Source organism: Lupinus angustifolius, chromosome LG03 (assembly GCF_001865875.1).
Source record: "Lupinus angustifolius cultivar Tanjil chromosome LG03, LupAngTanjil_v1.0, whole genome shotgun sequence".
Taxonomy (NCBI): Eukaryota; Viridiplantae; Streptophyta; class Magnoliopsida; order Fabales; family Fabaceae; genus Lupinus; species Lupinus angustifolius.
The window spans coordinates 23,208,226-23,314,504 of NC_032011.1; the positions used below are offsets into that span (position 1 = coordinate 23,208,226).

The 106,279-nt window shown below is 33.4% G+C and overlaps 12 protein-coding genes, 1 long non-coding RNA gene and 1 pseudogene across 20 annotated transcripts; 8 read left to right on the top strand and 6 right to left on the bottom strand.

The window, feature by feature from the left end:
• LOC109343748 lies at positions 20,196–23,229 on the top strand. The gene is made up of 4 exons (XM_019582205.1): positions 20,196–20,538; positions 20,660–20,797; positions 21,396–21,839; positions 22,112–23,229. Exons 1-4 carry the CDS (start codon positions 20,239–20,241, stop codon positions 23,015–23,017), a joined length of 1,788 nt encoding a protein of 595 aa, XP_019437750.1. The 5' UTR covers positions 20,196–20,238; the 3' UTR covers positions 23,018–23,229.
• Positions 28,482–31,175, bottom strand: LOC109343749 (putative clathrin assembly protein At2g25430). The gene has a single exon (XM_019582206.1). It carries the CDS (start codon positions 30,829–30,831, stop codon positions 28,876–28,878), a length of 1,956 nt encoding a protein of 651 aa, XP_019437751.1. The 5' UTR covers positions 30,832–31,175; the 3' UTR covers positions 28,482–28,875.
• On the top strand, positions 34,178–37,497 carry LOC109343751 (annotated as a pseudogene).
• Positions 43,338–47,173, top strand: LOC109343752 (adenine phosphoribosyltransferase 5-like). 3 transcript variants are annotated; one of them, XM_019582208.1, is made up of 8 exons: positions 43,338–43,630; positions 43,833–43,943; positions 44,402–44,494; positions 45,549–45,698; positions 45,833–45,891; positions 46,362–46,434; positions 46,850–46,881; positions 46,965–47,112. In XM_019582208.1, exons 1-6 carry the CDS (start codon positions 43,540–43,542, stop codon positions 46,431–46,433), a joined length of 576 nt encoding a protein of 191 aa, XP_019437753.1. In that variant the 5' UTR covers positions 43,338–43,539; the 3' UTR covers position 46,434; positions 46,850–46,881; positions 46,965–47,112. The 3 variants fall into 3 exon arrangements, 2 of the variants coding, with proteins under 2 accessions (XP_019437753.1, XP_019437752.1); XR_002107251.1 differs by adding an exon at positions 46,706–46,760 and having other exon boundaries at positions 43,339–43,630; positions 46,850–47,112; XM_019582207.1 differs by having other exon boundaries at positions 43,339–43,630; positions 46,850–47,173.
• LOC109343753 lies at positions 47,691–54,238 on the bottom strand. Its single transcript, XM_019582210.1, has 10 exons — positions 53,757–54,238; positions 53,486–53,596; positions 52,089–52,187; positions 51,839–51,925; positions 50,695–50,803; positions 49,768–50,567; positions 49,387–49,551; positions 49,056–49,295; positions 48,332–48,550; positions 47,691–48,180 (listed from the first exon to the last, which is right to left on the bottom strand). The coding sequence occupies exons 1-10, from the start codon at positions 53,844–53,846 to the stop codon at positions 47,977–47,979; spliced, it is 2,124 nt and encodes a 707-aa protein (XP_019437755.1). The 5' UTR covers positions 53,847–54,238; the 3' UTR covers positions 47,691–47,976.
• Positions 58,322–66,410, top strand: LOC109343754. Its single transcript, XM_019582211.1, has 10 exons — positions 58,322–59,872; positions 60,291–60,761; positions 60,872–61,173; positions 61,831–62,553; positions 62,631–62,909; positions 63,093–63,254; positions 63,353–64,291; positions 64,384–64,599; positions 64,736–64,996; positions 65,845–66,410. Exons 1-10 carry the CDS (start codon positions 58,483–58,485, stop codon positions 66,187–66,189), a joined length of 5,088 nt encoding a protein of 1,695 aa, XP_019437756.1. The 5' UTR covers positions 58,322–58,482; the 3' UTR covers positions 66,190–66,410.
• On the top strand, positions 69,584–74,863 carry LOC109343755 (thiamine-repressible mitochondrial transport protein THI74-like). The gene is made up of 8 exons (XM_019582212.1): positions 69,584–69,806; positions 70,368–70,763; positions 71,346–71,560; positions 72,755–72,825; positions 72,909–73,010; positions 73,446–73,563; positions 73,646–73,781; positions 74,455–74,863. Exons 1-8 carry the CDS (start codon positions 69,726–69,728, stop codon positions 74,515–74,517), a joined length of 1,182 nt encoding a protein of 393 aa, XP_019437757.1. The 5' UTR covers positions 69,584–69,725; the 3' UTR covers positions 74,518–74,863.
• LOC109343756 lies at positions 72,905–73,439 on the bottom strand. Its single transcript, XR_002107252.1, has 2 exons — positions 73,118–73,439; positions 72,905–73,057 (listed from the first exon to the last, which is right to left on the bottom strand). It is a non-coding gene; the product is annotated as an uncharacterized LOC109343756 (long non-coding RNA).
• On the top strand, positions 75,733–78,923 carry LOC109343757 (ER membrane protein complex subunit 7 homolog). 2 transcript variants are annotated; one of them, XM_019582213.1, is made up of 7 exons: positions 75,733–75,891; positions 75,986–76,029; positions 77,052–77,163; positions 77,343–77,406; positions 77,508–77,624; positions 77,738–77,846; positions 78,489–78,923. In XM_019582213.1, the coding sequence occupies exons 1-7, from the start codon at positions 75,803–75,805 to the stop codon at positions 78,581–78,583; spliced, it is 630 nt and encodes a 209-aa protein (XP_019437758.1). In that variant the 5' UTR covers positions 75,733–75,802; the 3' UTR covers positions 78,584–78,923. The 2 variants fall into 2 exon arrangements, with proteins under 2 accessions (XP_019437758.1, XP_019437759.1); XM_019582214.1 differs by having other exon boundaries at positions 75,734–75,891; positions 77,055–77,163.
• On the top strand, positions 79,732–84,007 carry LOC109343758 (cysteine--tRNA ligase, chloroplastic/mitochondrial). 2 transcript variants are annotated; one of them, XM_019582215.1, is made up of 9 exons: positions 79,732–80,162; positions 80,287–80,350; positions 81,175–81,336; positions 81,544–81,714; positions 81,822–82,103; positions 82,261–82,386; positions 82,534–82,737; positions 83,397–83,498; positions 83,626–84,007. In XM_019582215.1, the coding sequence occupies exons 1-9, from the start codon at positions 79,792–79,794 to the stop codon at positions 83,860–83,862; spliced, it is 1,719 nt and encodes a 572-aa protein (XP_019437760.1). In that variant the 5' UTR covers positions 79,732–79,791; the 3' UTR covers positions 83,863–84,007. The 2 variants fall into 2 exon arrangements, with proteins under 2 accessions (XP_019437760.1, XP_019437761.1); XM_019582216.1 differs by having other exon boundaries at positions 80,052–80,162; positions 80,283–80,350.
• Positions 85,938–87,457, top strand: LOC109342620 (topless-related protein 1-like). The gene is made up of 5 exons (XM_019580562.1): positions 85,938–85,963; positions 86,351–86,456; positions 86,579–86,758; positions 86,871–86,984; positions 87,100–87,457. Exons 2-5 carry the CDS (start codon positions 86,374–86,376, stop codon positions 87,326–87,328), a joined length of 606 nt encoding a protein of 201 aa, XP_019436107.1. The 5' UTR covers positions 85,938–85,963; positions 86,351–86,373; the 3' UTR covers positions 87,329–87,457.
• On the bottom strand, positions 90,612–93,759 carry LOC109343760 (protein MEMO1). Of its 3 annotated transcripts, none has more exons than XM_019582218.1 (9): positions 93,741–93,759; positions 93,616–93,701; positions 93,403–93,487; positions 93,238–93,306; positions 92,468–92,580; positions 92,040–92,151; positions 91,823–91,966; positions 91,308–91,482; positions 90,612–90,968 (listed from the first exon to the last, which is right to left on the bottom strand). In XM_019582218.1, exons 2-9 carry the CDS (start codon positions 93,665–93,667, stop codon positions 90,831–90,833), a joined length of 888 nt encoding a protein of 295 aa, XP_019437763.1. In that variant the 5' UTR covers positions 93,668–93,701; positions 93,741–93,759; the 3' UTR covers positions 90,612–90,830. The 3 variants fall into 3 exon arrangements, 2 of the variants coding, with proteins under 2 accessions (XP_019437763.1, XP_019437762.1); XR_002107253.1 differs by having other exon boundaries at positions 90,626–90,706; positions 90,738–90,968; positions 93,616–93,748; XM_019582217.1 differs by having other exon boundaries at positions 93,616–93,748.
• Positions 97,568–98,547, bottom strand: LOC109343761. Its single transcript, XM_019582219.1, has 2 exons — positions 98,502–98,547; positions 97,568–98,470 (listed from the first exon to the last, which is right to left on the bottom strand). Exon 2 carries the CDS (start codon positions 98,460–98,462, stop codon positions 97,833–97,835), a length of 630 nt encoding a protein of 209 aa, XP_019437764.1. The 5' UTR covers positions 98,463–98,470; positions 98,502–98,547; the 3' UTR covers positions 97,568–97,832.
• LOC109343762 lies at positions 99,843–103,837 on the bottom strand. 2 transcript variants are annotated; one of them, XM_019582221.1, is made up of 9 exons: positions 103,573–103,837; positions 103,289–103,500; positions 102,250–102,431; positions 101,884–102,168; positions 101,736–101,794; positions 101,610–101,646; positions 101,411–101,482; positions 100,714–101,038; positions 99,843–100,405 (listed from the first exon to the last, which is right to left on the bottom strand). In XM_019582221.1, exons 1-9 carry the CDS (start codon positions 103,694–103,696, stop codon positions 99,983–99,985), a joined length of 1,719 nt encoding a protein of 572 aa, XP_019437766.1. In that variant the 5' UTR covers positions 103,697–103,837; the 3' UTR covers positions 99,843–99,982. The 2 variants fall into 2 exon arrangements, with proteins under 2 accessions (XP_019437766.1, XP_019437767.1); XM_019582222.1 differs by having other exon boundaries at positions 103,289–103,502; positions 103,599–103,836.

Consider the following 106,279-nt stretch of genomic DNA (forward strand, 5'->3'; position numbering starts at 1 on the left):
TTGCCATGAAAGTCGTGCATGTGGTCCACGACTTACACTAACCTGACACATGGCAGGGAAGTCGTGGATGGGGTCCACGACTTTCCAGGGAAATCGTGGATGGGGTCCACGACTTTGCCAAAGTCGTGGATGGTGTCCACGAGATCCACTAAATTCTACCCCAATCCCGTAAATAATTCAAAACCTACCCCAAAGCTGGGATAGTGTAGTCAAACTACACTATCCCAGTAATTTTTCCGATACAAAAATATACTAAAAAGTAAGAAATTAATCATACTCGTACACACAGTTGACATTTTTTTTAAACTGCAATCAAATTATTTTCTATCTACAAAGTTGAAGTAAGAGTAATTCTCCATCTAATAATAAGACAAACTATTTTATTTTAGATTAACTCAGTTTATTTTTAATAATTATACATATATCTTTATAATTTTAGTTATGATATTTTATTTTTCAAAACATGTCTAAATAATTAATTATATATTTTAATAGTTTCATCTATTAATCTATATTTATTTAAACTCTATATTTAATATCATCAAGCATGAACAGTTTTTATTATACTATTAAATCAAAATTTTCGAATTTGAATTTATTATGATAATATAAAAAGGACTATTGCATGATGTTCTTAGCTGGTGTGGCTGAGATACACCATTTCCCCATAAACAAAGAGTTTGTTGATTCTAAGGAAATTTTTGCTTCCTCATATTAGTCATATTCTTTTCTTTATCAACAATAATATTCATTAATAATAAAAAATAATAAAATCAGGAAAACAAGTGATACTTCTATCTATAAATTGGTTAGACATTATACTTAAGATGACAACCAGAAGAGTTTGACAGTCATTCCACAAAAGAGAATTTGAAGCTAAAGAAACATGCATTAAGAATGTTCCATGAAAACATCAAAATTAAATTCATTACCTTATCAATATAGACCACAGTATTTTCAATCAATATTTTACTCATAGTGATAAACAATATGTTGATTTAAAAGAAAAGATATATACTAAATACATAAAAACAGCATACATATGCACATGATGTGTATTAGACTATTAGTATTAGTTTCTCAAATTGAAACTAATGAAGCACATAAAATTTGATTTGAACTTCAAATTTTGTATTCTAGTCATGGATTTGCGTTGTCATTAGTAAGATATATCATTTTGCATTCATGGTTTGTTGTGTCTTACCCCAACAACATACCTCTGCCTGCTCCGATGGATAGACGTGCAAGGATATCATGGAAGACGTGTTTTGATAGATAGATGACAATGAGATTATAGTCAGTGGATATATACTTGTGGGACAGTAAGTGGAAATTTAATCCAGGTTGGGTCAGATAAGGTTTATTCCTTATCCGACCTTAAATGTTAATCGAGTTATTTTTTGAATATTAATCTTGTTAGATGCTTCTCATTACTATGCCTTAAAAGAATTTTATGACAATTTTATGGCTCTCTTTAAGGGCATTTTATGTCACTTTTATGGCTTTGTTTCCAAGCATCCAATGCTTGGAATCCAAGATACCAAGACTTTGCTTGCCTATAAAAGGACACATATAGAGAGCTTCAAAATCATCTTCACAACACACAACATCTCTTTCATTTACACATATATTGTGAGTGCATTCTTGGTGAGAATTCTTGTTCCATTTGAGAGAGTATTTGTGAGAAAAAATATTGTCATTTGTCCTCATCATTATAAGAGGATTTCTTGTACTCTTCTTTTTTACATAGTGGAATTTTGCTCTTGATCGCCCATGGTTTTTTTCCTCTCACACTGAGGGGTTTTTCCACGTTAAATCTTGTGTGTTATTTTCTTTATCCTTTACTTGCTTCTCTTTTGTTCTCAATTGATTCAATCCTGTGCTTCCGCATTGTGCTCTAACCTTAACAAGTGGAATCAGAGCTCTTACTAAATTGAGAATTTCAAAATGTCTGCAAAATTTGACATTAAGAAGTTTGATGGCAAAATTAGCTTTTCTATTTAGCGAGTCCAAATGAGGGCCGTTCTTATCCAGAGCGGATTAAAGAAAGCTTTAGATGGGAAGTCAAAGAAACCAGTTTCCATGACCGATGATCAATGGGACGAGTTGGATGAAAAGGCGCTTTCAACAATTCAACTTTGTTTGTCGAAGGAGGTTCTTCGTGAGGTTGCCAATGAAGAAACCGCTGCGGCTTTGTGGCTGAAGTTAGAAACTTTATACATGACCAAGAGCCTCGCAAACAAGCTTCGTCTCAAAGAACGGTTATACACCATTCGTATGGTTGAAGGTACTCCTATTCAAACTCATCTTGATGAGTTTAATTCTATTATTATGGATATGCAAAATATTGATATTAATATTGAAGATGAAGACAAAGCTGTTTTGTTGGTTGTCTCTTTACCTTCTACCTATAAGCACTTCAAAGAAATCATGTTGTATGGAAATAATGATACCTTATCCTTTGAAGATGTTAAATCTAATTTATTGTCCAAAGAAAAATTTGATCTTGAAGTTAATTCTGTGGACAAGGGTGAGGGCTTAAGTGTTCGAGGTAGAACTCAAGAAAAAGGGAGTACCAATTATAAAAAGTTCAGATCCAAATCCAGAGGTCGCAAATCCAACAAAACTTGTCGCTATTGCAAGAAACCGGGGCATGACATTCCTGATTGTTTTATCTTAAAGAAAAAACAAGAAAAACAAGATAAGGGAAAATTTCAACAATCCTCTGAAGCTGCTAATATTGAAGCCAATTCTGACGGTGATATTCTTTTATCTGTTGTCTCTTATAATAATAGGAGTAAAACAGAATGGATTCTTGATTCTGGATGTACTTTTCATATGTGTCCTTATAAGGACTTATTCACCACTTTTGAACATGTTGACAGTGGTGTTGTTTTGATGGGCAATGATACCCAATGCAAAGTTGCAGGAATAGGTACTATTCAGATCAAGGCTCATGACGGTGTTGTCAGAACCTTGGCTAATGTCCGCTATATTCCAGATTTGAAGCGGAACTTAATTTCTCTTGGCACCCTAGAGTCTCTCGGGTGTAGGTATTCAGCTGAAGGTGGAGTTCTAAAGGTATTGAAAGGTGCTATGGTATTATTGAAAGCTAACCGGATTGGTAGTTTATATGTCTTGCAAGGTTCTGTTGTGACAGGTTCAACAGCTGTATCTTCTTCAATGCATGATAATGACATTACCAAATTATGGCACATGCGCCTGGGCCATATGAGTGAAAAAGGTATGCACCTTCTAAGCAAACAAGGTCATCTTGGTAAACATGGCATTGGTAAATTGGATTTTTGTAAACATTGTGTTTTTGGGAAACAGAAAAAGGTTAGTTTCTCCACTGCAACTCACCGTACCAAAGGTATTCTTGATTATATTCATTCTGACCTTTGGGGGCCTTCTAAATTTCCTTCTCATGGAGGATGTCGCTATATGATGACCATCATTGATGATTTTTCTCGCAAAGTTTGGGTTTATTTTCTGCAGCATAAAAATGAGACTTTCTCCACTTTCAAGAAGTGGAAAACTCTTGTTGAAACCCAGACAGGGAAGAAAGTGAAGAAGCTTAGAACAGACAATGGATTAGAGTTCTGCAATGGTGATTTTAATGAGTTCTGCACAAAAAATGGTATTGCTAGACACAAAACTATTCCAAGAAATCCTCAACAAAATGGTGTTGCAGAACGGATGAACAGGACTCTACTTGAGAGAGTTCGTTGTATGCTCTCAAATGCTGGGTTATGGCATCGGCGTGAATTTTGGGCTGAAGCAGCATCTACTGCTTGTTACCTGGTTAATCGTTCTCCACATTCAGCACTTGATTTCAAAATCCCAGAAGAAATTTGGTCAGGTAATCCTGTTGATTATTCTAACTTAAGAATCTTTGGATGTCCTGCTTATGCACATGTTAATGATGGTAAATTAGCTCCAAGAGCTGTTGAGTGCATATTTCTTGGTTATGCATCTGAGTCTAAAGGATATCGCTTATGGTATTCTGATGCAAAGTCACGGAAATTAATTCTTAGCAGAGATGTGACTTTTAATGAGGATGCATTTTTATCTTCTGGAAAACAATCTATTGTGTCTTCTTCTACTAGTACAGGTAATCTACAGGGTACTAGCGAGAAGGTGGAGTTGATAGTGAAACCTACAGTTCCTAATGTTGATGTTCCATCTTCCTCTACAAATCAATCTAGCATTGATGATCATTATGTTGATTGTGATGACAGTACAACTTCTCCTATTCATCAGCAAGAAGATGATTATTGTATTGCTCGAGACAGAACCAGAAGACTAATTAAAAGGCCAGCTAGATACACTGATGGTGATAATTTAATTGCTTATGCATTGTCAGTTGCACAAGAGGTAAATGATGATGTTGAACCTGCCAGCTATACAGAAGCTGTTTCTTGTGTTGATTCGTCACAGTGGCTAGTGGCTATGAATGAAGAGATTGAAAGTCTTCATAAGAATGGTACTTGGGCTTTGACAGAGCTTCCCGAAGGCAAACGACCATTACGATGTAAATGGATCTATAAGAAGAAAGACGGTATTCCCGGGGTTGAAGATCCAAGATGCAAAGCACGACTAGTTGTTAAAGGTTTTAATCAAAAGGAAGGTATTGACTTTAATGAGATATTCTCACCTGTTGTTCGTCATACTTCTATACGTGTTTTGCTTGCTTTTGTTGCTTTATTTGATTTGGAGTTGGAGCAACTTGATGTAAAGACAGCTTTTCTACATGGAGAGCTGGAAGAAGAAATTTACATGGAACAACCTGAAGGATTTATTGTTCCTGATAAGGAGCATCTTGTCTGTCGATTGAAGAAATCATTATATGGCCTTAAGCAAGCTCCCAGACAATGGTACATGAGGTTTGATTCTTTTATGATTGGGCAAGGTTATTGCAGGAGTCAATTTGATGACTGTATTTATTTCCAGAAATTTCCAAATGAATCATTCATATACTTGTTACTGTATGTTGATGATATGCTAATTGCTTCACGTGACAAGTCTTTGATCCGGAAATTGAAAATTCAACTCAATAATGAGTTTGAGATGAAAGAATTAGGTGCAGCCAAGAAAATTCTTGGTATGGAGATTCACAGGGATCGTCAAGCTGGTAAATTGTTTTTATCCCAAGAGAAATATATTGAAAGAGTGCTTGAAAGGTTTAATATGAATAATTGTAAACCTGTTTCTACTCCACTTGCTGCACATTTCAAGTTATCTTTAGATCTTTGCCCACATACAGAGGAAGAGATGGAGCGTATGTCACATATTCCTTATGCTAGTGCAGTTGGTAGTCTTATGTATGCTATGGTGTGCACTAGACCTGATTTAGCATATGCTGTTAGCATGGTAAGTCGATATATGCATAATCCTGGAAAGGATCATTGGAGTGCTGTAAAATGGATTTTTCGGTATCTAAAAGGTACTTCTGGTATTGGCTTGGTATTTGACAGAAACAAGGCTACAACTGATGACGTTGTAGGTTATGTTGATTCGGATTATGGTGGTGATATTGACAGAAGGAGGTCTCTTTCTGGTTACATCTTTACTCTCTGTAATAGTGCTATTAGCTGGAAAGCTACTCTTCAGTCCATTGCTGCATTGTCTACGACTGAAGCAGAATATATTTCAGCAACGGAGGGTGTGAAGGAGGCTATTTGGCTCCGAGGTTTGGTAAATGAACTTGGTCTAATACAGGGTGTTCTTACAGTGTTTTGTGATAGTCAAAGTGCTATTCATTTGACCAGGAATAATCGTTATCATGACAAGACCAAACACATTGATATAAAACGTCACTTTATCCGAGATATTGTTGCTATTGGTGAAATTATGGTGGAAAAGATTCACACATCAGAGAATCCAGCAGATATACTTACCAAGCCACTTCCGAATACCAAGTTCCAACTTTGCTTGGACTTGGTTGGTCTCTACAGCACTTGAGTGCCCTTCGGGGCATTATTTGGCGATGAGCAACTTATCAAATTCGAGCCAAGGTGGAGATTGTTAGATGCCTCTCATTACTATGCCTTAAAAGAATTTTATGACAATTTTATGGCTCTCTTTAAGGGCATTTTATGTCACTTTTATGGCTTTGTTTCCAAGCATCCTATTGTTAGATGTCTCTCATTTCTATGCCTTAAAAGAATTTTATGACTATTTTATGGCTCTCTCTAAAGACATTTTGTGTCACTTTTATGGCTTTGTTTCCAAGCATCCAATGCTTCATATCCAAGATACCAAGACTTTGCTTGCCTATAAAAGGACACATATAGAGAGCTTCAAAATCATCTTCACAACACACAACATCTCTTTCATTTACACATATATTGTGAGTGCATTCTTGGTGAGAATTCTTGTTCCATTTGAGAGAGTATTTGTGAGAAAAATATTGTCATTTGTCCTCATCATTATAAGAGGATTTCTTGTACTCTTCTTTTTTACATAGTGGAATTTTGCTCTTGATCGCCCGTGGTTTTTTTCCTCTCACACTGAGGGGTTTTTCCACGTTAAATCTTGTGTGTTATTTTCTTTATCCTTTACTTGCTTCTCTTTTGTTCTCAATTGATTCAATCATGTGCTTCCGCATTGTGCTCTAACCTTAACAAATCTGACCTTGGATCTGAAAGTTAACATGTTATCAAATATTGTTCAGACTAGCTTTTGAAATGGAACTTAACCTTATACTGATTAAATATAATGCATGTCTCTTTTAGATGAAATTTTTTCAATATTACTTATTATTAACATGGACATGTAATTTGACATATGAAATCATATATTTTGTTAATCATTTACATATATACGTGTATATCATAATTAGATAATCAATATATTTTGCAGGAGTGAACATGACCTGACCATACCCTCATCCGGTACGGCTCGATTATGTTATGATCCAAATATGATCGGGTCTCATCGGGTCTAGGGCTGATTCGGGTTCAAAAATTAGACCTGATCAATATTTAGGATCGGGTAGGGATCAAACATGATTCGACCCATGATGACTCACTCATCATATTTGTATATGTCTCTATTCAAATATATACAAAGTAATAACATCTTTTTGGTCACAAATATTATTGATTCTCTAAAAAAAATTATCATATATACATGATTAAAAATATATATACATATATCATTTTATATATCAAATTACATATTCATAATAATAAATAATATTGAGAAGACTTTATCTAAAATGAATATGTATGATATTTAGTCGGTCGGGTTTAAAGGCTGGTCTAGTCGATATTCAGGGATCGGGTTATCTTCGGGTCTAGGGCCGGATCTAGATTCAAAAAATGATTCAGTCAATATTTAGCATCGGTTAAGGACAAGCCTTAACGTGTCTCAACTCGGCTTATGCTCACCCCTAATATTTTTAGTCAAATAGATTTCATTATCATGTAGACAATTAAATATGTTCATACAAACATGAAGAATAAGTAACTATAAGATGATGTTGTGTTAGGTTATACTTATCTCTTACCCGATCTTAAATATTGATCATTTCTAATTTTTTGAACCTGAATCTGACCATAGACACAATGAAACTCAACTATATTCAAGTCTAATCATGATAAAACTAAATTAGATGAGCGGGTAGCGTCGTGTCTTGCTCACCTGACGTATGATGATGTATATTTAGACATGACATGCTTTTATAATATTATGTATGTATGTGAATGATGATGAACGTACATGCTATATGCATGTGATAATCTATGTTGTTAAAGAATTTATTAATCAAAGGAAATGTGAATTACCACCTATAACATAAATTATGGGTGAACTACACTCATTACTGAAAAATATAATTAGATATTTTAGTTTATTTTTAAAGGTAAAAATATCATATTATTATAAATTAAATGGATAAAAATATTTTTTATATATTTCTACTAAGTATACCCTTACTCCACATTTTTGCTTGTTAGTAACTCGTGTAAGATGTTTATTTCAATAAAATCTTTGCTTTGTTTTAGGATAGATTTAGAGCGTTTCATTTGAGAATATTATACCATTTTAATATGAGTGGGAATTTTGGACAGTGAGTTTTCTCAAACAACATGATACCATTATATGCATTCCTATATTAGATTTGGGCTTACATTAATAATAATTAAATAAAAATAAAAATAATAAAAATATAATTAACATAATATTTTTTATTAGGATGAGATTGCATATAAAACAAAATCTCCATAATAGACATATCTTTACTTAACTAAGCTATTATTACTCCTCTCCGTTAATGGAGACACATGTTATATTTTGTAGTGTATTTTTAAGGTTAAAATTGTAAATTCAATAAAAATTAAAAGTCATTCATGTTATTGTTCTTTAGTTTTTTAGTGCATCTTCTCACAACTTGTCTCCCCAGTAATAATAGAAATGAGTATAACTCATTATATATGAGGTGGTAGCGGTTTGATGCATACTTTAACTGTTCTATTGTCATCTGGAACCAACAAATTAGTGATTCTTTCGATCACAAACCTTAATAACATCATTGTACCCCAAAAAATAACCTTAATAACATCAAAAGTTTTCACATCTCAATACATATCTTCGTACAACTAACCATACAAAGTGCAAAAAGAGTATTTATAGATAGTTGCAATTAAATCAATGCTATTATCATAGTTAACACTTGACAGGTATATATATTGGTACTTGGATTTGGGTGACCTTTGCTTGGATCTGCCGCTACTCTCTCTCTCTCTCCCCTGCAAAATTCAATATATATATGGGGAATGCTGGAAATGAATCCGCACACCATCAAAAGCTACTATTTCATGAATAATTGTGTCTTTGTTGTTTTCTTGTGATTAAAAAAAATACTATTTTTATAGTTTTGATACTATGGTGTTGACAAAAAGCTGCAGAAAATGCTAGACAGAATCCGAGCGCATAGGCATTTAGTTTTTTGGTAGATAAAAAAAATACTTCAAAAAATATATGATGAACTAAAACTCCTCATATAAATTCTTTACTATCTATTCGTTCATATGCTCTCTTTTTTTTGTAGGGAAGGGGAAAAACCGGGTGTTTTGGAACTGTTTGGGTGAGTTGCTAACAGAAAAATATGGCTGATGTCGGTTGTTGTTGTAAGTCCGGCGGGGGAGTTACCTGAAAAAGCTCTCTGACACTTAAGTTGGTGTGGATTTAGAGAGAGATAGAGAGGAAAAATATAAGTAGAGAGAGGAATGGTTAGTAGTTAAATATTAAAGATAAAATACTTCCTTATTTATAGGAGCAATGCGGTTGACGTGTAGGTTGTCTATTGATCAAATTAGATGGTCGATGGCGGCGCACGAGTGCTCCACATGCTAGATCCAACGAGACACTGATTTGGGCTTTGAAGTCAAGCCCGTAGGCCCACTCTCATGTTGGGGTAGCCTGGGGAGACCGAGTTGCTATACAACGCCTTACTCTTATCGGACTGGGTAGTCCGACATGGAGATAGTGATCACGGAAGACCTCATTTTCCTACCCCTAACTTACCTTCAATCTCGGAGGATCAGAAAGTTCTTCTGAGTCATCTTGTCTTCAAGGAGGAGGTAACCTTTGCTCTCAACTCTATGAATTCCTTCGAAGCCCCCGACTCGGATGGTTTCCATGTCATGTTCTTTAAACATTATTGGAGTTTGGTGGGTGATGACGTCTAGAAGTTCATTAAGAAGGCCTTTGAGCTAGGTTATTTTGACTCATTAGTGGATGAAACCTTAATTTGCCTCATTCCTAAGGTGGATCATTCAAACACGTTCAAAGACTTCCGTCCGATTAGCTTATGCAATGTCCTCTAAAAGCTTATCACAAAGGTCATTGTTAACAGGTTACGCCCAATTCTGAATACAATCATTGGCCCGCTTCAAAGCAGTTTTCTTCCTTGCAGGGGTACAACATAAAATGCTATCATTCTTGAGAAAGTTCTTCATTACATGAAAAATTCGAAATCAAAAAAATGTAGTATTGCTTTCAAAGTTGACCTGGAAAAGGCGCACGACAACGTTGACTGACAATTTCTGGAATCTTGTCTCCATGAATTTGGGTTTTCGCCTGCCACTATCAATCTAATCATGTTCTACATATCCTCCTCTTCTCTGTCTATTCTTTGGAACGGTAATAAGCTGCCTCAGTTTAAGGCTAAAAGAGGACTCAAGCAAGGAGATACACTCTCCTCTTATCTGTTCGTTCTATGCATGAAGAAACTCTCTCAAGCAATTATTTCTGAGGTCCACCTGAATCGTTGGTCTCCAGTTAAAGTCTCTCACTCGGGACCTAATATTTCTCACCTCCTTTTTGCGAATGACGTACTTCTTTTCTGTAAGGCGAATTGCTCTCAAATTCGGAATATCATGAACCTATTTCAGAACTTTTCTCAAGCCTCAGGTCTCAGTGTGAATACTCCTAAGTCTCGTGCCATCTGCTCTGAGGGGGTCCCGAATACTAAGTGGAATACTTTAAAGGCTATAACTTCTATCAGGTTTACAACTGACAGAGGTAAGTATCTCGGGTTTCCCATGTTTCAAAGGAGACCTTGTAAGGAAGATTTCAACTTTGTAATCGAGAAAATGCAAACCATGCTTGCTTCCTGGAAACTTCATCTTCTTAACAAGCCTGGTCGGGTCACTCTTGCCAAATCAGTGCTCTCATCCATTCCAACCTACTATATGTAAATTTTGTGGTTCCCTCAATCTATCTGCTCCAAGATTGACTCATGTATTCAGGATTTCATATGGGGCTCTAGAGGTGGGAGGGGCATGCATTTGGTGGGCTGGAACAAAATTTCAAAAAGAAAGGTAAATGGGGGCCTAAACATCCGGGTCGCGAATCTCTGCAATATTTCTCTCTTAGGGAAACTATTTTGGAGTCTTATTCATCATCAAGACAAGCTATGGGTTCGTCTCCTTTCTAATAAATATAACGGCTTCAATAATATTATCATGGACAAATTCAGATATGGTTCCCACTCTTGGAATGTTATCCAAAAAGCTGGGGTTATCCTTAGTGACGGCTATCAGCTAATGGTTGGGGGTGGTAACCTATCCTTCTGGTTTGACCCCTGGATGGATTTGGGTCCCCTCGATGCGTTGGTAGATATTGTGAGCATACATGATAGGGACCTTCTGGTTAAGGGTGTCTTGGTTAACAACTCTTGGAATCTTGATTTGGCAATAACAGAAATCCCTCATGCTATCAAATCAATTATCATTCAGTGGAAGCTCCACCTCCATCTGAATGGCCATGATCATCTTGTTTGGAGCAATAACCTGAATGGGGAATATACTACTAAGGATGGGTACAATTGGTTGAGTAGAGAACAAAATCTTGCGGGAGATCAAGGTGAGTGGATATGGATTTGGAAGCTTAAAACCCCAGAAAACATCAATTTTTTTCCTTTGGCAAATCTGCCATGAGGCCATAGCAACGAGCATGCTCAGATCTTCCCATGGTATCAATGTCTCTCCGATTTGTCAGAGATGTCTTTCGATGGATGAATCTATTCTCCATTGCCTTTGTGACTGCCCATAGTCCATTCATATGTGGAAGAATATGAGGTTCAATTATAATGCGTTTTTCTCGATTCTTAACCCAAGGGATTGGGTTACGCAATATGGCAAAGACATAAACTATGCTTTCATGACGACTTTGTGGTGGGCGTGGCGCAATCAAAATTTCTTCTGCTTGAGCAATGAGAAAAAAAAGCTTTGGTTCCTCAATAACTCCATTGATCGGAGCATATCAGACATGAAGACTGCTTTCCCCAGCCAGGAAAACATTGACTCAACTCAGCGTTGGGTCTCCTAGATTCGTCCTCGCAATGACTATATCGCACTCAATGTGGATGGGAGTTCACTGGGGAATTCGGGGTTGGCTGGTTTTGGTGGTCTCCTTCGCAACACTAATGGTGGATGGATTAAAGATTTTATGGGATCAATTGGTACATCAAATAACCTTCATGCATAAATCATGGCTCTATGGCATGGTCTTCGTTTGTCTTGGGACCTTGGATATAGAGAAGTGGTTTGCTACAGTGATTCTCTCGACGACATCTCTTTGATTAAAAATCGCCTTCCCCTTCACCACCACTACGCACCTCTGGTGTTAGGTATTCGTGACTTAATGAACAAGGAGTGGCAAGTATCGCTTCATCATATTTTGAGAGAAGCAAACTCTTGTGCTGACTATCTAGCCAAGTGTGGAGCTGATTCAGACCTTGATTTTACTGTTGTTCATAATTGTCCTTCTGCACTCAGATACATGTTGTATGCTGATGGTGTAGAAACTCTCTTTAGCAGGCCTTAGTTTTGTCTTTATTTCCCTATTTTACTAAAAAAATGAGTTACTTAAGATCATAATGAATGAACTCATTAATCTAATATTTTAAGTTTTTAGGTTTATATGTATTGTCCAATTAAAACTCCTCATATAAATTCTTTACTATCTATTCGTTCATATGCTCTCTTTTTTTTGTAGGGAAGGGGAAAAACCGGGTGTTTTGGAACTGTTTGGGTGAGTTGCTAACAGAAAAATATGGCTGATGTCGGTTGTTGTTGTAAGTCCGGCGGGGGAGTTACCTGAAAAAGCTCTCTGACACTTAAGTTGGTGTGGATTTAGAGAGAGATAGAGAGGAAAAATATAAGTAGAGAGAGGAATGGTTAGTAGTTAAATATTAAAGATAAAATACTTCCTTATTTATAGGAGCAATGCGGTTGACGTGTAGGTTGTCTATTGATCAAATTAGATGGTCGATGGCGGCGCACGAGTGCTCCACATGCTAGATCCAACGAGACACTGATTTGGGCTTTGAAGTCAAGCCCGTAGGCCCACTCTCATGTTGGGGTAGCCTGGGGAGACCGAGTTGCTATACAACGCCTTACTCTTATCGGACTGGGTAGTCCGACATGGAGATAGTGATCACGGAAGACCTCATTTTCCTACCCCTAACTTACCTTCAATCTCGGAGGATCAGAAAGTTCTTCTGAGTCATCTTGTCTTCAAGGAGGAGGTAACCTTTGCTCTCAACTCTATGAATTCCTTCGAAGCCCCCGACTCGGATGGTTTCCATGTCATGTTCTTTAAACATTATTGGAGTTTGGTGGGTGATGACGTCTAGAAGTTCATTAAGAAGGCCTTTGAGCTAGGTTATTTTGACTCATTAGTGGATGAAACCTTAATTTGCCTCATTCCTAAGGTGGATCATTCAAACACGTTCAAAGACTTCCGTCCGATTAGCTTATGCAATGTCCTCTAAAAGCTTATCACAAAGGTCATTGTTAACAGGTTACGCCCAATTCTGAATACAATCATTGGCCCGCTTCAAAGCAGTTTTCTTCCTTGCAGGGGTACAACATAAAATGCTATCATTCTTGAGAAAGTTCTTCATTACATGAAAAATTCGAAATCAAAAAAATGTAGTATTGCTTTCAAAGTTGACCTGGAAAAGGCGCACGACAACGTTGACTGACAATTTCTGGAATCTTGTCTCCATGAATTTGGGTTTTCGCCTGCCACTATCAATCTAATCATGTTCTACATATCCTCCTCTTCTCTGTCTATTCTTTGGAACGGTAATAAGCTGCCTCAGTTTAAGGCTAAAAGAGGACTCAAGCAAGGAGATACACTCTCCTCTTATCTGTTCGTTCTATGCATGAAGAAACTCTCTCAAGCAATTATTTCTGAGGTCCACCTGAATCGTTGGTCTCCAGTTAAAGTCTCTCACTCGGGACCTAATATTTCTCACCTCCTTTTTGCGAATGACGTACTTCTTTTCTGTAAGGCGAATTGCTCTCAAATTCGGAATATCATGAACCTATTTCAGAACTTTTCTCAAGCCTCAGGTCTCAGTGTGAATACTCCTAAGTCTCGTGCCATCTGCTCTGAGGGGGTCCCGAATACTAAGTGGAATACTTTAAAGGCTATAACTTCTATCAGGTTTACAACTGACAGAGGTAAGTATCTCGGGTTTCCCATGTTTCAAAGGAGACCTTGTAAGGAAGATTTCAACTTTGTAATCGAGAAAATGCAAACCATGCTTGCTTCCTGGAAACTTCATCTTCTTAACAAGCCTGGTCGGGTCACTCTTGCCAAATCAGTGCTCTCATCCATTCCAACCTACTATATGTAAATTTTGTGGTTCCCTCAATCTATCTGCTCCAAGATTGACTCATGTATTCAGGATTTCATATGGGGCTCTAGAGGTGGGAGGGGCATGCATTTGGTGGGCTGGAACAAAATTTCAAAAAGAAAGGTAAATGGGGGCCTAAACATCCGGGTCGCGAATCTCTGCAATATTTCTCTCTTAGGGAAACTATTTTGGAGTCTTATTCATCATCAAGACAAGCTATGGGTTCGTCTCCTTTCTAATAAATATAACGGCTTCAATAATATTATCATGGACAAATTCAGATATGGTTCCCACTCTTGGAATGTTATCCAAAAAGCTGGGGTTATCCTTAGTGACGGCTATCAGCTAATGGTTGGGGGTGGTAACCTATCCTTCTGGTTTGACCCCTGGATGGATTTGGGTCCCCTCGATGCGTTGGTAGATATTGTGAGCATACATGATAGGGACCTTCTGGTTAAGGGTGTCTTGGTTAACAACTCTTGGAATCTTGATTTGGCAATAACAGAAATCCCTCATGCTATCAAATCAATTATCATTCAGTGGAAGCTCCACCTCCATCTGAATGGCCATGATCATCTTGTTTGGAGCAATAACCTGAATGGGGAATATACTACTAAGGATGGGTACAATTGGTTGAGTAGAGAACAAAATCTTGCGGGAGATCAAGGTGAGTGGATATGGATTTGGAAGCTTAAAACCCCAGAAAACATCAATTTTTTTCCTTTGGCAAATCTGCCATGAGGCCATAGCAACGAGCATGCTCAGATCTTCCCATGGTATCAATGTCTCTCCGATTTGTCAGAGATGTCTTTCGATGGATGAATCTATTCTCCATTGCCTTTGTGACTGCCCATAGTCCATTCATATGTGGAAGAATATGAGGTTCAATTATAATGCGTTTTTCTCGATTCTTAACCCAAGGGATTGGGTTACGCAATATGGCAAAGACATAAACTATGCTTTCATGACGACTTTGTGGTGGGCGTGGCGCAATCAAAATTTCTTCTGCTTGAGCAATGAGAAAAAAAAGCTTTGGTTCCTCAATAACTCCATTGATCGGAGCATATCAGACATGAAGACTGCTTTCCCCAGCCAGGAAAACATTGACTCAACTCAGCGTTGGGTCTCCTAGATTCGTCCTCGCAATGACTATATCGCACTCAATGTGGATGGGAGTTCACTGGGGAATTCGGGGTTGGCTGGTTTTGGTGGTCTCCTTCGCAACACTAATGGTGGATGGATTAAAGATTTTATGGGATCAATTGGTACATCAAATAACCTTCATGCATAAATCATGGCTCTATGGCATGGTCTTCGTTTGTCTTGGGACCTTGGATATAGAGAAGTGGTTTGCTACAGTGATTCTCTCGACGACATCTCTTTGATTAAAAATCGCCTTCCCCTTCACCACCACTACGCACCTCTGGTGTTAGGTATTCGTGACTTAATGAACAAGGAGTGGCAAGTATCGCTTCATCATATTTTGAGAGAAGCAAACTCTTGTGCTGACTATCTAGCCAAGTGTGGAGCTGATTCAGACCTTGATTTTACTGTTGTTCATAATTGTCCTTCTGCACTCAGATACATGTTGTATGCTGATGGTGTAGAAACTCTCTTTAGCAGGCCTTAGTTTTGTCTTTATTTCCCTATTTTACTAAAAAAATGAGTTACTTAAGATCATAATGAATGAACTCATTAATCTAATATTTTAAGTTTTTAGGTTTATATGTATTGTCCAATTCACTTATTATTATTATTATTATTATTATTATTATTATTATTATTATTATTATTATTATTATTATTATTATTATTATTATTATTATTATTATTATTATTATTATTATTATTATTATTATTATTATTATTATTATTATTATTATTATTATTATTATTATTATTATTATTATTATTATTATTATTATTATTATTATTATTATTATTATATTTTCACCCATTAGTTAAAAGTCTCCAATAATAACAGTACACTTATAATATGACCACCTCATTTGCAGTTAAATCAACCTTAACTAAATAGAGCTGGTTTCAATTAACAGTGCTTTTATTAGAAAAAATATAATTAAATAAATCTCTGTTGTTTGGTTCGCATTTAGTGTTCTAGAGTCATGATTACATCCGGCTGGAGTCAATAACACAAAACTAATCAAATGAAATTTGTTTGGGCGTAATATCTATTTATCAGCAGTGGAAAAATTAATATACAGTCACTGTAGTATGAACTTTTTATTTAAATTATTTTTTAGAGTTAATAATAATTGAAAATGAATATCAGATAATGCAGTGATGATGTAAACTCTTGCACTATCGGTATGAACTTCTTTTTCTCAATTTGTTTTTTTATCTTAGAAACAATCAAGATTCCAGAGGGGTGAGTATAAAACTCCAATATTGATGTATAATTAACTAAGTTTATATTGCATATCAAAAGTCATGCCTTAGAAAACGAATGCTTTCAATAACAATTAAAATTGGCTAAATGAAGCACTTTTAGGTTATCTCACAATAGTTATTTTAGGGTGTCTGAATTAATAGAATATAGAACAAGTTGTGCTAGTTAGGTGTTGAAAAATATAGATGGTTGGATTTTTCTTATTAGTGCTTTATAGTATTTCAACTTTAAAGCATTTGGAGTGTTTTAAAAGTCATTAACATCCTTTTCACTTTTAATAATGTGTTGGGTTTGGTAACTTTGCCAGCTTCTGTAATGAGGTATAACAAAGATAGTCTTTCATCCACACGCATCAGATTAAAAAAATGTGGTGCCAAAATTGGTTCACCATTGTATGCCACAAACATTGAGCACTTGAGCATAATAACTTATGAGTCTAATATTTATGTATATTGTCAATATAAAGATTTATACATAGTCAATATATTATTTATCATTTGTTTGTATTGTTTTTTAAAGAGTCAATAATAAAATATAAATAATATGCAGATAATACAATAATAATATATAAAACTCATAAATTGTTACTATATTTTTTCCCCCTCATATATTACTCTCTTCCTATCAAAATAATACAAAAGTGTGATATAAGCTCTTGGGGTATGCCAAAATTCCAACTCAGGCCCGTTCTAAATTAAGCACAAAATTAAACCGGGATGGTTTAACATATTAATACCTGCACCTAGGTACCACTCGTAGCATTTTTAATGTTTATTGGACCATTTTCTTAAATGAAATATTATATCAATAATGTATTAGTCTAGTAGTGTAAAATCATGTGTTAGATTTTATAGGATAACCAAAAGTCTAAGGGTTCGATTCTCATGAACAACACTTGTTGGGAGGAGTAACTACAAACCTCAAATAAAATTAGTTTCTTACTTAAAAAAAAGTAGGGATATAAAACCACTAAAATATCAATTTAACCCTTAATTTTAGCATGAAGTTGCAGAAATATCAAGTTGGTTTTGGACTTTGTACACTGACAATCAATTTGATCCCATTGGGATTGTGTAAAATCAGAAGCTATAAAGTCAGAAACTTTATGTCACTTTAATGTTTTTACAATGTTAATGTCAAATATCATTACAATGCTAATGTCAATATCAAGAACAAACAATGTTTTTATCTAATAATGGAAGATATTGTTAAATCCTCATGATAACTAAAAAATATAAGGTTCCATTGTTATTATTGTTACTTGTTGGGAGAAATAGACTCTAAAAAATATTAGATTCTTATTCATAAAGAATGAGAAGATATCAATGATAATACCAACGACATAAAATGTCAATATCAAGTAGCAAAGGGTTCAACTCATTATCAAAAGGTAGTTGTAGGTATAGTGTTATAGTCCAACAATTATTGCACCATATTAGGTCACAACCCAAACTAAGCCCAAAGAAAAGAAGTTGTGGTGAGCCTCACGAAAAAGACCAAAAGAGAGAAAATGTTAACACACCATATAACAACCAATGATTTAATATGTATACGCGGATAGTGTAAGTGTTTTATACGCTATCAACAATTATATCATTTATATATTAACTATTATTAACTTTTAAATAAAAATATTACAAATCAATTATAATAAAATACTGATAGTGTAAAAAAATTGACATTATTAATGCATACATTTTAAAATCAATAATCAAAGGTAAGACATGGACTAATTTTTAAATAAAAAAATCATATTCCATTTCATTCACTTTCCTGATTTTAGTCTAATCTTAGTCACTTTCATAATTTTAACTAAAATAGAATAAAAAACAATCTTCCTAAAATTCTGTAGCTAGATTAAAAAGGAAAGGAAAAATAATGTAGGTTAAAATACATATTTTGATTATCTTTCTACTTTTGGTTTCAATTATGAACCCTTATAAAAAATATGTGAAAATTTAATTGTATTTCTGTCGATTTTATTGTTTTGTTGTAATCGTGATGGATTTTCAGAAGAATATATTAAATTATTATTATAAATCTCTTTTTAGTTGCCAAAATATTAGTTCTTTATTAATTTTATAATATTATAATGATGAGGTGATAAAAATGGAGAAACGAGGAATGTGAAAGAAAAGGCGAAATAGAATAATTGATAAAAATATTCAATTTTATACATAAAACCTAGTTTTCAATGAGTACAAAGAAATGTGAATTGAATTTGGTACATTCCAAATTTCCAATAAAAATCAAATGTTATTATAATAGAAGTGTAGAATTAAAAAATATTCATTAAAAAATAAATGGCTATATTGTCATTTTTAGAGGAAATAGTTTATGTAGTGATGCATCATCTAATATTCATATATTGTTAACTCATAATTAAAATAATATATATGAATGGTAAGGAATGTATTGACCATAATAAAAAAATCACCTTAACAATAAATAAATATTAACTTTCTTTATCATAAAAATGTCAATTAAAACCCAAAAATAAATTTATTAGTTTAGTATAATATGTGAAATACACGATTTTGGAAATTCGTTTGCTCTAGTATAGGTTAGGGTTGAGAGTAAACAAAATTAATTTGACAATTGGTTAAAATTGGACTTAATATTTAACTAAATAAATTTGATTCATCAAATAAATGAGCTAAATTTTAACTAAAAAATACATTGTTCGAGCCAAATTTATGTCAAGTATAATGATATTAGACTCAACTTAAAACTCAATTCGATTCAATTATTAACTAGTTGAGCTTAACTAAATTGAGTCTATCATTTTTACCCTTACTTTAAGAATAAGATTTGAATTCCATTAATAAGTGATTGTGTTATTGTGAAAGAAAATTTATATCATTTAAATCATTGGCCAAGACCAAATTATGAGTCTTAGGTGATTGCATATCAATTTTGGAGTTGGTTTTTTAGAGAGCACCAAATAAGAAGAGAAAGATTTCATATTGACTCATTCTCTTTTAAAAACCAACTACAAATATATACTTAAAAGTTGAAATGGTGAAATTAGATGTATTCTCATTGAATAACATTATTGATGAACATAATTGTATTTAATTTAATATATGTATGAATAATATAAAAGTTTTTTTACATCGATAATCCATCATCCATCATCCAATTCATTGTTAACTTAATCAACTCCTAAATAGAATACTATAAAAGAGCAATAAATAATATATTTTGTGTATTAAAAAAAACATAAATGTTAAACTTAATTTTATCAACAAAATAATATAAGTAAGCGCGTATCCTTTGTTCTCCGATCTTCACCTCTTTTTTTAATTTATTTTTTATCTTTAAAATATAATATAATAAAATACTATATTATATTAATATTAATTTAATCTAATAAATAAAAAGTGTGATATCTATACACTTTTAATATACAAATTTATATACAACTATTATATCATTTATCATTCAATGATTAATTTTTTAACAATAATAATAATTAAACATAATAATAAATAACACCCATAACAATATATAAAACTGATTATTCATCATTACATTCATTTTTTCTATCCTAAATAAAACATAAATACAATGATATCTGTAATCAAATAAAAAATTCATTAGAACGTTTCTACAATTTGTTTTCTTCTTCTTCCTCTGATCAAACAACAACAACAACGAACAGTTAAAGATGAAGTGTGCACCAAGGTTGTCGAATCAGACAAACAAAAAACACACAGTTAAGTTCAGCGAATTGAAGCTTGAACTAGAACTCTGTGAAACCAACGTGGTTTCAGAAAACAACATAGTAGCTATTAAGATTACAAGAGTGGCTAGAAAAAAAGTGAAAAAACCATGCATTCAAACCACTTCTACTCGTAGGTTCCATAATACAAAACCACCCTCTTTTTTATGGAACACTAATGATCTCTGTGGTTTCAATTTCCTAGTCAAAGATGGTTCTTTTGACGTGGGATTTCATGTATTATATGTAAGAAGTTCTTAACTTTTATTCTTCTACTCCATAACTTTATGTTATAATGTTATGATTTTATCTTATGTTAATTTGGTGCATAAAATATATATAAAGTTGGTGTCAAAATGAAATGCAGGGAGAGGGTGATAAAATGGTGGTGGTCGGAGAAGTTTCGGTGAGGTTGGACACGGCGGAGATGAATTCTCACAACCTTGAAAGAAGGGTTCCAATTGAATTGAAGGTCAATGGATTATTCATCAAAGCTACACTTATGGTATGCTACAACTTTTCTATTTCCTTTTCTTATTTTTTTATCGATTATAATACTATTAGAATATGGTACTATAATTACTATTATATATTTTAATAATTTTTTATTGCTCGAGTCTGATTCATCAACCATTGATGCTTAGCTTCCATAATATCTCTGCCAATTCATTTTCCAAAAAACAATATTTGGCTGTGATTATAGAAAAAAAAAACATGTCTTTTCTTTGTGCCTTTTTTGTTCATTAAAAAAATGAAAAATCATTTTTTGCTGGGTAAATTATATATTTTCCTTGTAATGAAGATGCTTGTCTCAAAAGCAAGGTACAAAATATTAGGAAAATAAAGCTTCTTATGGAGAGTCAAATTGTTCAGTAAAAGTGTTGAATTGGTAGTAAGGAGAAACATTGTTTCGTTATCTTTTCCAATTTTTTAATTTAAAAATAAGAAAAAAATCTGGGCTGACACATATTAGAATATTGGCTCAGAATCAAAAAGAAAAATATCATATCATTATATTTAAATGATACGATTTTTTATTTTTTATGTTGTTTTTGTTCTGGGTGTACTTTTCTTTCACGAATTAACAAATACTTTTTGAACAGGTCTCTTTGAGGTTATTGAAAGTGGGAAATTCTCATGATAATACACAAGGACCCTTTGAAAACTTGGTCGTGTCAGAGAAGAAGAAACGTGGAATTGTAGGGAAAGTGAATTGTTTCACAAAGTTGACTAAGAAAAATAATGAAAAGTTTGATGAAGCTGAACAACCGAGTCCTTATGGCTCAGATGACTCGTGTAATGGTTCCACTACATGCAGTGGAAGTAGCAGTTGTAGCAGTAGGAATAGGATTATTCAACACAGAGAAGGGTCAAGGCTTAAATATGGATCTGAAAAGTTAACCAGTTTGGTTCAGATAAAGACCAGTTTGGACACAGTGCTGAGGAATTGGTTAGAGTTGTCATGGAATAGAAGGTTCATGAAGTGGTGCATCAAAACAACAACAACTAAACAAGAAATTTTAACCACCAATTCTGGTCCTTTAAAGGTGTGTTGTGTAGCATCATCTTATTTCCCTCACCAAACTATCACAATCTTCTCCTAGGATTTAGTTTGAATTTACATTCAATTATGTTTTAGTTGTAAGGTTACTTGCCTATGCCTTGTGACATTATGGTTGAGTTTAAATTCCGGAAATAATCTCTCTGCCTATAAAGATAATGTTGTGTATATCTACTCTCCCAAAACCTCATAACCGTCCTGATGGAATTGGCTTATTGCAATGACTAACTAACAAAATGACTTGTTACTTTTTTGCAGAAATCAAATGAAGTTTCACCAGAATTTCAAGACAATAATGAAGGTCCAAGTAGTTGGGAAAACAAGGAATTTTTAAGCAGAGATGGGGAAGCAAAGGTTAAAATGAATGTGTTTTTTGCTTCCTTTGACCAAAGGAGTGAACAAGCCTCAGGTGAGAGTGCATGCACAGTATTAGTTGCACTCATAGCAGACTGGCTCAATTCAAGCATGGATATGCCAACAAGAGCTGAGTTTGACAATCTCATTACAGAAGGTTCCTCTGAATGGAGAAGACTATGCAAAAATGATTACTACTTAAATCTCTTTCCGGATAAACATTTTGATCTCGAGACAATCATAGAAGCCAATCTGAGACCTCTAACTGTTATTCCTCAAAAATCATATACAGGGTTTTTCTCTCCCGAGAAGTTCGAATGCTTGAAAGGAGCTATGTCGTTCGACGAGATTTGGGATGAGATAAACAGCAACGAGGATACTTACAATTCAGAGCCGAGAATTTACATAGTAAGTTGGAATGATCATTTCTTTGTTCTAAAGGTAGAAGCAGATGCTTACTATATCATTGACTCTTTGGGTGAGAGACTTGTTGAAGGGTGCAAACAAGCATTCATATTGAAGTTCGATGATTCGAGTGTTATGTATGGGAAAGTAGAGAAAAAGAAGGCTTTTGAGATACTTTGCAGTGGGAAAGAGTGTTGTAAAGAGTTCATTAAACGCTTTCTTGCTGCTATACCACTTGGGCAACTAGAGAAAGAGGAGAACAAAGGGAATGCTTCAAATCTTTATCTTCACCGGCAACTGCAGATTGATTTCCATTATAGCTCTTCAGTTTCATCGTCGTCGTCCTCTTCACCTTCTTCTTTGTCATCTCTCTTGTCAAGTGAAGCTTCTGAAGAGGCCAAATAATGTAATTAACATTATTTGTTTGACAGTGTTAGGACTTGAGAGACATTCACCTCTGCATAGTAAATGTTTGAACTTCGATGATCCTAGACCTTTTTGCCGAAGGCTGGTCTACCTTAAACCTTGGTGTGTCAAAATGTCTCATGTGCATACTAGGTAGACATCATGGACCATAGGAAAATTGATGAACAAAAAAATAGTTGCTGGATTTTCTTCATCTGCTTTTTTTCCTTTAATAAGAAGGTTCAAGAGTGTATGTGCAATTCCAAAATTAGAACATAACATTACATTAAACAAGGTTTTTCTTAGTAGTTAGTACAAAGGTTAAACAATAACTTAATATGTACTTAATCTCATACAATTTAGTTGACACAACCAGTGTGAAAATAATGTTTTCTAGTGGTTGGCCCTGAACAATTGCTAGCTGTTAAACTTAGAAAAGGTATATTAAGAAATTCCGATAGTGGCTTCTCTGCTTCTTGGTGGCATAAACTGTATCGTAGAAAACCATGTGATTTTACTGGAATTGAACATTAGTAACATTATATAAGCATTACTAATTCATAGGATAACCACCTCTTCCATTTTGATCATTATAGAGAGATCACATATATTAAGTTGAGTGTATTTGAATCAAAATGGAAAGGAAGTATTAGTATAGAATAGATCCACTTGTATAGGCAGAATAATTAATAAATTTTTTAACATCAACTCTTTGTCGATGATGAGAATTTATGATAGAGTATCATGATGTTGTTTAATTCATATAACATGTCGGGCCTAGTAGGATAAAATGTTAGAAGTTTAAGATGATAAACTTCAAATATACTATACTACTAAGTGATTATTTAATCATTCAACATTGATGTCATGCCATCAATTAATATATTTTATGTTATAGTCTGAGGGGTTTAATTTGAAGTCACGAGTTTGAACTAACTTGCTTCTCACTTCAGTCTCTTGGACTTGACCATTTTCAAACCTAGGTGGTGCTATAGGGAAGGGTCCTAACCTCAATGATAGATCATATTTGTTAGTGCATGGCTTATGCTGGGACTTGTAACATTGAATATGGTTCTGATAGTACAAGGGATAAAGTGAAACGTGTGATGGGTGTTCATGCTGTTCCGAGCACTGTTTTTTACTAGTTGAAGGAACATTGTTAAACATGCAGTGCAATTTGGTATATAGCATGCACCATATTAACAAACACTTGTGTCTTCATTTTTTACCATCCTCCATCTCAACCTCAAAATGTCTCTCTTAACCACCATTGTAAAGAATCATAAGGAGAGGAATATCTCCACCAGTCCCTTCGCCGTAGAAGCTGCTGGCTGTCATTGAGATGTGCTTTTGGCTGCAAATAATCCATTCAACCATGGTGAAGGCCCATTAAGTCTATTTCCATTTGCTTATTTTTTAACTACTAATAAATATTTTCATCAATTCTAGATATCGTATTAATTTATTTCACGTATTTATTTAATTAAGAGTCACACTTTATTAATAAAGATCCAGAAAGTAAAATCATTTTTTGGACTCAATAGCGAAGTTATAACTCATATTCTATTTTTCTCCTCACTTCGAGCTGAGATTTGGTTGCGATCACTTATACTGTTTTTGCTATCTATCAAAGTGAGAAGATGGTAAGTAGTTAATGTTGACTCTTCATCTATTAAGTATACTTCAATTAAACTCAAGCACATTCCTAAGCTTTCTTTTAAATAACAATAATTAAGTTCTAATTATTTACTAGCGATGTTACAACTCGTATTGCATCTTTTTCCTCGCTTCGAGCCAAGAACTGGTCGCGACCACTTGTACTGTTTCTACTATCTATCGAAGTGGAAAGAGGGTAAACAATCAATGTTGACTCTTCATCGATTAATCCTACTTTGATTAAATTCAAACAATTTCTAATTTTAAATTAAACCAAGTTACCAATTTTTAAAACTAGTGCATCTAGGGATACGTAGGAGCGGGATAAACTCTTGTCAAACACAAAAATGAAAAATAAATATTTCGTTTAAGCAATTTAATTTAAATAAATCAAAGGTATTTAGTTCATGCAATTTGTTAGGGTACTGTTTAGTTGCGGGCGGATGAAGTGTTAATACCTATGAAGCACGGATACTGATACGTGTGTCAGGTACGATACGCATCCGCTACGTCGATACGCATTTTTTCCAAAATACAAGATACGATACGTTCAGTGATACGCGTATAAAATAATAAAAACACATAAAATATGATAAAATTATAAGTGTAAATCAAAATATCCAAAGTAAAAAATATAATAGAAATTTAAAACCATGCCCTCCATAACAAATCTATCTTATCCTATTTTAATGAAAACAAATCTATCCTAAAATCATTGCCCTCTATAACAAATATTTTATTAGAAACAAATATATTTTATTCTGTTTTATTGGAAACCAATCTATCTTATCTTGTTTTATTAGAAACGAATTTATATATCCTATATTTTACTTAAAACGAATCCATATATCCTATATTTTATTGAAAACGAATCGGATACGTATCTTAATATTTATTTATTTTATTTTATTTTTTTAATTTTTGGATACTCTATGAATACGTATCCTTCGCGAATCTGAGCATATCCGTGTCGGATACGTGTCGGACACCGACACATGAAGGTGTTTGACGAATCCGTGCTTCATAGGTTAATATCTTCATCGATCCGTAATCGACTCCCGAACTCAAATTATGATATAACGACTATTTTATCCTATTTTAGGCTTAAATTGGGTTTTCTATGTTTTAACCACGAAAATTGTGGTGGCGACTCCTAAAGAGGTCGCGTAGCCGAAAATCAGGGCGCGACAGTAGGTACCCGCGAGACGGGTATTACAAAATTTGCTCCCGCCTATAAACTATTTTTGAGGGTACTCATTATAGGTATTTTCTCAAATACTCACAGGTCAAGTTTTTTTGTCATCCCTATTTCTGACTAATGAAATAAAAGTTTCTATTATCTATCATAAATGTAAAGACACGAAGTCTTAAAGCCCACTTGACCTCATTTTCACTTTCACTTTCACTTTCACTTTCACTTTATCCAAACCTGGGTGCATCCACAAAGTATATAGACGTGTATTTTCAAATAGTGTAATTGTTATCTTTCAATACTTATAAAGGATGTAACATTTTTTGGGTAGTGAAAATATCTTCGCCTTTTTAGAGATTTTTTACGTTATATATTATGTGTTAATTCTTATTTTCTAGTGATATTATTTCAACCCTCAATATGTCCATGAACCAAGCATGGACCCAACCCTCAAAATTATGTGTGTAAACTAAAGTCCATGAAAATGACAAATGTTCGACTCTGTCACTCAACTTAAGTAAATTGACGTGGACTATATAATAAAAGTGAACTCAAAACAAACATTGGTCCCATTAGTATTTATAGGACTTATCTTTCTAATTTTAGAAATGATCTTTACTCTTCTGATAATAGAAAGACCGTGAGATACTCTCAATTATTGAAAAATCTAGTATTCAACCACATCATAATATCAAAAAAATTAATGATCTAGATTCTTTTTATCATTTTTTATTTAAATAAACTAAAAATTTATAAATTTTTCTCTCTCACATTTCACTACTAAAGAAAATCTCATTTTGGTGAGACCAAAAGTAAATTAGGATTATAAGATTTTAATTGACAAAAAATTATATATATATATATATATAATATTTATAAAATAATTAAAATTTATTATAAAATAAAAATTAAATTAAAAAATAAATTTATGAACTTTTTGTATCTATTGTGATTATTTTTTAAAAGTACGGATAAAACAATTATTTTTATCATTGGACACATGTCTCATTTTATATTTATCTATCCCCAAAGAGATAACCATTTGTTTGTTGGGTCTTTGACCTCTCATCCATATTTTTTCCATCTGTCTTCTCTCACAAAGCATTATTATTTTTAAGAACTTATTTAATGATGATGTGAATTGTCTAAGGAATAAGGTTTATTCTGTGTTGTGGTAGTCATTTTACATTTTACATTCTACATTCTACATTTACCCGAAATAGTATTAGTAGCTACTACTGTGAGAGTGAATATAAGTGATTTGGAGTTGCAGTTGACCTTTCAATATTTATCAGTAATCAGTTTGGTAAGAATATAAATTTAAGGTCCAACTAGTTTTGAAAACTGAACTTGTTTTGTTTTGTAATTTCCCACCTGTCACACACCTACTACAACCACTATTTGTTGCTATTCACAGCTGGAGAAAGGTCGGTGTCATGTGAGTGGAAACACAAAAGGAAATATCCTCCACCCCAACAATCAAAAGGAATCACATGCAGGATCTGAACCATAATTATTAATCATTTACAATTCATATATTTTAATTACTTATTTAAAATATTATAAAATAGTGGCTTTATGTTAGTAATTAGGATTTTAAAATAGTGGCTTTATGTTAGTAATCAGTTTGTCATATCATATTTATTAAATCTAAAAAGTTCTAATTCCATATTGTATATTTATTTTCTTTGGATAACTAGTATATTTTTGGATCACTCAAACAAATCCATTAGTTGTTTACTAGAACTTGGTAGCTTTCAGTAGTTTTCCTAAACCTTCAATTCTACACTACTTGTTAGACTGTGTACATTATATCTCAATTTAAAGATCAGTATGTGACACATTCACGCCCAACTTCATATAATGCTAACATGTTGACTCCAACAGAACTCCCCTGCCTTAGGTGAACTTGTTGCATTGTTGGTCACCCAATTATTGTGTAATACCAAACACTCAAGTTTAATATTAATTCATTGCCACTATGGATAAGGAGAGTACATACCCCTTCTTAAAAAATAAAACTTTTATTTACATATAAGTACACGGCTATATATATAAAACAATAAATGGCACGCATACCACACGAGTTTCAACAAAAACTTCATAACAAACTGTGTATGAGTTTTATATATTGTCATTGCATTATTTATCATTCATATTTTATCATCATTGACTATTCAACAACAAAAATAATACAAATGAATTATATATGATGTATTGGCTCCTATTACAATCAAACTATATACTATACAAGGAAAACAAATATTACCTAGAGACTACAATCACAGATGGGTTAGTGTTACCTATATGCTACCTCTCCTCTCGCGCTTTTGACAATTTGCAAATAAAAGATCCAAAATTTGGTGAAATAATATTTTCTGAATTCACTTAGAATGGGTGAAGATGGGAACTGAAGAGTATATCACAACCATATATGTTAATGCCGAATGGACCCAAATCAATAACTTGAATGCCACGGCAGATGTTACTTGACATCTAATAAAGGAACTTAGGAAAAAAATAATGAACTAGTTAAATTAACAAAGGTAATAAGAAAACATAAAAATGACCAAATCGATTTCTTACAAGTCAAACTCAACATGGGACTAACATATCTATAACTCCAATCCATGATGAAGATGAAACGCTTCCTGATTAATATGGTAATGACACATAATCAATCAAGATCCTTAGCAGCACGATTTAATAAAAAATTACATTAGTTAAGCGTTTGTTTTTTATGGGAGCAAGAATCACTTAAAGTGCAAAAATCAAGAAGAAAATGCTAGAATTACAAGACATAGAGACATTATAATTGAGTCACACACCCTCCTCTCACCATAAAAAACCCAACAAGAAATTGGTCTCTTCAACTCAGTCAGTCTCCTCAGCATCCCCATTGTACTAACGTGCATATCTCAATAATACTATTTTGTCATTTAAAACAAAAGGAATACTATGTCATAGTAAACAAAAAAATAAAATAAACAAAAGTAAGTTATAGTGAATATCAATATGGAGAATGGTAATACCCGGTGGGATTGACCGGGGGCATTCCATAAGGCATCACCGGTATGGGACCTCCGACATAGTATCCAGGGCCACCGAGTTTGGCCAAGCTAGCTTGTCCTTGCATGCCATCCCTTGCATAATGCTGCCACAGCTGCTGCTCCTGCACGAGCAATTGCTGCTTCTTTTCCATATCAGACATTTGCACGTACGAGGGTGGTGGAATGCTCAATGATGCTGCAAATGGATCCTGATTAACTGCCTTCACGGACCCATCTGGGGCCGGGAGCGCTAAAACAGGGGTGGTGGTCTTTCCGGGTCCTGGTAATGCAACACTGCTTGCACTCCCTCCACTAAGTTGGGCAGTGCTCACATGCTGCCTCACAATTCCTTGATCATACATTCCAGTCAACAATAAGGGATCAAACCCGCCGCCCAGTGTTGCCTTCTGCTTTGATAAATTGCTAGCAGTCTCTACCAATGCCAATTCCCAATCAGCCTTCCCAGGTTCTGCGGCCGGCGTTTGCCAAGCCGAAGTCACTTCCGGCTGTCCATTTGATGAGAAGGCCTCCCATGATCCATTTCCATTATTAGCTGCACCACCAGCAAAAAGTGCCAAAGCAAATTTATTGCCCTGATCATCTGCAGTATCTGCATCATCTCGCAGATTGACCAAGTCCTCTGTAAATTGTGGCTTGGGCTCTGGCTCTGGCTTGGGCGGAGAGGGTGGGGTGTAATTCTCGGGTGGAGGCAGTGCCTTGATTTCATTCATATCTGGTACGGGCTCCTCCTCTTCTTTTACCACCGGTGGAGCTTCCAGCTTTTTCCTCTCTGGACTTTTTGGCTTCTTGGCTCTATCTTTCACAAACTCCTCTAGTGTCTCCAGCAACTTACTAGTAATCCTCTGAACTTCTGGATACTCAGAAGACCTTGCCACACCCATTTCCTTACACCAATTGAAGAACGCAACAAGCTCATCGATCTGCTTTGCCGAACTGGCATAAGCATCGAAGGCCTTAACACAGTCCGTGTACTCCATATCAAAGAATTTGTCGAGCAACACAGCAAGAGCCTCACATATATCACCATATAACTGAAAGCTCTCCTTCACAACAGGATACAGAGCAATCAAAATCATCCTGCTATTCTTCGCCAACCCAGTAGGCCTACAAGCCAAGAACCGATCCAAAAGCCTCTGCAAATGACCCATCTTCCCGAAAATCCTCTCCGGTTTCATATCCCTCAAAGGAGTTACACTCACAATCCTCTTATCTTCCTTTCCAACATTCTCACTCGTATCACCAAACGACCTCGTTCTCCTCATCCCATTCCCATACCCACCACCACTTTCTTCTCTGAATTCACCTCCATACTCATACTCAATCGCCCTCGGCGGTGGAGATCTAAAATTGTCTCTCCCCACAAACCTATCAGCAGCAGCAGAATCAGAACCAGAACCAGAACCACCACCAACACTGCCACCTTTCCTATCAAACAACATCAACTCAAGTCGTTGATCCAAATACATAGCATAAGTTCTAACAAAAGCAGAATGATCCCACGAACTCGAATGAGCCTCATCTCTAAAATCAGACATATTAAGCAGCCTTGTTCCTCTTCTAGTAGCATACAAAATCTCCTCCTGAAACAGAACGGGTCCTTCATTCATCAACCTATGAACAAGCATGAGAGCCTTCAAAGCCACAATCCAATCGCGCGTCTTCGCCAAACGCTTCGACACCGCCGAAACGCACGCGTGGACGTAGCCACGAGAGTAAGACATCAGATTCAATATCTCGCGCACGTACTTCTCACTCGCCGGGTCATCGTCGTGACTAGTCGCCTTCACCACCGCAACCTCCAACTCCGGCGCCAAATTACTCGCCACCTTCGCAATTCCGATACTCGTTTGGTCCTTCACCGCCCCAATCGCCTTCCGAATCGTACTCGGAGCCATTCTCAACAACTGAAGCTGAAGCTGAAGCTGAAGCTGAAGCTGATTCGGTGAATGAAACTTCTAAAAGTAGAAAACAGTTAGGGTTAGGGTTATAGTTAACAGAACTTTCTAAAAATAGAAAACTGAATCACCGAAGCTTAGTTCTATTCCTAGATCTGCGTTCGGACCCGATTAGTTAGTTATGGTTCAAGATTCAATGGTGAATGAATGAGGAAAGAGATAAAGGTTCAAATGAATGATGAAAAAGCGTGAACTTTGTGATTTGTAGCAAATGGTGATGAATATGAGAGAGAATATAGAGATAGCTATAACTGTGTCTGAACTATGAAGAATGGAAGAGGGTGGGGATTGTATGTATTTGGGTGTATTTTGTTACCGTGCGATGCGTACGGTATACGGTGATGTGGACGTTTTATCTCTGGTGAAAGTGATTTGTTTTCTGATTGTTAGTTAGGATGTTGACACGTGGAAAGAGGTTGTGTGGTGATTTTAAATTCGAAAAAGTGGGAGATTTAATATCATGTAATTTTTACTTTTCCCTCCTTATTTATTCTATTTTTGTACTCATTATTGGCGCTTTTTTACAAAAGAAAAAGTTGTCCTCCCACTTCTATTTTTTTACATAACAAATAGTTGTCCTACCATTTCTATTTTCTAGTTTTTATATAGCTTTCAATTATGTTCACTTATAATATGATTCACATGTTAACTATATTTTAATGTAAGAATATATAATATTAATAAAAGAATAAATAGTATAAATATCATACTTTTGACTAAGCAAATAACTTATCTCCTGCTATAAAGATATACATTATTTTGTTGAATTATAATCTTTTATTTGAAAATGTTATTTTATATTTTATAATTGTATGTGTTATGCATATAATATACCGGGTGGAAGAAATATCAATTTAATTCAATTGCTCAATCATATTTATAAATTTACTTAAATATAAATAGTAAACAAATATAAATAATAATTTCAAAAAACAATATTATGATTATCACATGAATTATAGTAGGTTATCATAAATATAATTTGTCTAATTTGATTAGATTTTATTAAATGTTTGTCATTTTTCTTATGCCACAACTAGAGTATATCTAATCCAAACATTTTATTTCTTTGTATTCTTATTTATTCTTTTACATTTCTTATATAGCAAATATACAATGTGTACGTGTTTTATTTACTTTACTTGATACAAATTATTATTTATTGGATTTTGTTCAAAAATATTATGCATAATGTCAGTAAGAAATATAACGGATTTTATCATATCAAATCGATTTCGTGATAGGTCAAAGAAACGAACTAGATAAAACTAGTTAGATTGGATCGATTCAGATTTCATAAGAGTTTCACATAAAAATTGACAGCAGAATTGCGCAAAAGATGGACTAGGAAGACAATAGTGAGGGTTTTACTTAGAAGGGAGGGGTGAGGGGAGGAGCATAGTTAATGGTGCCGTTACATATATTGTCTCATACTTAATGTTACTCTATGTGATATGATTTATAATTGGTTGAAAAAATATATTTAAGTTAAAATTTAATTTTTAAGTGGTTTTCTGACCAATCACGAGAGCATAACACACGGAGTGTCACTAAATGTGAGACAATAAATATTCAGAGCACTAAGGTCTTAACTTTTCTTCAGGAGTAGTAGATATAGATTAAAGAAAAAATAGATACATGGTTCAGGTACTATTAAATTTCAAATTTTAAAATTAAGACATGAACCATGCTTAATTGGATTAAGAAAAATCCAATCCAACGTGTTAAACCAATCAAATCCTTCACATGTGGTTCACTTTGGTTTAAAATACTAATGATTAGACTTTTGAGTTCATGACTTATTTTAATGTGAAGATTTCATTGATAATCTATATGTATAAGTGTTTTATAAAGCCTTGAAGTAGTATGTTATGACTTTGCCTTTATAACTAGGGACGATAAAAATACACAATCCATGAATATTCGTCAAAATATTTACAATAAAAACTTATAAGTATAAACAAGTATCATGATACATGTACATGCATATTTATAAATTTTATTTATCATGACCAGAAAGCTATGTTACGGAATATGACATTAAACTTGTGAGGGCTCTACTTAAATCACAACTGCAAAAATATCAATCAATAACATTAGTCGTGTACTTAGGAAAAGGTTTTTAAAATGATATAATTATTTAGATAATTAGTGAGTGAAATTCAATCTATATAAAACCAAACGTAGATATAATTGCTTTACTTTAAAAAATATTTATATAAACCTCTAATGTCACTATATTTGTAGCACTCATATCATCCTATATTTATTATTTTTGTCACCTTTTTAAAGGTTGTTTTCATCACATTCTATCAACACATTTTTTAATTTTATGATATGAAAAATGTAACATGTTTATGTCTCTATCATATATTACCATACCACACCAATAACTCTCTCTCAAAAGATTTAATATATACAAACGGATAATATAAGGACTTTTTTCTTGTTTTATTTTTCATATTTCAACTATGTTTGATTCTTCATCAAACAAGGGGGAATAATGTGTAAATTTACATGCTTTTTGAATTTTCGTTTCTAAATTCTCAGCAGATGAAAAATTTGCATATTATGTTGGACTGATAGTGTATGAATAAAGGAGTGAGTGAGCCATTTTGTTTCCATTTTTTATGTTAAAAGTTGCATGCCCTGTTCCTCTTATGTTACTAGATTCCCTCAAGATTGTGTCTTTGAGACTCATAAAATGGAAATGATTGAAATTAATTTCTGATGGCTTGTTTTAGTAGTCTTTAGTCAATTTTATTTATCTTTTACCATTTAGTTGTGATGATGAAAACACTAGCATTTGTGATGACCCTTTATCTTTGCCTTTTATATTAATTCATTGATGTGTTCAGCTTGATAAGGAGTGGATTGTATATTGAACAAATGAATGATACTGATCTTTATATTTCAGCATCAAACATTGTTAAACGGGAGAAAGTGCTATTTCTCTTTTTATACTTTTTCAATTTTTAACTTTTTCAAGTGTTAAGTAAAACTTTACCAACCGGATGTTGGTTCAAGTGATACATGTTTGATTCCCCTTAAACAAAGTCTCGGGTTCGAGTCTTGTGGATGGAAAAAATAACCGCTGGAGAGTTAGCCTCATATACATGTGAATGTTTCTGGCTCGGACAGGATTAACTCCAGTGCGAGGATACCTGTGAGAAACAAAAAAAAAAGTGTCAAGTAAAACTTTGAATAAACTTTGCAAATGATACTTATCGGTTGTCATAAAAGGGTGGCTAGTGCACGAGGCTCTCATTTAGGGGTAAGAGGAGGATAGATGTATCAATATCCTCTACCTTTAGACTGAGGTTAACAAAGCCCTATTTGTGTTGGGATTTGTGCAGATTGATGAATTATTTCATGAACATCATAAGTTCATATTGAGTAATGGCTAAGCAAGTCATTGCTACTCCACCGGCTCCTTTTGATTATGTGCTCTTGGATGGTGATGCTGAACACCCTATAACTGTCAGAGCCTCATCTAGCAATGTGGAACCATGGATTGAACCAGAAATGTCAAAACTCAGACACAGAATTTGTCGGGGGCCTTTAGGTGATGTTTGGTTAGCAACTCATCATCAATCAACAGAAGATTATGGTGAGTATCATGAAGTTGCTGCCAAGATGTTACCTCCTCTTAGAGAGGATCATATGAAGACTGTATTGGAGAAATTTCATGAACTATATTTTCAGTTGCAAGGGGTGGCTATGGCGTGTTGTCTACATGGATTTTCAATTATGAATGGAAGGGTTAAATTTGGACTGTGCATTTTGTTCGCTATGTGGGAGATCTTTATCTTCCAATATGTAAGACTTTGGTAAGTACCTAATATATTTGTTCATGCTGACAGATATGCATTATTATGAGTTTGTACGAAGGTTCAATTGGTGACAAGATGGCAAGACTAAGAGACGAGAGGATTTCACTGCCTGATGTTTTTAGAAACATGTTTTTCATGTTTCTAGTGAATGTGTTTATGTAACTTGTCAATACTAAAGGATATGTTTACTGGCTGCCGGTATGGCATAAATCTGGCTCAAGGTATTCAGGAACTTCACTCAAAAGGGGTCCTAATTCTCAATCTCAAACCATTTAATGTGCTTCTCACTGATAATGATCAAACAATATTGGGAGATTTTGGTATTCCTAATATTTTGCTAGGTTCCTCATTCCTAAGCTCAGACATGCCTAACAGTCTCGGGACTCCGAATTACATGGCTCCAGAACAATAGCAAGCAGAAATTAGAGGCTCTATTTCCTTAGAAACAGATTCATGGGGATTCGGGTGCACCATTTTGGAAATGTTGTCTGGTATTCAACCTTGGTATGGGCATCCTGTTGATGAAATATACCAATTTGTTGTCGAAAAGCATGAAAAACCTCGGATTTGAAGTAGTCTTCCTTCTTCAATTGAGAATATCCTCAGTGGATGTTGAGCATGATTTAAGAAACCGTCCTTTAATGATAGATATTCTTACCATCTTGAAGGGTTTGTAAGTTTTAAATATTTCTCTACAATGTTTCTATAATTAGGTTGCCTTTTTTGTAGCTTCACAAAGTTGTAACTCTGTTGGTTTTCGTTTACTTTTACATTCATTTTGAGTGACTAATGTTTGAGAATTAGCACGAAAGTCTATTTTACAACACTGATGAAGTAACTACTCTTTTCCGGAATTTTTTTTAATGATCTTTTGTAACTATTCAAGTTATATGAATTATTTTACCCATATGAAGATGGAAATTGCTCCCGAAGCACTAGATATGATTGCAGAGGTCCTAGAGCATAATTTTACTAGTTAGAATGGGAGACACATAGTGTATGGCATATGCCAGTAAATGGTTATTTGAGACATGGAGGTATTGTGGTTGTTTTACAACATTTTCCTTGCTTAAGAAGAGACAGTTTATGTATATTGTAATAACCCCTTTTACATTCATATTTTGGAATTATGATTATATTTCTTGATTTTTTAGTGTCTCGCATCTTGTATTGTCTGAATAAACATAGTATTATAGATCAGTCAGTTAGAAATGCACATGGCTGCAAAACATGGGGATATATTCGGTTGAGTTGAAAATGCACTAAGACAAAGCATTTGCATGTGATTTTGTCACTTGGACTATAATTAGCTTCCTTATTGGTTGTAGATAGCTTGTATCTTATGAAGGCTTCATTATGAACTCTTAAAATTTAATATGGTTAGCATATTAGTTGTGAATTAGTGAAACTGAGCAAGTGTTCTACACTTGTGCTTCCAATAATCTTGGATATATTTTTGCACCAGCAAGTATTAAGACCACAATGTAAGAGAAAGGCATGGACTTGTTTTTAACTAAACATGGTTATCTTTTCAGTTTTAATTTCTATAAACTCATGAAGAAATGAAAGGTCTACTGTTCAAAATGACTCAATTTTTAATTGTTATGCCTACGTTGCAGCTCACTGAATGCACTAGGCAATGATGGAGAATGGAGCTATCTTGGAACTAATACAGTTACTGTAAAATCCAGTAGCACTGGCTATACAGAGTGGTTCCTCTCAAAGAATTATCTTAAGGTGCTGACATGGTTCGGTCTAGAAAGCCTTCCAATTCATGCAGACCTCAAAACATGGATGTCCTAGAAGGAATCAAGGAAATTATGTTGGTTTAGATCGTAATGCAGATAATGGTTCCATTTTAGTGAGGGACCATGGTGTCCATGGCCCTATAAGGGTTCATGCATCAACTCTTGACCGTGTCACCAATGGATTGGAAGCTGGTGATTGGGTGCACGTGAAGGAGGAAGATCGGAATCACTCACCAGTCAGTATTCTTCATTCTGTCAATCGTGACGGAAGAGTGACTGTTGGATTTATTGGGCTGCAAACTTTTTGGAAAGGAAATTCTTCAGAACTTGAAATGGCCGAATCTTACTGTGTTGGCCTGTTTGTTAGGCGGAAAGCCAATGTTTTGAGTCCTCAATTTGAATGGCCTCGTAAAAGAGGAGGGACCTGGGGTATTGATAAGATTTCATGGATCTTATTACCAGTTACCAAATGGGTGTCTAATTGTCAACATTCCAGGGTTGTTGATTTTCGGGGACGAGCCAAACATGTTCTTGGCTGATCCGTCCGAGGCTGATGCAGTTAATTTTAGTTCTTGTCCAAAGATGATAGGGAAGTATCAACATGTAGAGGATCATCATTGGACAGTTAGACTTGTTCTTATTGCATCTGGCTTTCTTACAGTGGTGAAATTTAGGATGCTAATTGGAAAGAAAATGGAGAGGAAAGTAAATCCTATTGCATTTGACAATGAAAGTAAATATTCAGATTACCAAGAAGGTTGGAAATCCTACATGGACTTCTTCAGTAGCTAACATCCTTTTCAGAGAAGGTATTAAGTTACCCACTGGCCTCTAATTTTATTCTTTCATGTTTAGCTTCTCCAAGTGTGGGATGCACTCTAGATGATAAAGTGCAGAACTATAACAATTGATTCAAAAAACAATGGTTGAGATTTGAAAAGCTCCATAATTTGTTATTCATATGCACATATTATAATGTAAATAGTTGATTTTCCAATTAATGGTTTGGTGTACCTTTAGCCACCAAGCAATTTTGATGAGTCAAATCTCTGAGTATGCTACTTGGATAACTCATGGTTTATCATTCTGGTCTAGTGCTGGAATGCACCAAATTTCTGCCATACTGCAGTTTGAAATAACATCACTTAGACAATTTGTAATTCATACAACAATGCCAACAGGTAAGCTTGTTTTTTTCACTGCAATGGGTAAGGTAGTTTGCTTTCATGCAATAAATAGTAAGGTCGTTAAGTCCTGAATGTCATGCCTTCAAATCCTGAGAATAGTCTTTTTGTTTGTAAAGGTAAAACTGTATATATCTATATTTATAAATCCATTAGATGAGAGCCTCATGTACACCATCAAATTTAACCCACTGGCTAGTTTTCTCAACCATGAATATCAAATACTAGTGGAGATTAGGTGATTTGCAGTTGTTGTGCAGCCAAATTGGGCTTTGGATTTTTCTGCATTTTTTACTAGAAAATGTGGTGGCGACTCTAAGAGGTCGTGCAGCGAAAAAATCGGGGTGCTAAACAGTCATTTCCTCCATCAATAACGTAGTGTATATTTTTCAAGACAACAAAAAAACTACCGGTTTTTGTAAATAAAAAACCTAGGCTTATGTAGGCTTACCTTTGCTTTCACATTCCCATTAAAGAGAAAAGAATGTATGTACAAAATATATATATCGATTATGTATGAGTTTTATATACTGTCACTACAATATTTATTATTGATATTTAATTATCATTGACTTTTCAGAAAAAAGTAATAATCCAAATGAATAGTAGATTATGTAGTGTCTATATACAAATATTTAAGTTGACAATATATAAATCTTATACTCTAATTTTAAACGTATATATACAATGCAATTTAAATGTTTTTGGCTAACACCTTAGTTTGTACTTGCAGGACCATACTATACTAATTATGTGCTGATTGTTTAGATAACTATAAGGTGATTCCTTCCTTGTGTGGCTTAACTCTCTTGTTTATGAATTACTCATTACTTATGAACTAATCCTTTTCTAGGTTTGTGATTACCTTCTTAATAAATGTTACTCTCAAGAATTGAACACTCGATCTTGGGATCCACTAAAGCCTTACACCATAAGAACAACGCATTGATTTGTCCATCCAAAAGATTTTTTACTATTTCTAAGAAAAAATGGCTTGATTGTAGGAGAAAAAGTTGACACTAAATAATGGAAAGATAGGGATAACATACAGCTAGCATGACATGTTTAATATTGTTTCATTGATTGGAATCCACAATCATGGCAATGAGAGCTTAACACAGAGTCAAGAGTGATGATTAAGTACAGTACTCCTTAAGATAAACAATAGAGGACATGAATGTGACTATGTGACATATAATATGTTTACTCAAAACCTAACTTATTATCATCTGTTTATATTTCTTCATTTTTGTCTGCAAAACACTCAATCTTTACTAACCTTTAAAATATATTATCATTTCGGAAGATATATAAAACATGATAAAATTCCTCCATTTTTTATCAAGAAAACACTTCATCTTTTCTAACCAATAAAAAATGTCATCATTTTAGAAGATATATAAAACACGATAAAAATGACGACTTAGTACATGAGATTGTGAAGTAACCAGGTACGTGAAAAGTAGATTAATTAAGGATAGAAGATATCATAAGAATACATAATAATAATTAAGTAATGAACATAATCTCATGCGCTCTTCCCTAATGAACACATTTCATAAACAACTAGTTACTATTATATTCATACAGAAGAAGACAAAGTAGTCCTCCCAAATCTTAAATTAGAGCTATGGCAGAAAAAGGAATCCAACGTGAGATTTTCAGATTGTATATTTTTCTGAAAAACTAGTGCTAGTTGTGTATACTTACACTAGCTACTTCCACACTAATACAAGATATACTAATATGTATTAAATTTGACACCACATTCCACAATGCTTTGTTATAAATGGTATTAGGAAAATTCTTGTTGGTGCCATTTTGTTCATCCGAATAAGTAGTGAGAAAATTTATAACCAGTCACGTGAATTTGGTTTGACTCCACTAAGATGTGTTTGGAGCTAAATAGCATTACTGATAATGTTATACAACAACAAAGTCTATATCTCATTAGACGAGGTCGGTTCATAAAATTATACAAAAACACTTGCTCTCGTATATATGGCTTATGGAGCTTAAAATAGGGTATCAACCAAAGTAACGAACTTAAACCATGTACAATCCAAGAAAGCAAATCAGACATTTCTGGAATTATAAATAACTAAGATAAAGGGTATGTTTACAAATTGTTGTTAGAGGAAAATAATATATTTGTGAGTAAACTCATAAATATATTTTATAGTTCCCAATTCATTTTCTTTCCTCTATTAAATTTTAATATCAACTCACAAACAGATCCAATAAATATTTGGTCCAATAGACTTAGAAAACTAGATAGAACAAGGTTTTTACTAGTTAGGAAAAAATCTTTCCTTCTCACAACCACCTAAATAATATGGCAATCTATTCTTAATATACAAATGTTGAAGTTGGATATCTCCATTTAGATCATTGTCTATACTTTTATATTTTTAAAACCCACATGCGAGGACTAAAGTTGTAAAAGGGGAGAAGACAAATAGAAATGATTAAGGTAGAGTGTATAAACAAATGAAGAAATCTTCATATCATCATAGGATCTGTTATGGTGTTAAGGTAATGATGGATAATTGTCATTAAACAAAAGAAAAGCACCTAGGTAGTATCTGTCATGTTATGATTAGCCAAAAAGTGTAAAATTAAAAGATTTAGTAGGGATTAAGTATAAAAGGATATCATCTATTTATATTAAAGTCGTGTTATTTGAGAGGAGAATGTTTTTTCTTTTAGTTTTAAGGATATTCTCAATATAACTAAGAGAATACACAAATGTCAATATATATAATTTTTTCTTTATTATTTAGTAGTACTCTAGGAGTCAAATTCTTTCTATTAAGGGTAGAAAAGGTGATGATAGCCTCATAGTACAAGGTCCACACCTACACATAAAATATAGGAATTAATAAGCAAAATGATGCACTTGCAATAGATGGGGTCCTCAACCCTAAGAAGATCCAAAACTATCACAAATTGATCACAACCATGGTCCCTTAATAGTATATATAATACATAACACGTGTAGTGATATGATTGTAGAATTATAACTAGTTACCAATGCTATTCAAACAGCTAATGGAATAGAAGATTAATAGTGATGGAATGGAAGGTCCCTTTAAGGCACAGTTGTTTTTCTGACTGGACTAGCTGATATGTCACTATCTAAAATCTTGGTTATATGAATTCTGCTGATATGCCACTAAATATTCCAACTTTGGATTATTTAAATGGACAAGATATATGCACTCTATCTCTTCTATCCAACCCTTGGAATTACCTATAAGTCATAAAGTCTTATTTAGGTAAGAGAAAAAGATATATGGATGAGTACATATTTATTCTAATTTGTTATTTACTCTTTAAAAAAATAATTTAAATGGTTGGTGAATGATATAATATTTCTATATAAATTTTTATAATAATAGTGCATAAATATTAAATATCAGCTCCACAATTAGCAAAAATATATGGGTGTTGAAAAGAACCTAATTTGATTAAAATTGTTAAGGAAAATGTTACTAAGAGATGTATTTTTTCGTACTATCAAAGATATCATCCAGGCTTTTTGATAATTAACTAATGAATTTTGGTGTTTATGGTTGCCTCTCCCAACAAGTGTCGCTTACAAGAATCGAATAATCGACATTTTGATCATCCTAGGATCTAACAGCGCCTTAAATCACTAAACCAACATCTTGTTGGTTTCTAAGAGATATATCTGAACATAAGTGAAATGTGGTAGATAATATAATAAAGCAATAGTGAAAAATAATAAACATAAATATAAAAGAAAAAATATAAGAGTATCATTACTCAAATGATTAAGTTGAATTCCAAACGTACAAATATAATTTGAAGAGACTATAATAATTAAGGTTAATTTTTAAATCAAATTGTTAATGAGAATAACATCCCAATGAATATTTAAATTATTCATGAGATAATGATATAACCATAGGCGATATAATTCCAAAAATACTCTATTAATAAAAACTTGCCTACTAAATAAGATATTATATATTTGTGATGTTAAGATTTTGTACCAAATCCAATTAATTATAAAAGGAATAAGAGAACATATTTGATTGAATTGATGATTACTAGGAAGATAATAAAAGAGATGACATAGGTTTACTTCCCAATAAAATAAAATGCTGAGAATTAGGAATTGAGCTGAAGTGAAGTGACATTATATAGATTGTGAATGAAATAGACGTAGATACTAACTTACAATATAACAAAACAATAGAAGAATATTTCAAGAAAGGAATGATTGTCACGGATATTAATGACTACAACTAAGAATAAAACAACATCAACGTTTAATTGTTTTACAAAAACTATGTGCTACATCCATTCAAAGAATTAAGGATAGTATCTTTGAATTATTTTAATCTAAACTAAAATAACATGATTATAATATTTATATATCTTGCTCCTATACATATTTGATGAGTGGAGATCCACTTACTCTAACTCTAAGACACTCTATCATAATCATCAATTCTATGGAGTTCTAATGATTTATACATACTCACAAACCAGGATTAGGAGTGAAGTAAGTGGACTTTCCTCTAAATATTTATATACAATCAGCTATATTAATAGTCAATAATAATTAAATATTTTCTAAAATAACGTTAAGTAATCTTATATCATTTTACGAATCTTCTTACCTATAAAAAGTAAAATATATTACTTCAAAATTAATTATTAATAAAATAAAATATTAATTTATAACTTATATTATTTTTTTATAAGTATAGATTTTCAGAAAAAAAATAGTAGTAGAATATATCATTTTCAGTTGAAATCGGGAATAAGCATAGGATGAATAAGGTGAAGGCGTTGGAATAAGAGAAAGGATATTGTGATCTGGGAGATGTGATAGATGGTCTAAATGTATTTAATGATCATGTTATCATGTTTTTTTTTGTAGTACACTCGCGTGCGCGTGAACAGTGTATCCTTTCGCTTACGTCTCAATGGGACCCTTCTCTTACACCAAATCCAATAAAAGACTGCACCACCTTCTCTTTCTGCGCGTCCAATGCAACTCCCTATCACTACAATATTATTATGTCATACCAAACTTCCACATATCATTTTTTTCATTATTAGAAAACAACACAGAGAAACTTTAGGAGTTAATAAATAGTATATTATTCATTAGTCATGTATATTTAACCATTGAGTATGATATACTTATTGGTTAAGAATAAGAATTTATAGAGTAATTTTTTATATACTAACTATATATGAATTCTATACAATAAACATTACTATTTCATTATTCTTTCATATACTTATATATAATATACAGTGTATATAAATTTTGATAGAGCATCTAATTTGGGATATGAATAATTCATTGTTTACATCTTTTCTTTTGCAAATATGTTTAAGCTTTCTTACACAGGAGCTCATTGGATAAAAACAAAAAAGTGAGCGCGTGATATAGGAAGAAGGCAAAACGCGTGGTGGTAGTGAGTAACAATTACAGTGTAATGAGAGCTGAAAGAACTGAACATAGATCACCTCTTATCTTCTTCAGGTATTCCAATTTCATATCTTAAATCAATCACATTTTATCAAATAATATAAAAAATCTTATTTTTTCAAATTTTATTTGATCGGCACAGAATAGGAATGAGACAATATTAGAAACAGACGATAACTCGGAGAAGTATCCATAGTTCCAAAGTTAAATAAAACCACTTGCTCACCTCTTTCCCCACAGAAAAAAGAGTAAAACAGATACACACTGTTAACAATTTCAGAAGGAGAAACACACACTCAAAAAGACCATAAAGGAACCCTTTTACTGATATTACTGAACAATACACAAAACACAGAGAGAAAGGTTATAAGCAAAGCCAGTAACAGAATCAGAAGAAACAAAAGAAAATGTTTGCTGCAGAAAATGGCCTCAAAGGAGACCCAAGACTTGAAGCAATTTCTCAAGCAATAAGAGTTGTTCCTCACTTCCCCAAACAAGGTTTTATTTTTATAATAATCTTTCTTTCTCAGTCCCTTCTGCATTTTCATTTTTTTATTTATGTTTGTGATTCCGTTTTTCGTTTGGGACTTTTATCAAACACATGCGGATCTCAAATACAATGGTATTATTTATTTGTTTATTTAGAAGGGGTGTGTTTCGCTGTTTTGTCTTATTGAATTAAATTAATGGGAAAATGCAGGAATAATGTTTCAAGACATAACGACATTGTTGTTGGATCATAAGGCGTTCAAACACACGGTCGACATATTTGTCGATCGTTACAGAGACATGAACATTTCCGTTGTTGCAGGTACTTCTCTTTCTTCTCTTTGTTCCTGCTACTTCAAAAAAAATATTACCCACATTTTATTATGTGATTTTTGGGTCCATTTTAGATTTTCTAACTTTTCAAGTACCAAATTCATAAAAACAACAATTTGTGAGAGAGAAAAAATGAATCTTTACTATAAAAAAAAAACATTTTTCGTATTTTTTTCTTTGGGATTTTTTTAAAAAGGATTTTTCCTTTTTATTGCCGTTTAGAAAAGCTAGTTTACTTCTATATTTATTGTCATGGCGAGTTAGCAACACTTTTTGTTTTTTGTCTTTGTCATTGTTTTTTTTTGGGGGTACCATTTGGGTTAAGCTATTGAAAATTATTTTGTTGGTGTTTGATTATAATTTTGATTGTTGAAATGGTGATATAATAAAGAATGGTGTTTGAAACTGTTTCTATCTCGTGTAATTTGATTACATTACTGTGTGTAGGAATTGAAGCAAGGGGTTTCATGTTTGGTCCTTCAATTGCATTGGGCATTGGTGCAAAGTTTGTTCCTTTACGCAAACCTCACAAGCTACCAGGTAAGGGTGTGTCATGTTAAATTTTAGTTCAGAAACTGCTTCTGAAAATAATCTGTTTTCAGTTTTAGTTGAAAATGCAAGTACCAAACAATGGCCAAAACAACAGAAACTGAAGATCCCCTTTTTGAGGAATGTGATGGTCCTTTCTGAGTGGAAAGAACTTGTACTAGTTGGGTTTTCGTTACTTAATGTTCAATAGTTTCAAAGTGCTATATATGCATTCAATGTAGGGTGTTTAAAATTTTTAGAAGTGCTATTTAAATAATGAATTGTCATTTTCAAAGAAAATAGATGTATGTGGTGGTATTGTTGCTTAGCTTGTGTTTTTATTGATCTTTCTGATCTGGACTGAGCAACCTTATCAACCTATATATCTACCATTTGATGGCCATGCACCAAGATTTTCAAATTAAGTCATGGCTGCATTCGATTTGTGAGACAACAACAACCAACCTTAATCCCACTAGGTGGGTTGGCTACATCGGTCGAACAACGCTTAATTCAACTTGTGAGAACTGGGGTAAAGAAGGGCAAAAGCTTATTTCTATTCTATGTGTAGTAATCAATATTACGTAGATCACACTTTCTGTTCCTTACTCGTGCTTTTTATTTTTAATTTAACTTAATACAAACCGATTTTGGGCAAGTTTTATGCTTCATAGCAGGGATTTTATGATGACTTTTACTTGAAGAAGTGCGAATAAAAACTGAAATAATATATTTTCAGATTACTTCCACAAACTAAATATCAGTCTCAAAGACGCCTGAAAATGTTTACCGAAACAAGCACCTACAAATAACGGATCCAACTTGTTTTCAAAATCCTTTCCCCCCTCAAATGCTGCTGGTCTACTTGTATATGCATATTGAATCATGCCTTAATTTTCTCTGGCTGTTATTTGGAATAAAGTCCTAATTCAATTTCAAATATATATTTTTAGTTCAGGAACATTTTTCAGCCTTTTGAGTTATTTTTATCTATTAAAAGTACTAATCCGAATTCTAAATTAAGCCTCATGTTTTATGCTTAAACTTTGACATGTTTCATATATAGGTGAAGTAATTTCAGAAAAGTATGTTCTAGAATATGGAACTGATTGTTTGGAGCTTCACGTTGGCGCTGTCCAGCCCGGTGAACGGGTCATAGTTATTGATGATTTGATAGCTACAGGTGGAACTCTGAAAGCAGCTATCAGTCTTCTAGGTGATTTGCTTGCTTCTTTCTCAGTGTTTAATTGTTTAAGTCTGTTTTTTCTCCTGCTACTTTAATTAACTTGTAATTGTTCAATGTATGTGGTGCCAAGAAAGCTACATGATTCTTTTCGATTTATTTTGTAGAACGTGTTGAAGCTGAAGTAGTGGAATGTGCTTGTGTGATCGGTGTACCTGATGTTAAGGTAATGACAGAACTTGAGCTGTTGCCAGTTATCAGAAATTTCTATCTGTTATTAGTAATAAATTAAAATTTATGTGCTGTTTTGCACTTTGATAGTTCATTGAACTTCAAATTTATTTTGCACTTGTTTAGTTTCTTGTGATTTTAGTTAAATGGCACCAATTCTGTTAACTCATCTCTCTAATGAATAGATTTATGATCTTGATTCTTGAGTGGCCAAGTTATATCCATGCAAACAAAATATTTCTTAGCTCTAGATAATCCTAAAACAATAAGAAATGACTTGTCTGTCAAGACTCCGTGGACTTAACTGTAATCAGCTCAATGTATTTGATGTTGCTGAATTTGTGATTTACCTGTTGTAATTTCTAGACGATCACTATAAACAATATTCTGCAATAACTATTTTTTATATGTCATTTTCTTGAGATCATAGGAATGAAATGTGAATTATTTTGCTTTCTCTTTCAGGGACAGTGCAGGCTTATTGGAAAGCCACTTTATGTCCTTGTGGAGCCCCGGGAAGTAGATGAATGTTTTTAAGGTATGCCACTATTTTTCAAGCAATGGTTACATACTTGCATATATAATGACCTTTCACAGTAACTTCACTCATTTGGCTCCATGGTCTCATAATGTCAACATATTCCAAACATCTTAAGCTTTTTTAAATGGTGGTTGAGTCCTACTGACACCTTTTGTCAAAGGTTAAAACTGGCTCAACAGTTAGCTAGTGCTCCTAAGTTACTTTTCCGAAACAAGACACATCCCTAGGCTTCCCTTGGTTGATTGTGTCATTTTATTTGTAACTGTAGGAGGGACCAATATGGTTTCAGCAACATGGAAAAACATATGAAAATCTACCCTTTTGTGGCATTTCTTGTATTATTATCATTATTAAACTTATACTAGTTTGCCTTGTACTAATCAAGCATGTAAATGTAAACATTGTCATGCAGATTATGATGCTAATTCTTCAGCTGATATGCAACAGGACATAAATCACATAATGTCTGATCAATGGGACATAATGTGATGCTTAAGTTTTCAGCTGATTAAGTTGTGCCATTGCAGAAGATCATCATGTAAAATGTCCCCTTTCACATTTTTTGGGTCCATCCTCCCCCTCATATCCTTATCTTATTGTACTTGTACAAGAACAGGCATTATTGAATGGATGGGTTTTTCTGACAATTAAAAATGTCAATTTATGGCCTCATTATTCTTCTTCCAGTTTTATGTCAAAGATCCAAAGATTTGAAATAAAAGGGGAGATTCACTTACAAGTATAGCTACATAATTTCAATCCACTTTTATAATTGTGTGCAATAAGAAGAAATTCAATAGATTTTGCAATACTATAGGTCATAGATATCAAGATAGACATTCATGTGTATCAATAATTTCAGTAAAAAAATTCCCAACAAAGACCTTAGTGGAATAAACTGTTGCTCTAACTGAATTTTAAATAATCCTACTGAGGTTACCTTAATCACCTTCCTGAACCTGAAATTATCCGAGTAAATACTATAGATAGATATAATAATAGTCATTAATGTTTGCATTAAACTGTTAATCAAATGATTATTTGTACCTCAAGGTGAAATTATTGAAGAATTAGTATGCACAAAGAAACTTCAATGAAATTTGCACCAAAGAAATATCAAACTTCATATATTATTCTAAGATCAACGCCCAAGAATTCAGAGCTCACAATAGCAAACATGGATGGGCCATATATCCGTGTAGAAGACTAAGTCAAGATCCTCTCATCCAAAAACAGAGGAAAAAGAAAAGAGCAAGAACAAAAATTATTTTACCTTTGATGAGTTTCAGGTTTTCATTATTTTACGTATAAATTTACAAAAAATGAGTTGCAAGGAGGCTCATATATTTGGAAATACACTATGGCAACTACTGCATTCAGGATACCATGAACACACCAGTATAAAATTAACTCACCTACTAGGCACATCAAATTATCATCCACCAGGATGAGAAAACAGTGAGATCTTGTTCAAACATGGAAGAATAATATTTATATTGCCACTTCAATATATTTCTAAACACTTGTTACAGTTTCCATTCAAGGAGGATCATCACTTGCTGTCATGTAAGTTTTTAGAGCATGTCGGGTAACATGGTTCGTCTGTTTTCTCAATCTAACATTGTCGATGAACAGATCTGCTATGATCTTTGTCAAATCATCATCACAGATTCCACCGCATTTTATGTCATCCGTTTTATCTACATTGGAAGCAGCACTTCCATAGTCCTGTAAGTTTTCTACCTAATCAAAATGAAGTAAAAGTTATGTCATTATGGTGGATTTGCAGCATAGAAGAGATCATGTCTAAACATATTGCATTGAATAAATAGTTTCAGGTTAATTTTTTAACTGGTAAAAGCATAGAGAGTCACAGGAAAGATATAACTTGTACCTCTTCCAGTAAAATGTCAATTTGGTCATCAGATAGTGCTAATTGATTAAAAGTATCAGTTAATGATGATGAATTCAAGATCTTCCTATCTTCATCTTCAATAGAAAGATTGACATTGCACTCTTGGAGCTGGTTGAAAAGAAGCCTGCATTTCGGCACCAAATTTCTCCAAGCAGTTTCTGCCTGCACCCTCTTTTCCCTTTCATGTTGAAGAAGTTTCTAAATACACGAGAGAAACACAACCACATATCAAACGAGCTGAATATTATGGTAGGTGGGGAATATTTGCTGCCGAAATGCAGCAAATGTGGTAGTACTTAGTAGAGACTAAAAAAAATCAAACTTTATGAGGACTTGCAACAAAGGAGATTTAACACTGGGGGCCAAAGTCACTAATTCCCATTTTGCATGGATGCAAAACCATATTTCTAAGAACCAAAATCAAAATTATCCTGCTCAATAGGTACTAAAAAACACACTTACGCCTAGAATGAAATATCATAGAGATTTGACAAAGTTTTGCGTTGACTGCCTAAAACAACTTTCACCTTTTAGTCTGACTTGTGATTGGTTATGTATACACATAAGCAAGTTTTTAAGCCTAGAATGAAAACACAACTAGATTGATAAACCACATTTTTTGGAAAAAGGAATTGACAAAAATATGAATTGTCAAGAAGGAAGACGATCCTGCAAATATGATATGTGCAGGCTGACAACCTACCTCTCTCTCACAAATCTCCTTCACCGACTCACTAAGCTCCTTCTTTAACTCTTTTTGTGTATTACGGAGAGATTTGACCTCTTTAACCAGAACTTTAATGTCTGCTTTGGACTTTGCTTCTAGCTCTCCATAATGTTTTGACAAAACTTCCAGTTGCTCTTTATTTGCATTTAAATTATGCAACACATCTTTTGGCTGAACCAATGACTCCGTTATGGAATTCTGACTTGAGATTCCACCCTGATATAACATCATGAGCCGTTCTTAAAATCAATAGGCCCTACAAACAGAAATGATTAATATATGTAAAGCAAATGCAAAAATGACATACCATTTCGGACTTTAGTTTCATCTCCATTTCCAGTGACTTCCGTCGAAGTTCTTCCATATCCCACTGCATTTGGGTAAACCTTTCCCTCTCAATCAGAATAGCTTGCTGCAAATTCTCTTTACTTTTCTGTTTGTTAGCTTCAAGTTCTACTTCCAAATCCTTGACCTGAACAGATCCAATCAATGGTAGCCATATAATTAATTAGGATCTACAAAATCTAAGGTTGTAAAGGAATCGAGAAACCATAAAGAATCCATCAATTTCCACATATTGTACATATATTATATTCAATTCAAGTAGGTTCAAATCATTTTCAGGTACAGATGAACCAAAATAAAGTAATTTACAAGGAACATCATGTCAACCTGTCAAGTTATATACCTTTGTTGCAAGAAAATCCTTTGCAGCTATTTCTTGATTTAATCTAACTATAAGGTCCTCCATATCAGTTTTTGAAGTGACTAGCCTTCGCTGCATAGTTAAAAGAATCCTGTTCAATTTATTGCGTTGATCTAGTGGAAGGACTACTTGAGCATCACCGGTAAACTGCAACTCTGCGTGGTTCATAATATATGTTGCTCTTGGAACCAAAGCACCTCCAGGAGAGCCACCACCAGATGAATTCGGAACCCAAGAATTAGACATGTCACTACCACGTATCGAGCTTCCTTCACTTCCAAAACTCTCATTTGAAAGAATGTGCGCAAGATCAATAGCCTTAGCATGCTCAAGCTCAGAGAAAAGCTCCAAGGAATTATCAGCTAAAAGTGACGCATTATAAGAATTACCATTACTTTTTCCCTTCTCTGTAACATAGTTGTCACGTCTAGCATTTACTTTATGCCTAGGAAGGCCTTCCAATTGGTCTAGAATTGTCTGACTCATAAACAAACCCTCATCGATGTTTGATATGCCATATTTCACAAGCTTTTCCATTGGATTTGTCATATCTTCATCTAATGTTAGATCATCTGTGCCAACTTCAGAATTGTCATCCCGTCCAATCGTTGGAGTTCCTAGTTCAGATGGCTCATATGCAGTATCACTACCATAATCTGAGGCAACAGATGAACTGCCAGCAACTAATGATAAGCTCGAATGTTGAGGTGACTGCACTGAATAAGCTCTGTTACTGGAATCAGGATCTGACTCTGAATTCTGATGGGTTGCATCTTGAAATGCTGAGAAGTGATTCAATGAGGTACAAAATGTTCAAATTTGGTAAAGTTAACAGCGAATTAGCATAAACAGACAAAACTGACATGTATGGGGTATACTGAATGGAAGATGCTGAAGAGAATCACATACAAGATCTAGCAGCAGCTTCAAGTCCAAGAAATGATGCCACAGCAGCACATCTTGATATATCAATATCAGACAACAATTTTGTCATCCACTCCTCTAAAGAGCACCTTCGCTGTAGCAAACATAAATGTCTTAAAATCTATGTCTACCTTGTTAACTCTTATATTCACAAATGCCCAGAAGTGTACATGTGGCTCAGCTAATTGTAATAAGAAACCTTAAGTCAAGGTGCCTCCAGTTGTCTATTTAGGGATGTTCTTAAAAATATAATCAATCTTGTTTAAGATTCAATAAGTCAATCTTAAGTATTAAGGTTAAGAAATCCATTACATGATTATTTAAAGAAAATTATTACCGAGTAAATTATAATATCCATACGACTATACCTCCATAAATAAGGAGAACCCGAGGGTAGTTTTTTATCCATGTTCTTATACCCAGTAAAGTCCATACCATAAGTGCCATTATAAAATTTGAATATTTTTTAAATAACATATAAAGTATAAGGATGTACGGATAAAAATAAACACTGCAAAAGTTCTTTATTTTATTCAGTAATTATTAAAATTGAAATTCATATTGAGAAGCTATTCAAGTAATAGTCATACAAAAAAAATGTCAGTTGTTGCGATGTTGAAGAAAAGAGGACTGATTAAGAAGTTAGAGAGGGGATGCAATGAATAGATGTGGTGAAAAAATAAACAAGTCTAGGGTGAACTATCCAGTACATAAATCCAGAAGCACAAGAAGAGATACTCTTCTGCTTATTAATTATTATGTATGTTTTACCAAAAAAATGTATGCTTTGCTCTTTTTGGTAATTACATTAATTCAGCCCATTTGGACAAGACAATGAAGATATAAAGAAATTCTGTCCAGTAAGGGTGTTGTCAAAACAAATCTAAAAGTAGCATATGAGGCTTAGAAATAGACTGTGTAGTTGTGATTTAGAGTAACCAAACTGTCCACATCTTATCTAAATTTCTACATGCTAGTACTCTTCAGTTGCTATGCATCGATGCCATGTATGTTCTTTTAAAACTAGTTATTAAATTGACTAAAATCAGGAAATTCAAGCAAGAAGTCATGTGCAGATCCACAATGGCAAAAACACATTAGGTATGTAATAAGTTAAGGAATTTCCAACCTCTTCCAACAAAGTTCGGCTTTTCAGTCGCATGAGTCCCTTGGGTGGTGCCGGAGGGATATTTTTCCTGGAAAACTCCTTTTTAAGCTACAAAGAGTCTAAAGTTAGTGTAACCCAAACAAGCACAGGCATAGGTGCAAAAACTTTAACTACTTATCTGTCTATCTATCATACACACACATACAGACACACATATAGGTCAGGCAGCAAATGAAAAGAAAATAAGATGAAGTTGAAAAAGTAAACTTACATCAGTGAATAACTTAATAAAATCATTGAACCTTCTTAGTACACCATGCAGCGTTGTGACCCCTTCTGGCGACTGTATACCAACTTGAACCCTGTAGAACTGTCCCTTAATAATGTTAAAAACTAACACTCACAATGATGCTACTACTCCATGAAGTACTCTAATGAACAGATTAAGGAAAACATGTAAATAATTATTGCCTAAGATACCACAGATTAACTTTTTCTTTAGGACAAAATTTGTTTCTTTACAACCATGTCATTTGAATTTAAATATTTGGATCCACTTTAGTATTTCTCATAATTAGTTCAAGCCATATCAGGCATTGACAATATAGCACAAGATCCCATTGATTTTGACACACATTAATGAGCCTTAAACAAATGTAAGGTTGTTTGCCTTGTGATCTCAAGATCATGGGTTCAAATCCTGGAAACAACATATATACTTTAGAGGCTAAGGTTGCGTACATCTGCCATCTCCATACCCCACTAAATGAGAGTTTCATGCACTGAACTGCCCTTTTATTAAATACTGTCGGATATACAGAAGTTAACAAAGGGAAACAGCCACTAAGAAGCAGGTTGAATGGTGGTAGAGTATTAAGGGTTACAAAGAAACAAGAAATAAAACACATGACGGTACAGCAAAAATGATCCCAACAAGATGGGAAGTTAAGTAAAACTGCTCTCTTTTATAGCAAACACAAAAGCCTCACATCAAACTTCATGACGAAGAAGGCAAATAACGGATACAGAATTTAACAATAACACCAGTCAAGAAATGCTGCAGAGTAAGTTTTGCGGTTGACATAAACAGACTACAGTTGGATAATTACTCCACTTATTATATGCACAATAAATAGAAAATATAACAAGTCACACTATGATTCATCTTTCACATTCAAGGCCACACTCAAAGTCCCAAGCTTTTAAAAAATTATAGATTTGTAATTAGGTTTCAAAGGTCAGTATTAACGCGAATTAACTCATCCCCTCTCTGTGTCTGTATACCCACAGCTGCAACTTTATAGTGTCACTTACAACCAACAAGATGTTGATAAAGTGGTGTAAGACCTCACTGGATCCCCAGGTAGACCATAAGGTCAATGTTTTGATTCCTTAGAACAACACTTCTTGGGAGAGAACTACACACTCCAAAAGGGATTAGTTCCTTACTCATAAGGGGATACCTTTGTTTATACCAAACAAAATAGTGTCACTTACAAATCAAACTATTAAAACAAAGCTTTTAACCTATGAGTATTAATTCCACTTGCATCAAATGTGCAATCTTCTGGTCCTAAGTCCTAACTCAAACAAAACAAATTTGACATGATACAAAATAAAACTTAAATCTGATCATCAACAAAATAATCAGATATTGTTAAAATTTACCACTACAGGATCTGAATTCTTTGATTTTGGAAGGAAAACCCATGAAGGTATTGTAACACAATAACTCCAACCACTTCCATGATTGTGTGGCCATGCTGTATCTTTTCCATCCTGTGCAATTAGAACATAAATCAATCACAAAATTGGATAATCAGTTAATCATCAATGATCACTGACCAATATATCCATGATCCAAAAAAATATGAAACTCGTTCGCTCAAAAAATCACACAATTGCGTGAATCAAAATTGAAATTACATAAGAAACGAACCCATTTTCGAGGTGCGGGACTCCAATCCATGCCAAGAGGCAGTGGCGAAGTCCCATCGTGCCTATGTTTTGGAGGACTCCGTCTCTGCATCTTCTTCTTCTTCTTCTTCTTCTTCCTTTCAACGCTACAATTCTCTCTCTCTCTCTCTTTCTCTTTCTCTCTCTAAGAATCGAAGATCATAACATTATTCTTCGCAATAGAATTGAAATTAGGATTAGGAATCAGAAAAGTAGGGCTTGTTCGAACAAGGTTGAATCAGTGTCGTTACGGCGCACGTTAAGTGTAGAAGCAGCGACGTAGCTAAAAGAAGCTGGTAGCGCAGTGCGCGTGTTTGTCGTTAATAGGTTTTTTGTTTCTGTTATGCTTTTATATATAGTGCGATTGCTTTGGAGCTATGAGATTAATGAAACATTCACATCTAACTGTGATTGCAAACTCAACTTCAATCTTAGGGAAACTTCAACTTTCCATTTTATTTTATTTTTTCTTTTGTTCATTTTCTCGAATCGTTTTCCACGAGCTCTTTCAGGATGGATCTGGGCTGGACCATAATGTTACCCACCATTATTCTTTTCTAAAAACAATGGGCACTTATTAAAGTTACTTATTAGGATTCTATTACTTGATCAATAAAATTAATTCAGATTATATTTTTTCATAAATATATTAGATTCAAGCTTTTTTTAAAAGTTTATTTAGCTTATACAAGTTTTAGGTCATTTGAAAAACAATTTTTATTATATTATATAATAATATTTATATTATATTATTTTAATATAAATAATATTGTAGGAAAAGTGAATAAAACTCTTCAAAATTTTATGTCTTTTGCAAGTAGCTATAATGAAATAATTTTTTTCCTCTTATTACCTCTTAATCTTTATGAATTGGTGAAATTGATCTTATATAAATATAATGTTAAATTACTAATAGAGAGGAATTCACTTATTGCAAGAGTAAGTTTTTTTAAACATACTCATCATCATAGCTATCAATTCTAGTAAAATTCAATTGTTTGAATTAGTGAGTAAATCTGAACTATTAAATATTCATAAAATTGATGACTATGATAGGGAGTAAGTTTTAAAAACTTACTATTTGAGTAAGTAGATCCCCACTCTTACTAATATCACATTAAAAAAAATCATTGTGATATCTTGACAGTAGTAGTGCAACAATAGAGGTTAGGTAAGATTGATTTCCAAATAAAATCATTATCAAGATACAAAACAGATTAAGAATGTGAGTACATTTTAAAGTTAAGTTTGGTTAATGCTATAACATTGATATATATGTATATAATAAAATTATATAATAGAAATCTAAAAAATGATGTTAAGATATGTATATAAAATTTTTGGAAACTTATAAAGTTGTTATGTTAATCTCTCATCAACTAACATACAAAACCCTTCAAATTATATTTGTTCTTAATCTCCCCACTTATTGTGCCAAAAGAATGATAACTATATTAGTTTGGTATACTCAAAATATACTCTTGTTACAATATTGACGATTTAATAAAGATGAAATTTCACCAAATTACTTCTTACTAATGATTTCATCTTTTAGGGAATCGACCCTCTTTTTACTCTACAATAATATGTGGAGTTTAACATGTCTATAGACATAAGAGAAAGTTATTTTGCATCTATTATTGAATTCACCAGTACAGTACACATTTCAGGAATATTTGGTGTCAAAGTCAGTCGTTAAATGGGTAAGTCGTCAATCTCTAAAACAAACTATGCAACATATTTTATATGTCTTTACGGGTGAACATTTTATCATAGATTTCTAATTTCTAATGTATCAATCTACCTCGGTGTGATTCCTATTGAAGTATTGCTTGGGGGTGGAGGGCGAACAATTTTAAAATGGACTCCCCATTCATTAGATAGATTTAAGGTTTACATTGCAGTTAATTTAATATTATCTTTATGAATGTCCAATTTCCTATACAATTAAATTTTAAGAGGTAATTAAAAATAAATATAGTTCAGGTTAATGTTAGATGAATCTAGTTAAAAATAAATTTATTATTCTATTTAAATGTAACATGGTAACATGTTTCAAAACCTTATAATATAACATACATTTATATAGACTAATTATGTCATTTTTTAAATAGATTAAACCTAGATTTTGAATTTTTTTTAAAGATATAAATAGGTGAAACGCAAACTGCTATATACTATATTAGTTTGATATGTAGTATGTTTAAAGTATAATATGATCATACTTGTTTCCAGCTAAGTTAAGAATACATGTGGAAGGAAAAAATACTTGAGATTAATCCCTGTACATTTGAATAGTTGAAATTATTATAATAGAGAAAAATGTATGCAATATTAGTATAAAATATTTATATATTGTCACTTTGTCGTTCACAATTTATTCACGTATGAGGCTATTATTTTTATTTAAAAACACAAGTTTAAACTCTTTAGTTTATTGAATACATTATTATATTATCAATCAAGCTTTAAATATTTTTTATTAATAACTTTTTTATTTAGCTTGGGACAGTTAAAAATTCTCAAATAACTTAGTTGCTTATTATGACATCATCAATCTAAATAGTGAGACAAATAGAGCTACATGATTGTTACCTCTATATAGAATAGGCAAAAACATATTGTTAATTTGGGATAAGTGGGTTTGAAGAGAATCAAGTAATTGAGTTATACACCAGAGTCTATATTAATTGGTTCAACTTGTTCAATTTCAACATAAAATTATTATTCGATTCACTGATTTGACAAGTTCATTTCAAATGATTTAACTATTTTTGAACATTAACATTGTGTTGTTTTAAGATAAAAATATGATACTTTTAATTTGTAACAATCATTGTTATTGTTGTAATTACAATCGTTCTTTACTAAATTATGCTATAACAAAATATCCTTTATTTAATTAAACTCTAAATTTATATAATTTTTTTACGATTAAAACATAAAATTTATCTCCATCAATGATGTTTTAACTTATTTATTAGATTTTATTGCATTAAAAAATTTATTATCGATGGTTTAATTGTGCACTTGTAGAGTAACATTATTTCTAAATCTGTAAAATGAAATTATTAAATAAATGTTTAGAGATTAATATCTTTTTAATGAACAAAATTTATGATAAAATATTATAATATTGTTCAATATATGTAACTTGACTCCATGTAATAAAATAAAGACTTAATTATTGTAATATTAGCCAATATTATGTTTTTTAGTTTTCTCTAATGTAAATTGTGCCAATCAATCCAATTAGTCACTTATTAACTCAATATCACAACCAAGTCAATAACTTATTCAAATTCAATAGTATAAAGAGAAGGAAATGTCAAATGAGATAATAATATTCTCTTCCAACGTTTTGCATTTTGAGTGTATATCCATTATGTACCTTAAATTTTTTCACATGTACCAACAGTTCCCATAAAATAAAAAAAATAAAAAAAACAAAACTAAACTAATACACGAAGATGAATAAAGATTCTTCATCCTAAAAAACGATGTCTATCTATTTATAGTTAATAAAATTTTAATAATTACTATAAAAATAAATAGTACTCAAACATGAATGAGGACTTGAATTGAGATTCTCTGTCGTATGTCATAAAATGCTAAAAATAATTAATTTGATTCATATTTTTTATCTTCTAGAATTATTTTGAGTTTTCCAATTTTTTTGGAACTAATTTAATAATACACGTAAAATTTTAAGAGACTAAAATAAGTTTTTACCTTATTTCATCCATATGTTCTTAATATTTTAAAAACTTAATACATATTTACACTTTATTTTTAAATTAACCTTTATTCTTTACTCATTTTGGCCATATTTATCTATCTTTCTTTAATTCAATTTTTAATATGCAATAATAATGTTACTACAATGAGATTCAATTTTTATTTTATTTATTAACTTCTTAAATTATACTTACCATCTTCAACACAAAAAATGAAATTGGGAACACATTTTTTTATCCTTATGAGAGAAAAAAATATGATTGGAGGTAACTCTATGAGCTAGGTTTATCATTAGAACCAATGCCACGTCATCCACCCAATTCCTGTATACAATTAAAGGCTACAATGATGTGGCCTATTAGAACAAAGGATCCAGATCTTCCCATAACTACGTGTTCTCATAGCGGGTCTAGGCCCACCACGGGCCCAATTACATCATTCCACTAATCCAACGGCCACAAAGTGCAAACATTAAGTAACACGCTTATCCTTCCGTCAATCTCAACAGAGAAAATTATGTATATAATGTTGTCACATCATATACTATTCATTTGGTTCAAATGATACAAATTTGATTCTCCTTAACAAAGTTCCATATTCGAGTCTTATAGATAGAAAAAATATTCGTTAAGAGAGTTAGTTCCATATACTTGTGGATATTCCCGGCTTAGATATGGTTGCCTCCTGAGAAATAAAAAATATACTATTCATTTTTCAATCCCCATCAATATTGTATTCTAAAGCAGGCATAATAATATTACTATGATGCGCTACACAGTAACAATGGATAAATGAAAAAGAGGCGCAAGTTAACTATCGTACGCCTTGTATTGTCTAAACCAAACCTCATTCTACCACATCTATCACCTCCTCTCTCTCTTTCTCTGCGTTTTTTGATTTCAACATTCATTCATCACATATAACTGAACCATACACCACGAACAGAAGAATAACACAAACTCTTCAAAAAAATGAAGCACACTTCCTCTGAGGCAGTTTCATCTATTTCTTCTGCACCCGACCAATCGCACGCTTCCTCATCATCATCATCATCATCATCGCTCTCATCGGACCACAAGTCCGCCCTAGTTCTCTCCACCTCGAACTCTTCCTCCTCCGCCGTCGCGGCTGAGGACCTAACCATATCGTCGAGAGACGGAGGAGGAGGCGCCGCCGCGCTGGAAACCGTCGCTGTCGATCGTCGCGGCGAGTACTCTGCCGTGTGTAGATGGACGGTGCAGAATTTCCCGAGGATAAAAGCTAGGGCACTGTGGAGCAAATATTTTGAGGTTGGCGGTTATGATTGTCGGCTCCTTATATACCCTAAGGGTGATTCGCAAGCTCTTCCTGGTTATATCTCAATCTATCTTCAAATCATGGACCCTCGCGGAACCTCGTCGTTGAAATGGGACTGTTTCGCGAGCTATCGTCTCGCAATCGTTAACGTCGCCGACGATTCCAAAACGATTCACCGCGATTCCTGGCATCGATTTTCTAGTAAGAAGAAATCGCACGGCTGGTGCGATTTCACACCGTCTTCTACTGTTTTTGATCCGAAATTAGGTTATATGTTTAATAACGATTCGGTTTTAATAACTGCTGATATTCTTATTCTCAATGAGTCTGTTAATTTCACTCGTGATAATAATGAGTTGCAGTCGTCATCGTCGTCAACCACTTTCTCCGTGGTTGCGAATCCTGTGTCTGATGTTTTGAGTGGGAAGTTTACTTGGAAAGTGCATAATTTCAGTTTATTTAAGGATATGATCAGATCACAGAAGATAATGAGTCCTGTTTTTCCTGCTGGAGAGTGTAATTTGAGGATTAGTGTGTACCAGAGTTCAGTGAATGGGATTGAGTATCTTTCAATGTGTTTGGAAAGTAAGGATACTGATAAGACTGTGACGTTGTCTGATAGGAGTTGCTGGTGCTTATTTAGAATGTCTGTGTTGAATCAGAAGCCTGGTACGAATCACATGCATAGGGATTCCTATGGGCGGTTTGCTGCTGATAATAAGAGTGGTGACAATACCAGCTTGGGCTGGAATGATTATATGAAGATGTCAGATTTTATTGGAACTGATTCGGGGTTTATAGTGGATGATACTGCAATTTTTAGCACGTCGTTTCATGTGATCAAGGAGTTTTGTAGCTTCTCTAAGAATGGGACTGTAATTGCAGGGAGAAGTGGGGGTGGGGCAAGGAAGTCAGATGGCCACATCGGAAAGTTCACTTGGAGGATTGAGAATTTTACAAGGTTGAAGGATTTACTGAAGAAGAGGAAGATTACAGGTCTTTGCATCAAGAGCAGGAGGTTTCAGATTGGTAATCGGGATTGTCGGCTTATTGTTTATCCCAGAGGTGTGCCATTTTCTTGCTCTACATCTCTTATAATTTTTTGTGTTTATTATTTGCTTAGGCTTATAGTTAGCTATCAGAGGTTTTTTGTCTTGTCAGTAAGTTAGTACTTAGGAACTCCATTAGGTATGACCTTTTTGAATGAATAGTAGTATTGTTACCCATATTAATCGAATTGAAGGAGCATACTTGTTGCATTTTATATGCCTTTTGGACCATTCCATTAACTTCAATAATGTAGAATATGTAGTTGTTAGGTCCACCTCCACCATGAATGTGGATGATAATCTAGATCTTGGCTTTCACTGCATGAATACAGTTTGGACCCGACACCCTGGATTATTTTAATACACTGAATAGATGTGTAGGCTGTGATGAAAAAAGTAGTCTGATGAATTTTTCTATGGTTTTATGCTATCAGGGCAGTCTCAGCCACCATGCCACCTTTCAGTTTTTCTTGAAGTTACGGATTCAAGAAATACTTCCAGTGATTGGAGTTGTTTTGTTAGTCATCGTTTATCAGTTGTGAACCAGAGGGTGGAGGATAAGTCTGTCACCAAGGAATCTCAGAACCGCTACTCCAAGGCTGCAAAAGATTGGGGCTGGCGTGAATTCGTGACACTTACAAGTCTCTTCGATCAAGACTCAGGTTTTCTTGTCCAGGATACTGTCATATTCTCAGCTGAAGTTCTTATATTGAAAGAGACATCAATAATGCAGGATTTTACTGGTCAAGATTCCGAGTTAAGCAGCAATGGTTCCCTTGATAGTGGTGAGAAAAGAAGTTCCTTTACATGGAAAGTGGAGAACTTCCTGTCTTTTAAGGAAATAATGGAGACTCGAAAAATCTTCAGCAAATTCTTTCAGGCTGGTGGATGTGAACTTCGGATTGGTAGGTGTTTTATTGCCATTGTGTTGCTACCATTTATTTAGTAGAAGTAATAATTGGAAACTTTTACATTCTTGTTTTTTTGACTCAAAGCTTATGATTACATGACACAGGTGTGTATGAGTCATTTGACACCATATGTATTTATTTGGAGAGTGACCAGGCTGTTGGCAGTGATCCTGATAAAAACTTCTGGGTCAAATATAGGATGGCTATTGTGAATCAGAAAAACCCGGCCAAGACAGTATGGAAAGAATCTTCTATCTGTACGAAGACGTGGAATAATTCTGTTTTGCAATTCATGAAGGTGTCTGATATGTTAGAAGCAGATGCTGGGTTTCTGGTCCGTGACACAGTTGTTTTTGTATGTGAAATATTGGACTGCTGTCCTTGGTTTGAGTTTTCAGACTTAGAGGTAAGATCTTACAGAATTGCCGAGACTATATGTTACCCTGTAGTGTTGTACATACATTTACTAGTTGATTAATAGCGGATGATCTCTCTCTCTCTCTTCATTGTTTTATTGTCCTGCCTATAGGTTGACTTTTTCCTGAATATAGATATAAGACATTTTGTATATGCGTGGCTATCTATCTGTCCATGCCATGGCCCTTGTGCTTTTGATGTGTCACTAACTTAAAATATGTTTTCATCTATCATCTATCATATATTCTGTATGGTAAGATTGGAACAAGCAAGTTAGGAAATATGGCCTCTTCCTTGGAACTTTTGCTCGTTTTTTGATGATAAGATGCATGGAACTAGCTGATTAGTGACTCACAAGTTACAGAAGTTGGTTAATGCTTCAGTTCATAATCTTGCATCCCTTGAACTTCTTAATGCACAATAAAATTTGTAAGCATATTTCTATCCCATATCTAAGCCATATGATATGATTATGGTGATGTGTATTTTATTAAAAAAACTGAATGTGTTTTACCTTGTAACTTGTCCTATGGTATGAAGTCAGAGGTTTTTGTGAACTTTGTTACAGCTACTTGTTGTATCAAGTTTTTATTGCTGTAAATGTGAGTTTTTACCTGGCTCTTTTAATTTAGGCTTTGATGTACAGGTTTTAGCTTCAGAGGATGATCAGGATGCATTGACCACTGATCCTGATGAGCTCGTTGACTCTGAAGAAAGTGAAGGAATAAGTGGAGATGAGGAAGATATTTTCAGAAATCTTCTTTCCAGAGCTGGATTTCATCTAACTTATGGAGATAATCCTTCACAGCCACAGGTTACTCTGAGAGAGAAACTTTTGATGGATGCTGGTGCAATTGCTGGGTTTCTGACTGGACTTCGGGTTTATCTTGATGATCCTGCCAAAGTAAAGCGTTTGCTTCTTCCTACGAAGCTCTCTGGTACTTGTGATGGAAAGAAGGCCACCAAGACTGACGAGTCTTCCCCAAGTTTGATGAATTTGCTGATGGGAGTAAAAGTCTTGCAGCAAGCAATTATTGATTTACTCTTGGATATAATGGTTGAGTGCTGCCAAACTTCCGAAGGGGGTCCTGCTGCTGATTCTGTTGATGCATGCTCCAAACCTTCTCCAGACAGCAGTGGAGCTGCTAGTCCACTCAAATGTGATAGAGAAAATGGAGCAACAGTGTCTTCTCAATTTCCCATTAAAGAGAGATTGGATAATGTTGTTGAAGATATCAGTAGTACATCTGCGGTACAGAGCTCTGATTTAAATGCTAATGGTATTCAGGAAAAAGCTCTTCCTGGTCAGACTATTTTTCCACCAGAAACATCTGCCACTGGTTCAGAAAATATGCCCTTTAGGTCAAAGGTACAAATGCTTATTCATAAAGAGGTGATTTTGTTAATTATATCTATGGTTTTAATTGTGTGAATTTGTATCATCAGACAAAGTGGCCAGAGCAGTCTGAGGAGCTCTTAGGTTTGATTGTGAACTCGCTAAGAGCTTTGGATGGGTCTGTTCCACAAGGCTGTCCAGAGCCAAGACGGCGACCTCAGTCTGCACAGAAAATTTGTCTTGTATTGGACAAGGCTCCTAAGCATTTGCAAGCAGACCTTGTTGCTCTGGTACCCAAATTGGTTGAGCATTCTGAACACCCACTGGCGGCATGTGCACTTCTTGAGCGACTTCAAAAGTCTGATGCAGAACCTACACTACGAATACCTGTGAGATAGACTGTTATTCTTTTCCATAATACCTTCTCAAAATTGTTTTATCGTATACATGTATTGCTGTGGGAATACATTCTTCAATTGTATATATACTTGGTCCGCATTTCCACCACTACCAAAACGATGCTGAACGTGGTTGTATTGTTTTTCTTATACTGATATTACTTGTATTCTTAGGTTTTTGGGGCTCTTAGTCAACTGGAGTGTGGCAGTGAAGTGTGGGAGCGCATTCTGTTTCAGTCATTTGAGCTTTTGGAAGACTCAAATGATGAACCCCTTGCTGCAACAATAGATTTTATATTCAAAGCGGCATCTCAATGTCAACACCTACCTGAAGCAGTAAGCTTGGATATAATTGGAAATTGCAGTGTTTCTTTAATGTACTTATATCATCTTTCACATGTTTTATGAAGCATTTATAACATCATTTTTTCCAGGTTAGGTCTGTTCGTGCCAGGCTGAAGAATCTAGGTCTTGAGGTGTCACCTAGTGTCCTCGATTTTTTGAGTAAGACTCTAAATAGTTGGGGTGATGCTGCTGAAACCATACTTAGGGACATTGATTGTGACAATGATTATGGTGACAGTTGCTCAGCTGTGCCATGTCGAGTTTTATTATGTGGCGAACATAGCATTGCTCCTCCTGGGCTGCATGTGGTTGATGAGCAGGCATTCCGTGCTTGTCGTCATTTTTCTGATATTTATATAATGTTGGAGATGTTATCTATTCCTTGTCTTGCAATTGAAGCATCTCAAACATTTGAGAGAGCTGTAGCTCGGGGTGCAATACATGCTCAGTCTGTAGCGCTAGTATTGGAAAGTCGCCTTTCCCAAAGTTTCAATGATAATGCTAGATATGTTTCTGAAAATTTTCAACATTCAGATGATATAGTGGAGGGAGATACTGGTGAGCAAATGGGAGTTCAAAGGGATGATTTTACTTTAGTTCTTGGACTTGCTGAAACTTTGGCCCTCTCCAGAGACCGATGTGTGAAAGAATTTGTGAAGTTGCTCTACACGATATTGTTTAGGTGGTATGCCGATGAATCTTATCGAGGTAAGATGCTGAAGAGGCTTGTTGACCGTGCCACCAGCTCTACAGATAATGATCGTGAAGTAGATTTTGATTTGGATATCTTGGTCAATTTGGTCTGTGAGGAACAGGAGATTATTAGGCCTGTTTTGAGCATGATGCGTGAAGTTGCTGAACTTGCAAATGTTGATCGGGCTGCTCTATGGCACCAGCTATGTGCTAGTGAAGATGAAATTATTCGCATTCGTGAAGAAAGCAAAACAGAGATTTCCAATATGGCTAGGGAAAACGCGACCATATCACAGAAGCTAAGTGAATCTGAGGCCACAAACATTCGTCTCAAGGTATTTCTTGTCTTATTTATCATACATATATTGTGGTTATCTCGTGCTATCTACTGGATAATTTAGGTCTGACACACTTCATGATTGGACAGGCTGAAATGAAGGCCGAGATGGATCGGTTTACTCGGGAAAAGAAGGAGCTATCAGAACATGTTCAAGAAGTTGAGAGTCAGCTTGAATGGCTTCGCTCAGAGCGAGATGATGAAATAAAAAAGCTGTATGCAGACAAGAAAGTTCTTCAGGACCGTTTACATGATGCTGACACACAACTTTCTCAATTGAAGTCTCGGAAACGTGACGAATTAAAGGTATCATAATGAAAAAGTTTTAATTCTACATTATTGAAAAGAAAAAAGGCACCCAGTTATGCATTGACTACTAGTTTTCCATTATTTGTTTTATGGAGTCAAGTTCAAAATTAATGTCATTTCGCATTATGTACAGAAAGTAGTAAAGGAGAAAAATGCACTTGCTGAAAGACTGAAGAACGCCGAAGCCGCTCGTAAGAGATTTGATGAAGAATTGAAAAGATTTGCAACAGAGAATGTCACTCGGGAAGAAATCCGACAATCACTTGAGGATGAAGTTCGTAGATTGACTCAAACAGTTGGGCAAACTGAGGGAGAAAAGCGGGAAAAGGAGGAGCAAGTTGCTAGGTGTGAAGCATATATTGATGGCATGGAATCAAAGTTGCAGGCCTGCCAGGTTTGTCTTGATATAGACACTGTACTCTTATTTACAATTTTTTATTTATAAATTGTTATTATAAGTTATGTTGATAGCATATGTTTACACGCCGAACCCATATGACGGGGTTAGGCATATTTCAGTGGTGTTGCTTCCTCTTTTCAACTACTATTGTGTTATATGTCATATTACCTGTTAATTTGGCTTTCAATGCTGGCTGCTGTTCTCTTATTACTGAGAAGGTTTGTTGGGTAACCATGGAGTTATGATGAAATGGATACAGTTGATATATTTATCATGACTTTGACATGATATTGTTAATATTAGGTGGGCTGAGCGTTCCACTAACAGCAGTGGACTTTTTCATTCTTCTTTTGACTAATGTTCTCTAGCTCAAAAAAATCACTTCATTTTAAAACCAGCTTTACAATAACAACAGCCGCCAAAGCCCTTCCCTCTCGATGGTCAACAGCATGGACTAAAAGATTGTGTTCTGTCTTCAAAAGGCCATATAGCTCCAAGTCCTATTTAGTTCTCCATCTCTAACCATTGAGTCTCTCTTTGATCTACTCTTACTCTAGATTGTAATGGTCTACTCACATGTCCAAATCATTCAAGGTCTTAACTCTAATCCTCACCATCACTGGCAAAACCTTGGCAGATACGAAACTCAAGGAAGGGCCAAGTTGAACAAATATCTTGTTAGATAACAAAAAATTAAATAATTTTTATCCTTAACTTCAGAGGAGTTCGGCCTCAACGCTATTGTCTGTTATTTCCTTGTATTTGCAAAATGTTGATTTTTGTGATATATACCCGGAGAGAAATATGGTAGGTTAATTAATGCCTTTGTTTTCCTTTTGCAGCAATATATTCACACACTTGAGGCTTCACTCCAGGAGGAAATGTCACGACATGCCCCTCTATATGGTGCTGGTCTGGAAGCTCTATCAATGAAAGAATTGGAAACTCTATCACGTATTCACGAAGAAGGGCTGAGGCAGATCCATGCTCTTCAACACCGTAAAGGTAGTCCTGCTGGGAGTCCCCTTGTGAGTCCCCATACTCTCTCACACAATCATGGATTATATCCTCCTCCGTCGCCTGCAATGGCCATGGGACTGCCTCCCTCAATCATCCCAAATGGGGTAGGGATCCATAGCAACGGGCACGTGAATGGTGCAGTTGGACCCTGGTTTAACCACTCTTAAATTAATTGGGTCTTAGGATGTTATTCTTTTTGAGTCATTTCTTTGGCATTTTCGCTGGTAGAACTGTTGGAGCATGATGTAGGAAGGGTGGGTGAAATTTTGCCTTACAAATATTTAGGAAGCGAATCCAATGGAACTATCAGTTGCAAATGCTATTTACTCATTTGCGCCAACTTTTTGAAAAAAGAAAAAAAAAAATTTACAGGCTTTTTTTTCTTCAAGTTTCCACTTTCCATGGTTATAAATTGCTACATAGTTGCCGAAGTGGCTGAATCTATTTTATCCTGGCTAGAAGTAAAAGGAAGGAACTTGCTTGATAGAGTTCTTATACGTAATCTACAAAGAAAAACCCCTTTCCCTTATGGTTACACTCATTGCAGGTTGTGCTATATGCTTTTTTTCTTCTCATAATTAGGGTTTCATTATCTACATTCATTCAATTATGATCAGCATTTTGCAATTTGCTGTGTGCTTTTTATTTATGAGCATTTGCGGGCGTGTCGGACAATTCACTTTGTAACTAGGTGGATCAATGTGAGATTCAAAACACAATTCATTACGGTCCAGACTCATTGACTTAAAGATGTTATTTTTAATATAATTAGTTAATCATGATAATAATTCCATAAAAATATTTAAATACAAAAAAAATGAAAATCTATATTGGAAAAATATTAACATAACTTTTTTTGAAAGACATAATACGTGGAAGGGAACGACTGGTTGAGTTTTGTCTTCCCTTCTTCCACTGTACCTTTGTGTCTTGTCACCACATTCTGCTCTTTTACACTTGGAAGGGAGTCATAAGGTAATAGTCAGGGTGAAAGACTCATGAAATAAAGCGATAAGAGGTTAAGGGTTCGAGTTTCACTTACTCACTATAAATACTAATATACTAATATTTGTCTCTAAAAATAGATGTTTCTTCGATCATCCTCTTTTTTTATTAAAATGGAGAAAAAAATAATCTCCATTATTATCAGCCATGGATGAAGATAAACCTCAGAATCAACTAGTCAGAACACTACTCATAGCTCTCCAAGAAGCTTCTAGAGATCTACACGCAAACCCCTTTCCTTCCTCTTCAAAAGTAAAATCCACTCAAACTCGGCCATTGAAGTTTTAGTATATGAGATTTTGTGCAATGGTGAAGTCCCAAGAATTGTTAGCTTCCTGTGTTATGATGATTTGTCTCTTAAGGTTGCGGCTTATGATAGTGTTTTTGAGCTCGGTTATATTGGGAGAATGGAGGTTATTGTATTTGTAGCTATGCTTGAACCTTGAAGAAGCTTTGATTAAGATGCTCATGGAGTTGCAAAGAAGGGAAGGATTATTAAATAAAAATGTGGAGGATTTTGATTCTCCTTTTGCTAGTTGCGTTTCAAGGTTTGCTATAATATTGGAAATAGGAAAAGGTTTGAGTCCAGATGAGAAAAGAGAGGCTAAATTTAGATATTGACACTTTTGTAGGAGTACTTAATTGTGCAAGTTACTCCACTTTTTGTTTGAATGCATCTGTTTTATGACACTTTAGACTAAATTGGCTATAACTTCAAATAATTTGATTCATGTTATATAAGAATAGCGAGACAACAATGGATTTTGAAGGTAATGTGTACTATATTTGATTGATTCTTAAGTATATAAATATATGCACATTATTCACATTATACTTTTCTCAGCTTTTGATCCGAATATTCTCAGAGCATAATCGTTCAGTTTACAACACTCTAATTCGAAATTGTGTTGTTAGTGTAATAAAGTGGAGCTCCTTTCTATTTGGATCAGTATATCTAATCACGTTTTTTAAAACTCATATTCTTCCTTAAAAAGACAGTATCAATTAAGTTTAGTATGTTTTCTTGTATTTTTGTTTTTATTGGATATCTTTGACCCGAAATCAAGGATGGTGATGAGGTAAACTCTTTGCAACAAAATGACCCCACGAAAATTCATTTGGGGCACACCACATTAATTACAAATATCAAGTAATCATACATACCGAGTCATTAAATATTTTTGATTCTAGTAAAAGTCATATATATATATATATATCATCTATGATTTTTATTTTTTATTTTTACTTAAGTGAAAACATTTCATATTAAGACACCAAATACTGAATTCTTGTGACTTTAACATGAAAAACATTTCATTCACATAGTTGATAACTTCACATGGTCGGCTTGTCGGCGTAGAAACAAAATTCTTCAGATATATTGACAAGGTTTGACCTTATTTTTTTGTCTCATTTATTTATAAGAAAAATAGCACTTGAACCAAAAAATATGAGCATCGGACCATATCATCAAATATAGATTAGAAAAGAATGATTCCCAACTATCATATTATAAAATAAAATTAGAAGTTAATATGCATAAATTGAAAGTTTTTACACTGTCAATAAATCATTCATAATTAATTTGTTAATCACCACTGACTCTCAAATAAAAATAAAAAAAATATAAATCAATAATGAATGATATATTGACAGTGTAAAAACTTTACAGTGTCAATGTATATATTTTAACTCATAAAATTATTAGTAGAATGAAATCAAATGACATCTTACCCCTTAATTATATTCTCCTGTCCACGTCTTTCTAAAAATAATTTTTTTATTTTTCATATTTAAGTGCATGTTAATGAGTTAGATTTGGTAGGCTAATTGATTAAAAAGGAAATGCTTGGAGTACTATATATTTCTCTATACTTATGTATTATATAAAGCTAAAATTTTAAATAACTACTACTCTGATTCTATTTTCTTATTTTGCCCTTAATATTTTTTTAAAGCAAAACTATATAATCCTAGATAACTATAATTAATATATCTCATTTTAAATTGGATATTATAATAAATACAAAAATTATAGCATAAATTACATCCAATAAAAAACATTTTAATTCTTTAAAATAAAAATAAATATTTAATATTTAATATCATAAGATAAGAATGCATGTCGGCAAAAACAAAATGTTTATTAATACAGTAGTGACTATAAAGTCTAAAATAAACCTGTTGGCCTTAAGATATTGTGAATTTTATATCATTAGACCAACACCTTATTGATTATATTTTATTGATTTGAAATGAAAAGAAAATAATTACATATAAATAAGAGAGATCTACTTACTCTAAATTTAAAAATCTACTCCATATCTTATTCATCATTTATAAAAAAATCTAATGATTTAGCTATTTATTAATTCAAATCATTCAATTTTCATAAATTTAATACAAAAAATATTTTTTTGATCTTTTTCTTAAAGTAAGTAGACCCTCTATATAGAAAAATGATATATTGTTGAAAAATAAAATTAATACAATACGACATGATTAGAGGGTGTGAGCGTGAAATGTGAAAAACACTATCTATATATAAAACTCAATTGTAACAATTCTCTTTCTGTCTCAAAGCTTTGGCTGCATTTGCAAGATAACCTTCCTCCTCATCATTCCTTCATTACCAATCAATAGAGGAGGAAGGGATCTTTCAGATCTCTCAAACCTTTCATAGTTTTCTTATTCTGTGATGGGTTGGAGATATAAAACTGGTTTATTCCTTATGGCCACTGTTGTTATTATTTGGGTAACTTCTGCAGAAGTTACTCAGGTAACAACCCTTTTTCCATTTTTTATTTATTTTCAATTCTGATGCATCAAAATCTACTCTTTTTAATCTTCATATTTATATGTTTCTTTAACCTTTTCTGTTTTTGTATGTTTCCTAGTATTTGGGATTTGTTTTTTTTGTGGGTCTTTTTCCCCTTTGTTGGTTTTTTGTATTTTTTTAATCCTATTAGTACTTGTTGAATTGGGTTAATTGATTTAAATTATGGGCATTTTTGCCCCTGAGATTGATGCAAGTTAATGTTTTGATGTTTGAAGACCAAAAAAGATTAAGCTTTTTATTGATATATTAATTCAAACTATTATATGATCCTATGATATCATATAATCTATTTCTGGGTATTTTGAGTGTGATCTATTATGTATTTATTTCTAGTTATACCTTGTGTTGTTATGTGTTACATATTTCTACCTTGGGGTATTATGCTTGAATTTTAAATCTTGTTTGTTATCTTCTCTTTTTATGCATTTTCACACAATTTCTAAGTATCCAATCTTTATAACTGTGAATGCTTTTCTGAAGAAGAAAAATCTTTGTTGACAGGACATTTTTACAGATTATAAGCAGCCATTTGCGGTGACATATCTTGGAGCTTCTCTTATGGTAGTTTACCTCCCAATAGCATTCATTAAGGATTGGTTTCGTAACTTTCTTAAACGCCGGTCTTCCAAAGGTGGTAAAACTGCAGTAAGCATGGATGAGTTTTCCGTCAGTATCAGTTCTCTCAGCGGTAATGGAGTGCAGAAAAATCTTGAATTGGAACTGGGAAGTGTGATTCGAAAAGATAGCGATTTAGACCTTCCAGCTCTTGCGGAATTAAAGCCATTGGTTGCTAAATATAATGACAATAGTAATGTGCTAAAGGTAGAGAGAAAACTTACTGGCCGGGAAATTGCCACTTATGGATTTTACATTGCACCTATCTGGTTTATAACAGAGGTAAGAACTGCCGAACGATATCACCATTTTGAAGTTAAGAAGAACAAAATCATGCTATGCAATGGATATATATAGTCATTTCTTTTATGTCCATTTTGTTTTATAAGAGATATGTGTTTCAAAATTTTATGATATATATTATGTCTTTTAGATTAACATGCTTATATACTCATAAAATATCTATACTTTTAAACTTCTGTAAATTTATAATGCTTGATTATCCGTTCAAAAAAGCACCTATACGAGTTGACAAATTGTGATACTATGATAAGATCATATCAGTTGGACTAATGGATACATGTCTCTTTCCACAATAACGCATACATACTGTACAAAAAAGTTTCCGTACCTGACCCATTCATCACACTGATTTGTTCTATGCCCTGTGAAATAATTTTGTTTCATTTCTGCGTTGAATGGCTTGATAATTGGACAGATAACCTTTATATCACCTAATGTTATCTTTTCCCCCACTAAACATATATGACCGACTTTGTAGGACTATTTCTATGTTACATTCATCCTTTGATGCTTATTTTGTTCTATGACAAACCTTAATTAATTCTCGTCTATTGCTTTCAGTATCTATCAAATGCTGCCCTTGCACGAACAAGTGTTGCAAGCACAACAGTATTATCATCTACTTCAGGACTTTTCACTCTTTTCATCGGCGCATTTCTTGGCCAAGACACTTTAAATGTACCAAAAATAGCTGCTGTCTTTGTCAGCATAACTGGGGTTGCCATGACAACTCTGGGGAAAACTTGGGCTTCGGATGAGTCAGAATTAAGTGCTGTGTAAGCCTTTACTCTGTCTGGTGTTTTGCAAATCATGTTTTTCATATTTTCTTATTTTAACCGATCAGTGGTCATTCAGATTAGTGCTTAATATAGTAGGAGGTAGTCCACATACATTCTTCTTTCTCGAAGCTGGTTAACAAACAAGCAAGATTGTGTAGAAAAAAATTGGTTCTGAAATCCTAATTACTTATAATTTACTATAACGGGAAATTTTGTGTCCCATCCCTAGTCAGTATGAGACGGATGCACCTTTATCGTGTGTTACCCTCATCAGGTTGGAAAGAGCAATCTATCCACATTGGCTCCAATTTGATGAGAGACATTAGATAGGAGCGTTATATACACCGAATTATGAATAATAGTATGGGAAATCTAAGTCTTAAGAGACATTGAAAACCATTCCATATGACAAGGTATCATAGGTCAGATGAATACTAAGTCTTAAGGACCATCTATCCTATGTTAATGGTATATTACTACGCCAGCCCTAGGTACAAGTCCCATGAAAACTCAGCCTACTAATCATTGAAAGGTCAAATTACTAGTCACTTGGCACGAGGAAAAGTAAAAAATTGAAACAGTAAACAGTAACTCTAGTATCTTGCTAGGACTCTAATTCTATCAAAATTCATAATTTCCATGAAGATCCATAGAGTAAAGGGCATCCTAGTGTACGAGGCTCCCACCTAGTGAGGTATGGGGAGGGTAGATGTTAAGATGTAAGCAACCTTATCCTTATAGGCGAAGAGACTGTTTCCGAGATGAAGATACAAAAAGTAAATTAATAAAATCCCCAAAATAATCCATGTGAAAATGAAAAGCGGATACCCTTCTTTTCATGTGTACATTTATTAGAAATCAATATACTTCTTTTCCTTGCTTCACATTTATTAGAAATCTACTTTTTTTCATGTGTACTCTTCATTGATGTAAGGTCTACATAATGATAGTTACAGTCTTACAGAGTGTATCAAAGAAAGTGATATAAAACTCAAAATAATTGCTTAAAGTATGCCACAGAGTGTTAGGGTATCGAGTTTTGTCTTTCATGGTATTTGCATTATCTTACGGTGCTATATGATTTCGCACGGACTGCCCTTTCAATTGAGTATGATAAAAAAATGTATGCCATTACCAGCTTGCTCTTTGTAATGCTAATTTTGGGCATTGACAGTTGATATTTGTGTTCAGCAATGGAAATCACTCTCTTGTTGGAGATCTCTTTGGCATTCTCTCGGCTATATCATATGGTCTATTTACAGGTTAGGCAATGTCTTAGCTTTCTGTTCTGTGTTCATCAGCTAATTTACTGAATCTCGACCACTTCTTATCATTACTACCACAGTTCTTCTCAAAAAGTTTTCCGGTGAAGAAGGAGAAAAGGCTGATGTACAAAAGCTGTTTGGGTATGTTGGATTGTTCACACTAGTAGCACTATGGTGGCTTGGTAAGTTTTTGGTAAGCAATGCTTTTTTAGTTATTCATCAATGTCAACTTATGAGCACACTACTTAAGTTGCTCATTAACTGCATTCATTTCTATTGCATTCAATACCCTTAACTTTTACCCTTTGTTGGGTTCAAAGAAGATGAGTTTTTTCTTGAGGGTGTTACTATTTACTCCCCCGCCATATTATTTTTACTAAAATCCGAAGAGAGAAGAAAACGTAGAATTAGCTAATAAAAAAGATGATAGCTATAGTTATCGAATGAGGATGGAATCGGTAGAAAAAGTTTGACTAAATCTTGAAATTGTGCTATAACAATTTTTTATATAAAAGAAGCATAAAATAACTAAGTTATGGAATGGAGGGGTGCAAAAGCTATACATTGCTATACTAAACTGTAAACAAATTGCTAATACTCCTTTATACTTCTCTCAGTCTGGCCATTGATGGCCTTGGGAATTGAGCCGAAGTTTACGATACCCCACTCTGCTAAAATGGACGAAGTGGTTCTCGCCAATGGAATAGTTGGAAGCGTAGTGTCAGACTATTTCTGGTACGTGAAATAAATAAACTTGTTAATTTAAACACTCACCATTATTCAACAATTTACATTATAGTTTATTTCATCTACCCAGGGCACTTTGTGTTGTATGGACAACTCCCCTTGTGGCCACTTTGGGTTTGTCACTCACCATTCCTCTTGCTATGGTGGCTGACATGGTGATCCATGGGCGGCATTATTCGGCAATGTACATACTTGGCTCAGTTCAGGTATTGCTTTCTCTAAAAGATATCTGCAAATTGTTTTATATGTTGGTACTAGTGGGTGGGAGGATCATTGTTTCAATTTGGCCCAACATAAAAAAGATGATGCTATTTGTCTCTTGGTGTTATGATGTTCCTTGCAATTCAATCTTATCTTGTAAGAACTTTGAAAACAAGAAACAAAATGAAAACAATTTGACATTTCTGCAATTAACATAATTAAGAAATGAAAACAGGAAACGTGTTTTGCAAACCAAACAGATACTTAGCTCTTCTTCTGACCTTGTGCATGCTAATTCCTGTGTCATTTTGTTATCAATTTAACATGATAGTAGGATTTTCTGTCTAGGCGGGTGAACTTTGCATAACGGTAAGGTTGTTGCTTAGTGACTAGGTCACATGTTCAAATCCTGGAAACAACTTCCCCGCACACAGAGTAAATTTGCGTACATTTGCCCTCCAAGACCCACTAGACCACCCTTTTTTATTATAAATTTTTGTCTAGTATTTTACTATTTAACTGGGAGCCTCGTGCACTACACCACCCTATTTTTATTCTACTATTTAAGTGGCTATTGACTAAGTATTGAGGCCACATTTTTCTTATGATTTATCACATCATTTTTCAACCATTTTGTTCACATACTAAAGTAGGAATTGGTTTGGCATTGAGGTGCAGGTATTTGCAGGCTTTATAATAGCTAATCTTTCAGATTGGTTGACCAAGAAGCTGGGCTTATAGCATATGCTTTTCAAAAATTAATTTTGGCATAAAAAATTGATTCTTTTTTGGGTCCATTATCTTTCAACTATTCTGATTGGGTGCTATTCCATGAGTTGGGGTTCAAATTCCATAAATGGTGTTTAGCCTTTTCAAGGAAAGGCTTAAAAGATTGTGTGCTCTCAAACAGTGTTTGTTCTGTGTATATGGTTTTAGAATCTATAGTGAGGCCTTTTTCCTAATCATGATTAGGTTGAAGCCATGGATATGATGTAATGAACAATTATTATACACAAAGTGTACGCAATTTTTTTATTTTTGTTCTCGTTTTTGTTGGCCATGTAATATAAGTTTTTTCTTATTTTTATTTCTAAGAAGAAATTTATTTTAAATATGCACTTTGTTCAGACAAAACATAACTTACCAACAATTATATAAAGAATAAAATGTTTATTTTGGTCTTCCAAAATTACATCCTTACATGCAAAATAACCATGTTATCCTACTAATGAAAAAGTTCACTTTTATCATTATATATAAGATTGTCCTACTAATTATAACCATGTTGTCCTACTAATTATATAAGATTGTTTATTTTTATGAAGTGTTGTAATTTATTTTCCTAATAACATTAATTTGTTTATCTTGAGTAATACCAATAGTGATTATTAGCAATGAAGAGAGAGGAGAGACAATAAAAATATTCAAGACCACCACATAAATAAATATAGTGCATCAAATAGTGGTGTTTTTAAAAAAATTAAGATAAATGATACCATTTTACAAAGCTTATCTTAAAAAACTTAAAAGATAGATTATAAGCTCTTTAGAAAAGGATTATAAGGTTTCTATAAAAATTTCTCCATGTTCAATGTTTCATCTACATCAATAATGTCTAAAGTGTTCAACCTTACTAAATGCTAAACATATCATATTCACTGCCAAGTTAAATTTTGTTGTAAAAAAACTGCATTCTTTATTTATATTACCAAACACAAAAATAACCTTCACCATATAACTAAAGAATTAATTATTTTCGGATACGTGATCCCTAACAAATATCGTTCATAGAAATTGAAACATTCACATATTAGTCATATTGAAATCTAAGAAGATCTTAAACCACATGATAAACTACTTGTTAGTAAATATCATTCTTTTGATATTACACAATTAAGATTTATTTTTATTATTACTGTTTTTAATTCTACCACGTGTTTCGCGCAACAGCGGATCACACCGAAACAATCTTTCGATCATTGAAATCAAAACAGAAAGATTGGTTTGGTTTAGTAGATCAGCTTCTATGGCTTCCACCATGCGATTTTTCAAATCTCTGTTCCTTTTCCTTTTCTCAATTTCACCCTTCTCCTTCGCTCATTCTGCTTCCCCTGGGTATCATTTTTCTATTCCCAAACCCTAATTATTATTCCCTCACTTTTATTCAATTTGATTTTAATTTCTTATAACGGTTGTTATTTTTTTGCAGATCTTCCGAAGGTTATACCATCTATGGTCGAGTGAAGATCCCGAGTATGCGCTTTTATTTTCTATCATATTTTTAATTTTTTATATTAATTCAGATTCCAATTATAGGTTCCTACCAAAAAAAGATTCCAATTATAGGTTGATTTTAATTTGATTTTATGTTCAACTTCAATTGTAAATGAACTATGTGGAGATTGTTATATGCCTAAGTTAACAGTTTATTACACCTATACTGCTATAGGTTGTGTCTTGTGTGTCATTGAGATTGATTTGGAATTGTTGATGGTACTGGTAATCATAATTACGTAATCAATAAGTTCAAGATGTTCATATGGTTTCTGATTTAAGCATGATTCGATGGTTACCTAGTTTAAAGCTTTTGCTGACTTATGTTTTTTATTTTTAATTTGGAGAGATTTAAAATGTAACATCTTTTGTTGGCTGTGCTTTAATGCACCATTTTATGCATGACTTGCTCATTATTTTGTTTTGTATGTTCATAACATTGACAAAATAAGCTTTCTTCTATTATCACCAAACTCTTTTTTTTTTCCTACACAGTATGCTCTTTTCCTTTTTTATTTTGATACAATGATAGAATACGGTCCGTTTAATTTGAAAAAACTTCTTGTCATTTTTAGCAGGTGATATTTATGTGGCAAGACTTTAAAAAGCCTCACATTTCAATTAATAGCATAGTTTAAACCTTGGTTGCTACTTTCCTTTCATCAAATCACCACTTACTTTGGTGGACTGTGTAACAGTTTTAATAGGATGACTGTTCAGAACTTGAAAGTATCTTTCGTCATTGAGAAAGTATATGTGATGGCATTAGGAAGGATTTAGGGGAGTTGATGGTTTGGTGAAATTAAATTAGCATCAGTTTGATAGTTGTAGAAATCTATTGTAGGATGATTCAAAGTTCATTTTAGTTACTGAGAGGTTGAAATGCCAAAACTTAATGATTATTATCCTTAGTGCATACTCCTTGTTGCACACCTTTCTCTAACTGCACATTGGTGTGCGATAGATATTTGTTGTATGATGGTATTGGTAAATATTTTTGGCAGGTTCTGGAGCAAATGAATTTATTCTTCCTGGAAAAGTTTCAAATGTCAAAGTCACACTCAACGGTGGTCAAAGAGTTACTTTTCTGAGGCCTGATGGATATTTCTCATTGCATCCTTTGATTCACTACATTTTGGCTTCTATTTAATTTGCTTTATAACTTATTTTAGTAAATTAAACTATTTAATATTATTTTCTCTCCTTTTCTTGTTCTTGATTTTGAGGAGTCAGTTAATGCTGGTAAGTCGTTGTAAAGTGACAATATAGTTCCTTAATGTGTATGCTTTCAGTCACAATGTGCCTGCAGGGACTCATCTAATTGAAGTGGCTGCATTAGGCTATTTCTTTTCTCCGGTGAATACTCAATCTTGAAATTACATTTCATTTTCCCCTAATTATTTACTGATTTTCCTTTGCATGCTTATTTATTAAATTATTGTGCTCATTGAAAATAGGTACGGGTTGATGTTAGTGCCAGAAACCCTGGCAAAATTCAAGCAGCACTCACAGAAACTAGGAGGGGGCTCAGCGAGTTTGTTTTAGAGCCATTGAAGGGTGAACAGTATTACGAGGTTGGCTTAGAGCCGGAGACCTAAAATTTCCTGTTCAATGTCCCCTTTTTCCTTCCTCGCTCCTATTTTTCATCCGAATGTCTACCTGATGTTATTATCTGGTTTTATGACAGATTAGGGAACCATTCTCTATTATGTCCATTGTGAAAAGTCCAATGGGTCTTATGATGGGATTCATGCTGATTGTTGTCTTCCTCATGCCCAAGTTAATGGAGAACATGGGTATGTGTTCCAAAATTCATCTTTAAACTTCTAACACTACCTTTGTAGTCTATCTCTTTTGCATATGTGGTTGTACTAGCCTCTCTTGTATTCATTTATCTGATCCTCTGGTAATTTCTCTCTACTCTCTGGTTGATTTATTTTAACATGGGAAAAGCCTTAGATCAGGAGGCTTTGGTCCGTAATAAGACACTGTTGTAGTGCTAAGATGGGAGGGGGATTGTTCTCTTGTATTTCATTTATCCAATAGTTTTTTATGTTTGCTTATCATCTCATAATTTCTCTATACTCTGGTTGATTTATTTTTATATGGGAAAAGCCTTAGGTCAGGACAGGCTTTGCTCTCTTAATAAGACATTGTTTAAATACTAAATTGTGAAGCTTGTGTCACTGCCTAAAAGTTTTGCTAAAGCCTCTCTGATTTCAATTTTGCGGCTGAAGTTTCTTGATGATCCTTTCTACGTCCAGTCTACTTGTTTGCTTTCTTGTTGCTGCACATTCTCATGTCATGTAAAGGACACCCGTCATCTTTTAAAAAAAAATTCTCAATGCTTAGTTGTTTCTTGTTGTATAGACCTATAAAGCAGCATTTTATGATACACTCTGCATAAGCTAATGGCCCATTTATTGTGGTGGCAACAGATCCAGAAGAAATGAAACGTGCACAAGAAGAAATGAGAAATCAAGGAGTTCCATCTTTGGCAAGCCTGCTACCTGGTGCTGCAAGAAGCAACTAGGTATTATTAATGCGAAATCAGTGAACAAGTTAGCTGCCCTTAGTAGGAGCTGAAGAAATGTGCCATAAACAATATCTGAAGAATTTTGTTATGGATTGGTGCTGATAAGAATCTTGGTTATTTATGTTGTGGAATAGTTCAATTGGAAATTTCTGATAGAAATGTTAGCATGATGATCAGTGTTGAATGTTGACAAGACAACCACACATGAATATTTTTGTTTGCTTGTAGAAACTTTCTATAATTACATCTATAGGTTCTTTTGCTTGAAAAGAGAATTGACATGTTGAAGATCCCATTGGAGCTCGCTTGATATATGAAGAAGTGCTGTGATTAACAAGAGCCCTAATTAAGAGATCCACCCAAACTTATAAAACATTGATTGGAAAATACAACATTTTATTCTCCCAAGGATTTAAATGCATGACTATCCACTACAAGTTACTTTTTTTCCTTTGTGAAATCCTTAATTAGTGCTTAACGTTGCCCTTAATTAATAAATAAGTTTTTTCAAATTTATGCAGATTAATATACGTTAGGAATAGAAAGAAAACATTTGCTGGAATTCTCAAGTTTGAACCTGATTTTTTTCCCTACACTGACTACACATGTAGCTACAAAAAACACATCAACTTCCAAGAATGGTAATGCATCACTTATTGGATAAAAATTTTACTTTAACATATCCCCTTCAACATTAGAAGACTTATAATAAATACTGAATTTATAATGTTCTTCTAAAAATAACATTTTTGCAACATTTGGTGTAAAGAGAAAAGTGGAAAAAAGTTGAAGAGAAAAACCAATTTTCTCCTTCTATTTAAGAGAGGGTTTGAGAAGAGAAGGAAAAAATGTAATGTTAGTATTTTTACTTATAAACTGTCATTCATCTTCTTATACCTAATTTAAAATTTCATATTTGAATAAACTCAAAAAACAAATTTAGGAGAGAATGAGTGTAGGAGGAAAAAAAAACTTCATTTTCTTTTATATACAATCAAAACACAAAAACTCCCTATATTTATCATCTATTTCTCTCTTTCCACTCTCCTTCTCATATAAGTTATTACAAGGGAAAAACATTGTATGATTAAATGATATTATAATAAATTGGGGATTCGGGTCGGGTCACCCAAGTAAAGCTATAATTGTTGATAACTTTTTTTGTAGTGTGAGGAGAGAAAGCAATCAAAGCAGAAGAGTAACAAATGGGTTCTCTCTCACTTCTCAAACCTTCATTCTTCTTCTCGCATCGACCATTTCTCAAACCCTCTCCCATCTTCTTCAGAACAACCAAACCCCGTTCATTCAACACCACTTCTCTCGGCACATCTCACCCGTTAAAAACTGCCCAAAACAACATTTCCAAATCCAACGGTGAAACTCATAGCGACAGTTTCACTTCAGGGTTGAAGAATCTTTCGTCAGTGTGGTTTTACAATACCATGAGTAAAAAGAAGGAATCTTTCAAACCCAAACTTGATTCCAAAGTGGGAATGTATGTTTGTGGTGTCACTGCTTATGATCTTAGTCACATTGGACATGCTCGTGTTTATGTCAATTTTGACCTTCTTTTCAGGTTTCTCTATTATACCCATTTTTTTTGTTTTGATTTCATAGGAAAAAGTAATAATAGGATTTCCCTGATTTTGGTTTTGGTGCTAATGGGTTTCAAATTTCTGTGCTGTTTGGCAATTAGGCAGATATTTTAAGCATTTGGGATATGAAGTGTGTTATGTTCGCAATTTTACTGATGTAGACGACAAGGTTAGACAATTCTTGTGCCCTCGTACTACATTTTATTAACCATCACGGTTGTTTATAATCATTCATAAGTTATAAGGGTGCCTTTGTTTAAACTTATTTTACAAAGATAAGTGATTATTTTGATTAAAAAATCATTTTTTTATTTTGGAATGTTGGAGTTTTGCTAAAAAGCAGAAGCTGCAAAAAAAATAGAGGTCAGTTAAGCTATATTTTTCAGCTTCTCAAAAAATCACTTTGTATAATAAGTTTTTAAGCCCAAATGAATGGGTCCTTGATTGGCAATATTGAGGCCTGTTCAGTTTTTGTGCCCCTGCTACTTTTCAACAATCTCATTTTTTCCTGCTTACTTGCTACAATTTAAAGGGCCTACTTGTTCAATTTTTTTTAATAACAAAAAGTGATTTTTAGTCTGAAATTCAGCTTTTATGAGAAGCTATCTTTTTCAGCTTCTAAAAAAAGCTCATGCAAAAAAAATCAAGGAAAAACCTTTTACACTTGTAGCAATAGCAAAAAGGAGAGAATGTAAAAAAAATGTAGGCAAATGCAAAGAGCTTCTGATTTACCTAAAACCTATACAACCAAAATATCACTTTAGAATATTTCTGAATTACCCTTTTAACCTTAAAAACCTGCCCTAAAGTGCATTGTTTTAGTAGATTGCCTATAGTCTATGATAATTTATAAACTGGTATCATTGAGGCCTTTTACTTAGTGGTACAATTTTCACCTTGTTGCTATGTTCTAACGTAATCCTTTTGTTAAAAATGCAACTGCTTTTTAATTGGTATGACAGGATCTCAGTATGCACTTTTCAAATTCTGTAGATAATTGCTAGAGCAAAGGAGGTAGGAGAAGATCCAATCAGTTTGAGCCGACGCTATTGTGAGGAGTTCTGTCAAGACATGGTTACTCTGAATTGTCTGCCTCCTTCCGTGGAACCTAAAGTCTCAGACCACATGCCTCAGATTATTGATATGATTGACAAGGTACCATTGTTTTCTCTTTCTCCGGGGCATTAAAATGAAACGTTAGAATATTAACAAATTCTAGAGTGTTTTTTCATCTTCCGTTTTAAAATGGCTTACCTGGATATGCTATCAGTATATGAAATGCTTCTCATCGTAGTTTACTGACAACCTGTTTAAAAATATCATGTTCATTCATTGTTGATCAGTTAACATGCTTGTTTACAGATTCTTAGTAATGGATATGCCTACGTTGTTGATGGGGATGTATACTTTAATGTAGAAAACTTTCCAGAATATGGGAAATTATCTGGTCGTGATCTAGAAGATAATCGAGCTGGTGAGAGGGTTGCTGTTGATTCAAGGAAGAAACATCCTGCTGATTTTGCTCTTTGGAAGGTATAATGTATTGGTGACATATAATGATAATAAAACCGTGTTAAATTTATATATTGCGAATTGGTGAATAACTGAATATAAATCAAATAAAATCATGTATTCTGCAGTCTGCAAAGCCAGGAGAGCCTTTTTGGGAGAGTCCTTGGGGTCCTGGAAGACCTGGGTGGCATATTGAATGCAGTGCTATGAGTGCAGCTTATCTTGGTTACTCTTTCGACATCCATGGTGGAGGGATTGATCTTGTGTTTCCTCACCATGAAAATGAAATTGCTCAGAGTTGCGCTGCGTGTAAAAAAAGTGATATAAGCCTATGGATGCACAATGGATTTGTCACTATTGACAATGAGAAGATGTCTAAATCTCTGGGAAACTTTTTTACAATACGGCAGGTGATGTATTCCTGATGATTTAAACTTACCCTGTTTCAATCTATTGTCGTCATTTATTCGACAAGCGGTCTAAATTCTTTACTTGGAACCCATGATGTCTATTTATTTTCTGTTACCATTCAAAGGATTAATTCCTTATGCCATTAATCATTACCAGGTTGTAGACCTTTACCACCCACTAGCTTTGAGATACTTTTTGATGGGGGCCCATTATCGATCTCCAATTAACTATTCTGACATACAGCTTGAAAGTGCTTCAGACCGTGTTTTCTATATATACGAGGTACCAGTTTCTTAAGATGAAATTACCTTATTGCTCTTTGGTGTGTTTATTATGTAGTTTTCACATTTAAATCTTTATGCATCTCTTGGATGCTCTTAATTGTGCTCGCTTTCTATGTTGCATGTTGAAAATTTCATGTGTTCGCAGACATTACATGAATGTGAAAGCTTTCTGATTGAGCAAGACCAGGCAGTTAGGAAGGATTCCATCCCACCGGATACACTGAGCATTATTGATAACTTCCAGAATGTTTTCCTGACCTCAATGTCTGATGATCTTCACACGCCCGTTGTATTGGCTGGACTGTCTGAACCTTTAAAATCAATTAATGATTTGCTGCATACTCGTACGGTATGGTATTTTCTCATGTGTCTGAAGATATTATCTATTTCCAATTTATGATTGATATTGAAGGACTTCAAAATTTGTAAATGAATACTTTCCATGAACTCGTCATAATTTTGGTTTGCAGTAGAGGTTGATATTAGTTCAATGTTAATATATTGAACTTTAGGTTTTTCGTTATATTTCAATCCCATCTTGGTTCAAGCAGATCTTGTATTGTTACGTGTTTTATAATCCCGGTTGGACCAGACTACTACCGGGGAGTTCCATTGTTATCAATGCATGAGATAAGTGTAGAGAGTCACAAGTGAAACACCACGTCTTAAACCAACACCTTTAAGACATTAGTTTCATGGGCACTTATAAATTCTTTCACTTGTCCCCTCATATCCAATGTGGGACTTCACACTTGAACAAACCTAACAATATCAATGATCCAATCATAGCAAAAACCTGAACTGAAGGGTTTTTGTGTATATTGTGGACTCCTATACAAATTTGGAGGTAACCTTTTATATGTGGACTCCAATTCTATTGTTTCAGACTGCCAGTGCTAGATAAACAACTTTGTAACTTTATCTTGTGGATGATAATGCTTGTTACCAAAAAAATAGAAGACATCTCAAAAACTATTCGTAACATTTTCGAGTCCATAATCCTTTCAGGGGAAAAAACAAAAATTTCGGGTAGAATCACTTGCAGCCTTGGAGAAAAGCATCAGGAATGTCCTGACTATTTTAGGACTTATGCCTTCAAGATATTCCGAGGTACGAAAACATTTGAAGCCATTGTTTAGGGCTACTTCCTTTTGCATTTTAGATATCATACCCTTTAGTTTTACCCATTTTGATCTTTGTTGTAATGTGTAATCACTCACTGTGTGGGAGGGTACAGGTTTTGCAGCAGCTTAAGGAAAAGGCTTTAAAGCGTGCAAAGTTGACAGAAGATGAAGTATTAAGGAAAATTGAAGAAAGAGCTTATGCTAGAATACAAAAAGAGTATGCTAAATCAGATGCAATAAGAAAGGATTTGGCTGTTGTTGGTATTACTCTTATGGATAGTCCCAATGGCACTACTTGGAGGCCTGCCATTCCTCTTCCCCTTCAAGAGCACCATGGTGATGCTCTTTGAAGCAAAAAACATGTAATGACAGGTTATAAAGGGAAACATATCTTCTATCCCGGAAAGTGTGTCAGTTCATGTATCATTTGCTGTGATTGGTCAGAAAAATACTTAATTATTAAATTTTTAACTTAAATATATTATTTTCAACCAATTATAGCGAGCAGGAGATGGAGTGACAAACTTTTTGGGACAACATATGTATGGGTTTTGGTTTGAGGCAATATTTAATGCCTTAAAGAAACTCAAATTACAATCTATGTTTGGATAGAAATGACATGAGCTTGGGACAGTTTGCTTGGTTACCATTAACAATTTTATGAATATTTTTATTGGAATATTCATAATTGCAACGAATGAGTTGGTTTTAGCTTCAAATTTTGTCCTCTTTTCAATTTTAAGAATGTTATTGCAAAATGGTTAAAGCGTGCTTCTCTGGATATGATTTGGTTTGATATATGTTATTTGATAACCATAATATTTATGTTGAAATATTTTAATGTTAGTTTATATTTTCTTTGTCACCTGATTTATATATATCCTCTATCTTGAACCAAATAATTTCTCGTTCATTTTCTAAAATCACAAAAACCCTAGGATCTTAATGCTCCATGACTTCAAGAACCGAAATGCGTGAAGAATGCAACATGACATTTGAACTTGCAATTTAAAATTGTTTGTTATTTTAAAAACCAAAAAAAAATTGTTAAATTGAAGTCAACAAATCATAATCAAAGCATTAATTTAAATCTAAGGCAACACATGACATTGATTAAAGTCACACCAACATCACAAATTTTATAAATCCGTTTTACATATATAAATGAAAATTACATGTCATTAGTCTTATAATTGATAAGAAAGATAACAACTTAGTCAAATCATTTTCTTGCATGTGAAGAGTGTTTATAAACTAATTTATTTGGAGAGTTTACGATTTTTACTATACTAAAACAAACGTTCATTCATATAATAAAAGATAAACGATTTTAAAGTCCAACCTACTCGAATATCATTTTTAACTTTTTATATAAAATATAAATTACAAGGTCATTTGTATTAAATTTGAGTAAAGACAGATACATAATTAGTATATATTACATATTATTGATGAGTATTAATGAATTACATATTAAAAAAATTAGGCTATTGTGGAATTTTACATAATTTATATGATGAGAGTTTCAACTCGATATTTCTGGGGATAAATGTGTGGGGCTAATTCCATGCCCGAAGAAATGTCGTGTTATTTTTATTTTAAATGATTTATAAAAATAAACTCCTGATTTTGTTGATAAAGTTTATTTTTGGGGATAAAGACTTTATTTCTCACTAAATTTATTTTTCTTTTGGCCTGGCCTATACTATAGGTATATTCTCCTATCAGGTAACATTTGCAGCATGATAAAACTCTCCCAATGTTTTTTTCTCACTCGAGACCTTTAAGGTATTATTTTATGAGAAATTAATAATTTTTGTAATATGATTTAATGAAAAATATCATTATCATACAAATAAGCGTTAGATTGAGTTGTAAGATATTAAATGATTTATTAATATTTTACTTCTATTCGATGCTTCTTTTGTGTTGTAAGATACTCAAGTTGATTTGTACACAAAATTCACCTTCATTTGAAATAAAAAACATATAGAACAAGTTCTTGTTTTGAAAAGCAGGAAATGAGGGTAGATCATTTAAAATGTAACTCTCACCTTCTTTCTTTTTTTTATAAAAAACTAATTCATGAAAGGTGTGTGGTTGTTGTTTCCAATAAGTATTATTCTCAATAATCGAACCTTTGATTTTTTTTGTCGTTCTTGGAATTTAGCAAGTTTTTATACCACTAAACCAATATCTTATTAGTTTTCTTTAATCGTTGTAACTGTCTTTTTTTCCAGAAACAGCTAAAACAAGTTAAAGTTGCATGGCATAATTTGCGCATCAGCATTTCCTTTGACACATCAACTGTTGTTTTCTTTTCTTAGCTGGAAAAACTGTCACTTAATTAGTAGCCACAGTTTCACACTGTCATCTCATTATAAATTAAGAGTTCCTCTTCTTCTATTTCCATTCACACTTGCTACTTCAATTCCTACCCTAAGTTAAATTGTACGTGAGCATTTCACTCTTCATTTCTTGTAGCTTTATTTGTTACATCATAAATGGACTTTTAGTCTAGCTAGTTTTACCACAAGCAGATATATAGCAGCATTCCTATAACATGCTTTTCTCTTTTTTATTTATTTATATTGCTTTATTCTACTGTTTTTGAGGGTCGGTTAGTTTGCGAGTTAAGTCATAGAGAAGGAATAAGAGAAAGAGAAGACTTCAGAGTTATCTTACAAATACATTTAATGACTTTCAAGTCTTTTCATTCCCTTCATTTCGCTCCAAAATCAACCACGAAACAGACCCTTACTTGCATGCCCTATATATGATTGTTTTACAATTAACTCTCATTTAATTTTAATAGATTGAAATAGGTTTTTGAATTAGAAGCCAAGAGATTAAGACCATCAATGGATTCATCAAGCAATGACCTTGGACTCCTCCTTATCTCACACTATCTGCAGGAGAGAGGGTTCCATGAGACTGCTCGCACGTGAGTTTTTCTCTCATTCTTTCTTTCAATTCTTATTTTGATGTTTGTGTGTAATTCTGTTTAGATTACTCATGTTCAAGAACAAGAAGAATAACTCATGTGAGTCTTTTTTTTTTCCACAGTCTCGAGAGAGAAAGTCGAGTTATTTTCAACTTGGATTATTTTGCGAGTCAGATTCGAGAAGGACTGTTTGACACTGCCGAAGAGTATCTGAGCGCGTTCACGAAAGCTAGCGACAATTGGATGTCAGCAAGGGTCATCTATTTAGTGAAGCAGCTAAAACTTATTGAAGCTCTTTATGAGTAATCAATTTAATTCATAACACATTAACACATTTATTAACTAATTTTCTTTCTTTTAGCATGCTATTTAATTTCTAGGGTTATAATTATAATAATATGTTTGCATTCACAGTGGTTGCAGGACCTATGCACAAAGCATAGTGGAAAGGGAATTCACTCAATTTGAAACTATTAACCCACGAATCACTGATGAAGCTATAAAGCTTGTGGAAATGAGAAACCCCAGGTGCTTACTTTACATGACTTTGACACATTAATATCAATTTTATCTTGAGTAAAGTTTACTTATTTTACTTTGCACTGTGTATATGTATAATATATAATGTACATAATGTGTGTAGGAGCCACCCAATGCTGCAAAATTTTCATAGACAAAGCATGAGGATGCGTGTGGCAGAAGAAGTAAAAGGCATTATAAGAACAAATCCAATTTTTAGAGGGAAACTGGAATACCCAACATTTCAGGTCACCCTTCAAAGATTGATTAACATGGCTGACATTACTAATGGGCCAAATGGAAGGGTTATCAGCCTCTTCAATAACCGCTACAACAGTATTGGAAGAAATTAAACGATGGTGGCAGTGGCAACTAGAATAGAATGGTGTTCTTTCCATCTAGCTAGTTTTCTGTTTATGTTTGTGTTTTTTTTATTTATGGGATTCTAGATTTTGTGCAATGATATGGTTTCTTTCTGTGTGTTGTTTTCATGTTTGATTTTCTATTTTCTAACCAACAATTCAGTTAGGTATATGAACAAAATTATTAAAACAAGTCTAATTTCTTAAATGGTGTATAAAATAAAGTTAGTATGGTTATTTAATTATTACATAATAAGTCTATTATTTTGTAATGAACCTGAATTATGATAAAACATTATGGCGTCGTTCAATCCATGGAGCCAACTCCCTCGACATAGTGCGGAAAAGACTCGGTTGTTGTTCTAAAAGTGCTATTATTCTATGGGCAGAAATTTGAAATAATGATTGTAAGACTTGTTTAGTTATGATTTGTCAGCAAGGATGCTAATAATAGCAGATAGTGTCAATAGTCTCACCTTGAGTTCAAAAGCCATATACTATATCTTCCATTTTAAGTGGACATATGGTACAAAGTAGAAGCTGATGAGCATGGTGCTTGTTACTCTTTGTTGTTTTCTTCATATGTGGATGGAACCATCTTTGAGAAATTTGACTTGGGAATAATTTTGAAATGGTGTGGTTTTGATGTAATTACAAATATTTGATATCATCATATTAAATCTAAGATTTTGGTTACTTGAGTTCAACATGTATCATGAAAGTCTTGCTCATTAGATAAGTATCAGACTGAAGATAATGTTTTGTGAAACTTAGTTATTTTTATTAAACTGGAATGAAATACATTTTATGAAGAGAGCTCTTGTAGGGTTTTAATTTCTGGCCTATTCTAATATAACCAACCTACGATTGGAAACTATGAGAATTACATGCTGACATGTTTCTTTTGTTAAAGAAATTGGTAATACACTCACCTTAAACCTTTAACATTATCAAAAGGAGATTATTGTGATAAGAGATAGAATATAACAATAATATCATTATTCAACATTAGGAAACTAAAACAGGAAATAAAAAGAAAGAGATAGTGGCACATTTAAGGATAAAACATTAGGACTTAGAAGATTTAGCATAAATAAGCACTAGTACAAATAGAGAAATAGAAAGTCAAAGACAAACAGAAGAAATAACAGTATGGAAGACCAGCAAACCAGAATGAGTGAGAGAATATGAATCAAATAAAAAAACAAAGAGAAGTGTGTAGAGTATCAACACTTTGTTCAAATTACGTGGTCACCAAGTAACTTACATTGTGGCCATATAAGCCATGCCAATTAACTTTGAATTCACTTAACTAAAAGTGTTAAGTTATTATGTATTGAAGGTTATGAATAAAGAGGATTTTATATTTTTTTTTCCTTTTTTCAGCCTTATTTAAATAGATAATGGATCAAGTTAATATCTCAGACATATTTCATACAATGTTATCCTTTTAATTCAATGAAGGGAAAAATTCAGAGATTTATTTTTTCCATTTTTAGTCTTTGATTTTAACTATTATTTACTCCTTATGGTAAAATTTGAATGGACAAAAGAATAATTGTACTGGTATAATTTTCAAATGTTCTAATTTTACAATTATTTTTTTATATTTATTTATTATTATATATCTCCCAGATTTCATATAGTATTATCTACTTAATAATATGCTTTATAATTTCAACTTACATCATATTATCTCTTAAAATTACATTTATTGTCACCACTCATAAAAAATTATAACTTTTATTTATTAAATTTTAGAGTATATAATTTTTAGAGTAAATTACACTGACACCCCCTGAGTTTTAGTGAAATTACACAAACCACACCTCATTTTTTTACATCTACACAAATCTTCCCTAATTTTTATACTTTCGTTACAACCATTCCTGCATAAGAAATAAATATAATCTTTTAAACAAGAAATGTGATAAATGTAATTAAGTTAAACAAAACATGATATATTGTGTAGACAAATCCAAATAATATATGAGTCAATATTGTCTCCACAATATATCATGTTTTGTTTAACTTAATTACATTTATCACATTTCTTGTTTAAAAGATTATATTTATTTCTTATGCAGGAATGGTCAGTGCAATGAAAGTATAAAAATTAGGGGAGGTTTGTGTATGTCTAAAAAAGTGAGGGATGGTTTATGTAATTTCACTAAAACTCAGGGGGTGTCAGTGTAATTTACTCTAATTTTTTATTTATAATATTATTATTATTTAATATACTAAAATGGAAAAATGAAATGTGGGCTGACATGCCTGTATAAATGCTAATGTTTATAATATATAAACTAACGTGTGCTTTTGTAAACTATCTCATGCAGAATTGGTTCTGAGTTATCCCATTTACTCTTTTTTTCTTTATGCTTGTTATCCATTCAACATTAAAGCCTGTAGAGGAGGCAGAGAAGATAGCTTTGGGAAATTTGATAAGATTATTTTATGGTGATAAATTATATATAATATGTCTGATGCTATTTTAAATATCATGGTATCACTTACTTGAAGATGATAGGTAAGCTTAGTAGTTGAGTTATAATGTCGACAAAAATTTCGATAATAATAAAATTGTAAGCACTTATTATGTGTATATAATAACTTAGCATTGGGTAGCATGAATGAAGTGTTCTATTATTAGTTATTGAATGTAAATCATATTTTTAAAATGTGAGTTGTTTTATTAAAACTTTGATTGCATGTTTATTTGAATATGTTAGCTTTTGGTTTGGCCATTGAGGTATCTATGTTAAAATAAAACATTAATAACGTTGAGATAGAAGAGATAACTATAATGAAATCAATGCATTGCAACAAACCAAACAAACATATCTACAGTATTAAAAACATCAACATCAGAGATATATGATGTCAGGAAACAGACACCAACCATTGACTATTATCATACTTATTCAGCCAACCAAAATTCACACCTTTTGGGCTTGTAAGTAATTATGAAATAACGCTAAGATTCAGCATTCATCTAAATGTGCAAATGAAAGTTACTAAAACTTCTGCTGAGATTTGGAGAAAAAATTAAGAACCCAAATAATATAAGATCTATGCTAATCTAATGATCAGGTCATTCTGAAAGAACCTAAATTAACTTTTTTATACATGGTAGAATCCCAACAGAATTTTCGATAATGACATAATCGGTCCTAACATGATTACTTATGAAGAATAACCAATCTTCATCAATTCTAAGATGCCATAAATATTATGAGATGTTTCTAGATATTCTAACAACTGTGGGGCTCGCTTGAAAAGTAAAAATGCAGTAACCAAATTTAAAATTAGTGCAAATTGCATGTCATTATGAAAGCATTTTGACAAAACGAAAGCATGTCACTTCAGCTAAGACAACGGCGAATTGGTGATTAATAAACAAGGAACCTGATATGAACTTTGCAGCTTACATTTAAATAGTTAATTTAAAGAAAAGTAGCAGAATGCTCCATTGAAGGAAGAAGGTAAAGCTTCATGTAGAAGTTGTATCATCAATCTTCGCTGCCGCAGATGCATAACTAACACTACTGTCTCTTGTACTTTTGCATTGACTTGACTGCTCATAGCGAAGAAATTTTATCTTAATCTTTGTCGAGCAGTTCCTCAGCATCTGATTTTGAGAGTAAATATGAGATTAGCTACGAAAATAAAATTGGTAGCTAAGCTGCCTGCAACATCAAATGGATCACAGGGACCATATACGAATATATTTTCTTCTGAAGTTAAGTACTATTCAAAATGGTCGAATCTCAGATAAAAATACTCTTTTATCTATTTAACCAAGTAGATGGAATCTTTAGTGATACAAGTCATGCTATTTTTTAACAACTATATTACTATTTTGATTGATAGAATGCCACTTGTCTTACTTCAGGCTGGTCATTTTATCGAGGCTCAAATTTAGGAGCTTCCACATCTAGGATATATGACAATTTTATACGGCACTTACATGGAGAAAAACACTAATTGGGTGGCGTCCACAGATTGTATTGTCATACTCCAACAGATATTGTTTGAATGCATCTGGATCTCCTATTTCTATGATATCCATGCCCATCTTGTCTAGGGCCTCAATTGATTTGTATATAGGCCCATGTTTCTTGTCATAATGCGTATAATTAAATCTGACATGAAACAACAGTCAGTATGCAGGAGGTTATAGGACTAAAAGAATATGATAAATCAAAACCAGCTTCAAGCTAGTCAGAAACATGAGATGTTCATCACAATGCATAAGGCATCGACAAAAAATAGTATGTAATGGAAAGAAATGATCAAAAACATTGAAGCATATCTCAACAAAAAGTTAGTAAATTACAATTGAAGTATATATCTACGAAAAGTTGAAAACATCCATAAGGGCACATGAACGAACAGTAGGAATACATTAACAGACTTCAAATTTGTATTTGAATATGTTAGCAAACATCAAACAAGTAATATAGCTGTAAAAGCATTACGTACCGAGATCCCCAGTGACAAAAGTCTGATGACACAGAGAAAAAATTAGTTGGATCATCCACATAACTGGAAAGTATCTGCCCATACATGGCTTCATTCTCAGCATTAAGAGCACCAACTAAAATGGGTACAATTTTTACTGGTTTCCTGCAGCAATATGTCAATTTCATGCTCTGTTTCAAAGTTTCAGGACAGAAATTTCTACATTAAAAGAATTTACCCCTCAAATACTTTAGCAAGATATGGCAAGTGCATTTCCATGCTATGTTCAGCCTCATCAACATGAATATTCATTTGTTCAAATTTCCCCGTAGCTTTAAGCAGCTCATTTACTGATAAAATAACAGAGAAGTAAATTAGGAATTACAGAATGGAAAGAGAAGCTGGTACTAAAACAAAACTTTAATCACCTCTCTCTGAAAACTAGTTCAAAAATGAGCCACTTATCTCCACAACTCAACATTTTTTTAATTTACATATAGAGCTCATTATTTATATTTCACACATCATACATTACCCTTTCTCATCAATACTCTACAAAGAGAAGTCTTCATTCATAATCAATTCTCGTGATGCCATCCTTGAGAGACATGTTGGCAAGAATTACCAACTAACTACATAAATACAATTATTTATGTACATTGGTACCTTCTAAATCAATAGGTAGGTCCCCTATAGGTGTCTTATAGACTGTAGCAGTTGAAAGAGCACATTTTGGAGTGTAATGGTGGTGAGAAGGACCAAGAAGGAACACCCTTGTGCTGAAGCCATGAAATATAAAACGAAAATGAAAATTATCAATAAAAAAGAGTCAATCATCACGTAGTTCTTCTAAAGATATTTGCTTCACTGGTTAGGTCCTTGAAAGAATTTTGTCACCAAATAAGCCTATGAAAGATGTCCCGGAAAGTAGAGCTGGAAAAATGAACCACCTCAAGCCCACCCGATAAATGGGCAAGCTTAACTAGAATAAATGGTAAAGCCTGAGCCGCCCAATAAATGAAAAATAGCCACAAAAAGCCTGTCAATAGTGTTATAAAAATGACCTCTTACTAGGCTTAAGCAAGCATTTTCCAGCCTGAATAACCCTGGATCTTCTAGCCTGAATCCAACTAAGTAGCCCAGATTGCCACCTCTACCCAACAATGACCAATTAAATCACTAAAATGACTCATCTAGCGACATAATAAAACTTCTAGGGTCCGTTTGCGAGTTGAATTCTAAAGAGAAAGACAAAGCTTCATAATCATCTCGCAAATGCATTTCATGACTTCCAAACATTTCCTTTCATTCCATCATGCTCCACAAACCAACTTGCAAACAGACTCTTATAACTTGTTTAGTTACAAAAAAATTCAAGGACCTAACACCAAAGTGATGGTAACTCTAGTAAATAGAAACAAGAAACGAAGACAAACATGTTAGATGGGTCTATATTTCCAAAGGCATATGCAGCAGCTCGACCAGAATAGGAATAACCTGCATGTCTAATATTCCAATGTAAATTCATTACAAATTCTCTCAAAATAATAAAAAAAAAACTAAAATATTCGAATCAATCAAATGTGGTAAATTGAACTTACGGTGCTATTACTCCTCGTACATCAGAAGACTTTGTGAGATCACATGAACTCAACCATCCATCAAGTTCTTCTGATAGTTGCTTAGCTAAAAGTTTTGAAATTGAAATTAAAAATTATATATAACATTGATGGGTGAAGTAAAAACATTGAAATTGGGGAAATCAGTGAAGAGAAATATGAGAATGATAAGAAATTGAATGGAAATTTACTTACGATTGTTGGTGTACCAAGAACCAGCATGAGATGCTTTTCTTGCCTTCTCCATGATTTGTGAGAGATGATGAATTTTGAGAACTGATAATGATTTTTTTGCTTTCGTGTTTGTTTAAGTATCCGATGATGTTTTATTCTGAAAAGTAAAGACAAATAGCCTCAATATTCTAGAGAAATAAAGTTTAGGGTTTTTTTGTACATGAAAAAATTGTTTGGTTTTTCTGTTGAGTGTAATATTGACACATTTTTAAGCAATTATGTATAATTAGTATATTATTTATCCTTCCTTTGATTATTTTTTGTTTTTTAAAAAATCAAACATAATTCAAAATACATGATAATGATTAAGTGATAGTATAAAAAATACATGTATTGTCAATATATATGTATATTTTTATCTTTTCTGTTTTCATTTGAAATAGAAAATGTAGCTGAAAATGTGTTAGGTAAATGTTTTTCAAAACATTTGTTAAAAAGTGTTTTAAATGGAGAGAAATGTCTAAATCAAATTTGGAAAGGAGACACAACACTGAATATTGAAAACGTAGTGGCATATATGTAATAAAATTGATATATATATATATATATATATATATATATATCATCTTTTACAAAAATTCATTAGTAACTCATTTATAATAATAGATGCTATCTCATTATACATCAAAACATTATTTTGCTTTTGGTAGTGGGGGTTAAATTAAAAACTCATATTTTAAAATATGAGTCTTTCTCTTTTTATAAATTTCAAAAAATGTCTTTCCCTACTTCACACCATATATTCACTTTTCACCATCTTAATTAATAAATATATAACCATTATTATTATTATTCTCATTATTCACTCTTTCACATCTCAATTCACGTTACTCAAATATTTCTATTTTCATTGTGAGAGTCTCCTTTTAGTTACTTTTCACTTTCGACTAATTAGTGTTGAAATTAAAAAAATACTTTCGACACTTGTGTTGAAATCAAATTTATTTTGGAGAGCCTTAATATATCAAAATGTCACGATGATTAAATAAGTATTAACATTTTGTTATATTTATAGTGATAAAAAATTAAAAAGATTGTTTATCTTTAGAACATAAAATTTTATTTTTATGCTAACCTAAAATTAAATTTATATCTCCTGTAATAATTGTGTCATATCCCAATTTTTAATATTCTTCTTCTCTTTTTGTATATTTTTCAGAGTAAATTAATGTACAAGATAAATATCAATATTCTGATTATTAAATTTTGTTTACGAGTTAATTTTTATAGTGAAAAAGAATAGAAATTGAATGTTATCATCTCGAAAATATAGGAAATTCTTTAGAAGAAATACGGGGTCATGTTTCCTGCAACAACATGCTATGGGGTATGTTCTCGCTTAGGCAGACATGTCATCCTTAACGTATAGATAAATTTAACAGAACCTTCTTGTTGTAGGGATCCAAACTAAGGACTACACTGCTCTTGGTATTTGATACTTTAATGGGCCAGAATGGGTTATTCACCATGGGAGATGGTGAATACTTTAATGGGCTATTTCAGCAACCATTAAAGTTTACTCCTTTTATCTGGTCATTAGAATAGTAGATAAAGTGGTACATGAGAGTTATGGGATCACCTATCTGTAATTGTGTCTCATTCTTTATCTTAAGTCAATTATATAGTAACACGTGAATAAAATAAAAAATTAAAAGCAAAAGATAATAAAATGAAACATTCTGATTAGTTTGGAACGGAAGAAGTGATCTTCCTCCGTTATTTTGAGGCCCACTTGTATGGTAGAAAGTAAGCATATGATACATCTAGACATAAAGATTAAGATGCTACACATAACTAGCCACATGCATGGAGTGATATATATAACTCTTAGCTGTTGTGTATGTGTGTGTCTGGGTCTAGTACTCTAGTTTTGTTGCGCGTGTCCATTTATCAGTGCAAGTGGCAATGAACGTGCTATCCAATTCAACATGATTTGTGGGTTCGGGACTCGTGAACAAGGCAATCCATTTTTTATACAACCAAAAATATTTTCTCATTCTTTAAAGAATGAATTAAACAACTTTAGTTTATGTATTTTTTTTTTTAGTAATTATTGCTCTCAGAAATTATGCTATTAACTTTTGATCATCTTATTCATCCAGTAAAGTTGTACGTCACTTACCATGACTACTTAATAAACAGAATCAATTTAATAATTTAGTGCTATTCCTATTTGTTTATTAGATTTTGGGAACCTATTCAGTCCAGCCAAAACAAAAATGGCCATATTACATACTTGGCAGGCAAATACATTAACTTAATAATGATGTATTTTAAACAAAATAAAAACGAATACATTGACACCATAATAATATTCATAATATTTGTACATCATCCATAATTTATATTATTACTATATCATTCAGATTTTATATTTAATTAACATCAACTCTTAAATATAAGTAATAAAATAAATATTAGGTGATTTACTTTACATCACAGTTGAAAACCCACAGCATCCGGAGGTTAACTAGTAAACAATTGTAGAATATAACATTAAATCGGTCCAAACTGGAAGTTAATGATAAAAACCGATCAAACTATATTATGATCGTATCAGTTAATATCAATTTGTACATGACAAAATTAATATTTTTTGAAATGTCAGAAGTGTGATGAAGAAATTAATTGTTTGATGAACTGATTCTCATAATAGTATGATATATGAACTACACTAATAATACAATCATACTGACTAAAATCTGACATAGAGGATCAAATTATGAAGTAGTACCTTTGTTCATACTTCCAAAATATATTTTAGTAGCAAATAACACATTTTGTTTTCATATTTTTTGGTAGCAAATAACACGTTCCGTTTTTGTATTTTTTACTACCCACTGACAGTTTCCCAAGTAATTCAAGACTCTATTTACACGATCAAATCAACATCGTTAATACATTTTGTTTTACTTATGGTATATTTTGGTATTGTGATTCAATTAAACCATTTTAATAATAGATCCAATATATCAAATTTTTATCTTGTTTAATTGTGTTCTTTAAATATATTTCCACAAAAAAGAATTACTTCACTTTTCTTAAAACTAAATAGTTAAACTATTGAATATCATAACTGTTTTCTTTTTGTTGTGAAACCTTTTAAATATATTATGAGTCATGAGTGGTACGCCCAACCGAAGAGTTGAAAAGTTTCCATTATCTTCCTACAATTCCTTGCTGACTTTTTGTTTAATCCAAGTTTTCCAAGTTTGAAATTTTCTTCTATGACAGAGGCAATTTAGTTTTAGAATTTTATTATTTCCAACTTTATTCTTTGCGCATTCCTTCCTTTTTGTCCATGTATGAGGGTCAAAAGGGTCCTTCCAAACCCATTATCCATAAAAATGGTATATCCTCTAACTAAATCCTCTTACCTATATAAAAATAACATATATGGTGATTAAATGTCAACTTCTTTAATATAACTGGTCCTCCACATAACAAAGTCCAGCTGCACACACAACCAACCTGCAATTAAAATCAACGTATTGGTACAACCACCATCAATTAAACGAATTAAATAGGAAAAAAACTAGTAAAAGAACATATAAATAAAACAAAGTGTATAAATAAATAAAAGAATAAAATACCTGGCATCCAACCCTACGCAACTGAACGTAACGGAGAGTTCACGGCGTCAGAGTTAACGGAACGGTTCCAAACGACGAAACCAACCAAACGGAAAACGGGAGCCAATGAAGGAAAGCATAACGGAATGGAAACAACGCTGCAAAGTGCAAAGGGAAATGGAATGGATTAACGCAATTCATCTTGTTCTCAATTCCAAGCACATGCATCCTTTGTTACATCCCAATTTTAATCTGACAAATTATAATTGATTTAATTAGGGTTATTATCCCCAAATCAAGCCTTTAGGTTTCGATTTTATCATGCTAATCCAATTTTTGTGAAGAAAGACAAAAAAACTGTCCAAAACTCCGCTTCCATAGCAAAAGTTTATGTACAAAACAATTCTGTGGATCGAAACTCTTATATATCTATTCCGTAAATCTACCATTGTTCCGATGTAAATTTCTTCCATCGACGACGAAACCATAATTTGCCGGAGAATCTCACTATTTAACTGCTCCACCGGATTCCGACTCCGGCACTAAATCTCCACCACCACAACAACGCCCAAACGAAGAACGAAACCTGTAAAAGAAACATTAAATTCAAACTTCCTCAGCTATAGACATTACAGAGAGACGACTCGGTCTGGATTCAAACGCCGATCTTCTCCTCTGTTGATGCGAAGAAGGACGAATCAAAGCGGTAAGCGCTCTTTTCACCCATTCACCTTCAACTCCACCGATCCTCACAAGCGAGTTCTTCATCGCAGATCTACGCATGTTCAAACTCAAACGGTTGGAAGGATACGGATCCGCTTGACCGTTATTGTTATTCTTGTGCAAGCTGCAACGAAACGAACCGGGATGCGTGGTTGGAGAACACATACACGTTGTTTTCTTCTGGACCGGACGGTTATTTTTTGTTATGATCTGGTTCGATATGGACCGGTTCGGTGAAATAGACCGGGAATCAATAGAAAACCGAAAACTGGAATTAATAGATGAGGAATTGTAGAAATTGAGACGAGTGGGTGAAGCGGAACGGTGATTGGTGTGATGTGAATGGTTAAAAAAAGTGGAGGAAGGTGAAGAGAATGTGGAAGAAGCAAAAGCTGAAGAGGACGAAGAGAAATGAGATTTTGATGTGGTGTATGAGCAAAATCTGCTATGTGAGGGTGAAAGTGAACGAAGAACTGGTCCACTTTGTTTTGTTTTTGAACAAGTAGTTGCCATTTTTTTTCAACAGAGAAGAATAGAGATTTTTTTTCTTACTTTTCCTGAAAGGCCCCTTTGGGGAGTTGGTTCGGCAAACCTTGCGAGTCTCGGAGGGTGGTTAAATAGATGGAAGAGGGGAAGGGTTGAATGGTGATTATGTTGAAGGTTAGGGGTATTGTTGACCTAGGGAGAATTAGGGTTAGTTAGATTAACTAACTATGGTTGAGTTAGGGTTGGTTTGTGACTTTGTGTGCTGCGTAGAAAATAAGCGTGGTTGGGATTCTAGAAACGATGAAAAGAATGAATTTGGGATAACAGGTTTAATTGGATACCATAAAGTATGCCACGTATTGGGCTTTTTTGGGAAACGGATGTGCGAATATACAAGAATGCCACTTGTTATTCGGTATTTAATATTGCCCAATACTGTTCACTTATTCCCTACTTGCCCTTTTAAATATTGACCAGGATCTTTTTCAGAAATAACCATGGTGTACCTACCACACAAGTATTGCTGACTTTACATTATTTAACTTTGACTTCATTATTTGATTCATTGAAAAAATAATTAGAAAATGCAAAAAACTGGCTTTTTCATTTTTTTTTGTTTCCCATGGGTATATCGCAAGACAATCATATCCGAACTGACAATATTCATATGTATTTTTTTTCATTCTTACTTAAGCAGGAATTAAACATATACCACTTAAACCAATTGCTATGAAAAATTAGCTTTGTGGACAAACAACTCAACAGAAAATGTAGGAAAACTCATTGTAAAACCCACAAATCTACTTGCCACACAAACATAATTGTTTAGCTACTCCACGTCTTCATAATGAAAAGAGTAACAAAATATGGTTCAGTTGGGTACTGGATTAACTGTGATCACCTCCTACATACTAAGAACATCTTGGTTTAAACACTTCAAACAAATTTACCTATTACATGATTCACAATACTAGTCACTATTGTGGTTCCGTTACACATTACAAGGTGTACAAGTTATAAGTATATGGAACCCGCTATATGTAATATGTGCCATGGCTAAGTGGTATTGTTACCCTGAAACAAATGGTTGTATATATTACTCTTATAGTTAACATTTGTTGTACCCATATTATATAAAATTCCATCAAATGTCATTTCATTCCTCTTAATTCTAGTACATTTTAAATCATTCAATCTAACTTGCACCCCTATCCTCTGGTCTTTAATCCGCTAATGAATATGTGATACACTGAAAGTATGCAAATGTAGGCTAAGGAAGCATGTAAATATAGTCCAAAATCTAAACCAATACCTCCCATCTGGCTCTCATTTTGTCTCCTTATGTTCTGTTTGTGTTTCCTTTTCTATACTGTCTGATTCCTCCACCTCGTTGCGCTTTCCAGCCCATATAAAAATGATGTCATTTCATTGAAAAATCATACTAATGTCACACAAACATGCTAGAACATTATACATCCAACACTAGAAAATAGTAAACTAGGTTCAGTCACTTCCAGCAACATAAATAATAAAATGATTCTGCTTAATTATCTATACTCCTCAGGAATGTGGGCTAGTGCCAATGCATTTGGCGTTGCTGGTGCTGCTGCTGCTGGTGTTACAAGAGTTAAGTCTTTCGACTCTTCGGTATATAGACGATGTCTCTTTTCTCTTCCATACACAATCCAGAAGATCAAAGAGAACATGACAGCAAAGGAGACTATTAATAATCCAGTGTAAATCCATCCACTATAACGCTGCAGACCAGGACAATGATCCCTTGTTATGTCACTGAATGTTTCGCGAACAAAGGTGCAGTCTAGAAGATCAAGGAGGGAAGGAGCGTAGTTATACAAGGCGTCCCCAGAGTTTATTGCTGCGGAAATTTGGTTATAGAAAGTAGGGGTTAATCGCCCTTGGGTCATGCATATTTCAGATGGTGAAACTTGGCACGCAAAGTTACCATACACCTGCATCACATAGGAAACTAACAATAAGACCAACTTCAACTAAGATTGTAGAGAGAATCAATAAATGCTCATGATATTTAGATTTTATGTGAATTAGCTATGACAAATATACTATTTCAATAATTGATAACAATACCAGACCTATGATAGAATGAGTCTTAGGTGTAGATATATTCATTGAAATTTCGATAATGACCATCTGAGACATTTACATATTTACAGTATAGGTTAAGAAGAACATAGATGAATGAACTCCAACTCATGTGACAGACAATGTTTTTATGTTCTATGATGGTTTAAGAATCTACCTGTGTAGCATTGCTTAGGCCTACTTCGCCAGCATCACATTGTCTATCAGTCATGTCGGGATGGAAAGGATTGCAGAGGAGTGGCATCAGGGGTCCAGATTGATTATAATACAGTGGGGTAAAATTCGGGGCGAAATTAATGTTGGAGACATTGGTAATGACCTGGTTCACTAAATTGACTAGTTCAGAAGTTACTTCTTTGCTACGTAACAAGGTTTCTTGTGCAGTGGCGTTGTCTACACAGGGCAGAATATCATCTAGAGCTGTATTTGCAGTCGGAAACTGGATCCACTCACCCATAGCTACACAAGTGTCTTCTGTCACACTAGTAATACAAAAGAAAGAAGGGTTAGCTCCACATTTAAATGACAATTTCCTTATTAAGAAAAGTAGCATGCACATTATATGCATCATCTCTGATATAGTTCAGAGTGTAGAAATGAGAATTAAACCAAAACCTCAAGTTTAACATAGTTTCTCCAAGAGAATCTGAAGAGAACATTATAATCCAAAGCGGGAAGACAATTACACATTGTATAGCACAGCCGAATAATATTTATAATGTGATCGTCCTAAGTTCTAATATGAAGAATCCTTGCTACCACATTGGTGTCTATCACCAAGACATGTATAAAAATATGTGGTGAAATCATTGAACTCATTTTAATTATTTTTGGAGAAGGAAAGGAGAACTTACTTATGGAGAAGGAGGAACAAGCCACATAATATAAAGGTACCAGTAACAAGAACCCATCCAGCTATTATCAAGCTGCAATTATTCGCGCCGAAGCATTTCATTAGAAAATATGATGACAAGTGGAGTTATGTTTGCCAGCAAAGAATCACAAAATCGACTTAAGTATACGTAGTATGCAATATATATATATTTCACTTACATGTAAACTAGGAGCTGTATGCCAAAAATTGAGAACACTGAGGTAGCAAATCAGAAGTCAGAACATAAATTAATACCACGAGTAAGAAATCCTGCATCTAAATTGAGACACAGAAGGGGTACTCACAAAATCCGAGAAATGTCAAGACTAGCATAACTGCGGCTATTATGATAAGTGCCACCTTCCTGTATCAATGTTACCACATTCAATTTATAGAAAGAATAAAACAAACCGATTATCTGAAGCAGGAAATGTAATAGTCAATCATCATTACACAGAATCTAAGAGGTCTTGTATGTTGTTTGAGTTCTCCTTTGTTTGATCAGCAAGTGTGGTGGCCGAGGTATTGATCTTTGTTTCTACCTCATCAATATCACTTTGAACATTAGCCGGGAGAAAGACACGATCAATTCCAACCTGCTTAGCTTGAGCAAGAAAATCTGACACATTTCTGAGCTTATCCACAGTAGAATCAGCTTGATCTACTACATAATGCAATGTCGTTGTCGTGCTATGATGGAAACTTCCTTGTCCAATATAAAGAACTGCACATCCAATCCTGCTAACACAGAAAGACATGTAATGCAAATCCAACTAAACTTGAAACCAGATAAACATATGAAGAGCGAGATATGTGTACATTGCTGCAAATGCGAACAATATCAGGAGAATAAGGGAAACGGTATAGCATGCCCGAGAATGAACGTAAGTCTCTCTATCACGACAGCAGTAACAGATAATGATGAGCAATAAGGACAAGCCAAATCCGAAGAACCAGACTGCTGCGAAACTGAACAAAGGAACTGCAGTATATGCCACAGACTGCATTCAATAAAAAGAAGATTGTAGTGAGAGGGATTTGGTTCTTGAAATTCATTACTGCAGAGCTAAAAAGAGTTCATTAAGGATACAGATTACAGTGAAGTACTAAAAACAGAAAGGAACAAAGCTAAAACAAAAAGTAAAACATACACAATTATCAGAAATGAGCAATTGGACCCACTCAAATTCAAACAATTAAATTTGCACCATAGTGCAGGACATAATTAAAGAAATGTCAATCAAGACTTCTATGGTCATCTTACATAATTAAATATATACATGTTTAAGCTTAATGTAAAGCACCCATTCACAACCATATGGGGACACATTAATTTGCCTAATGAAACATACATGATTAATTGTCACCCCCTCAACTTTGAAATAAAATATTATCTCCATAGGAATTCTTTCAACCATTATTTTTTATGAAGCATTTTCTCACTAATGTTGCAGGAACAGCATGAGGGTTGGAACATGTAACAACATAGGATGCTTAACTACCAACTCATATCCACTTCAGCTTCATGTGGTCACAAAGAAATGGAATAGAACTATAATAGACCTTTTATCATACAAAATCAACCTCCTTTTCCAAACACAGTACCTAGTTTTTTATACTGAATAACACAAAATGTTGGGTTCATGCCTCATTCTGTAAAACTGAGTGGTAAAGCATAATATAACCATAGAGTCAAATATTAATCTGATACACCCTTACATGTAGAACAAAAGGAACTATTAAGAAGTCACGGGAATATTCAAATGTATTATACTAAGATAAGATATAGTAGAAAACATGACAATATAATACAAGAAAACAATTATAACACAAAGTTACAATGGTTTAAGGAGCTTACAGCCCAATAATGGTGGTCACTGATATTCCATCCATGAGTGTACTTATTGAAGCCATCAAGAGGGTCTTTTCTTCTTGTTCGTTCTGCAGCTAATGGAAACAGGACTGGTGAGTTGACTGTGTTCTCAAATGGTACTGGCTCTGCAGCAATTTCATCCAAAAGTAACCTTCCAGGCCTAAAATCTAGAGCATTTCCCTCATTTTGAGATGGCCCTACAAAGAAAACAATAGAAAGTTTCATTCTTTTGTACTCAAAGATGTTGAGAGAGTAGTATAAGTTATTACCTGGAGTGAGTTTTGTTAAGAGAGTTGGTGAATAAGAAGGTTGGTGTGAGAATGAAGTGGAAGAGTGAGATAAGAAAAATGTGAGTAGGAGACAAAAATGCAGTGGCTGCTGGTAACTTAACATCACTGAGTTTGGAGAGAAAGAGTGATGTGTGTGTACTGTGTATAGTTCTCTTTGTGTGAGCAAAGAGAGAGAGAGAGAGAGAGAGAGGTTGAGCTCACAACTCAAGAATGTGTGAACCGTTGGAAAATATGGAGTTTTGGGAAGTTTGGCTTAGACACTAACCTCGTAATGTTACACCCTACCCCACCATTACTGGATGTAGAGAAATTAATCAAAACCATGTCACTATGACATTAAAAAACCTTAATATCATCTAATATGCTGATATTATTATATCATATTCTCATGACAAATGTATTTTGTTATTTCTTTTCAGTATAATCGATAGAAATTTATTTATTAAGAAACTAATTTACTATGTAACTTCTAAAAAATGTCTTTTGTTATTTAAATCTATTAAGATAAATATCTCCATATATTGTATTTATGTTAATTTTATATGAAACCACACTCATATTCTCACCCATCCACCAACATATTATGGAAAATCAAGTCTGAAAAGTTGAAGGGGTGAGCTGGTGAACAGTATTTCATCTATAAGTAATTTTAAACTATATGTTATTTCACACAAATTATTATGTAATTTCATGTTTAAAGAAATTATCTATTATTTGAAAATATATATTATCTCAGACAAACAATAATCATTCCATCTAGTTTTGGTTTAGTCCATTGAATTAATGAGTAGTCTTTATTTGCAGATGACATTCACCTCACCCACTTGAAATTAGTGTTTGAATTGAACAAAGTATAATAGTAAAGTAAAGATACATGAAAATAATATATATAATTTATAAACCAATCATTAAACAAAATATGACTTTGTAATATGTATATGAAAATTTGTATAAAAAAACATTTTTATCATCACTCACCAATCCAAAACCTTTTGCAATTAGGGGTCTGGGCTGGTTTCCCATTTGTAGGGTGACAATAGTCAAAAGTGGAAGATGGAAGTAGAGTGAGTGATTTAAAGAATAGGGGATATGGGAGAATGAGTACACATCTGTTATCCTATATTTTGTGTCATTTCATGTTCTATGGGTATGTGATTATTTATAAAAAATATATTTAAATTAAAATTTAATTATTAAATATTTTTCTGACCAATTATAAGCTCATGATACATAGAATGATATAAAATATGGGATAACAGAAAAAGCGTGTTAAAAGTTAATCAGTCGATAGAGCTCGTTGCCCAACGTAATTTTTGTACTCTTACTGTGCCACTTTTGACTTCAATGTATTTGTGGACCACCATTTCGGCCTGTTTTTTTTTTTTATGGTTTTGCCTTTTTGTCCTTTTTATGCTCAAAACCACAAAAGAAAATATTAACAATATTTATGGTAATAATTTTAATAAAATAAGTGTAAATTTTTTTATAGTCTAACTAAATTATTTATTATTGATTTATATTATTTTTATTTGAGACATAATGATAGTTAAAAAATTAAGGAAAAAGTTTATAAAACCCCATTAAATTTTATGTCTTTTGTAAGTAGACATCGTAAACTATTTTTTCTTTATAATTACTCATTAAACTTTAACTATTGGTGAAATTGGTCCCTAGATACATACAATTTTAAATTCTAACAATAAAATTGGAATTAACATATTAGATGGCATAAGGATCATTGTTGTGAATTTACATGACGTCTATTCTCACTGAGTGCAAGGCTTTGCGGTGTGCAATTGTGGAAGTTTTTTTAGGACAAAATCAACAAAAGTGATTCTAAACAAGGAGGGAGGAAAATGCTCAAAGAAGTACATAAAATCAATAGCAGAATTAGTTGGATCTGGTATTTTGCTCTATTCTTCTCTGCAACATCACAAAAACTCGTTCAATGTCGTCTCTTTAGTTTGTTCTCAACAGCTTCTTTGTCGTCCTTCATTAAATTGTTTGATGCAATGGTTCTTGATGTATAATTCAGCTTTTGGCATTGTGTTTGTAATAGTTTCCTAATTAGTCTAGTTAGTTAAGAGTTAGTTAGTTAGGAATGCTATAAACAAAAGTCTAGCCTATGTGAAAATTACATTTTTGTATTCATTGATAATTGAAGTTAATCAATAATACAAAGAGGTATATTCATTGAATTGTTCTTTCTTGTTATCCAAGTAAACTCTAATTCTTCATTCTTCTTTTCTATTTCCTACTCCATTCATTCTCTGTTTTGTGCGTGTTTGTATGCACTTGGTGTGCATAGCAGTAGCTTGAAGAACAAGCAACAAAGGCAACAATGGTATCAAGAGCTTTGTGAAGAAGAGATTCTGTGTGAATCAAGAGAAGGGGCCTGTGTGTATGTGGTGGAGAGTGTGTAAAAGAATACACACGAAAACAGAAGGAGGAAGACAGAAACAGAATGAGGAAGAAGAAGTTGTCATATGGCAAACAGCAATAGCTTCTCTATGACACTCCCTATCCTAGATAGCAAGAACTATGATAGATGGAGGAATCACATGAAAGCTATATTTGGATTTCAAGAAGTTCTTGAGATAGTGCAGAAAGGCTATCAAGAAATAGGAGAAGGAGCAACCGAGGCTCAAAGAACAATGTACAATGAAGCAAAGAAGAAAGATTGCAA

Bases quoted from the DNA above. Each gene is read 5' to 3' on its own strand.
- LOC109343761 (XM_019582219.1), bottom strand. From the start codon at position 98,462: ATGGCAACTACTTGTTCAAAAACAAAACAAAGTGGACCAGTTCTTCGT.
- LOC109343748 (XM_019582205.1), top strand. From the start codon at position 20,239: ATGAAGTGTGCACCAAGGTTGTCGAATCAGACAAACAAAAAACACACA. The intron at 20,539-20,659 runs GTAAGAAGTTCT...AATGAAATGCAG, and splicing joins TGGGATTTCATGTATTATAT to GGAGAGGGTGATAAAATGGT. The intron at 20,798-21,395 runs GTATGCTACAAC...CTTTTTGAACAG, and splicing joins TCATCAAAGCTACACTTATG to GTCTCTTTGAGGTTATTGAA.
- LOC109343755 (XM_019582212.1), top strand. From the start codon at position 69,726: ATGGGTTGGAGATATAAAACTGGTTTATTCCTTATGGCCACTGTTGTT. The intron at 70,764-71,345 runs GTAAGAACTGCC...TATTGCTTTCAG, and splicing joins CTATCTGGTTTATAACAGAG to TATCTATCAAATGCTGCCCT. The intron at 71,561-72,754 runs GTAAGCCTTTAC...ATTTGTGTTCAG, and splicing joins GAGTCAGAATTAAGTGCTGT to CAATGGAAATCACTCTCTTG.
- LOC109343752 (XM_019582208.1), top strand. From the start codon at position 43,540: ATGTTTGCTGCAGAAAATGGCCTCAAAGGAGACCCAAGACTTGAAGCA. The intron at 43,631-43,832 runs GTTTTATTTTTA...GGGAAAATGCAG, and splicing joins TCCTCACTTCCCCAAACAAG to GAATAATGTTTCAAGACATA. The intron at 44,495-45,548 runs GTAAGGGTGTGT...TTTCATATATAG, and splicing joins CAAACCTCACAAGCTACCAG to GTGAAGTAATTTCAGAAAAG.
- LOC109342620 (XM_019580562.1), top strand. From the start codon at position 86,374: ATGGATTCATCAAGCAATGACCTTGGACTCCTCCTTATCTCACACTAT. The intron at 86,457-86,578 runs GTGAGTTTTTCT...TTTTTTCCACAG, and splicing joins TTCCATGAGACTGCTCGCAC to TCTCGAGAGAGAAAGTCGAG. The intron at 86,985-87,099 runs GTGCTTACTTTA...TAATGTGTGTAG, and splicing joins GTGGAAATGAGAAACCCCAG to GAGCCACCCAATGCTGCAAA.
- LOC109343754 (XM_019582211.1), top strand. From the start codon at position 58,483: ATGAAGCACACTTCCTCTGAGGCAGTTTCATCTATTTCTTCTGCACCC. The intron at 61,174-61,830 runs GTAAGATCTTAC...TTTGATGTACAG, and splicing joins TTGAGTTTTCAGACTTAGAG to GTTTTAGCTTCAGAGGATGA. The intron at 62,554-62,630 runs GTACAAATGCTT...TTGTATCATCAG, and splicing joins ATATGCCCTTTAGGTCAAAG to ACAAAGTGGCCAGAGCAGTC.
- LOC109343753 (XM_019582210.1), bottom strand. From the start codon at position 53,846: ATGCAGAGACGGAGTCCTCCAAAACATAGGCACGATGGGACTTCGCCA. The intron at 52,188-53,485 runs GTAAATTTTAAC...ATTAAGGGACAG, and splicing joins AGAATTCAGATCCTGTAGTG to TTCTACAGGGTTCAAGTTGG. The intron at 50,568-50,694 runs GTATGTGATTCT...ATCACTTCTCAG, and splicing joins TGAAGCTGCTGCTAGATCTT to CATTTCAAGATGCAACCCAT.
- LOC109343760 (XM_019582218.1), bottom strand. From the start codon at position 93,667: ATGGAGAAGGCAAGAAAAGCATCTCATGCTGGTTCTTGGTACACCAAC. The intron at 93,307-93,402 runs GTAAGTTCAATT...TTGGAATATTAG, and splicing joins GTACGAGGAGTAATAGCACC to ACATGCAGGTTATTCCTATT. The intron at 90,969-91,307 runs GTAAGTGCCGTA...TCTCAAAATCAG, and splicing joins CAATTAGTGTTTTTCTCCAT to ATGCTGAGGAACTGCTCGAC.
- LOC109343749 (XM_019582206.1), bottom strand. From the start codon at position 30,831: ATGGCTCCGAGTACGATTCGGAAGGCGATTGGGGCGGTGAAGGACCAA.
- LOC109343758 (XM_019582215.1), top strand. From the start codon at position 79,792: ATGGGTTCTCTCTCACTTCTCAAACCTTCATTCTTCTTCTCGCATCGA. The intron at 80,163-80,286 runs GTTTCTCTATTA...GCAATTAGGCAG, and splicing joins AATTTTGACCTTCTTTTCAG to ATATTTTAAGCATTTGGGAT. The intron at 82,738-83,396 runs GTATGGTATTTT...TAATCCTTTCAG, and splicing joins ATTTGCTGCATACTCGTACG to GGGAAAAAACAAAAATTTCG.
- LOC109343757 (XM_019582213.1), top strand. From the start codon at position 75,803: ATGGCTTCCACCATGCGATTTTTCAAATCTCTGTTCCTTTTCCTTTTC. The intron at 75,892-75,985 runs GTATCATTTTTC...ATTTTTTTGCAG, and splicing joins GCTCATTCTGCTTCCCCTGG to ATCTTCCGAAGGTTATACCA. The intron at 77,625-77,737 runs GTTGGCTTAGAG...GTTTTATGACAG, and splicing joins AGGGTGAACAGTATTACGAG to ATTAGGGAACCATTCTCTAT.
- LOC109343762 (XM_019582221.1), bottom strand. From the start codon at position 103,696: ATGTTAAGTTACCAGCAGCCACTGCATTTTTGTCTCCTACTCACATTT. The intron at 102,169-102,249 runs GTACACATATCT...CTGTGTTAGCAG, and splicing joins TTGTTCGCATTTGCAGCAAT to GATTGGATGTGCAGTTCTTT. The intron at 101,795-101,883 runs GTAATGATGATT...ACATTGATACAG, and splicing joins CAAGACCTCTTAGATTCTGT to GAAGGTGGCACTTATCATAA.